Here is a 144,179-nt window from a genome sequence, read left to right on the forward strand (position 1 = left end):
AATTCTGAACAGACGCCTATACTCGAAGGTCAGTGGCGAGTTAGAGGAAGAACAGTTTGTTTTCAGGAAAGGAAGAGGTACAAGGGATGCAATTGGTTTACTGAGGACCATTGGGGAAATATATTTAGAGAAAGGAAAGGAGGTGATTGTATTATTTGTAGACCTGGAGATAGCCTTTGATAGAGTGAATTGGGTTAAACTTTCAGAAATTCTGAAGAAAATTAGTGTAGATTGGAAAGAGATAAGACTTCTAAGCAACTTATACATGAACCAACGAGTTAAAGTGAGAACAGGAGACGAAATGACAGAAGGCTGTGAAAGAGGAGTACGGCAAGGATGCTGCCTATCGCCTACTTTCTTTAATATCTATTTAGAAGATATAGTGAAAAATTGTTTCCAGGGCACAGGAAGTGTCAAATTGGGAGGAAGAAAAACAAACTGCATAAGATTTGCTGATGACATGGCATTATTCGCTGAGGATGAAATAACCATAAATAGTATGTTAGAAGAGTTAAACAGCAGCTGTGAGCAGTATGGGATGATGATTAATATAAACAAGACAAAGGCAATGGTTATAGGACGGAAACCAAGGAATATTAGTGTGAGAGCAAACAGTGAAAGAGTCCAACAAGTGGATAGCTTCAAGTACCTCGGATGCACTATAAGCAGTGACATGAGCTGCAAGCAAGAAGTGAAAATGAGAATCGCAATAGCAAAAGAAGCTTTCAATAGAAGAAAAAATGTTTTTTGTGGACCCATAGACATAGGTCTAATGAAGAGATTAGTGAAATGTTTTGTGTGGAGTGTAGCATTATATGGTGCAGAAACCTGGACGTTGAGAAGAAATGAAGAGAAACGACTCGAAGCTTTTGAAATGTGGACATGACGAAAAATGGAGCATGTAAAATGGACGGATAAACGAAGCGGTACTGAAAAGAGTTGGTGGAAAAAGATCTATACTGGAGACCATCAAGAAGAGGAAAAGAAACTGGTTAAGACACTGTCTAAGAAGGAACTGCCTGCTAAGGGATGCCTTGGAGGGAATGGTTGAAGGAAGAAAAGTCCGTGGAAGAAAGAGATATCAGCTTATGGATGATATTAAATTAACTGGGTCGTATGCTATTACGAAGCGTAAGGCAGAGAATGGGGAGAGCTGGAGATTTCAGTGAAAAATCTGCCAATTAGGCAGAAAACAATGAATGAATGAATTGTTGTATCCTTGAGGGGGCTTACTCAATCCACCAGATGAATGAATATCCAGTACTGAAATGCACAATTATTATACTCTATTAAATTTTAGATACCTTCAAGAAAAAGCTGTAAAAGTTAGATGGAAATTTTAGTCATAAAGGTTTGGTTGTTTCACAAAAACTTAATTTTTGGAACTTTGAAAAGTGTGGAACCAGTTATTCTTTTTAAGAACTTAGCCTGGTAAATGGATTGTAACCTCAATCACGAACGTAATGCGCTATGAAACTGGAGATCCTAGGTTTGAACTCCTATCAAGGGAGATTTTCGACTTAATCGGACAGGGAATTTAAAAGTTGGAAAGGGAATTTTGGGACAACCACAAGGGAATTTTCAGTCTATATTCCTTGTGACGCAGGAACAACACTGGAAACAGGACAGCAGAAGTGAAAATGAAGAGGTCGCGGGTGGTCTGCGATTCCGAGAATAAATCCTGTTTCACTCAAGTTTCAGAATTCCAAATGTATGAAAATTCTAGCTCGTTTCAACATTGGCTCCTTGTATTTTTGTGATGCTTCGAAAGAAAAAATTGAAAATGAGTTATAGATTTTAGTTTCTGAACTTCCATTAATCCAACAACCATGATGTGACCATCTCCATTAGTGATTCTGAGAAACGGAATATCCATCCCATTTTCAAAGAGAGTAGACCTTCAGAAGTTAAGAAACACTTTTATGAGATCACAGAAGAGTATAAGCAGGATTGTTAAAGGTCCAGGAATTTTCAATAATATCAATTCCGGTCCGGCAGAGAAAGTCAGCAAGCGTAAATTTGTTCTGGACCGTAAAGAACCTTTCTATCTGTAAAGTATTTCAATTCGGTCCAGGAACCTTTTTTCAGGCTGAATTTAAATACGGTCCAGGATTTTTTTTTTGCTGATCAATTTAAATATGGTTCAGGAACCTTTCTTCCGGATCACTTTAAATAGGATCCAAGTTCCGTATTGAAATGAAACAATACACAACTTGGACAGAATTTAAATTTTGCGAGAAAAAATGTTCCGGTCCTGTTACGGAACTCAATAGAACCAATTAGAATGTATGGGTTACTGGATTTTTAACAATACCTGGGTTGTTAAAGGTCCAGGAATTGTAAATAAATTCAATTCAGAGAAAATCAGCAAGTGTGAATGGGTTCTAAAACGTGTAATGGTAGAGCCAGTACATGATCCTTTTCTTTATTGGATGTTTGTATATGTTCATTAATATTATTTTTATGCTTTGGTGAAGGTAATATTTGTTATTCAATTTCTAATGTAACCGGCTGTAGAGCTGGCCTACGTGTCTGGGAAGGCCAGTTCTTTTCAGAAGGCGGCTAGTTTAAAAACTTGTCCTTTCAAAAAGCGGATGGGTGAAAAAGAAGACATTTACTGTTGCTGTTCTAGAATCGCCTATATAAGGGATTCTATTGAGTAGCGGGGGTTGGCATTTTTTCGTGGCTTGGGCAAGAGGAGAGACCTTGGAAGTTCTCTCGATGCCGGTAGTGGCTGTGGCTAGTCTAAGAGGGCTAGCAGTCACGGGGTAACCATATTTAAATAGAGATAGTTCTGATGGTCTAGGCCAACGAACGAACCTCTATTCTACACACACACACACACACACACACACACACACACATATATATATCCTAATTAGGATCATGTGGAGAGTGTTGCCTTTGTAATTCATCTGTACATATTTAAGCAAGAAATAAATAATTTTCATATATATTTACCGGAACGTCTGGACTAACTAATTAAATAACTCTCTAGCCGTCATAAACCCGAAGGTTCATGGCTGCAGCAACACAGGCCTTCCATCTGTCCCTATCCTGAGCAAGATCTATATACTCTTTTTTCATCCCTACCGATTTCATTTAGGTCCATCTCAACGTTATCCCTCCATCTTCGTCTTGGTCATCCTACAGGTCTCTTACCATCAGGTTTCCCGACAAGAATCCTGTGAACTCCTCTTTCCTCTCACATTCGTGCCACATGGACTACCCACATAAGTCTTCTTGATTTAATCATTCTAATAATATCTAGACATGAATGCCAATTATGTAGTTCTAAATTATGTAACCTTCTCCACTCACCTGTCTCCTCATCCCTTTTAGGTCCAAAGATTTTCCTAAGGATCCTATTTTCAAATACTTTCAATTTATGTTCCTCTTTCAATGTAAGTGACCAAGTTTCACACCCACATAATATTACAGGCAAAATTACTCTTTTGTATATTTTAACTATTAGTTTATTAGATATTAAACGAGAAGACAAACGTTTATGTAGAGAAAAGTAACATGCATTTCCTGAATTAAGCCTACTTTTTATTTCCTCTTTAATATCATTTTCATTTGTTAATATTACTCCTAAGTATTTGAATTTGGAAACTGGTTCAAACGAGTTGTTATCAATAATTAGATTTTGATTATTACTTAACACTTGTTTTCGGCCTGTAAGCATATATTTAGTTTTCTCTTTGTTAACTTCCAAACCTATCTCTTTAGCAGTTTTGAAAAATATTTTAGCTAACTAACTAACTCCCTAGCCTTCTTAAACCCGAAGGTTCATGGCTGCAGCAACACAGGCCTTCCATCTGTCCCTATCTTGAGCAAGGTTTATATACTCTTTTCCATCCCTACCGATTTCCCTTAGGTCCATCTCGACGATGTCACTCCATCTTCGTCTTGGCCTTCCTACTGGTCTCTTACCATCAGGTTTCCCAACAAGAATCCTGTAAACTCCTCTTTCCTCTTCCATTCGTGCCACATGGCCTGCCCACCTAAGTCTTCTTGATTTAATTATTCTAATAATATCTGGACATGAATACAAATTATGTAGTTCTAAATTATGTAACCTTCTCCACTCACCTGTCTCCTCATCCCTTTTAGGTCCAAATATTTTCCTAAGGATCCTATTTTCAAATACTCTCAATTTGTGTTCCTCTTTCAATGTAAGGGACCAAGTTTCACATCCATATAATACTACAGGCAAAATTACTGTTTTTAGCATTATTCTTAATTGTATTTATATCATCCACTAATAAGTCTACATCATCTGCATATGCTAACAACTGAGTCACGCCATTTAATTTTAGTCCTTCGTTAGTTTCTTTTACCTTCCTTACATCATATTCTAAGGCAAAATTAAAGAGCAATGGTGATAATGCATCTCCTTGTTTTAACCCATCATGAATTGTAAATTTGTCAGACACATTAATACCCACACGAATTTTACTTTCTGTTTCACTGGTGCATACTATTATCATACTAACAAGCTTATTAACTATTCCAAACTAAACTAAATAATTTATCTCTTTTGACTGAATCGTATGCTTTTTTTAAATCGATGAATAGTTGATGGACATTTTGATTATATTCCCACTTTTTTCTCAAGTGTCTGTCTGACGAGGAAAATTTGATCTGTAGTTGATCTGTTACGTTTAAATCCACATTGATAATCACCTATAATTTCATTAGCATATGGGGTTAGTCTTGTTAAGAGAATGTTAGATAATATTTTATATGTTGTTGAGAGTAGAGAAATTCCACGGTGATTATTGCAGTTCATTTTATCACCTTTTTTATACACAGGAACAATTATGGATTCTTTCCACTGTTTAGGGATTTCTTCTTTATTCCATATTAAACAAACGTCTGGACTATCATTTATAAGAAAAATGAGAAAAGAACTGAGCTTCCCCTATATCCATGGTACAGAATAATAACAAGAAACTGTATGGTAGTTATTCTAAGAAGTGTTTTTATCGAATAAACCGTATTGTTAGTTTTTTTTTATTTTTTTGAATCTTATTCGCCTGTGGCAGTATCGGAACATGTAACTGGTAGAGCCAAGGTAGGTTACTGTCTAGCAGAAGGAAAAGGAGGAAAACAGCCGTAAAGGATATTTTTATGTTTAAAGCATTTTAATTCGGTCTAGGAACCGTTTCTCCGCATGAATTATATACGGTCCAAATATCTTTTTCAATGAAACAATATGCAATGTGTACCGAATTTTAATTGTTCGAGAAAGAAGGTTCCGGTTCTTCAGCGGAAGCCAATAGAACGAACCCATTAGAATTTATGGATTCTTGGACCTTTAAGAACACTGAGTATAAGTTCTCTAATAGTGAGCATTTTTTTGAGAATTATCTCATTTTATGCAGTATTAGATATTTCTAACACTCAAATTCACGAAAGTTTCATCTCACTTCATGACTTCGTTCAAATGATCTCAGTTCTAATCCCAAAGGTTCTCGTAGAACTACAGCTCTTTTCCAGTCTTACGGCGGTCGCCCTATATGCTGGCAAGGGGAATAGGGAGCAGGGAAGCACCCAATCCAACGCGATAAGAAACGCAGCAGCCTGTAGAACGAGGTGCGCGCATCACGTCCTCCCTTGACGTCGTAACTCTCGGCGCCACCCCTGTTGTCTGGTTCGTCTGCGGCGTATTCCCCGCTCCCCACTTCCATTGCCAGCACGAGGGCCGCCCATCGTAAGAGTAGACAAATGATATAACACATGATGAACTGATAGCAAAAGCAGAGGGATTGCAGAAATTATATGACACGTTCATAGATTGGTCCACGATTCACAGCTGAATTGTTACATCTTCAAACAGCTCTCAAGATAATTTATCTGCATGCGATTTTGCGAAACTTCTGTATGAGGAGTACGTACATTAACATAGATATACAGATTAATTGCCAATAATGCCAGATCAATGATCTGGCAATATTGGCAATAAATCACAGATAAGTGGTTTCATAAAAGTACTTGAATATGTGTAGTGTCAATGTGAGATTAGGAAAGAATATTTCTTAAAGAAATGGCAAGAAATTAGTTGATTCCTGTTTGGTTAGACGGTGCTGAGAAAATCTGTACTAAGGATCGGCCAGTGGCGTAACCACAGGGGGTGCCTCCACCCCCACCCCAGCCTTGGACGGAAATCGATTCTAGGTAGGGCAAGGCGGCGCAAACATTGACGGCCAAGTGTACCTGCAGGGGGCACAGAAGGGCAATTGCCCACCTCGATTTCAAATTTTATGCAAATAAAAATACATTTGGTAAAATGTTCTTGCTAGCATTGCTCGCAAAACCTGCTACTGCTAGTATTAACAAGTTCAAAGCCGTAGCTAGGGGGCGGCAGGAGTCGAGCCTGGGCGCCGAACGATCTAAATGAAAAAAGTTGTAAAAGATAGAATGCTATGACGCCCGGTGAAATTATTTGCGGCACAATTAAATAAATATTGTTTTATATGCTATATTCGCGGTTTGTGATTGTTTTCTGTAATTCATTTTAAATTAAGAGAGAGAGAAGTAAGACTTCTCGCAATTTATTTTGTCTTAAATGTATAAAGAATTGCCTTGAGGAAAAGTAAAGGGCACATTTCAGAGACAATTTATATATTTTTTGCTGTTGTTTTTTTATGGGATAGATGTATTGATTATGTAACGTATTTAAATAATATACGTTGTGTATATGTATGTATTAAAAAAGTATTTGAATACTTACACAATTTAGTTTTAGCATGTTACTTGTTACATAGCCTATGTATTTTCTTAGTTTGCGTCGCTCCATGTTGCATATGTGTAAAACATGTTATAAGTGAAAGTTACACATGTTATACGTAAAAAAAAAATTACATTCGGAATGTATTTATCATGCATTTCCCGTATTTCAAATATACAGTTTGTGTGCTAGTTCTCCATTATTAATGTGAAATTGAACGTTTCGAAAAAAAATGTTTCAAATCGTTTGTTCCAAAACAAATGCTTTAGCACGGACTTCTACCCCTTGTTTGATACTGCTGCTACTACTACTACTACTAATAATAATAATAATTATTATTATTATTATAACAATAACGTTAGTATTATTATTATTATTATTATTATTATTATTATTATTATTGGTATGTATGTATGTACTTGCCCCTTCCAGACAAAAAAATCGTCGTTGCGCCTCTGGGATCGGCTGTACCTTCGTCCGACGCTAGTGAAGTAGTTTTGATGTTATGATGTTACAAATTCTCAAAAATTACATCTGCTTAAAATGCGTTCTCTTGAGCATTAAAATGAATCTTCTTGTGGTTTGATGTCACTGGTGTCTACGTAGTCGCAATAGTATTGTGGCTACTGAAAAGCAGCGAAAGCTTTGGTATTTCGTTTCACAAATACATGCATTTTTTGTCGAACACACGCGCTCATGGGTGTTTCAGTGACTTTGATGAAACTTGCAGGATGGATGGAGACTGACTCAAGTACCAATATGAGCTAAGGAACTTGGGTCCGGAAGCGGATCATTAAGACATTATGAGCCAAAACTATTTAGGGGTTTCTTATGACAGTGGAATAAGACAACGGAAAGATGCTGCTTGTAGATTTAATGCAGACGTTACTACAGTGGCAGTCTACGACGGAAACGTTACAGTAATTGTTCAAATGGCGGCCCCAGCGTCGCAAGAAGCTCCACCGTATCCGCTTCGGAGTCGTTCTTGCCAACAGGTCCTCCTCACTCAAACGGAGCACCCCTTTGCATCCTCTTCAGGCAATAATCCTTGCCGGTTGTGATATCATCAGAATGACTCCAGGGATGTTACAGTATGCGATGCTATCGTACGTGCTTCGACGCTGGGGGCCACCATTTGAACAATTACTGTAACGTCTCCAGCGTAGACTGCTACGATACACTGTAGTAACGTCCGCATTAAATCTACAATCTGCATCTTTCAGATGTCTTATTCCACTGTCATAGGAAGCCCCCAAATAATTTTTCCTCATAACTTATTAATGGTGCATTTCAAGACCGGAGTTCCTTATCTCACATTGGTACTTGAGTCAGTTTCCATCCATCCTGCAAGTTTGAATCAAGGTCACGGAAACACCCTGTATAGGTAGATAAATACAGGTGGGCCTCTGGTAATATTTTGTGGGGGGGGGACGAATATTCGTAGATCCGGCACTGACTTTAACTTTCGACCTCTTCTTCGTATCTTTGAAAAAGTCTGACACGTTAACTAGAACAAACATAACGCTTTAACTAGAAATATATCCGTCACGATACAACTTGTGCTAAATAATTTTCCGAGTACGACATGATGATATCGTATCATTCTACAGAATGATGGGATAGAACCAACCACTCCCAATAGGTTAATGGAAGATTCACCATTCATCCTCGTTAATGATGAGACCACTTGTCCTCATGACAATTTGAATGCTTGGCTGCGAAAGGTACAACTGAAATAGAATACCTAAATATACTACTAGAAATAGCAAATAGTCACTCGTTCGATTTTGTGAACCTTTGAACTTGAATCATGCATGTTATGGTTAGGATAATTACCTGTCTCCACTTAGAAGAATGATGATGAATTTTAAGGAAACTAAGCTCTCTCTAGGCTTCGTAGGTAGTTCACCTAAGTCAGTCAGACTGCTCCTCCTCTCCTTTCCAAAGTTCTGTTGCCTGTCTCTAATCAAAACCAAAAATGAGTCCCTTCCCAGTCTGTCCGTCCCTCTCAATACCTCTCTCTGCAGACTTCCTATACGCTGATGAGTCAGTTTTTACCTTCCTACTCATGTAAGCTGCTTCTTGTTTACCTGATGTAAACCTTGCAGCCCCAATATATCAGGAAGTGGAAGTCTGCTTAACACGCGACTGTGCATAATTCAAATACCTGAGAGGACTGGACAGCTGATGTAAACAAGTGAATGAACTTAGGTGAAATTAACCTTAGAGAAAGTTAAAATTAAAATAAAGAATAATAATATGGATTGATATGATATCTTGAAAACAACTAAAGTGTTTGTTTCAGTGCGACTTGGAGGAAGCAGGAAGAGAAATTAGCAGGAATAAAACCGCTTATAAAAAATGCAAAATAAATAAAACAACTTACACTGTACAATAGTTAATTATTGAAAAACACAAACAGACTAGCTGAAACAAAGCAGAAATAATTCTTAACACAATACTGACGAAAGAAAGACAACGGCCGCTGATCTTCATATAGACATTCGCCAGTACATGAAAGCATATGGTGTTTCTCTTTCAGAGTAGAATCTATGCTTGTCGTGTTACTTCAGTATCTAACATTCCTCGCACAATATGGCGACTTAACTAGGGTTACCAGACGTTCCTTTTCCCCGCACATGTTCTCCTTTTCGGGGTCTAAAAATATCCCGGGCGGGTTTTCAGGAAAATGGGTTTGTCCTCTTTTTGGGTGGGGTTATAAACAACTGCTTCAAGATTCGTAAAAAAATTGTATATTTGTAAATATTTCCTAATATTGTTTCCTTGTTACATTTGAAAGTAAGAAAATGCAACACTCTCAGTTGCAAGCTCAAAGACAAGAAACTTTTCTTCCAACAAAGAAAAACAAAGTTGGACGTTTTGGTTTGGGTGTCTTCTGATGTCTCCCCGCGCGGTTTGAGGTTTTGATTTCAAAGCATTTGCGACATCTACCGCGGGTCGCAGCAAGCCGCAAGTTTCTAACAATACGTAAGAATATGCGAGACGCCGAGGCTTCCCGAGTTTCATGACATCAGAATTGAGCAACACACACAGCTATATATACAAATGTGTATGTGTATTATATATATACCGTATATATATTATATATATATATATATATATATATATATATATATATATATATATAAGTCGTAAAGTCATCAAGGACAAAATTAAAACAGCATTTTTGGTCAACCAATTTCATCTACGAGTACCCACACGGTCAACCCATAAAGTAAAGCTCGTTCACATTCCCGCTACAAGGCTCTCTCTCCTACAGAGTCTCTTTACTATAGGCTCTCCCACTTATATAATAACCTGCCTGTAAATATTGATATTTTCTTGTCAGAACGCAGTTTCCAACAATCGCTAAGGATATATGTGTAACATTTTATTTTCCTATGCCATCTTGAATTGTCTTGTTTTGTTGTTTTCGTTTTTGTTTTCTTGTTGCACAGTTTCAGTATAAAATGGTCTTTTAACACTGTATTTACTTTAAGTAAGTAAATAAAATAAATAAATAAATAAATATTTATATATGTATGTATGTATGAATGTATATATGTATGTATTTATGTATGTATGTATGTATATATATATATATATATATATATATATATATATATATATATAGTATTATTACAGTATTATTATTAATTACACACACGTATATTTTGTAACGCTTCTGCAAAATCTTTTCTGAAATCTAAAAATGTCCTTCTCTTTTAAAGTTTGTAATCTGGTAACCTAGGCATGACATAATATGACACTGTAAAAGTTAGTGTTTTCGCCTGAACAAAGTTTTTGAAAAAGGAGTGATGATAGGGGTGCGGAAGAAAATTAAGGGGTGCGCGAGCCCTTCGCATCCTCCTGGCGCTGCCTCTATCTACAAGGTCAGGTGATTGATTTTTTTAGCGCCACCCAGTCTGAGGATCTTCCGGGAAGGCATCGGCAGAGAGCGACATTTTCAATAATTAATGCAGGCGTCGCATTGTTCCTTCATAGATTAGATTAGTGGGGCATCAGGGAAAACAAGAGAGGCGAGGAGGTTTTCTCTGCTTGTTCCAAAATAGGATTTCCATGTTACGTATACTCTGATAACAGACAATGGATCAAATTAATTGGCCTTATCCATCTCGTTGGATTAGTCAATGGAATGGTTGACACAATCAATCCACTTCACCTATTTTGCTTCTACAATATCCCCAACACCAGAATAAGATTACCTCATTTGAACTGTCTGACACAATACTTTGAATCTTCCCCGATGGCGCAGTGATGACGTCGTTGCCTTGTAATCAAGGAGTACCGGGTTCGATACCCGGTGGAGGCACATAGTGGTTCGGGTCCAACTTTAAACTGTAGTCCCAATCCCGATTAGCCTTACTGTGCATAAAGTGGACTTAAAACTTCCAATCAATCAAATATTACTTTGAACCTATCTTGGATTCCCGTGTTATATTTTTATGGAACCATATCTACAATATTTCTTAAAGTCATCTCTCATTTGAAGGGCTCTGGTGTAAAATATGGTAAGTGACACTTTGGTAATTTTTGAGTTACAAAGTAAATTCAATTTTCGAGTGAAATTGCAATGTCATACAATTTGCATTGGATTCAGTGAAGCCTTCTGAAATTGGTAAACACAACACGAAAACAATTTATCTACAGTATAGGTTCTAATAATATTATTTCTTAAAGAACTCAGAAATTATCAAAATGTCACCATGTTTTACACCCGCGCCCTTCATTTACTTCGACACTCACAAGTGTCGCAACCGCCAAGAGAATAGCAGAAAATTATTTTCTTGATCGAGCTTATAGGTATTCTAACATGATAAATCTGTAATTATTTCCTTGTCTGTCTGGAAATAACAGTTGCGCGATATCTAAAATTATCTAGTAAGACTACCAGGTAATCTGTGTGTTGATGTCTTTTCCAAATGATTCCTGTTTTCAATTCTTTTTCTATTTTACCTCGATAAGCGTTTCTTTCCTCAGTCAGTCCAGTTAAAAGCCGGAATGATACTTTCAGAGAAGGCAACGTACGTTTCCTCCTATTCCTTATCCCTTCCTCTACATTGTCCTCCACCAGCCTCCGTGGCGGAGTGGTTAGCACAGCGTGCCAGGGGTCCCGCGTTTAAATCCCGGCCTGGGCATGGGACATCATCAATTTCATCATATCATCACTCATCCTCATCTTCGAGATTAGCCAAAAGTGGCACGAAAGCGAAATAAAATAAACCAAATCAATGAATACATCATAGTTACGGTAAGGTACAGTTGGATCTCACTTTAACTGTATCCCCAGTCTTGATTTAAGTGAATTTAAAACAAAACTCAAAGCTAATGATACAGTCACAGAGAGTTCTAGTTTGTAAAAATCTCATTTCATTTCTATGAAATAGCTACAACATGGAAGTGTACAGTGGCATGCATGACTATTACCAAGCAAATTATCCATCACCGTGTTCACGCACTTTATTTTGCCCAATGAGAGATTCAAAAGTTGAACTAGAATGACAAACAAGCTTTGGTAACATTTGCTCCAGAATTCGTAATAATATATTCCTCAAAAACACGTAAAATGTAAGAGAAAAATTAATGAAAGTAGCCATGGACAATTTGCCGACCAATACTTATGCATCCCACTGTACGTCATTGCAAGAAATAATAATAATAAAAAAATATTCTATGGATTTGCTTTGTTCTCTCGTCGTCACACCACATTTCTAATTTCTGTTCATAGTAAAGAAATAAATAATATATATCAAAATTCGTGTGCATTGAAATATATAATACGTGGGTTGGAAATTTAATAGTGGCAGCACTGCTGTATATACGCTATGAAACGGAACCAGTGCTTCTCACTTAAACCACATGTTAGTTTGATACTTAAGCTACCTACCTCCCAGTAAATGGACCCTTCCTTCCAATACTAGGCGCATGCGCAGTGACGAGAGGAATAGAATACCGTTGGAGTTGGCTGTCTAAAGTAGTGTAATCAGAACCCCACTAATGTGAAAGTTCTGGTGATTCTCGCCGTACTTCCAGGACAATGCGCAGTATTACTGTTCATTTTTGGAACATGACCTGCGATCTGCGTTGCGAAAGAAGAGGAGACACTTTCTGCTGAATCCTCCCATCATTTTGCAGAACAATGCTCGAGCGCATGTAGCGCAACCTGTGGCTGATTTGTTAGCTCGGTGGGGCTGGCAGATGCTCTTCCTGCCCCTGTGACCTTGATTAGATTCCTGTTCCAGAGATTCTTCAGGCAATAGACCGCTCCATTCGAACCATCAACAGAACAGGCGCTCCTACGACTTCCACATCGCTGGCAACGGTTGTACACAATACTGGTGACTACATTGAAAGGGTGTAAAAGTTTCACAGAGGTATCTCTTTTGTATCATTTCAAATTTCAAATTCAATTTCAAAAATTAAAAATTGTTACAAGGAAAGAACAAGGACAAGATTTTAAAAAATCAAGACAACACATATAAAAGAAAGAGAAAAAACACATTCACGCACACGCACACACACATACTAAACATTTTTGAGCAGGACATTCACGCACGGATGTTGAGATTGATGTACATGATTATGCTAGTTTTGTGAGGTACAATAGAACAATGCATACGTAAATATTACAATATAGTTGAAGATTTGTCAAGGATTGGATTGTAGTCTACAGGGTGTTCCAAAAGTCCCCTTACTCCCCCCCCCCCTTTTGAATTGTACATAAACCTGCAAAATGTTATTTTAACAGCATGCGTATGATGAGAGGATGATGGTATACCATTAAATCAGACCAATGATCACCATTTACTCCAGAGGATCTGTGTGCACAGTTATTTTTATGGCACAGTATTATTCGCCTCCAGGTGCGATGTGAAATCCTCCGTAACATGGCTGGCGTGAGGGAAACAAACGCACTGCGAACAGCTTCTTGAGATCCTCAGTTGTCTGATAACGATTATGAGCGACTTTCTGTTTGATGTGCCCCCATAGCGCATTATCACAAGATGTCAGATTTGGACTTCGGGGTGGCAATTTTAGAGGTGCTGGTAAATTGGCGATCCTTGTCCAATCCATTTGTCCTGAACACATCATTGAGGAATTCTCTTAAAATGGCCACCCCGAAATCCAGATCTGACATCTTATGTTACAGAGGATTTCACATCGCACCTGGAGGCGAATAATAAATGAAAATTGCGGTGTGCACACAGATCCTCTGGAGTAAATGGTGGTCATTGGTCTGATTTAATGGTATACCATCCTCTCATCATAAGCATGCTGTTAAAATAACATTTTGCAGGTTTGTCTACAATTCAAAGGGGGGGGGGGGGCAATGGGACTTTTGGTACACCTTGTATACTGTCTTGTTTAGTGTTACTCGTTGGAGCTTGAACAGAGATATTGCTCATCTAACAGAAAATTCTTTAGTTTATTCTTAAATTTGTTAGGACTGGGGAGGGAGGTAATGGAGGGCGGAAGTTCATTCCATGTTTTTGCCGCTGAAAGTGTAAAAGACGATTTGAAAATTTTCAGTTAGCGTTTAAAGAGTTCAAGTTTAGCTGTTCCTCTTCTTTTGTAGTTGTGTATTTCCCTTCTGGTTAGTTTCTCATTTGAGAATCATTAGTTGACACTATTAAATTTCCATCCCAGGTATTTATCATTTTATCATTGTAATTAACACTTGACAAGTGAACCAACAGATCTTAACGAATTATAAAACTAGCCTGCTTTGTATTAACATAATATCCACCAGAAAGTTTTCTGATTTTGACCACATCAACGCGCAACGTCCTGCATAATCTCGCATCCACTTTCCTTGTGGAGCTTCTCCTTTGGCTGCACCTTACACTGATTTGTTTAGATTGCAAAGATCACTGATATTTACGTTCACCCAGACGCCTCAATTTGTAAAGCAGCGGTCGCCCTCAAACACTCGTCTCATGTGTAGTACCTCGCGCTTAGAAATATGCAGAGAATAAACAAAAGGGCTCCAAAACAAAGGAGGTGTGTCAAATAGCTTAACCTGGGTTGACGTAGCATCTTGAAATAAAACCTTTCTTGCCCACTCTCTGAATTTTTGTATCATTTTATCTTTATCTCTGCCAGGAATGTTTAATCCCCTTAAAATAAAATGGGATTGAAATCATACTATACCATTTCTTAACTGTAAGAAGCAAACAAAATCATTCATGTCCATTGATGAATGATCCAGTCATCAAAACATTCCCTGCCAAAAAGGATGCAGCCGTGTGGATTAAAGGACACCATTTTGAAATTGACTAACTTTACCGATATGAGGCAACAGCAAGCTGTTCTCCACTTAAGTTTTCATGGCATAGTGCTGATATTTTACAAGTATTGAGGTGTTCACAAAGAACTTGTATGTACGTACGTAGATTATATTAAACTTGGCAATATAACTTTATTCAAGTGTTCGGTGTTAGAAGTTCGATAGCTCTTTTTGTTTAGGAGTTTGTGTTTTCTTAGAATGTACCGGGTGGCCAGAATTAAAGTTACCCAACTCAGAGCCCTCTGTAGCCTGTTTGAGGCATCGTAGAACTCTGAAATTTTGTGAATCCACTATGCAGACCACGGGGAAGATGATGGCAATAAAAAAGTTCACTTTTCCGCCACCAGGTTGAAATGTGGCGCTGTACTTCCATGATTGGTTGCAATAATGACGTAAACTGCTCCAATTGGTTATGTATTTGCCTTTACCTATCAATCTTGCAATAAACGAGAGATTATTTTCTCGCAACTTCCAGCCACTAACAAATGTCTTTCTAATTAATAACTCAGCTAAATCACTTAACGTGATTATTTGTACAACCCATCATGAAAGTACAGCGCCACATTTAAACCTGGTGGCGGAAAATTGAACATTTTTATCGCCATCCTCTTCCCCATGGTCTGCATAGTGTATTCACCAAATTTCAGAGTTCTACGATGCCTAAAACAGGCTACAGAGGGTTCTGAGTTGGGTAAGTTTCTACATTACGTACATGCGAGCGCTATCATAAGATCTAATCACCTAGATTAGAACCAAATTCTGAAGTGCCGCAAGGCAATAGTTTAGATTACTGAATGGTAACATGTACACATTTGCTTAAACCCTAATAAACCTTCTTCCCAAAATGAAATCATAAATTTGCCACTGAGTGGGCCTTTCCCCCAAAGCAAAAAGCTTAATTCGCACAGTGTATACTCGTGCAAGTTTTAAGATATTGATTGTACAATAAGAAACATTGTCTGGGTTCTGATCCTGTAATAATTATGTTTAGCAAATCATCTTGTAAATTTACCTGGTATTTCCAAATTTACTTTTGTGAATTCATTTAATGAGTTTTACCATGTTGAATATTTTATGGATTCCTTATAATTTCACTACAATACAAACTTTGCCCCCCTTAATCAGAGGGTCTGTGCACACCTATATTGCGTGTAGATAGTATAGATATACATGATTTACGCAGTATCTGCACCATTGTATATTCATCCATCTGGCTTCACATCTGATTTACTATCAATACCTCCGAAACTATAAATGTTAATTGATGCATTTAGTCTCATTGTAAACTATGCAAACTATCCACTATAGTCAGTAGAAAAATGTATCCTACTTCCTTGTCAATTGCCAAATTTTCCGACAATGTTTTCAAAATGTATCCATGCCTTACGGACTCTTGTCTAGAATTTTTAATACCACATGAACTTGGATTTTTTTAAAATACTTTGCTTTAAACAATGTCTGACTATCATGCGAGATACCCGGGTTCGATCCTCGGCGGGGAAGAACAGGGACTTTTTCAACCGGTTCAAGCAGTTTCGGCGCCCACCCAGCGTCGTAAAAAGCGGGTACCTGGAGGAAATTCTGGGGGGTAAAGGCGGCCAGGGACGTGGTGCTGATCACACCACCCCCAGCTCGGCCAAGATCAAGAATGGGGGGGGCTAACCCCACACCCCTTATACGACTTCATGGCGTGGTGCAAAGCACAGGGGAGTACTTTACATTTTTAAACAATGTCTCCTCAAAAGAAGACAATGAGGAATTCAAAAGTTCTGGGTTGGATTCCCGGTCAATTCGTGGGGGTATTTTAATTAGCTTGGAGTAACTATCTGTATTTGTAGCCATCGTTGATGCAATGTAACTTCATTTTTGACAGACGCATATTATAAGAATAAGTGTATTTATAAAAGGTATAATATAGAGGACAGGAACTAGAATACATACAAGATCCGCCCATAAAGAAACCGAACTTTAAAAAAAAAAAAAAAAAAAAAGAATCAAACCAAATAAGAAGGTATAATATTCTGGCAACACTGCAAAGAGCTATATCTAAACTTACCGTCAGTGCACGTTTCATCCTGTTACAGGCTGTCGACATCGGGGCAAGCGTGCATCAGATGCAGGTCGTGTGCAGGGGCCGTACAAAATACGCGCACCAAGATGGAATAACGTTACAGCATAAAGTTTTGTTACAAATTGGGTAAATCGATTACCGAAACGTTACAGATGATACGGCCATGTATGGTGATATGAAACCTAGTGTTTACAATATGACTCCGAAACAAAAAGACAGAGTACGCAATGGGAAGGACAGTTTTCGGCCGTAAAGAAAATAAGCACGGATGTCGAAATCGAAGACAAAGGTGCTGCAGATCGCATTTTTTGATTCTCAAGGACTGATCCACCATAAATTTGTCACCAAACAATCAATCAGTGGTATTACAAGGAAGTGCTTGGTCGACTCAGAAACAGGATGATGCGTGTTTGGAAGGACCTCTGCGATTCTGGCCAATGGTTTCTATTACATGATAATGTTTGTACAACAATACCTTGCTAAGCATTCAATGACAGTGATCAATCACCCTCCATATTCTCCGGACATATTCTCATGCTGATTTTTTCCTTCTTCCCAAGCGTAAGATGGCTATGAAAGAGCAAAGATTTGACGACGTCGCGGACATTAAATTAAATGTTACGCGTATTTTGCAAACACTTACTGTCAATGACTATCAACAGTGTTTCCAAGACCTGTACAAACTCTGGTCAAAGTGTATTGCCTCCTCTGCTGATTATTTTAAAGGTGATAAAGTCATTTGAAGATAATTACTTGTTTTCGTTCCTAAAAAAAATTTGGTTTTCTTTTTATGGGCGAACTTTGTATATATATCCAGATGTGGAGCCCTCTGTGCATAGATATGAGCATGAGCCTTTCAACTATAATATATTAACTTTGGATTTGTGGGCTCATATTTTCTTGTTGTCTTTGTTTTATGAGTTTTAGGTTGTATATACACTATAACCTGCCCGGTGAATTCGAAGTTTCGAAGTGCTTCGTTACGGACTAACGATATTTTGTCCTGGGGTGGTTCACTGACGACGTCAGTGGGATGATTTTGAGCATTCTAGATTAAATTACTTAGCAGAACGCCGGCGTTACGCGCAAGTTTTGGAAAGGGAGAGGGAGAAGTGGGGGGAGAGGAAAGTGAGGGCTCTTCAAGAGGCCATCCAGGGCCGGGATACGAGGAACTTGTGGCGGATTATTCGCAACCTGCAAGGGAGTCGGTATACAATAGGCAGTATCTCTGCACGGAGCTGGGAGGATCATTTTCTCAAGCTGCTGGAAGGGGAGGGGGGTCAGGGGCTATTCCAAACGAGGGCAGGTTCCTGGGTACTTTTGTTCCAATCCTTGACGAAAGTGTGTCGAGGCTGGAATATGATGCGGCTGTTCGCTCGCTGAAGACCGGCAAGGCGGCGGGTATCGATGGAATCGGACCAAATCTCGTGAAGGTGCTGAATTGTAACGAGCGATTGGCAGAAACGGGAAGGTCTCTGCTCGACAACATATTCTGTTTGGGATAGATTAGTGTATGTATTATTATTTGTGTTATCAATGTGTGACAATTTGTGTATCTTAAGTATTCATTATACTTGTCGCCACTAGGTGGCAGGACAGTGCAGACTCTGCTTCGGAGACTGTGCAGGGCGTGGTACATATCGGGAAATACCCGCACTGTACGAGAGAACAGCGAGAGACATTGCTACACGGTGGTCGACTCCATTCCAATGTAGTCCAGTGTCAGTGTACATTAAATAGTGTATAATCAGTCCAGTGTTTAAATAAGAACCGCAACATTTTATGGTCCTCCGGGCCGGATTAGTTTACCAATCTCTGTGAGATATGACGTGTTACGCATCAGAACAAACGTCTCAACTCGCCCGCCATGGAAAGAACGAGTGCTTTCGCGCGGTATCGAAGTGACTTTGTATGCAGTGTTCCAGTTACAGATGTGTACTGACATTCGTACTTACGTCAATATATGGTTGCATGTTATGTGCTCAATCGTAGAACTTTCTGTGTCACAGTACTTATTACGTATTACGTGTAATTTTCAATCACAACCGTTACGCGTGTGGTTTGAACAGACATTCCGTATTGTTATATCGTGCGTACGTCGAGTGTTTTGTTATAAGACCGAATTATACACGGTTGTATTCAGTGGACAATAAGTTATCTGCTACGATAACTCATCACGGGACTGAGTATCATAAATTTGGACAGTTTCAAGCCTCCACTACAGTATCCTGCTGTCGGCTGAAGTGACGTCATCGCCAACACCCAGGGAAGCTTCAGGTCAAGGTCAGTAGTTAGCTAGGCTCGCACCATATTTTGTTTACTCTTTCCTCACGTACTATTTCCTACACATCTTGCCCTCTTTCCTTCGCGATGGATGAAGAAGAGAAAAGAGTGTTGATACGCAAGAGAGCTGGATTTAGGGGCCAGTTAACACGAACACAAGCATTTGTTAATTCCTTTGAAGATACGGGGGAAGTTCAAGAAGTAAGGGTCCGTTTACAGAATTTAACACCTTTGTGGGAAAAATATGATGAAGTTTAAACACGTTTAGAAGTAGAAGATATAAACGAGAATCATGAACCTCACAGGGAGGATTTTGAAGAAGTTTACTACAAGGTACGGGGTAAAATGGAATCCATTATAGAGAAACATAAACAAGCACAAGCTGCACCTACAGATGGATCGGATGTTGTAAACAATGCTTCATCATTAGGCACCAAGCACATCAAATTACCCACGGTATCTTTACCCACGTTTCACGGTAATTATCAGGATTGGTTAGCATATTCAGATGCATTTCAGGCTATGGTTCACACAAATGACAATATTCCTAAAATACAGAAATTTCACTACTTGCGTTCATCATTGGAATCTGAAGCAAGAACACTTATAGATACTTTGCCCATGACTGATTCAAATTACGATATTGCATGGCAATTGTTAAAAGATAGGTATGAGAATAAACGACTGATAGCAGCAAGTCATGTCAATAACATCTTGCATGTGAACGCAATTAATAAGGAAAATGCCACAGAATTACGTCAGTTCATCAATGATGTCACCAGTAACTTAAATGCTCTTCGAGCCCTTGAATTACAAACACCGTTAGAAGATGTTATTTTGATACATCATTTTTTGGCTCAACTTGATTCTCACACAAGAAGGGAATGGGAATTAAGCCATACCGATCAGTCGTTCCCTACACTGAAGGAACTGTTCACCTTTCTAGAACAAAAATGTCAAGCTTTGGAATCAATGAAGTCTGTTCACGTAAACAAAAATGTTAATGAACACAAGGTTAGCCCTAAACAGAAACACATCCGTCAGTCAAATTCTTACCTGACAACTACAAATACGCAATGCTATTTCTGTAAATTAGCACATTCCTTATATTCATGCAAGTCTTTTGCAGGCGCAAGTCTGAAGCAGAAACAAGAGTGTGTGCGCAACAACAAACTTTGTTACAATTGCCTCAGATCGAATCATAATTTAAGAAACTGTACTTCAGGTAATTGTAGGCGCTGTGGATTGAAACACAATTCACTGTTGCATCCAGACGAAGGCGGTAAACGAGGAGGTCCTCTAAGGCAAGACCAACCAAGGAATGACTCACCAGACACGAGGAATGAAGCTGCAAGGACAACTTCAGTACAATCTTCATACTGCACATTTAAGAGTAAACCAAGATCACACGTTCTGCTATCAACAGCTTTAGTAGAAGTCATCGATTCTAGAGGACAGCCACATACATGTAGAGCTCTCCTGGACAGTGGGTCTCAGTCAAATTTCATCAAGGAAGATCTTGTTCAGAGACTACAGTTGCGAAAGCAGAAAAATCATATTCCAATCAGAGGAATCAATAATGTTTCATCGGAAGCCAAGCACAGTGTAGACATTCAGCTGCGCTCAAGAATGTCAGACTTCCAGACTTCACTTACTTGTCTGATACTCCCACGCATCACAGGGAACGTACCTTCTCAAGTTATTCATCATGAACATTGGAACCTACCAACCGACATTGAGTTAGCAGATCCAGATTTCTACAAACCAGAAGGGATAGATCTACTAATTGGATCGGAACTTTACTTGCACTTACTTCTTCCTGAAAGACAAACAAGAGATGAAAACTATCCAGTTCTTCAAAATACTGAATTAGGTTGGATTTTAGCTGGTCGGATGGAACAGCCTGTACAACCTAGTACACCCACAGTAGCATGTTTTGTACGCATGGAGGATAATTTGGATTCTCAATTACGGCGTTTTTTCGATTTGGAGGAAATGTACTCGAAACCAAAAACAGCTGAAGAAGTAACTTGTGAAAACCACTTCGATCAACACACCACCAGAGACGAAACAGGGCGTTTCATTGTTCGTCTCCCATTTCGATCAGATCATATAGAGCTAGGAAATTCATACAACCAGGCATTATTCAGATTACATCAGTTAGAGAAGAGGTTTCAACAACAACCAGAGTTGAAAGAGGAGTACGGCAGAATAATCGACGAGTATGAAATGTTGGGACACATGAAGCCAGTACAATCAGATCCAAATGAAGCTGATGACGTGTCATACTATTTACCACATCATCCAGTATTCAAACCTAGCAGCAGCAGCACGAAAACCAGAATTGTTTTTGATGCATCAGCAAAAACAACAAATAGAGTCTCATTAAACGATATACTGATGGTCGGTCCAACCACACATGCCGATCTTCAGTCTATAGCTCTTCGCTTCAGAACGCACAAGGTTGTATTTACGGCAGACGCCGAGAAGATGTTCAGACAAATCCTGATTCATCCAGATGACACTAAGTCTCAACGCATACTTTGGAGAAAATCTACAGATATGCCAGTACAAACGTTCGAGCTCACAAGAGTCACATTTGGTTTGGCATCATCACCATTTTTGGCGACCAAAACATTGCAGCAGTTAGCTGAAGAGGAAGCAACCAAGTTTCCGAATTCATCCAAAGTTTTACAACGAGATGTTTACGTTGATGACCTCCTCACTGGAGCTAACAGTATTGAAGAAGCTAGACAATTGCAAGGAGAACTAATCGATTTACTGAATTCAGCAGGATTCACTTTGAAGAAATGGTGTTCTAATCATCCAGAACTTCTTGAAGCAGTACCAGCTACTCATAGAGAAATGCAACTACCATTTCAGTTTGACAAGGGAGCAAACGTTACAGCTTTAGGCCTCACATGGGATCCAGTCACCGATAAATTGCAAGCAAATAACAAGGAGATAGTGTCATGTTATGAAGACAACATCACTAAACGACAAGTAGCCTCTATTGTCGCATCAATCTTTGATCCTTTGGGACTAGTGAGTCCAATAGTAATTTCTTACAAGATATTTCTACAACAATTATGGTTCTATAACATGGAATGGGACGATAAGTTACCAGATAAGCTCAACATGGAGTGGAAACGTTTGTCTCAACAGTTACCAAACATTAATCAGATACAAGTTAACAGATTTGTGCTAGTTCAAGGAAAAGTGGTTGACATTCAACTCCACGGATTTTCAGATGCATCGCAAGTTGCATATGGCTGTTGTTTGTATCTTAGATCAACAAATGAAAATGGTGAAACCACTGTACATTTACTTTGTTCACGTTCGCGCGTGGCACCTATAAGAAGGATCACTCTTCCTCGTCTTGAATTGTGCGCTGCTTTGTTGCTGGCGAAACTAACACACAAGGTGTTACAACTACTACAATTGGAAGTCAGTAGAGTCAATCTATGGACCGATTCGAAGATCGTACTGGCGTGGCTTGCATCACCTGCAAGACGATGGAAAACCTTTGTAGCGAATAGAGTTTCACAAATTCAAGAATGTACTAAGCCTCAGTACTGGAAACATGTAGTGTCAGCACAGAACCCCGCAGATTTAATCAGCAGAGGGACAAATGTAGACTCACTACACACCTCTCAAATGTGGTTTCATGGCCCTGATTGGCTATCACTTCCAGCAACAGCATGGCCTTCGAGTCCAACATCGTCAAGGGATGATGACTTCGAACTCGACGAACTTGAAGAACAAAGAACAACTACAGTAAGTCTAGTCACAAATGCACCAACAATAGAATTTATCAGCAGATTTTCGTCGTTATTGAAACTTCAAAGAGTGATTGCATATTGTTTGAGATTTCTACACAATGCGAAGAACAAACAAGAGAAACACATAGGATCATTGTCAGCAAGTGACTTAAGATCAGCGTTACATACTTGCATTAGAAGCATGCAACACGAAGTTTATGGCAAGGAAATAAGAGAATTGTCTTCTAACAGTCAGGTGTCAAAGGATAGTCAACTTTCAGACTTGCATCCTTTCCTAGATGACAAGCAAGTACTCAGAGTTGGAGGAAGACTTAGACACTCGCAGCTACCATATGATAGCAAACATCAAAGCATATTGCCACCAAAGCATCATTTAACTGAATTGATCATTCTTTCAGAACACCACAGGCTATTACATGCAGGACCGCAACTCCTTATATCTTCATTACGACAGGAGTACTGGATACCAAGAGCCAGACAAGTGGTCAGAGCTATTCTGCACAAGTGCCTCATTTGTTTCAAATTAAGAGCATCTATTTCCAACCAACTCATGGGACAATTACCACCATCCAGAATACAGTCCACTAGACCATTTCTAAACACTGGAGTTGATTACGCTGGACCAGTTATCATCAAGCCGTCAATCACCAGAAGCAAATCAAGGTTGAAAGCATATGTAGCAGTATTTGTATGCTTTGCCACCAAGGCTATACACCTAGAATTGGTCGGAGATCTCAGCACCAAGTCATTCATTGCTGCTTTGCGAAGATTTACGGCACGCAGAGGAAAATGTCTGAACTTGTACAGCGACAACGGAAGAAATTTCGTAGGTGCCAATCGTGAGTTACAAGACTTGAAGAATTTATTCCAATCATCAGACTTCAACAAGTCTTTAGAAGACCATGCAGCTCAGGAAGGATTCAAATGGCATTTTCTACCACCCAATAGCCCAAATATGGCTGGACTTTGTGAAGCAGGAGTGAAGTCCATGAAGCATCACCTGAGGAGAATCGTAGGGAACTCTGCTCTCACTTTCGAAGAACTTGAAACACTCTTAGTTCAAATTGAAGCCTGTCTTAACTCAAGGCCCCTCACAGTATTGTCACATGACCCTACAGATCCCAGTTTTATAACCCCTGGCCATTTCCTTATTGGTGCACCCCTAACTAGTTTTCCTGAGCCTAGTCTAACTAACATCAAAGAATCCAGTTTATCCAGATGGCAGAAATTGCAGCAGATGTACCAACAACTATGGGACCGTTGGTCAAAGGACTACTTGCATTCCCTGCAGCAGAGGACCAAGTGGAACACCCAAAAGAAGAATTTGGAACCAGGAACAGTGGTTTTAGTGAAGGAAGATCACCTACCTCCACTTACATGGAAACTTGCTATAGTTGAACAAGTGCATCCTGGTGCGGATGGACTAGTGCGTGTTGCAACTGTTCGCACTTCATCTTCAACCTATAAACGTCCAGTTAACAAACTAGTGCCTCTTCCAATAGATCATTAGTTGTACTTTTGTTGATCGACTCGATCAAGAGGGGGGACTATGTTTGGGATAGATTAGTGTATGTATTATTATTTGTGTTATCAATGTGTGACAATTTGTGTATCTTAAGTATTCATTATACTTGTCGCCACTAGGTGGCAGGACAGTGCAGACTCTGCTTCGGAGACTGTGCAGGGCGTGGTACATATCGGGAAATACCCGCACTGTACGAGAGAACAGCGAGAGACATTGCTACACGGTGGTCGACTCCATTCCAATGTAGTCCAGTGTCAGTGTACATTAAATAGTGTATAATCAGTCCAGTGTTTAAATAAGAACCGCAACATATTCAATAGTGGAACCTTCCCAAAAATATGGAAAACGAGCGTTATTTGTCCTCTTTACAAGGGGAAAGGGGATGTAAATGACACTAATAATTACAGAGGTATTTCTCTCCTGCCCGTGTTAGGGAAAGTATATTGTAGTATTCTGTACAACAGATTGAGAAAATGGGCCGATATTTTTGATAAACTGACCCCCCTGCAGGCTGGTTTCAGGTCCAATAATAGCACTATAGATAATGTTTTTGTCCTGAACACATTGATCCAAAGCAAGTTAAACGAGAAAAGGGGAAAATTATATTGTTGTTTTGTTGATTTTGAAAAGGCGTTTGACTCTATCAATAGGCAAATGCTGTGGGGGAAGTTATGGGACATGGGGGTATCGGCTAGAATGATTAATACGCTAATGAATATGTACAGAGGGGTCAAATTTTGTGTCAAATGTGGGCATCACGAGAGCACGGTAGGCGTCAAGCAGGGATGCATACTTTCACCTTTACTTTTCATTCTTTTTATTAATGACGTTGCTAGCTTCGTGGGAGAAGAAGGAGCTGAAACACCGGAGATAGTCGGGACACCGATACCAATCCTTCTCTATGCGGATGATCTCGTTTTAATATCAAACGAAGTACAGGGGTTACAGCGGGGATTGAACAGACTTAAACAATATTGCACAACATGGAAGTTGAAGGTAAATACACGAAAAACTAAAATAATGGCGTTCAAGAAAGGTTATGTTTTCGCAGCAAAGGAGCGGTGGACCTATGGGGATTCCGAGCTTGAAAGGGTCAAACGTTTCACCTATCTAGGCATCACGCTGAGTATGGCAGGGGAGTGGACAAAGCACATCGAAGGCAGAAAGGGAAAAGCTTGTTATGGGCTGGGCAAGGTAGAGCGACTGCAACGGAAAGTCCCTACAGTCAGTGTGAGATTGCTGGACCAAATTTATGAAGCAACGGTGAAAGCAACCCTATTTTACGGCGCGGAACTATGGGGGAGGGTAGGGGGGCGAGTAGCAAATCAGATACAAGCGCGGTTTTTAAAACAAATACTGGGAACCAGCACGAGTGCAAGCACGTGTGGCGTCCTGAGGGATATGGGAAAACATAGGGAGGATGTCGAAGCGAGGATGAGATGTTTCAAGTACTGGATGAAGCTGGAACAAGGGGCCGGAGACTCACTGAAAGAACAGTGTCTGCGAGTTCAGATTGAGGAAGGGTTCGCACGCCACTGGGCAAGTGGAATTAAGGACGACTTGTACAGAATGGGTCTGGGGGAACTGTGGGAAGAGGTGAGGGGCGGGAGGTGCGAAACTGGGATGTTGCAAATCATAAGGGAGAGGTTGGTGGACGGTAGCAGGCAAGACATCATGGCAGAATGTAGGGAGAAGGTAACGCTCGTCGCCGCACAACCGCCAGGGGTGTGGGTGGAATGGGGAAGAAAACGATATATTGATACGTGTACGTACCAGCAAAGACGTGGATTCGCCTGGTTCCTGCTAGGGGGGTGGAGGCAACACAAACTCAAGGGGCCGGACGGTCGTGCCATCTGCACGTTATGCGGAGGAGAGGAGACGAGGGCTCACATCCTACACGAGTGTGTTTGGTCGGCACCCCTCAGACAACGCAAATGGGGGGACAGTGCAAGGGACAGCATTGAGCAGACCATCCAGGCTATATGTAGGGAGGAGAGGAGTGGTATAACGAATGTAAATATCAAAGCCCTGGGCTCCTATTTTCATGCAGTTTGGAGGGAGCGCAGGAAACTGCTGCAAGGAGTCAGTGAAAGTGAAGGGTACGGAACAACAGGGGCTCAAGCATAGGTGAAGAGTGTAATGTAGTGTTGTGAAAATGAACAATCTCAAATGCAAGAAGAGGACCACATTGCTATTTATATATGTACATAGTATGTAATTATTTTCCAAATGTTTCTGTTTATAAATGTTTCTGAATGTATGATAAATGGGGTGCATGTTTAAGGTCGGGGTGTTTATGTAACAATATTGTAAGATACGCACAGCCGAAGGGCTCGTATCAATATCAATAAATATAATATCATATCATATCATATCATAAGAAAGGGTCCCGGGTTCGATACCCGGTGGAGGCACATAGTCGTTCGGATTCCACTTTAAACTGTAGGTCTAGTCCCGATTAACCTTACTGTGCATAAAGTGGACTTATAACACCAACTCAATCAATCAATCAATCACCTTCTGACCTGGACAGTCGTTCCTGTGGATCAATGGGAGGTGAGTGAGATGTACAATTAAAATTTGCTGAGTGAAATGTGTTTGGTTAGTTATGCAAGGCCCTCACTTATCGTTCGCTATCCAACGGAGGGTCGAGTATCTGAACGCTCAGCTATTTGACGGCCAAAGAAGCATTGCTCGACGAGCGCTGCTCACTTGCTCCCTGAATAAGCTTGAACCTTGCTCAGTACAGGTTTAAGCCACAGAATATATAATTTTTATGTTTCGATCTCGCGAGTGAAAGAGTAAGAAGAGAAAAATTGGCGAAGAAGTATTTGCGATAAACGATTTGCGATATAGCGTAATTACGGAGAATGTTCAGGTAACAGAAGGTAATAAAATTTTCCACTTTCTATAAATGTATTTAAATGAAAGTGTTGTTTTACCGAATATACACCGAAGTTTTGAGAAATTGTGCAAGGGTGTGAAACAGAACATTTCGACAGCTTTGTCCACATCAACCATTTACATAATTAACAGCATTTCAAAATCTCTGAAATGTTGTCCACTCGACGCAGCCATATTGATCACAGATTACTCAAAGGTGCTGATATTTTAGTCAATGAGCACACAGCGTCAAGAAATGATTTGTCTGCTCAAGGAGCGAAAATCTTGCTCAGCGAGCATCGCTCAGCTACACGACTCTCTCCAAGTTCCGAAAAGAGGCGAACATGGGACTTAAATGGCACTAAACTCCGTACCAGCTAACTGTAGACCAGGCGAACGAGAACAAGTCTCTGCGCGAGTAGTGACGCGAGACGGCTCCACCAATGAAGAGTGAGAGAAAGGCGATTGTATAATGGGCGACGGGAGTTACCCGCTCTCTCCGTAAGCGTTGCAAACTTTTTGAAAATGATAATACCGAACGCACATGGCAAACGGACCGTATTTTTGTCTCCAGGTCCGTACGATTGGTTAGATAAATATTAGGGATAAAACTGACAAGCCGTGCATTTAGCTTACGGACTAAAGTCTGGACCGTAAGTCCGTACATGCCATGAAATTTTCGTATATGTACGGCCAGGACCGTACAGTTGGCAATGCTGCGCTCCGACCACTCGATTTTCTTCCTCCTCCTCTGCCGATATGCGCGGCCCTGCTCTACAGGTAGCTGGGACTGGGTATAGACTACTTCATCGGGCGACCCCTCCCCTCCCCCTTGAGGCTGCTGTCCTCCTTCTCAGGTTCAAGAGTCGAACTGAACATCTTTGCTAGCTCCGAAATGATGGACACATATATACAAAATGAATAAGTCTTTTCCTGCTGATTTAATCTCACGTCTTGAGGTTCAAATTGCTCGAAACAAATTGATTGAATATGGTGGTGGACACTTTCAGTTGTTATATCTCTTAACTGGAGATCGTACATAAGTTCCGCAGGCAGAATGTCGCATCAGATTATTATTTTCATTTAATAATCTCAAATTCAGATTCTCATTTTGCCTGTTCTGTCAAATGTTTTGCTTTTGAAGGTTTAAAAAAAAACTCCGTGGTAAAATAGCTATTTGAGGGCAAGACAAGCGGCGACGCTTGGTCAGTGTATCGAGTCCTATAGCCGTTGTTTTCATACTTTCGAGAAGGGAGTTCGGTGTGGTGGTACATTTTGCGTATAGTAGTAGCACCGTCCAGTTCGGTGCACTTGTTCACTCTCTCTGCACTCGCGCGTCTAGTTGGTTACACGGTGCAACACCTACTCGTCTACTTCATTCATTTGGTGTCAAGTAGTGTGTTTTGTGTCTGCACCGTTTGCACCACGTTCTGGAGCGGTGTAATGTGTGGTGTATGGTCACGTGGTGCGAGCTAACTAATCAAATGACCATTTAAAGCAGCAGACAGGCGTTTGTTGAATATTTGGAACTTGAGCACCTCTATTCGTCTACTTGGTCGAATTTCATTTCCTTGCAGCAACCTGACACCTGGTGTCAAAAAGAGCAGCGAACTAGACGGAGCCACTGCACAGTTGCTACATTTACACGAAAGAGGAACTCATTTTTTGTCTAAAGAAATTCTATTACACTACTGATGCTACAACCCAGACCATTGGTTGGAGCATATTGTCTCTGTTGCACACACGCATATACACGAACGTATGTCGTAAGCTTGTGTGAGATTATATCATATTTTTGTCCACTTGTGTATTTTAGTCGTTTTATAAAGATAAGGTATATATATGGTATGAGAGTGTGTTTATAACGTTATGTACTCATAAAATGTTTATCAATATGCACTCTAATATTTTTTAAAAAAAATGTATAATTACTGTTTCAAATTAATCTAATTTCTTTCCATAATATAAAGATAACTGAGTGGGAAAAAAACCTCCGGAATTGTAAAAAAAGTAATAATAATTAATCAGCTCCTAATACTTACGATACAAAGATTCACCACAAATTCTACTTCCTCCGAAAATTCAAAAGTGGAGAAAGAGTTGAAGCAGCCCTCCGAAGAACGCCGTATGACACTTTGGGAATGTGCAGAGTTACCAGTAAAATCATGCTGCGGCCCTGCCTATACAGGCTACAAGCTGGCCAGTCATAAGATCGGATGTTGCCCAAAGATTGCTACTGTGTTTGCATATGGTTTTATGGTGTTTCTGCTGTAGTCCAGTAACATACAACAGGTTTTATCCGTTTTTCTCGCATTCACTGAAATGTGCCATACAGCGTTATTCGGTGGAATGCTTCAGCTAGTTAGTTAGTTAATTAGGTTGTTTTTATTTTTTTTGTCTGAGATACAGCATCTCAAGTGTGTCTTGATAAACTTCTGCCCTCAGTTTTCTTCCTGGAATATATCTCTTTAAAGCAATGGTTGACGGAAGACATTTTTCCCTGGATCAAAGTTTGTCGTTTGATGTTCGTATCACTGATCGAACACGGGACCGAGGCAAAAGCTTTTCTAAAGATCCCGTGTGAATTTAGTTATTAATAACAAACTAATCTAAGTTATAATCTAAGGATGCCAATAAAGGGGGTACAGACCCTCATGACCCCTGTTGTTACGCCCTCCTATTGAAATGGAATAAATTGATTTTATGGCTCGATAAGCATTATTTTGGGTAAATTGACATAAGCTGAGATAGAGATTCTATGCATTCAAAGTTTGTGTACCAGATTCTAGCTGTCCGATATTTTGAATGTGACATACTACTATTATAGGTGTACATAAGGTAGGAACGAAAGAAAGCTTCATTAACAATAAAATATAATATAGTTTCTACACCATGATATGTACATATGTAATGTTTAAGTAACATGCAACTTTCAACAAATTGAAAACAGATATTTATGCACAATGTAATTTGTGCTTAAACTTTTCTATTAAAGTGTATAAAATAATTTGCGTATTGAAACATATTTACATGGTACTCTCGTGTTTAACTATACATGATCAGTCTAGAAGCGCTGGTCGCCGTCGGCCGCCGCCGCGCACCCGTTGGGGTTCCTGCCCGTGCTCCCGTCGGAGGACTTTGCGACGCCGTTGGCCTTCACGGAGGTGTCCTTCGTCTTGGTCTTCTCTTGGTTGGTCTCCAGCTGCGACTTGCTTATCCCCACCTCCTCGGCGAGGTGGTTCTTGGAGAGCATCGCCCTCCACATCCGGGAGAAGCAGTTGCGGAAGTTCTCTGAGAGGACCCCGTAGAGGACGGGGTTCACCACGGTGTTGAGCAGGGCTATGACGAGGGTCCACAAGAAGTCGTGCGACCTGAGGAAGAACCTCAGATCCTCGTTGGGCCTGCTCCCGTCCAGGTAGATGAGAACCATCATGATGGTGATGGGCAGCCACATCAGGAGCACAACCACCACGTTGAGCAAGAGGACGCGGACCACGTGCAGGTGCTTGTGGAAGCGCACCTCCTCGTGCTGCGTGAGCGACCCTCTGGGCTGGGAGTTCTTCCTCCAGGTGATCCCCAGACCGAGGCCCACCAGCCCGCCGATGCTGAGCTCGCTGTCTCGTCTCTCGCTCTCAGGGGCGTCCTCGAGGAGGATGGAACCTGGAGCGGAGTTCACGACGCAAGGATTGGCCCACCTGTTCCTCGTGTTCAGCAACTTCTGGAATATCTTGTGGTAGTGGAAGATGAGGAGCGCCATGGGACAGATGCAGGCCACCAGCAGCACCGGCACTATGAAGCAGAGGGAGACGTGCACCGTGTCGCTGCGAGGGAACACCATGGTGCAGATGGTGGTGGAGCGTCCCTCCGACAAGAACACCTTCTGCTCCCTGAACCAGAACGCCACCGGTAGGAACAGGAGGCACGCCACCAGCCATATGGTGACCACGAGAGCCAGGGAGTGTCTCGCGGTGAGTCTGGTCCTGTATGGTGGCACCACGATGCATCTGTATCGGTCGACGCTTATTAACGTGAGGGTCCAAAGCAAGACGAAGCCACACACAAACTGCAAGAAAAAAGTAAACGATTTTACTATAAATACCAAAACAAAAAGTCTTCTTTTGCGATACTCTAAACACTGAAGAGCAATAACAACAGTTCTAAAAAATGTCTATCTTAATCACAATTTTACACAACAATCGTCAATATTAAATACACACACAAGTATCAAGGAAAGATCGAAATTAAGTTATCTCACCTGACAACGACAAATGTTGTAGGGAAAACACATAAATATGTTCACTATTAAGTTTAAAAAAATTATAATGGAAAATATTATGAAGAGGCATATAAAGGGTTTTCCAATAAGAACGATATGATTTTGAAATGAACTGGCAACTATGCTTCAAATGTTATAACTGTCACTAGTTGTCATTTGTTTTTAGTATACTGTGACAATTCATCATGGCTAAATACACGCTTCAAGAACGTTTGGTTATTCTCCAAAAAAAATATGAAAATATACGTTCTATTGAACTTGAAACGGATCATAATTTTGGGCAAAAAATTATCTTCTCAGATGAAGCTCATTTCTGGTTAAGTGGATATGTTAACAAACAAAATTGTCGTTTTTGGTGTGAAAACAATCCACAAGAAATTCCCGAGAAGCCCTTGCATCCGCAAAAGGTCACTGTATGGTGTGGTTTATGGCATAATGGCATCATCGGACCATTTGTTTTCCAAAACTAGATAGGAGATGCAGTTACAGTGACTGTTAGTTGGCCTCCAAGAAGTTGTGATTTAACTCCTTTAGGTTGCTTTTTGTGTGGTTATTTGAAATCTATAGTGTATGCAAACAGACCACAAACCCTTGATGCATTAAGATTGAAGATCGAACGCTGCATTTGTGACATTAAGCTCGAGTTATTGCTCAAAGTCATCGAAAATTGGGTTCATCGAATTCACTCGTGTGCACGAAGTCGAGGTGGACACTTAAATGATGTGTTATTCAAAACATAATGTAATAAACTATGCTTCAAAAGAATATAAGAAGTTTGGTTGTATCTGAAATAGTTATTATTTTATTTCATTGTAAAATCATAACGTTCTTATTGGAAAACCCTATACATTGCTTGAAACAAACTCTATTTTTGACTCAAGGGAAATGTATGGAAATGGAAAGAATTATTGTCTGCACGTTTGGTTATGTTACGTAATTTAATTCTTGATTAAGATATTACAAAACATTGCTTAACATTTTGTAACGTCTTAAGTTGTGAATTCTCTACAACCCTGAGTACTATGCAAGTGTTGAAGAGAGGCAAAGTCTATCAGCTTAACATATTTATTTTAAGGAAAATCCAATAATTAGAAGATTACAGTTCTCATCTAACTTAATATACTGTACATTGAACAAATGCTATTTAAAAAAAGGTGCAGATGGACGCATAATAACTCTACACATCCTGAGATAATTTGAAATTTACGTGCACATGTATTTCTATTTGCATTTCATTATTTTTCATAATTTTTCTGCGTACCGAAATGAATGGTGAACTGTGAATTCACAAAATCTATGAAGAAATAAAAACATAAAAGCATTCATGTCTTACTCGAGATTCGAACCTACGAAACCAGGTTTCTTAAATTCCCTTTCGCTTATTCAACTAAACTGCATATATTCTTCTGTGCTTTAATATTGATAGTGTTTTCCGTCATAATTGGTTTTATAATGAATAACAGCGAACCATCTAATTTTTATTACATGGGAGAAACCTAAGACAGTACAGTACCTCACTTAAGTAAGCAGCTTTTAAACAAGGAAAAATTCACCATACTAGATCATCCATCCTATTTACCAGATCTGGCTACTTGCCACTTTCCTTTCTTCCTTCGCGTGAAACCTGTATTCGTGAGGAACTCGTTTTGAATCAACTGGTGAGGTCCAGAAAAGAATGATATAGTGTCGGAAAGCACAGACGCAAAACATGTTTCTAAGTTATTTATTTGTCTCGCGATAAATGAAGTGTAGCGGCGTGCGGATGCAGAAGAGATCATGTTAATAGTATAATAGAAAGGTCTCTCATGCAAGAAATAACTTCTAGTTTAAATAGCCAATATCAGAGAGGAATAATATTTGTTTCTCTAACATTCTTCCACTTTTCGTTGATTTTTTAAAATTCCTCCACTTTCCATTTCGTTGTTTCTCTAACATTCTTCTACTTTTCATTTCGTTGTTTCTCTGACATTCTTCCACTTTTCATTTCGTTGTTTCTCTAACTTTCTTCCACTTTTTGTTGTCTCTCTAAAATATTTCCACTTTCCATTTCGTTGTTTCTCTGAAATTCTTCCACTCTCCACTTCGTTGTTTCTCTGATATTCTTCCAATTTTCATTTCGTTGTTTCTCTGACATTCTTCCACTTTTCATTTCGTTGTTTCTCTAACTTTCTTCCACTTTTCGTAGTCTCTCTAAAATATTTCCACTTTCCATTTCGTTGTTTCTCTGAAATTCTTCCACTCTCCAATTCGTTGTTTCTCTGATATTCTTCCAATTTTCATTTCGTTGTTTCTCTGACATTCTTCCACTTTTCATTTCGTTGTTTCTCTAACTTTCTTCCACTTTTCGTTGTCTCCCTAAAATATTTCCACTTTTCATTTCGTTGTTTCTCTGAAATTCTTCCACTCTCCACTTCGTTGTTTCTCTGATATTCTTCCAATTTTCATTTCGTTGTTTCTCTGACATTCTTCCAATTTTCATTTCGTTGTTTCTCTAACTTTCTTCCACTTTTCGTTGTCTCTCTAAAATATTTCCACTTTCCATTTCGTTGTTTCTCTGAAATTCTTCCACTCTCCACTTCGTTGTTTCTCTGATATTCTTCCAATTTTCATTTCGTTGTTTCTCTGACATTTTTCCACTCTTCATTTCGTTGTTTCTCTGACATTTTTCCACTTTTCATTTCATTGTTTCTCTAACATTCTTCCACTTTCCATTTAATTGATTTTCTAACATTCTTCCACTTTCCTTTTCGTTTTTTCCTCTTTGCCAGCGGCGATATTTTATGACGTCTCTCGAGGACGAAGCGTCTAGCAGCATTTATGAATGCGAACTATGATTTATCTTCATAGCTTTCGGGCGTCAACAGCGCACTCCACTAGACGTGGGCGAGCGGATATTAATAGACATTCCTTGGGAGTGGTTTGTTTTTATTGCTCCAGCATTACACATTCTGAGGCGTAGAAGAGGTTAAAGTTGTCTCCAGCAGAGGTTTAGCTGCTGGAGGTTCATTGACTGGAAAACTACATAAAGGTGCTCTCGTTTTTGAAGAAGGACTCATCGCAGGTTTCCGGCGATCAACAAACTTTTAGTGTTATGAGTGGCTGTTCACCTTCGACCTACTTAAGGAAAGCAAGCACATCTCAGATATCTTTGGATTCGAGGAGCAACAGAAAAATTAAGGAATGCTTTCTCGCTGCACTTATATACATATACAGGGTGACTCATAAGTAATAGCGCAAACTGACACAGTTGAAATTACACGATAATAGAAGCAAAAAAGTATGAGTAAAAATGGGTCTGCAAACTTTCAGTTTTCGAGATAATCACGAATGTGTGATTACAAACCGCCACTGACTTCATTGTTTGTAAACGTCGTCCTAGCTGGTAAAATGCTAATAATGTGTGCGAATTTTTGGTTACAAGCCGTCATTGATTGTATTTTGTAAACACCGAGTGCTTTACTCCTTGCGCGGTCCGAGGTTTGCTCTTTGTTTACAAAACAGAACATTTCCGAGAGGTGGCGTTGTAATCAAACAGGATGGAAACAATCAGTACAGAGAATTGTACATACTTGTGACCAATTCAGAAATTATCCGGGGGTGTTCGAAAGAATTCGAAACTCAATGCGGAATCGCGTACAGTATTGCATCCAGATGGAAGGACGACATTTTGAACACCTCCTTTAACAGGTACGAGTGTACAGGAATTGTAACGTAGAACATACGTACTTGTAAAGTAGTGCTGTATTCCTTGTTAAAGCAAGTAGAATGTTCAATAAAAGCAATGAGATCTCCTGATTTTTCATACTGTATTATTGGTATTTTACCAACTAGGACGACGTTTACAAACACTGTAGTCAGTGACGGCTTGTAACCACACATTCGCACACATTGTTAGCATTTTACCAACTAGGACGACGTTTACAAACAATGAAGTCAGTGGCGGCTTGTAATCACACATTCGCGATTATCTCGAAAACGGCTCGTTTGCAGACCCATGTTTACTGAGACTTTTTTGCTTCTATTATCGTGTACTTTCACCTGTGTCAGTTTGCGCTACTACTTTTGAAGCATCCTGTATACAGGGTGTAATTTTAATGGGGCCCACAGACCACAGAAACGTATAGAGGACATCAATACAGACAACTTTTCTCGTTGGTGCGTTGTTTCGGCGCTACTGTCGTTCAAAAAAGCCCGTTTTTCCGCCTGAATGCTGGCAACCACACACATTTGATTGCATTTGAGACGTCATTTCCTGTCGTGAAGCGAGGCGTTCCAGGGTTGCCAGGAACACAAATATTCTGTAAAAAATGGCATAGCTACAATCAACCATATTATCTACCGTAAAACAAGGCGAGAAAACATGTTCTCTAACCCAACAGGAAGTGAACAAACGATACGAAAAATGGTAGAAAAAAAAGGAATTCAAATGGAAGTGGTAATATCGAATTTTGTCTCAGCCTACATGTCAAATATTTGCAAATCTCGTTGCCAAGTTGGCATCTACAGTTTAGTATATCCACGTCTTCCTTCTGATACTCGTCTGTGATACTGAACATAATCAGGTTGTTACTGTGGTTATACGTGTTTTAGCCATAATGTAACAACGTCAACCTCGGATACTTCTGTTATCAGCACAGTAATACCACAACGCATGTATCAGGACAAATAGGTATACCAACCTGTAGATATCAACCTAGTAACGAGATTTGTAAATACTTGACATGTAGCTGGGTGATGGTGATATTTGATATGTAGGCTGAAACAAAATCCGATATTGTCACTTCATTTGAATGCGTAATTTTCTACCCTTATTCGTATAGTTGGTTCAATTCTCCCTTTCCCTGGGATGACTGTCGGTCTTCTGACTTGTAGGTCGTGTTACCCTAGATGTTCTGTGTACTGGGCGCGTTCCTATCTTCGCATTACAGCTCATAATGTGGTTGGTAGTCTCACTTTTCCGAAAATTTGTGTGTTCCTTGCAACACTGCCGTGCACTGTTTCGCCACAGGGAATGACGTTACAGATGTGTTCAAATGTTGTGTTGGGTTGCCAGCATACAGGCGGCAGAACGGGCTTTTCTGAACAACTGTAGCGCCGAAACGACGCTCCAACGAGAAAAATGTTACTGAGAAAAGTTGTTTGTTGTGATGTCCTCTATACATTTCTGTGGTCCGTGGGCGCCATTAAAATGACAACCTGTATATACGTGGGCATAAAAAATCGGGTTCAAATTTTCACTGAAAGTTTTGAAGAATGGAAATTGGAAATAAGAAATGTTTAATCAGAGCAAATGCAAATTGAATGTAATTTTAAATACAAACAAGAGGAAGTGAGCTGCGTTGTAGATGAAAATTCTACAAAAATTAAAGTCCCTGGAAATACTAGAAATGTAGTTGTTCGAGAATAGTTAAAGGAATGGAAAACAGAAAATAGTACTACACAAGATCTAGTCATTTTATTTAGAGTAGCGTTGAATTGTTATAGGAATGGAATGTTTCGGAAAAGAAATAGGGTTAGGGGCCTCTCCCATGAAGCAACGCAGTGGTAACGTGGCCTTGTATTAAAAGGGTACCTGGTGCGATACCCGGTGGAGGAACACTGCACGATGGCTCGGATCACATTTGAAACGGTAGATCTAGTCCCAATTAGACTATCTGTGCATAAAGTGACTTAAAATAAAAATTCAAACAAAACCAATTGAACCATAACTCACATCATTAACTGCTCTCTAACTCAATGGGTATTTCCCGAAGATTGGAAAAAGGCCGTAGTGACACGCATACCGAAAACCACTGTTTCCCTTTATGTTAAAGATCTAAGACCAATAAGCGTACTACTAATTATATCTAAAGTATTAGAACGCATACTGAAAGAACAATTAGTAGACCATCTGATGTTGCATGACAACTATTCTCCACATCAATCAGGCTTCAGCAAACAGCACAGTGCAGTAACTACTTTAGTTAGCGTTGTTGATGACATAGCCAAGAGGATGGGTAATGGTAAAATGTTGTTCCAGGTACTCCTTAATTTCACCAAGGCATTTAACTCCATAAAACCACAACCTCTTGCCAGAGAAATTGAAATCTATCGGTATAAATGATAGAGAATTGTTATGGTTTCAGTCTTATCTAACGAACAGGCAACAATGTGTAAAATTAGTACATGAATAAGTCGTGCATACCTAAATGGCTTGATATGAAACAAGGAGTACCGCAAGGAAGTATTCTAGGACCTATCCTCTTCTCCCTATACATAAAAGATTTTAATGATGCACTAAAACACTGCAAATACCACCAGTATGCGGATGACACACAAATATATATATAAGCATAAGATTTATACTGAATGTCAAAAGAAGAGAACATATTTCCCCGTACTTACAGGAACTAAATAGGTTAAACGTTAAAAATAGGAGAATATTTTTGGCATTGTCGTTATTGTACAGGATTCTGAACAATAAGGAACCGAAATATTTATATAATCAAATATCTCCGTACAAGAAGAAGAGGAAACACATTAACCTTCGTCAAAAACCACAATTCACGATCCACACACACAGAACAACACTCTATGGAAATTTCTTCATGGTCACTGAAATAAAATAATGGAATGAACTCCCCCCGCCACTGACCTTAGGGGAGCTCCACCCTGCAGTACACACAAAAAACCTAAGGAAGCATCTACTGTCCAAACAATAGTGCCTGGCTTTGTCTTTTCTATAATGAATGGGAATGAGGTATTGGTTTAAATTTAGTTTTGTCTCTGTAATAATTGTACTCTAATTGTGGTATTAGATTTAACTCTGTACCTTCAGTACATTAATTGTTTATATATGAATGTTTTATTTTTATTTTTCTACTGCAACAGTGATTTTCAAGAAGTGTGAAGTGTCAATTGCAGTATGTATTTCACAAGGGTTTGTTGAAAGAACGGCCCGCGATAAAGGCGATTTTATTATTATTATTATTATTATTATTATTATTATTATTATTATTATTATTATTATTATTATTATATTATCATAGGGAGAGGAAGGGGCATAGATTCTTCACGCAAGAGTGTTTTGATTTGATTTGATTTTTTTTTTAAATTTGATTTTCGGCCACTTTCGGCTACTTGCGAAGATGAGAGTGACTGATGACATGATGAAAATGATTGTTATTGTTGATTTGGTGTTTTAGGTCTACTTTATGCACAGTAAGGCTAATCGGGACTGGACCTACAGTTTAAAGTGGGATCCGAACCACAATGTGCCTCCACCGGGTATCGAACCCGGGACGACGCTACCACTGCGTCATCGGGGAGGCCATGATGAAAATAATGAATGAAAACTAACATTGAACACCCATCCCCAGGCTGGGATTCAAACCCGGAGCCATTTGCGCTGTGATAACCACCCAACCATTCATCGATTTTAAAGAACTTAAAGAGCTTTTCACTTTGATGTTAGGAGTAGTACACGTCAACAATGTATTCCACTATCAGTATTAATTTTTGAAGGGCTTGCCTGTAAGATATTTTAAAACATGTGTGCTGTAACCTCTGATGTCAACCAATTTGAATAGTTCATTATTACCAATTTCAAGAAGGATAAAATTCACTCTTTGGGAAGTTTGATTACCTGCACTTACGACCAGTGTCATTTTGTACCTGTACCTGCCTGCATTGTACTCCTGATTATTATAGGGATCCACTACAACATTGTCACTCAGTGAAATTAGAGGATCTTCATTTGAGGATCAATTTCAAGTTCTGAAGCAGCCTCTACCATCTTGCTAATCTTATCTGTTCAGTTTTGACACAAGGACTTCCCGTCCAATACTGAGATCGATTGCAATAGGGGTTGCAAATCACAAAGCAACAAGTCACAGCAAAGCGTGACCTTCACCCAAATGTTATCATGCATGATACCACCCTCTCAACAAGTGTTCACGTTCGAAGAACACCTCTATAAGTCTCGAAGCTTATGTCACTCCCTTGATCTTCATGAACTCTACAAGATTATAGCAACGACCTCGTCTTTTAATGGAGTTGAATTAAGGCTTCTTCAAGAGTGATACAGCTTGAGCAAAGCTCGCTGTACACAGGATGGTATTCTTCTTTCATGGTTATGAGGAAATGCTGAACTGAACTGACTTTTGTCAGGATAATATTGATAGCCAACAAAGAAAAGGCAGTCTCCTCACAAATATCATCAAATTCCTAATTCCGTAACTTATTCTTTTGAACTTTTCACTGTATTGTGATAAATACCGGATGTTAAAGAGAACACGTATCATGGAATAAATAACAACAGTGTTGATAATTATCTCCCACCAACAAGATTGCATGGTTTTGACGTCCCTTTTTCTCCATTTTTCAACCCACATTCCCTTGTTTCCTTTTTTTAAAAACATTTTCCTTTCTGGTCTCTTTATTGACTTGTTTTTCAACCTACATTTCCCTTTTTTCCCATTTTTGAAAACATCTTCCTTTGTCCCTTTATTGACAAGATATCAAATATTTTCTACGACTGTATTTTCCATAAACAAAACATTCAATAATTGCATATTTGGTGTAGCTTAGAGGAAAGATGGAACAAGGCCTTCTACCGTATCTTCCCTCCATGAGTGTTGCGAGTACGTTGCAGCGATTGTTGCAACAATGCGATCTGGGCTTAAGTAGTAACAAACACAAGTAAGCTGCACGTCTGTCGAGTTGAAAGTATACTTAATATCTGCTAGATTTAGACCTTAATTGTGAAGTTTTTTAGAATAGTTTAAACTTTACTGTGTGACAGTGATGACATTATTGAGTGTCAGTGGTAGCAAGTTATGAAATGCGGATGGCAAGATTATTCGCTGTACTTCTTTAAAAAAGAAAAAAACAGTTTGTTTTTGCACTCCACTAAATATATTAATTATTTTAAATGAAAGCACAATATATAAAAATGTATGCATTAAATTTCTTGCATTTTTTCTTTACTTCGTACGAAATATAATATTTTTAGTGGAGTGCAAAAATATACTATAAACTCTTTTCATGTCCTTTTTGGCAATAATTGTTACTTTATTGTCCTTTTTAGAGTAAAATGTTTCCCTTTGAAATCCGGTCTCTAGTCATAAACCACAAGCCTCTTTGCTTCAGGTAGTGACGGTGATGGCAGCACTAGCACGCAGGCCTGGCAATAGTTTACCTGATTCTGGATAGCAACAGTCGGAACAACCGGTTCTATTTCTAATTCACTGTGCTCTGCTTTTTATTTGAAGTGGAAAGCTTATTTTGTGTTTCTGATTTTACTCTTCAATTTTTCCTCCTTTCTGTCTTGAACACCAGTTATCTGTATACTTAGTTTTCATCGTTCGAGAAACTATATCCCAGTTCGTCGGATATTCAGAAACCATTTTTTAAGTATTGTTCGTCCTTTCTTTTACAAGCCACCGTATACAGTATGTTTCAGAAAGCATCATCCTATTTGAAAAGGCTATAGGCTATTAGGAAACCAATGAACATAGAATCTTGCAGTAAGTTGTAACATACATGTTGGAACATCAAATTTTACTTACAGTTAGTTTTGATTTGTTGCAGGTAAGTGCTTTACTTTTGCAGCTCACTCTTTAGTCCGCATCAAAAAGGCAACCAAGCAACAGAAAGCTTTCTGCGTTCTCCACTTCAACAAATGCGAGTCCGTTACAGCTGTGCAGCGTTAGTTTCGTCGTAAATACGGTGCTACATCACCTACTGCTCACAGTATTCGACGTTGCACAGTTGCAACGAACTCACATTTCTTGAAGCAGAGCATGCACAATGTTTCCTGTTGCTTGGTTGCCTTTTTCATGCGGACTAAAGAGTGAGCTGCAAAAGTAAAGCACTTACCTGCAACAAATCAAAACCTACTGTAAGTAAACTTTGATGTTCCAACATGTATGTTACAACTTACTGCAAGATTCTATGTTCATTAGTTTCCAAAATATAGCCTTTTCAAATCGGATGATTATTTTTGAAACACCCTGTATATTAAGATATTAGTGTAAGCTACGACCCAAAAAGTAATGATATTAATATAAACAGAGAGTAATTTTAACAACACTGATGACAATTCAAATTATGTTTATCATTATCATCATTATGAAGACAGACATCCATATATTATATGCAAATATCTGACATGTAACTTAATATAAAAATGAAAAATAATATTAATATGTAACTGCAAGCATCTTTTTTAAAAAGATTTTAAGATAATTTTACACATATTCTATATCTGCATAGGAAATATGTAATAAGGCTAGGTTAATTATCGAAATATCCCCCCAAAACGTTTGAAAGTCAGAATACTTGCGTAGGTGAAAAAACTTACATTTATTTCATAAAAATATAAGAATTCACAGTCATTTTGCAATTGGTTAGCAGGCCTCATGTTTCAAGTCTGAAACTCGAAAAATTCAACATGTTCTGGTGCCGCAATAGATTCATCACAACACTTAGAGTGATACCTATGTATGTTAGGACAATATTAAATTGCACATTATTTCCTTCATTTTTCACCTTAATTAGAAATAAAGCAGAAAATATGTTTAGAATTTATTATTTAAAAAAATACATGTAATATTTTTAAGTTTCGTGTGTTAATAATAATATGTCATTTTCCATTTTCTCATTTTACGTCGCATTTCAGCCACTTTTGGCTAATCACGACGATGAAAATGAATGACGATCAGATAAAATTGACGGAGCGACATTCACATATAACAGTAACTATAAATGTAATTATTTAACATTTTATTACATCATTATTATTTATTTATAATACTTCCTATAATTTGATCCTTACATACGAAAGAGAATAATCACATAGATGCTGAAAACTGAAGCGCTATAGTTAGAAAACGTCCTGCAAACGCGGTATTCTCAAGCTCAATTGCGTCGAACAATCGTTGATAGAGAAAGTCCCATAAAACCAAAGAGGTTTACATTGCTCGATGCTTGTTTTCGAGCAGAGTTGGGGGTCAAAAGATGAATGACGTCATTGAGGAGTTAATAGGGTTACATCTGGCGATTAACTCGTCTCAACAGGGCCTGATGAGGGTCAACCGGGAGCAAGACGGATGGCAGCCGGGGCCGTCGCCTGACACTCAGCACCCCGATTGATAGGACAATGATGGTCTATAATTGGGCGTCTAATTTAAGACGACAGATGCGAACTTATGTTCCCGCAGATTAAGAAAGAGAGCAGCTAGTTTCCAACATCTGCGTTCACAATGCTGGTGCCCCTGTAACAAAAAGAAGAAACGGAAAATGTTCACGTTTTCCTCAATTCACGAGGGCAATTTTAAACGTATTGTGCCAGACTCTGCAATGCAGAGGAACGCTCTCCTAAGATATGCGCTATTTTTTTTACATGTTTATGTCATGGTGCCGCAGTTGGTCGCAATGAAGAAAGAGTACAAGCTGAGCAAGATATACTTGATGCTGTTGCCCTGTAATCAGAGGATCCGTGGTTCGATCCCCCGATGAAGACTCAAGTATCACAACTGTTGGTTCATTATTTCAAAGTGGCGTATCCCGGTACAATTTTCACATCTTAACATACAGAGGATTTATTACAAAAAAATATTTTTCAATTTTCATCTAATTATTTTATTGCTGAAATGTAATAAGCACTTAGGTACAATAATCATGGAACCTATTAGATTAATTTTTAGGAACTCAACAATGAAATACTGACGTCACAAAAGTACTGATTTTAAAATTCCGAGTATATTCTTGATGAAAATAAACAGTATTATTTTTCTGATCTCTCACATGAGGCTACAAAGGAAAAGGCATTTAATCACTCTACATTTAACTAAAAGGCACATTAGCAGAAATACTGTGCATGAACACCTCAAACATGCGTAAGAAAAGTGGGGAACTGTTCGAGATACGCTACAGGCAACAGTGAGAACTCAATGCAAGACGAAAGCAATTACAGTGACATTTAGCGGGAATAACAAGAACTAAATGAGAAACAAAGTGATTATGGTGATATCTAGCGAGAATCACAAGTAACAAGAAGAAACTAGTATACTCGGGCAATTACAAAAAACACGTACACTTTTATGTTAAAAGGTTAAGCAACTATAACTACACAAATTAGACTCAAAACCTATGATCATATATAAATTATATATATAATATGGATATCGGAAAAGGGGATTCTTCCTGTACGTTATACAGAGTATCACGATGTTGTTGCCGTAATTGACATTGGAAGAACAATTGATAAATTGTTTGTATAGCTTCTCCAAACTGGCAGGGCGCAACTTTTAAACGTGCACTTATCGGTTGGTTGTGCAACTTACCATGCGTTACTGTGGAGTATAATGAGTTCAATTATTACGACATTGATAAAATAATGCAAGTGTTTTAAATACGCATTATGTAATACGACGATGATATATTATTTTGTAACTGGCATTAATATAATTCGTGTGGAGTACATTTTTATGTCTTGTTATGCAGATATGGCGCACAACAGTCTCACATAAACGTCTAACATGCATTTTCCAATGTGGACGTTTGAAGATAATCCAGCCCATACTGTTAATCGTCGCTCGTATACAATAAACATTTTAAAGCAGTAAGCATAAATTTCACGTAGCGAGCAAGAAAAATGTTGAGTCAAATTTATGTTTTTTGTTCGTTCGCGCCAACATTTCACTCGGCACAATCGTTGACTTAGGGGGCCGGAGAAAATTTTGCCCACCTCCCTTTCTGACGTCGTGGTTATGTCGGATGGTTAGTACATATTTTGCTATTTTTATCTTTCAATATTCAATTTTTCTTCGGGACCGCAGCCCCCCATCCCTAAAGCTCATATAAAATCCGGCCTTGGTTTTCACTATACCATCTTGATTGAATGTTTAGTTTAATTAATGTCGCTTTGCCTACTTATGGTAAACCGCAATGATGGGGACGAATGGTCATCAGGTGAAGTAGATGAAGGGCCAATCACAAACACAGATGAACAACGCAAGCGCCACTGATTGTGGGTTCAGGCGCCAGAGCGTCGTCGGTCTGCAACATTGCAGCTACAGGGTGTACTACGTAAAAGAGAAGTTGACATTTGGGTCCGTTCTCAAAAGATCACCCGGTACACTGCGCACTAACCAATCGAAGAAGCCTGTTATAAGAACCCGTGGCGCAACAGCCCGTGAGGGCCAGGGCCTACCTACCGAATACCGGCCTCACTCCCAGCTGTCGAGGTGGGAGATCATCCAACCAGTTACGCGGGGACGTGTGGTCAGCACGACGGACCACTAGTCGTTGCAGGTTTCCATGATCGGGTTACGCTACTCATTTGTAGCTCCCCAATTTCCTCATGATAGTGAGGCCCATACACAGGCCGAAGTCTCAATTGAAAAGTTGTTACGCTTCCCCGAGGAGACTCGAACCAGCGAACGTCCCGTAGCCCGAGCCCAAAGCATGCCTTAGACCCCACGGCCACGGTGCGGGACGAAGAGGCCTGTTCTAATTGTTCCAAATCTTCTTGAATTGTTGTTTTAAGTCAATTTATAATTGAGATTGATCCTACAGTTTAAGGTGGGATCCGAACCACTCTGCACTGTGCATCAACTGGGTATCGAACCCGGGACACCTTGATTACAAAGCGACGACATCACTACGCCATCAGGTAGGCCGCCTAAAATTTCTTGTATTGTAAGAAAATACACTGAATGATGCATCAGGCTTTATTGCAGATCTGCTTCGACCGACGGTCAGAATCAACACGCGGGCATCCGTTGATCCCGGAAGATCGATCAATTTGCTTTTTTTGCTGTGGTTGTTAACCTTCGGCAGAGACCAAAGTCTTCCCCAGCCTCGGAAACTAATGAAAATGCAATTCCGATCGCTTCCTCAGGCGCGACACTAATGTTTACTTGTCCTCGTCCACACATCGAGGCTTGGGGAAACAAACAACACGTCTCGAGAGCAAGTGAAGCGAAGGCGGCTGTAAACACAGGAGGACGGTCTCCCTTGAGAGCGGGCTTTCCACACGTCCTGCACATACACATTTCACGGGTCTTTTGTCCGCATTCTGGTAACGTACGTGCAAATTGCACTTAAGAACACGTCCTTAGGCTTTTTAAGAAAACGTGTAAGTTGTATGTTAATGTGCTACTTCAAAGTTTCTTGCAGTTGAAGTGAAATAAAACTAGACGTGTATTTTTCCGATTCGAACGCATACCGCCTACCATAACGATAGCAATCTGTTTTCTATGATTTGCACCTGGCCTTCGAGCCAAAATGTCTTCCGATATCGGTCTCATATCGAGTTGTAAAAAATAATAAGTTATGTCAGTGTTTCGTTAAAAAACGCAACAACTGACTAAGTTTTATTTATAGTGCCTAAGAAAACCTATTTTGCTTGTTAGAACCTATTTCAGGTTTATGCGCCTAAATCAAGCCTTTTTTTAGGTTTTTATATATTTTTTAAGGTTTTACACGATTTTTAAGTCACACAGAGGCATTTTCTTCGTTTGGTGACGAAAACATTCAATGACGAACGTGTTTGAATCGTATTCTCCGTCGATTCCCCTTCTTCTAAGTCCATGGTGATTTTTGAAAGCTCTAAATAAAGCAAAATGTCTGGTGCCACTGTTACCTGTACAATCCAAAGTGGTCTGACCTATGTGGTCTTGCTCACTTTCGCGTCACTTTCGTGCTTTGTGGCATTCACGCCTTGGAAACTGACATGTCAGCATTGAAGTTTGCACCACTGACGATGCTTTTGTCGAAAGATTATCCTCACAGACAAAATTGCGGAGTTTGACTGTGGAAAACATGAAAAAGGATTGTTGCCTAACTATACATAGGTACGTCGAAGAATGGTACGTCGCCTTAGGTAGGCAACACATAACGTTATGGAAGATAGTACGTATTCCAGGATATAGGTGCCCCATTTTGATTGCAGGTGACTATAACTAATCAGCATTTTTCAGGAATTTTGAACTATTTTAAGTTTTTTTTAACCTACTTTAAGATTTGTCGATCCTAAGTTAAGATTTTTAGGACCTATTTTATGATATTTAGAACCGATTTTAGGGTTTTTTCAACCTATTTTAGAATTTTTAGTGTCTGTATTAGGAACCTAAAAACACACTTATTAGAACCTAAAAATCCGAGGGCTAGTCATAAGGTCTCGTTTCGAAGCCACTCGAACCATTAAAATCAGAATTTTGACCTGATTAAGTGTAACAACACAGCATTTCCTTAACAATGTGTGACTCTCGGTATAGTCTCGACACGTCTCAAAGAATCCTTTCTACTTCTATTCTCGAATGAGGTATTATAAATATGTCGAACAGTAAAATACGTGGATATGATGCCAGGATTTGTTGAGAGTAAAATCATTAATAACATTGCCACAATTCATGGCTTGCATATTCTAGAGTGTAATGTTTGCAAAGAAGTTATGCATTGTCATTTAAGGTAGCAGACCATACGAGAAGCCTTCCATCTGTCACTATCCTGGGCAAGATCAATACAATCTTTCCACCCTTACCGATTTCCTTTAGGCCCATCTCAACGTTATTCATCTGGACATAAATACAAATTATGAGGTTCTAAATTATGTAACCTTCTCAACTCACCTGTCTCCTCAATAGATATCTCAACGTGAGTCCCAATCAGGACAGTTTTCCGCTTGCACGTATTACCCAATGGTTAATGAAGAAACCGTTTCTTAGTTTTCCACATAAATCTCTATAAACCGTGGGTTTATCGCCACCGTTATGTGCATTGTGTTATCCATCTCGCGTGTCCCCCAGAACTTCCACGTCGGAAGCATGTAATATGACAGTTGCGTGATGGATGATCAGATAGCATTTCGACGAATTGCTTCTCACACAGACCTCTGACCTTTGCAAGAAGCTGGAGATTGTCCGGCACGCCATATCGTCCACAGTTCAAATACATTGCTTCTTCAATCATTTATGCGGGTGTGTTTACAGGACAGGTCGCGAGCGAGGAAGTACCCTTATAGATATCCCGGCGCAATACTCTATGTCGTGCAGTCATGGACACTCCTGGGTTGTAACAATTCCATTGAAAGTTAATGAGATTGTTACAATCCACAAGTGTCCGTGACTGTACCAAAACGGTAAATGTAAGTAATTGATGAGATTAAGGATTCCACATCACACAATCGGCTTACTTCAAATGAACAGAGATAAATAAAATATGTTAATATTTGTTTGCTACTTCCATCTTATCATGTCTAAAATATATGGTTTACTTCCAAGGAAAGGTTAGTAATTAGATCATCACCCATCCCCATCATCGAAAATTAGCCAAAAGTGGCTAAAAAGCGAAGTAAAATAAAGCAAATCAATCAATCAATTTTTATAATATAAAAATGTAAGTGAACGTGCTAGAAATATAACCACTTCCTGAATTTTGAAAGACATAATAAATTGTAAAGACATATTCACCAATTGGTCTATTTATGACAATAAATTAACATCTGGTATTTTATTTACCAATTCACGATTGGTTGTATAAGCCTATCGATAATATAGAGGCTAAATGTATTCTTTTTGTACACGAATAATTGAATTTTTGTTCTAAGTACACTTTATGCACAGTTACGGTAATCTGGACTGGACTTACAGATTAATGTGGAATCCAAACCACTGTCCAATGTGTCCTCGGGTTATCGAACCCGAAACCCTTTGATTACAATGGCACGAGATTCCATTATGCCATCGGGGAGGCCCTTGTATACGTATGCATGTAACAAAAATCGAGTCCAGATCTGGGGTTGTGTGCGGGTCTAATAATAAAAAATTGAGATGAAATTCAGAAATTGAGGAAAAACCTAAGATCTCGATTTCTCAGTCTCCCACATATCATAAGGCCATTCTACAACTCGATGAGTAACACACTACATATGCCAAAATACACACATGCCAAGACAAATATATCGATACTGCACTACTTGAAACTAAATACTTCTCTTCACGTGCTCAGTGAAACAGGTGCGTCGTTCACTTAACAATCAAGGCGCCTGGAGCTACCTCCCTTGTTGTCCCTTTTAGACGAAAAAATCTGAAAATATATCTTTCCTCTCCGCATAAAAACTTTTGCAGTTGAATTATCTCCGGAACACATATATTTCTGCCCTCTTCTCAACGCAGTGGAGTAGTTGGTTAGCTTACCTGTCTTAGGTTTGATACCCACCATTGAAAGCAGAAATTGCTCACATGAAGACGATAGAAAAGTTGGTTTCTTCAACGTAGAACTTCAATAGGAAGTTAAATGTGAAATCCAATGCACAGAAACATATTTTGGAAGATTTGTTCAGAAATTGGAAGATTTGTTCAGAAATTGGAAGAATTTTGTGATAATTGGTGCCACTTTATAAACATTTCAAAATACTCGTAATATTTTATGTTATTTCATGTCCTTCTTCCAAGCAGTACGTGCCTGTTCGGGGAAGGCATAAAGTACCAGAAATAGCGCCAATGAGCTTGTGAACTACCAGATAGGCTTTGTTTCGACCTAACAAGTTTACGGTCATTCGGGCAATTTTCGGCGACTTCACCAGACAAAATAATTACTGCAGACGCACATCATAAAGCCAGTTTAGGTTTTCAGGATAATGCTCGGAAAGCTGGAATTAGAACTGAGCAAATGGCTTCAGCTGGAAGCCTATAGCAAGATGACGTCAAAGGATGGTGGAGGGGCGAGAGGAAGCCATAGGATCTGGACCAAAGCAGTGATTCAAACCGTAGCATTATGATGCTAAACCTAACACAATTGGAGCTTCGTTGGCACCTAGCACCCTGGGTTTGGCATAATGAGAAAATAATCACGCAAAATTTGAAAAACTTGCTTCCCTAGGAGGAAGAATTCATGTCAGAAAACAATATTTTGAGAAATTTAAAATTAAATTATATCTAAATGTTTTTTTCCGGTTCAGAGACATGCTTGTCCACCCTCTTCTATTTATCGTGTCTTAATTCTCCTCAGTTTACTCCGCGAGGAACATTTCATGGCAGGAATTCGGTAGAAAATAGTGAACAAATGTTTCACTTTGTAGTCGACGAATCATCTCAAACATTATCTAGTTCAACATTGAACTCATCCCGGGAAGAACATTAATAACTAAAAATTACATTGCATCGTACCAAAAATCATTATATTAATAAATTATTATTAATAATTATAAATAATAGTAATAATTCATAATTAGTATTATAATTATAGATCCAGCACAATATCTCAGTATTTAGCATAATTTCACAGAATAAGCGGTACTTTTTTATCGGGAGGTTGGCAACACTGGACCAAAGCAACGCCATTTCTCCTCTATTGCCTTCTCGATTCCAGCTAAACCTGAGTCAATGCACACGATTCTTACTTCCGCGAGAGCGGAGGCGGTTGTCAATTGCGCAAACTTCCGGAATTTCCCGGGGCGAGGAGGAAGGACTGGACGTCCACCCACGCTGATCGGAGGGTTGTTGTTTGTCCGCCTGTTTATCCAGGAGATCTATCTACACAATATGTTGACTGCCGTAAAAGGAAATCTAATAACGAATCGATATATCGAGAAGCGATTGGAAGAAATTGAGGCGTTGCCATATCACCTGCTCAGAATTCGATTTGTTCGGAGGTTTACGATGACGTATCTTTTGCAGTTCGTTTCTGTAGTAACGTGTTATATTATATGATGTTTTGCTGGACAAATTTCCATTAACTTTATATTTAATATAGGATTTGAGTCTGTATAAAGCTCATGTTATATACAGTCACCGGTAATAATAATGAATCCTAACATACCCGCTTCCCTGCATTGCACAACTTGTTATTGAAAATTTGCTATTAAAATACACTCACCGGCGTAGAGTTAGGCAGCACACATAACGCCATGCCTGATAGCGAGTATTTTAGTATTTAGGCTTCCATTTTGTATTGACGGTGACTGTACATATAAGCTAATCTACACTAGATCTGCAGTTTAAAGTGGGAACCGAACTACTATGTGCCTCAAATGAGTATCGAACTCGTGGCCCTTGATTACAAGGTGACAACGTTACCACTACGCCATCGGGGAAGCCCTTTTCCACTCACGAAATAAATGGAACACGAAATCTCCAGAAAATTTGCATACGGGAGATGATTTGTGAAGCAAACAATCCAGGAAAAATACTTTTATCTTTGCTGTAGGCTGAATGGCATTCGACTATTCCCCAATGCTGTTGTTTCGATCCCGGTGTTTCGGAGACTTGTCTACCCATGTGTGGCCGCCAAGAAAATTGTGATCAATACGGCAGACCGAATTATTATTTCAAGCTGAACAAGAGTCCATCGTGTCCAGTTGGAGCGAAGAACAGTAATAAAATGTGCATGCCTTACCAAGACAAACGGGTCTACGTGGAATATTATAAGCGGAAATGGATGGCACCCAGTGTTCTCAGCTCTCCTGAGTTGAAGGGCTCTTCTAAAGACAAGAAGCAACCTGTTTTATTTACGAGTTCTCTTGTCTTTACGTGTCGGACACTGATCGAACGTGGACGAAAAGATCTGCCAGTGGGTTTGTTAAGCTTATCGCCCACTAAAGACATGTAATATTCCATTGTGTGATGTGAGTCCTGTACGATCCAATGCCGAGACACGGCCAGAAGTGGTTTAAGGAATTTCCACGCCATAAATACCTATAGTATATAGGGTGTCTCAAACGTAATAGCGCACACTGACACAGGTGAAAGTACACGATAACAGAAGCAAAAAAGTCTGAGTAAACTTGGGTCTGCAAACGAGCCGTTTTCGAGATAAACGCGAATGTGTGATTACAAGCCGTCACCGACTTCAGTGTTTGTAAACGTCGTCCTAGTTGGTACAATACCAACAGCATGAAAAATCAGGAGATCTCATTGCTTTTATTGAACATTCTACTTCCTTTAACAAGGAATACAGCACTACTTTAGTATGTTCTACGTTACAACTACTGTACACTCGTACCTGTTAAAGGAGGTGTTCAAAGTGTTCATACTTTCATTCTGTACGGTTCGATTCTTACTACGCAGTCCAGCACAAGTGACGTCACTCCCACAGTACGATTAGACTGTGTACTGATTGTATCCATACAACGCCACCTCTCGGAAATGTTCTGTTTTGTAAACAGAGCAAATTTCGGACCGCGCAAGGAGTAAAGCACTCGGTGTTTACAAAATGCAATCAATGACGGCTTCTAACCACACATTCGCACACATTATTAGCATTTTACCAACTAGAACGACGTTTACAAACAATGAAGTCAGTGGCGGTATGTAATCACACATTCGCTATTATCTCGAAAATGGCTCGTTTGCAAACCCATGTTTAGTGAGACTTTTTTGCTTCTATTATCGTGTACTTTCACCTGTGTCAGTTTGCGCTATTACTTATGAGATATCCTGTATATATTCTCTGCACCGAATATGCTCTTGCGTCATTCAGGGTGTCTTCGTGTAGTTCCGTCATTCCTTGGTAGATGGCAAATGCTATAATTTCGCAACAAACGGTGATTCGGGGTGGTGCTTTCTATGGGCGGGCCCTCTCCGAAAGATAAGAGACATTCCACGTTACATGGCGTCTGGTAGCGACATGGACAACAGTTTACGCTATTAAATTAGTTAATGCTCTTGATTTAGAAACACATATAGTAGCGGCAAGACTTCTGAAAATGAAACCTCGAAAAATATGCGAACTACAGGTTTCCCCGTGACTTTAACTAGCGACACTAGCGCCACTGATCTCATGCCATGGTTCCAAATGCCTTTTTGGATCTATACGTATGGGAGAGTTGTCCAAAATGTGGACAGTAACATATCTTGGCCTACCAAAAGCAAATTTATTAAAGGAAAAAATGATTCAAAACTTTTCTTTTCTGAGTAGGTCCTAGACTATCACGAAACAAGGTTATTTGCGTAAGGGAAATATTAGGGAAGTCAGAAAAAACATTTTTCTAGAAACAATGTCCCTCTCTTTGAAAACAAGTTGGGTAAAATGGTACCCATATGAAACAATGTTAATTCGAGGTCAAATGCAAAATTTTGTTACACATTTTTTTAAGGAACAAAAGTCAAGTTAAGCATGATAAATACAACAAAGGTATAAGACAGAAAATATTTTTGGCATTTTTGTCTTTTTAAACATCTACACTAATCTATACTCAATTTGAACACTTAATGAACAACATAATGTCACATATTTGTCTGAAAATTAAAGCATAGACTTAGATTGTAAAATATAAGTTCGGTGGCGTTCAAAACGGGGTTGTCCTCCTGTTTTAGCAGACACTGACGGACGCCAGATGTAAGATAGTCTATCAAGCCGTATGTCAAAATGTAACTTAGAACTGGAAGAATCAATGCTGTACTTAGAAAAACTGAATGTTCAAAGGTGACTTGATAAGACCCAACAGAGTATAGAGGAAAAATATAAAACTTCTTCACGAGAACTTGAAAACTTCGTAGAATCACGTCCACGACTCGATTAAAACTGGCATATAGACAGCCAGTTATGATAGTAATGGTTGGGTCCGAGCTAGCAGCATTAATGAATGAGCCATTTAACCCGCTGTCCCCGTTTTGGACAACTCTTCCCTAGGTAGAGCTGTAAGAAAAGGTTCTTCCCCCAAAAGACTTCAATGACAGTAAGGAATACAGAAGGGTAGGCAACACACATTGCATCTTTCGGTGATCGGGTGATTCTGTCTGAACAACAAACTCGTCTTCCATGCAAAAGCCAACAGGTCAGGGAATTTGGAAAGGTCACGTGAGTAATTGTTAGAGGGAGAACTGTACTTCAGAACATCGCCAGATCCCGAGCCAAGTCAACCAGAATGAGTTGCACGTGTGTATATGTAAAAATAATTCCCCTAAAACACGTTGAAGGAAATGATAAAATAATTATTACCTTAATTACAAAATTTAATGTACGATTTAGTTGGGGCAGAACTTTCTAATCTCAATACCAACTTTTTCCAAGTGACGTAGGAATGATAAGTACCGGTTGGTACAAATTCAAGCACGTTGCATGTTACTTTTCGTTATGTGAACAAGCTGATCTCAGAAATAGGAGAAAAGCCTTATATTCTATTAAAATGAAATTTAATTTCAGGGGGGAATAGACTTAATCCAAGATTTATGGTTTTGCAGTTGGGTGATGGTTAACAGAGGCAGCTTTAGAAAGGAAAATTTATTGTATTCCACTTATTCCGTGTCGTGTTTCTGAGTAGTTAGGATAATATTGAAGATGAGTTTCAATGATTCTTATAAGAAATTGATGACACAAAGAAAGGACGGAAATCGAAGAGGGAACCATCGGTGGAAAATTCTAGCGACCACCACTTAATGTGAAAAGCCGAGGGGGCTAAAGAAGGGATGAAAATGTAGATCTAGAAGTAGAGTTATATTCTGTAGATATCGGTCAATTTTATTCTCTTCCTATGATGCATTTCCCACTACTCCACCCTCCGATTCGTTGTATTTATAGGAGGTTCCGAGGTAACTCTTAATTCCACACACTGAAAACGTAGCACCTTCTACATCTTAGCATGCAAGTATATTTCCTAAATTCCATCCCACATTTAAATTCACTACAATTTTATAACGAACAGAGATATTTCAGTGAAATAAAGTATCTACTGCAAAACAGTCTTTAAAGATTTACCTGGCAGCACTGCATGTCTGTCATGCTCATAGCCACTCCTCCAACTTGGCACCATTCACATAGATGTATTCTTGCAATCTCGTCCTTGAACCGAAATGCCGAAGATGACTACAGATATATTTACTTCTTGACATATCCCCTCAGCCAAAAGTCACACGGAGTCAGGTCTGGAGACCTTGCGGGCCATGATGTGGGTCCTCTGCGATCAATCCACCTACCTCCTGAATTGACATCATCTTGGAATCATCTAATCGCTCGCAGTCACGTGATCCTCTCAACGCGCAACGTTGCCAAGTAAAACTTAAAAGACTTTATTTTTCTGAAATATCTCTCTGTTCGTTACAAAGTTATAGTGAGTTTAAATGTGTGAAGGACTTTAGTAAAACCATGTTAAAAACGTAACGTGTGAAAAGAGAAAAAAATATCATGCTATCAACGTTCAAACGTATTTTTACAGAACCCGGGCTTTGGGTTACATAAACAACAGGATTTAATACGCTACGGAAAATCTATTTTACGTGGTCCAAGTAAATTCTTCTACAACTGTACAAATGAGGAAACATTGACCTGCCAATTTCTAATGTATCCATCTGTTACTCTCAACTCAGAACATGATGTAACGTAAGTCACCGTTTTCACATCGATCCGTTTGTCTTCTCATTACACGATTTAGGGGAGTTCCCAATTCTATTTGGATACGCTGAAGCCATAGTGGCCGTTAAATAACCATGTTAGTACCGATCAATCTTTTCTTCCCGATATTTCTTCAATCACCTTGGATTTATGCACAACACATCTTAAGTGTAGGTATCACTATGTGAATTAATAACAGAGATCAACTGTTCGGAACGTCAGAATAAAAATAACAGTGGTTAAAAGTTGAGTGTTATTCATCAACAATCTACCACCACAAATCCCCTTTGCAACAATATTTTCAAGTGCTGTAATGATTCCCGAGTTCCTGTCAAAACCATTATCTTATTTTTCATTTTTATCTTCCTAGACTTCGTCTCGATTTATTCTGAGGATTGTTCATCAGATCAACTTGGCAAGAAGAATGAGACTTCACTTTCGGCAACTAGGAGTACAGTAAAATACGATGTCAACAAGGTTCGATCCGTTCGCTACTTCATACCACTTTGAAATGCTCCGAAGGCAGATCTGACGCTTGTCATTTATTGGTCAACGCTGCCATATAGTGAAGACAAGAGATTTTAGGCGTTTGCTCGCTTGTGCATGACACTAGAGCATTCTCGCTTAGCTGCCTAATTTTATGAACACCGGCCTAAGTAATATGTTCCCAAAATAATCGGATTAGCCCACAATAAATAAAACAACCCTCGAGAAAGATGCATCCATCATGTAAGGGACCGACTACGTCCTTCTGTCAGCGGCAGACCCGATCAGACGTTCGGGAAGGATCGATGTCGTTCCTGGAATATATTGCGTCATAAAGAAAACTTTCAACATGGTCGAGGATTTTACTATTCTGAGGGGGAAAAAGAGACGTGGCCAAGGAAATAAAATTTAACAAAAATAAAATATCGAATTTTATATACAGGGCACACAAAAGGATGGTGTGGTTTCAAAAGTTAAAACATTTATTTCTCACGTTACACGGGCACAACATACACCGTAAGGGTCGGCAACTGTCCAAGTTTCTTCTTGCCACACTCGCACCAACAGGCCCATGTTGGTGCGAGTGTGGCAAGCACTAGACTATCGTGTCGATATGTGCCGTGTCACCCGCGGTACACACACTGACATTTGTAGGTGTCAAAAGAAAAACTGTTTGCGTTCCTCGATCGTTCTTGACTGGTTTCATTAACGTGAGTTCACTACTTTACTTGCAATATTGTTTCTGGCACATCTGTTAAGTTGAAATAGTTGTACTCAAGGTTCTGCATAGTAATGAATTGTAAATTGCCCAATAGAACCGGGTAATAAATAATGCCAAATGCAAATTTCTAACCTTTTCTCGAATTTGTAAAAGGAAGGTGTGTTAGAAGAATACAATATCTTCAAGCAGAGCAGAGGTGGCCGTCAAAAATCTATCGCTTTGGCGCAGAAAACTCCAGGAATGTTAAGTTGTCTGAATTATCATTCCTATCCTATATCGATACTCTAGCCTTCAGTGTACAACAAGGACACGCGGCGACATTTGTGTGTAGGCAAGCGACTGATTACAAGTTCGAACCTGCAATACAAAGTATTTGAAAGTACTTAATAACTCTTACGATAGCGTTACCGTATTTAGGATTTTATGATATACAAGGTTCGCTCATAAAAAACACAGAATTTTTTTTTAGGAAAGAAAACAAGTAATTACCTTCAAATTACTTTATCACCTTCAAAATAATCACCAGAGAAGGCAATACACATTGACCAGCGTTTGTACAGGTCTTGAAAACACTGTTGATAGTCAGTAAGTGTTCGCAAAATACGCGTAACATTTAATTTAATGTCCGCGACGTCGTCAAATCTTTGTTCTTTCATAGCCATCTTAAGCTTGGGAAAACGAAAAAAAAAAAACAGCAGGCAATAAGTCCGGAGAATATGGAGGTCACTGTCACTGAATGCTTAGAAAGGTATTGTACAGACAATGCGGTATGAGGCCGAGCATTATCGTGTAACAGAAAACATTTGGCCAGAATCACAGAGGTCCTTCCTAACCCGCTTCATCCTGTTTCTGAGTCGACCAAGCACTTCCTTGTAATACCACTGATTAATTTTTTTGTTTTCGGGGACAAATTCATGGTCTATCACCTCTCACCAGTGCACAAACTTTGTCCATATTGTCGTCTTTCCTTGACGTTGAAGGGCGCCCTGATCTTGGTTCATCCTCGACACTTTCACGTCCTCCTTTGAAACGATTGTACCAGTCATACACCTGTGTTCCTGATCTGCATCAACATAGACTACCCGTATCATCTGTAACGTTTCGGTGAACGATTTACCCAATTTGTAACAAAACTTTATGTTGTAACGTTGTTTGATCTTGGTGCGCGTATTCTGTACGCCGCCTGCACACGACCTGCGTCTGACACACTCTTGCCCCGATACCGACTGCCTGTAACAGGTTGAAACATGTACTGACGGGAAGTTTAGATTTAGCTCTTTGTAGTGTTGCCAGTATACGGTACCTTTTTATTTGGTTTGGTTCTTTTTTTTTTTTTTGACAGTTCGGTTTCTTTATGGGCGGATCTTGTATATATATATTTTTTCGGTACTAATCTGATAGTCCCCGGACAGATTTCTTAATTTTTACAGAAGAAACTACTTACGGTAATAAGTTCGTGTAGCATTGCCTAACATCTGCAAGGTGTTTTGTGTGATGTGGGAATGTTTCACAGCGGAAACTCATGTTGTTTGTTGACAATTAATTCTCCGACGGAGAATAGCCTTTGCCGCGCGTACACTTTCCTCGTACACCTTCCTACATCATCACGCGTCGTGATTGTGTTTTGTTCATGTTCATTGGGTATCCGGTGTTTTGACGCAGTGTTTCGACCCGTCTGTATTTGCAACGAAAGTCAGAAACATGACGTGTCGTGGATGCGTGGTGAAATTCGTACCGGGTGTGGAAGATCCAGTGGATTTTGTAATTGAACGTGGGATCGTGAAGGAAGGAATTGAATGCTCAAAGTGTGGCAGTGAATGTAAGCTACTCGTTAGAAGGAATGGGCTGTGGGTATATCCGTGTTCAAAAAGAGTCCAGGAAGTTACGGTTTAAAAGAGTTCCATGTAGATTTGAAAAGTCGGCAAAAGTGGGTACCTTCATAGGACAAAGTTAGCTTGTAACTATGTTTGCCTAATATGACGTGTCGTGGATGCGTGGATGCGTAGGGGCAGATAACTGCCAATTTCTAATATGCCTTTAACAGGGAGTCAATAGAAAAAGCCGGGGAGCCGGAGCGGAGCTGAGGCGGGGCCGCGGTAGCGGTTTGGGGCGGAAGGTCAATAACCCCAGGGGCGGAGACCGGAATCGGTGGGAAATTTGGACTCAAAAATTTGAAACTAAATAATTTTTTTTCATTTCACACCAATTCCGGGACGGATAGCACCAAATATCATTCACGGATAGCCCCACGAACCATTACAATTTTCTTCGTAAAACAATGCGAAAAACTTCAAAAAAAAATATTTGAGCACGAGCTTTCTTTACGGGCATTTCTTGGGTTCCGAAGGTTGAAACACTGCATAACAAATGAAAAACGACAAAACACAAACACGACGCGCGATTACCTAGGAAGGTGTACGCGCCATATTTTGTGTCAAGCAAGCGGAAAGACTACGAGGAAAAAGTACTCATAATGTGCAAAATTGTAATAACTTTCATCAAAAAAACGTGAATGCACCTTCAAGAATGTTGCGTGAAGCAGATAGGTAAGTACGAATGTCAAAAATTGGCAAAACGAAAAAGTTATAGGTGTCCGGGGACTATCAGATTTTTACCTTTTTTTTTTTTCAAAAAAGTGGTGTGCGAGTGTTGTGTGAAGTAAACTTTAAGAAAACCTTAACCGGCATTACCGATACTGAAAAATAATTTATTACTAAACTGTCTTTGGTGCAAGATTAGTATGCAGGGAATTCTCGTGAATATACGTGTTTCACCTACGTCACAAACTATCATTGTGGCTTCAGCAACCGTGATTCTTTTAAGCATATGGAATTCAAGCGGGTAGTCGGGAGACACTAACACAGACATTCGTGATTTAAAACAAAGTGTAGTTGGTGCAGATGTAATGAACGCTACGTGATTGATATTTCCTTGCAAACGACAAATACAATTGGCCGCGAACATGACGGCTGTGCGCATCATGACGTCACATGAAACCCACCTATACGTTATACCCTGTCCAATATATCTCTGGAACAAGGCCGCGCATAGCGGCAGAGAAGAGGAAAAACGAGTGTGCAGAACGAAGCAGTACACGCTGCTGGAAGGATGGTAACTGCAGTCCACGCGTCACTACTTACGCAAATTCTTTTTTAGTTTGCCTGATCCACAGTTAGCTGGGACAGACTGTGAAATTGAATATAGTTCAAATCGACACATGTAAGTTCTTCGTGACAGTTTAGCGAACTTTAGTTGTTATTGATTTGTGCCTTTTAGTGGAGATATTACACTTGCGAAGTACGGACTTACAAAAGTTAATCTTCAGTAACAAAAGTTTCTGCGCAGCTATCATTGGTTTCGCTATCTGACGCGCCAATGCGAGGTGAAAGGTTTCAGGGGTGCCCACAGGGATGATTCATGACGCGCCTGGGTCATGGAAATTTTTGGGGGACAACATTTTATAGTTTAACTACCAATTCTATATATCTTCACACAAAAATGGGGGAATCGTTTCGTTTGATTGACTTGTTATTGATTTTTAGTTATGGTTATTATGTACAGTTTTTCTACCTACCTGTGGGTGATCGCGGCGATGAGGTTGAAATGAAACACCACCTCTTATGCCTTTATAATCGGTTTGGAATTAATACAAGGTTAGTCAAGCAGACAAAGTGTTAAGAATAAGGTTGATTCAGTACACTAACAAGGGCCTCCCCGATGGCGCAGTGGTAGCGTCGCAGCCTTGTAATCAAGGGGTCCCGGGTTCAATACCCTGTGGAGGCACAAGTGGTTCGGATCCAACTTTAAACTGTAGGTCCAGTCCCGATTAGCCTTACTGTGCATAAAGTGGACTTAAAACACCAACTCAAACAAGTACACTAACAATCGTAGTGAGACTGAGCAGTTTTGCACATTTTATGTTAGCAAACATGAAAGCGAGCCGTGCTTTTTCTTTCTTTAGTCTTTTAATTTCAACTGCAATGAAAGTTTTCGAATTTCATGCGCATTTCAATTGTTGGCATCTCGGCCAGTGGTAAACTGCCTGGTGTGTTTCTTTGTGTTAGTTTCTTTGTGAACTTCCGAAATGCGGACTTCAGTTTTTGGGTTTGGTGATTTCAGGCACGATTTGTTTCGCTTGTATTTGTTCCTGTGCTACGACTGACCTGATAGTTTAACATACTTCAGTTTTCGTTGTCTAAAACTTACGTATTTCGGAAATGTATTAAAAAAAAAAATAATTAAATCAAATTATCGACATTCAAACAAAAATCAATTAGGACCTACTGCATGTTCATCCAAACTATATTTGTGGGGGGGGGGGAAGGTTATGATGAACAATTCCTTTGGGGGGATTTTGATGAACGGTTTGAGGGGATGCGTCCTCGGTCTTGCGGGGCATAGGCACTCCTGAATGTTATAAAGAAATTTTTGGACTGAAAAAACAGGGTGCAACGATTACCCTGTGAAATACGGTATAACTGTCATACGAGGGCCACTATTTATATTTTGAGCCTTGGCAACACTGATTGAAGTTAGGTGCGATTTGACGTTTACACGGAATCGTCTGGCATTATTGACCATAACGTACTTCAAATGTTTTGTCAATAGCTTGATTTGTGTTGTCTATGTTGCCTTGGAGATTGCGCGATAACAATAAAATGGAATTAACTCGTGAACATTTTCGTGCGATGATTTTTTTACGATTTTCGACGTGGATTATCAAGACAAGAGTACATCGATCAACTTACTTCCACATTTGGCGATGAAGCCCCATCCTTTGCCACTGTGAACGCTGGTATAACGAATTTAATCGTGGCCGCCATTCGCTCACCGACGAGATTCGCGAAGGTCGTCCAAAATCAGTTGTTGTTCAAGAAAACATTGATGCTGTGCAAAACCTAATACTGCAAGATCGTCATGTGACATACTGTGAGATTGAGGCAACCATAGGCATTAGTTCCACCAGCATATATAAAATATTACATGATCATTTAGGTGTGAGAAAGGTATGTTCTCGTTGGATCCCACACAATTGGACAAAAACTCAAAAAGACGCTCGCGTCAATTGGTGCAAACAAATGCTCAATAAATACAATCGTGACGTATATAAGATTGTAACAGGTGACGAATCATGGATATATGCATATGAGCCGGAACGTAAACAGCAGTCGATTGTATGGGTGTTTCAAGATGAACCCAATCCAACAAAAGTTGTTCGCGCTCGAAGCACATCGAAACAAACGTAGAACGGTCAACTCTGAATGGTACACAACAATTTGTTTGCCAGAGGTCTTCGGTCAAATACGGAAAACAAACAAACGCCGTCGGATCATTCTTCATCAAGACAATGCCAGCTGTCACACATCTCGTCTAACAACCGACTTTATGAACAGTCAAAAAATCGAATTGATGGGTCATCCGCCGTACAGTCCTGATTTGGCACCCAATGACTTCTTTTTGTTCCCGAATGTCAAGAATAAATTGCGTGGACAACGATTTTCGTCGGCGGAAGACGCCGTTGATGCGTTCAAAAACCATATTATGGAGGTGTCTCAAGAAGATTGGAAAAACTGCTTTGACAAATGGTTCGTACGAATGCAAAAGTGTATTGACCATAAAGGAGAATACTTCGAAAAACAATAAAGCAGTTTTCAATGCCAAATTCCTGTTTTTTCATTGTTAGGCTCAAAATATAAATAGTGACCCTCGTATCTCCGGCTGAACGCTTTTCGTCGGAAATGAGTTGATGACGTCCTTGTGTTCGTGAATGTTAATGGATCACTTTCTGAAGCAACGTATTTTGATGTCAAGTGGTGTGAATTATTAACAATAATAAAATGTTTCCTCAAATCGTGCAGTGTTTTGAAAATCCACATACGTGAAACTTCAATCAGATCCCCGGTGGAGACACATAGTATTGAGCTGGTACATTTAAAGTTGGACAGGCTGTTTTATCGTTCCCTCTGTGATTTTGCAAGTCGATTGCTCAGAGACCAACTCACACACGGGGATGAGAGCATGTCAGTGAAATAGTAGCTAACTACGCGTATCGAAGTTTTTAACTCGCCTCACCAATGTTCGATATGTCCTCCCTTGCTGAGTCGACAAACGTCAATTCTTTAATTTTCCTCGCGTGCGGTCCTCAGTCTCAGGCGATGATCCCGGCCTGCGTATTCGTTTTATGTCTGTCGAGTCAACAAGGGTGTACCCTATTCACTGAATCACTGAATAGTCTTGTAATACTGTCTTATGAACAAGTAACCCATTTGCTTCTGACTCTAACGAATAGATAAGCAGAAGTGTAATAATAGGAATTGTATCTTTCCTGGTGACGTGATTCGAACAAGTGTTCTCAGGTTACTAGCCAGGTTAAATCGGGGTTAGCTTCCAACGTTTGGAGCCCATACATTGCTCTCATAATCATGGAAGGTAAAAATGGAGAGCAGTGTAGGGTTAATGACTATGATGGAGAGGAGCTTGGACGCTGTCTTCCTATTGGCTCGCTATGGATTATGGTGTTCTTATTGGTTGGTCTCGTGCTTTTACGGAGGAAACGAAACGTGTGTACTATATGGGAAGAAAAGTGCTTTGAGTTCTCTACTAACCGATATTCCAACATCTTTCATTGAGTTCATACCTGAACCCAATATGACCTAGTACCCAATATGGCCTATTTTCTGTTCCTATGTAGTTAAATGATTAATTCAACAAATGACGTTGGTATGACATTTAGACTGTCCGAATGACGTCATTGAACCTGTTGGTTTACCCATACTACAGTAACTTGAAGGCAAAGAAGCGAAATAGGTGGATCTCGTGATTGTGTTCTGCGTGATCTAATATTGCCTATTTAAGTTATTACTTACTGCATCTTTCTAGTGTTAGGTGTTTATATCTCTAGTACATGTTATGATAGCTCATAATTTGTACTTTAAAACAATGTACTTAGTTTAGACTTTAATCTAAAATCATGTTTATAACGAAGGAAAAAGGAACACCTTGTAAGGTGGACTCAGTATGGCCTACATAGGAATATATCGTGAAAGACATGCCCAAAAGTGACATTTGTTACTGTTATGTTCACGTAGAGTGTGTGGAACTCACTAAGGATGATAAAGGACATTCCATTTGGCCAGACTGTGATGTGAAATCCATGGTCTTATGGTAACAAATTTTGACATGTCACTCCATTGTTTATTGGTTTTTAAATAATGTTATTTCTTTTTCCAAATCTCTTGTCATTATGCTAATAAAATGTAAGTGTGTCAATGTACTTATCTACCTATAAAAACAACATAGTTGTACGTACTTTCATTGCAATTGCTGTTGCCTATCTTGATGTGGAAGAACAAAATACATGCCTAGGCCATTTGGGTACATATTTACCCAATATGACCTAAACGTTACTTTTTAATAAAATCTTCCCTGCACCCATGTTGTTATTTGGAATTGGCTCCTATTTTCATCAAACGTTCATAAACGTTCTCTCTTTCGAATCTTGCCACTTGTTTTTATCTTACTGACTTTGTACACCACTAGAAATAATCATACCATTAGGTACCGTATCTGAAACCACGATGGATTGCAGGGAGACGGATGTGTTGTTTTCAGGTGACATTTGAAAAATTTGCAGACACGTGTCAATTCTGAGAGACAGGAATTTTTAAAAGATGCTTTCACACGGGAGAAAGTTGACAGATAGTAGCACTGTTTCTGTTGAATATGAATATTCCGTGAAAGAAAGCGAGAACGCCCCTTATCCACATTGCACCGATATGTTGGAGGCATTAAAGCAAGCGAACATGTCTCACAACAACTCGTGCGAGGACAGATAGCAGGAGCTGATAAAAAGAGTCAACAAGCATGAAGTGTTCTCCCTTGCAACGTATTCGCCGATTGATAACTGAAGAAGGAATTCAGACTCTCTTGTGAAAGTTACGCTGTAACTACGAACGTCCTGGTTGAGTGGATTGTTAAGGAAGAAATTGACGAAAGGACTATCACAAACGCCCCACCATTTCCTGTAAAACCATGGAAGCCAGCTGAGTACACGAAACTGAAAGGACAAGCTGAGCCAGGACAATTGTGGCTCGAAGTGTGGAAGTAGTGGAATGGGGCTCAAGTTTTATTTCCGTTCCCTAATGAGGTACGCAATTTAGTGAATATCTTCGTCTCTTTTTTATCTGAACATTGTACTTCTGGCAATATCTATAAATCCCCCTCTTGTAAATACCATGCCTATTTCAGAAATAAATGCCTTTTGTTAAAATGTATTGATTTTCTTTTCCTCATATAGAGAGGCTTCACTATGACGTAGTAGTACGCCTCGTGAAGAAGGGGTCCCGGGTTCGGTACCCGGTGGAGACGCATAACCGTTCAGATTCCACTTCGAATCATGGTTGTTAAAGGTCCAGGGACCCAAAAATTCTAATCGGTTCTATTTGGTTCCGCAACAGCACCTGAACCAATTTTCTTGCACAACTTCTATTCGGTCCAAGTTGCGTATTGTTTCAATTCAATACGGAACTTGGACTCTATTTAAAATGATCCGAAAAAAAAGGTTCCTGGACCGAATTGAAATACTTTACAGAGAAAAAGATTGTTTACGATACAGTACGGGGGAGGCTTGCTGATTTTCTCTCCTGGACCGGAATTGAATTTATTTAAAATATCTGGACCTTTAACTATCCTGCTTTGAACTGTACGTATAGACTCAGTTAGCCAATATATGCATAAAGTGGACTTAAAACGGAAGGTAACTCATCCTCATACGGTTTTTCTTTCTAAGTTTTGTGAGTCGCTCGGTAGCCAAGAGCTTCAAGTGATAATAATTTCGATTTCACCATCGAAATTCCCGGATTCGAATCCCGGCCTGGTCATGTTTGTTCTTTCTGAGTCTCCCTTCATCAATTTTATCTCATCACCACTCATCTTTACGATTAGGCAAAAGTGGAAGAAATACTATGTAAAAATGCAAAAATATAAAATACTAACTTTTGTGAATACAATCCTCACTACATGCTGAAAATGTATCAGATTCTCAATATATATATTTTGATATTTTACGTGCCTATTTTGCAACGTGGTTATTTTTTGGTACACCTGTAAAATACTGTTACATACTTTGTGTATCTTTTAAGATATACATGTAAACATATATATATAAGCATATATATGTCATGAATGTTCTCTGAAAAATAAACTATAGCGATAAGTCCATTTCACTCAGCCTATGACTTTTACTGTTACAATGTTTTTCCAAACATATCACAGTTGGTGAACCAAGAATTATTACGAAATTCTGAAATGGATTCACTTTCGTGAACGTACGACAATTTACAATGTTTCATGAAAATCAATAAACAAACACCTCAATAACCCTACTGACGCATAAACAAACGGAAATTCTGCGTCTGGGTCATTCCACGTCAAAACAAGAGAAAATTATAAATTTAGATATTTATATTTTAAAAGAAAATTTGGCTTTTAATGGGTAGTTTTTTAAAAGAATAAGTAATCTTAGGAGGTTTGACAATTTAATTGCAGGAATGTTTGTAGTTTCAATGTTGCATTGTGCTCGTTCCATTCATCCTCATCGTTGTCATGGATAGTAAAAAGCGACGTAGAATAACAAAGAATACAAATACATACGCAGGGATATGTTACAACAAAAGTTTATATATAAAGTAATAAAGCATGAAGAAATCGTAATGTATGATTTTAAGAGACGAATATTATGGTATTTAAAATATTTCAATGTAATGGCTTCTGACAGCTTCCTAGAAGAATAATTTAAATGCCGGAAATCCATTGCATGGATGTCTTCAACAAAGAACTTTAATATTCGATAGGATACCATCAGTTCAAAAATAACAACCTTTTTAATATCCAGATAGATGATTCTCATGAAAGGACCGATTCCTGTGAAATATTGGCGTTTAAGAATTTACGAAATCAGCTGGAAAAGAATTCCGTTTCTGCTTGAAGAGGGAGTTGCTTCCGTCCCATTGCGTGACGTAACACACACTTTGATCGACAGTCACGAACAATCCAATGACTTGGAACTTAGAATACGAAACCAATAAAAACCATTTTCTATCTGGTCCATTTCTTGCAAAATAAGGATTACATTATTTCCGTTCTTGTATATTATTCCTCTAAATTTATATTGTTGCAAACCTTACCAAGTTAATAACTAAATTAACTGCTCAAAACTGTTTTTCTCCTTAGGAAATATAAGATGAAATTTCCATTGAATTTAATAATTCTTCAAGCACAGTGGCGGCGCTTAAGGGGACGGTTGCCCCCATTAATTGCAACTTTCACCCGTCACTATGGCTAAGTAAGTATGGCTATGCTAAGTAAACTTTCCTTGCGCTCCGTCCCAGGGAGGTAAACTCTTCAAATTCGGATTCCTCACATTCCTTTATTTAAGACGCAGTTAGTTTCATTTCTGTTGCAAATAGTTCCCCAGATGACATTATATTTCATAGGCTAATAGACAATTGAAATTTCAATATTTTCAAAACAAGCCCAAGATGAAATTTATAACATAATTTGAAGAAACGTTATGTTGTTTTGTTGACCTTGGTTAGAAACTGTATTTGTTTTTTGTTATTTTGTTTCTTTTTTGTGTTTCTGTATAATTCTGTATGCTTGGGTTTCTTCCATGGTTCAGTGTAGTTTAAAGGAGCCAATAAGATTTGAACTTTCAGCCCTCCCCCATGCGACGAGGGAGGAAGTATAAATATGGCCTCTGTCAGAGGACAGGACAGAGAGTGTTTGTGAAACGGATAGCAGAAGGGAGAGTGATCCTCGGTCTTTAGTGGCCTCCCATGAGAAAGAGCATCCCGAGGTAGTTCCGCCGATGCCTAGCTTCCACTTGGCAGTTCTGCCGTGGGGCTCAAGTTAGAGAAATATAAATAATGTAAATTGGAGAATTATTGAAAGAATCCGAGCCTTGTTTTGTTAAATTGTAAATAAATGTATAAAGCCCATTTCTGCGAGTTTTCAGCAATCACCCTGCAACATTAAGTCAGTAAGTTCTTGCCTGTGATTGATTCTTTGGTTTCGAGCGCTCTGGTGAAGAACGGGATGGGAACCCAGGACTAACGAGCCTATTTAGTTGTTTATTTGGGTTTTTCCTGCCAGAAGCGGCCCGGTAAGGGTGGAGTGTTGCGAAACACCTTCTAAGCATAAGTTTGACATTTTTCTTATACTATAGTTGGCAATCCTGCTGTATGAACACCGTGAATCACTGATGGCTACAATTTTACACAAGTAAGTTACTACAATCCTACCAAACTTCATGAGAATCTGAGATGGTCGGGTTGAAAAGTTCATTTTATTTATTTATTTATTATGAAGATTTGGCATTAAATGGCCCAATATTCTGAAGTACCCTACCACCAACCTGCACGAAGCCCGCTAGGAACGACTAAAACCTATAAAGATGGCGTAGATCCAGACTCAGTGGTTCAACCATGGAATAAGCAGTGGGGGCGACACATTGCCTCCCCCCAACCTTGGACGGAAATCAATTCTAAGGGTTGGCAGCAATGTGGGGCAAACACTGAATTAAAAATAGGAATACTAGCAGAATCTAAGTGTAGCTGGACAAAAGGATACTCAAGATGGGATTAGTTTTCACGGATCTCTTGCATTTTTCTTACAGACGGCCAAAAGCACCTGCAAAAGAGGGGGGGACAGAGGAGCAATAACGATAATACGAGGGCCATCCGGAAAGTAGTACCGTTTTTTGAATTTTTTTAAAAAAACTAACAAATATTTTTTTGAAAAAACTTTGTAATTGTTAACAACAAACTTTAAACTACTTCTCAACATAGTCTCCATGTACATTTAAGCATTTGTCATAACGTGTGACGAGTTTTTGTAACCCAGCTTCATATTCCTTTGCCGCCAGTCCATTGAGAAAAGTAGTCACTCCTTGCCTTCTTCCAGTTCCTCATTACTATGAAATGTAAGGATGTGAGGGACCCACCTTCCACAAATTTCCCCATACTTCAGATGACAATTTCATGAAGAATTGTTCGTGAAACATCAGTGAACTGTTCACTGATTTCATCCAGTGTGACGCGCCGATCGTTCTTGATGAATTCGTCAACTGCACTAGCAGTTCGTCCGTAATGACAGACGGGCGCCCGGAACGTTCGTCATCATGGACGTTCTCTCTCCCCGAGTTAAAGTTTCGACACCAGCGCCGAACAGACGACTCATGAATAACATTGTCTCTATAAACCTCCTTTAATTGACGGTGAATATCACATAGTCGCACATTCCTGGCGTTGAGAAATCTGATCACAGCCCTAACTTCACAAGTGGCGGCGTTTTCAATTCTTTCGAAACATTGTAAACACTCACAAAAACAATAATTATACAATGACAGCGCTACGAAGCGTCACACGCACTGAGCAGACAGCCAACTGAAGTTGTTTGACCTTGAGCGGCGGCTATTCACGTCACTAGCGCTCCACACGGCGCGAAAGGGTACTACTTTCCGGATTGCCCTCGTATATTTATTACGGGAACGTTTATCCTGTTACTTGTTCCCCTCCCCCAGACAAAAGAAACCGTTCTTGCGCCTCTGTCCAGACTTCGACTTTGAAGATTAGAATTGACCGACTTGGATGAGGACTACTAGCAAACGAATCAACAACAACAACTGTTGCAACGAAACCGTACAAATTGAAGGAAGGGTCTAGACGGGGACACGTATTTCGACAGTGCCTGCACCGACAGCTTCAGATGAAAGGAAATGGGAAAACATTGTAACCCCCGCTTCTGTTCCCTCTGGCTCTGTCTCTGTTTCACCGTGTCATAAGTGCAGTGCATCGCTGTAGAACCTCCAAGAAGACAGAACAGGACACTTTGAAGAAAGACTTTTATTCCTTTCATATTGGCTTCAATCGCACATACAACCCCCGCCTCTGCGTCCCGTCCGGGATTTCATATTACGTGCGGACGTTACATGCAGCAAGGTCAAGCAGAGCCTCTTGGGTAAAAATAGGCGAAATCTTGAGCAGAAGAGTGGGACGCGCTTTCGCTCTCCTCTGTTGACCAACAAATTCAGGAGAGACGGACAAGCAGCCCGTCGTCCAGCGGCGGCGGCAGGATTTATCATCTTGGAATACTGAGGCCGGGCAGAATGAAATTTAGGGGGTGCGATGTTGAAAATGAAGAAAACATGAAACATGCATGCATATTATAGCCACTTTTAGTAGGCATCTATAATAATATTCCAATGAAACAAGAATACCAGCGACTTGCTTAATTTTTCCTTGATGTTAACAAAACAACGATAGATTGATAGGTTGGTTTGCGTTATTTTTCTTCGCCTTTTTTTCTGCCACTTTTGACCAATTTGCAAAGGTGGGGATGAGTGATGATATGTTGAAATTGATGAATGGACACTCACAAACATCCATGCCCATGCTGGGATTCGATCCCGGAAGCTCTGACGTCGTAGCGCGATGTGGTAATCACTTCGCCATGGGGAACGGCGAACAAAACAACGACATGTTTGCGAAATTAAAAGGAACAGCTTGTTGAACGAATGACATACATGGTTGACCGGGGAGGAGGAGGGGGAGCACAAGGGATATTTTCCCCCTAATAATATTGCTCTCTCTAAAAAAATGCACTCCTTCAGCTTCAAGTTATAATGTCACCGTAACGCTCTTATAATAATTAACCTAAATTACTGGGCCGTAGCCCCCTTGCACCCTTCTACACATCCATGATGACATAAATTACGCCTAACACTCCAAGAGTGGTCATTGAGCCTTAATTTTCAGACGCTAGTGACAGTCTTTGATTGATTGATTGATTTGGTGTTTAAAGCCCTCTTTATGCACAGTAAGGCTAATCGGGACTAGACCTACAGTTTAAAGTGGAATCCGAACCACAGTGTGCCTCCAAAGGGTATCGAGCTCGGGACCCCTTTATTTTTTGAACCCACACTTTTTTAACCTTTGCAACATAACCAAGCGAGGTATAAAATTCAGTTATTAATCAAATGTTAAATACGTTATACAGGTGACAATAACTGTTCAGCGTTTAGTTTGTGTGCGTTGGGTAAAACAAAGAAATTGCCACTATGCTACCTGAAGTCTTATCTGAAAGAGTTAGTGTTTTCGGTGGAACATAGTTTTTGAAAAAAGGAGTGCTTATAGGGGGTGTGGAAGAAAATTAAGGGGGTGCGCAAGCACTCCATCGCACCCCAATGGTGCAGACCCTGGCGTCGTGCCAGAAACCACCTTCCTTCGGACGAAGGCAACAGCGTCGAGCGACAGATGTTCTCGGCCGGGGAAATCGTAAAAGTTCGGTGATGAAGTGTCGGGAAGTTACAGGAGAAACAAACAGAGGGAATCCGTCACCCGTTTGCAGAGCCAGAAATACTTCTACGCAGCGCCCGATTTATCTACGTCCTTCTAAACTGATCTCCCACCTCGAACAGCGCGGTTTGTAGTGGAGAGGTCATGGTTGACGAAGCAAACGAAACGTTTGGATTTTTGGCGAATAGACATGTAAATAAGGCATTCAAAACGTGCATCTAATTTTTCAAACTTACATAAGTTCAATCTTCTTTGTATTCTAATCAACGAATCAACGAAATGCGTATATAGCCTACATCCATTGTCAACCAGTAGGTAAATTCTCATAATATTAGATTCATTCATAGATTGCAGTTTCTGATGTACATTAAATTATAGAATTTGTGAGCCAAACCTGAATGAAATCACCTCAAATAAGAACATATTTTGGCCTAGGGACCCCATATTGATGTGTTCGGGAAATATATATATATAGATATATACATACACACACACACACACACACACACACACACACACACACACACACACACACACACACACACACACACACACACACACACATATATATATATATATATATATATATATATATATATATATATATATATATATATATATATATTAAATTTTCTTTTGGCTTCACAGCATTTTATCATTGCTTTAGAGTTGATGTATAGTAAAAGTTTTCTGCTGTCATTTAAACCAAAGTGAAGCCGCACATGTGGAAACCCAGCTTTCGAAACAGCAATACTAATTACCATTGGCGGCGACTGTATGTGGAGAGAGGCCATCCAAGATAGGGTGATTATATGTACCCCCAACACACATAATATATACGTATATATGTGTGTGGGGGGGTGTATGGAGGGTAGATGTGGAAGTATATGGTTTGTGTCAATGTTCGCTTGAATTACTTTGAAATCGCCGTCATACCCTTATCCTACTCCATGAGTCTTGTAGTAGTCAGAGTAACAAATATGCATGTGTCAAATATTTTAACGACACATAAATACAATGGTTTTTGGACAAAATAAAATGTTATCCGAATGTTTAACCACTCTAAAAAAGCTAACCTCCTTTCAAGTTAAATAAAAATTCTTAATTAGCTAAAGCGTGCTAAATTAGCTTTGATACAATTAATTGATTGGTGATTTAAGTCCACTTTATGCGCCGTAAGGCTAAAGGGACTGGACCTACAGTTTAAAGTGGGATCCAAACCACTATGTGCCTCCACCAGGAATCGAACCTGGGACCCCTTGATTACAAGTCGACGACTCTACCACTGCTCATCGGGGAGGCCACAATTAATTGTAATGACAGTAGATGTGGGTAAAAATATTATTCTCATACTAAAAACTTAATACATCCATAATTGAAAACACCTCCGTGAAGAAAATGTTGGATGGTCATGCTTTTACACTGGTGTATATCAGCGACACTTAGTAACCCGGGTCCTTCTCAAATGCCTTTATAATAACATCAAAATATACAGTAGTTGAAATAAGTTTCTCCAAAACAGAAACCTTAATTTGTTTTTATCTAGTAGATTTCTGCATGTAAAGTTACACAAGTTTGCTCATTTTAACACAGACCCATTGCTGATCCACAAATATTTTCAAGTTGGAGTTAATACCTGTGTACCTCAAGAAGAAGAATGTTTGGAATTCATGTGCAGTTACTTATGAGCCACCGCGATGATCTTTCCACCCATGCGTGCGGACTGAGGCCATTGTCGAACTTCCTCCTCTATTTCTAAACTTGCTGGCGTGGTAAGCGTGCATAGAGACATTGAATTTTCAATTGCCGTCGAATGTCTATACGTTTTAGGCTTCCAGAGGGCAAGAGAAACCACTGATCTACGCTGGTGCATGTGTATGCAGGAGGCCCCATCTTTAAAATGACAAAAGAGGTGTTGTTAATCTCACTTCATCAGTGTTACAGCCTTGAGGTCGTTTTGTAAATAGATACCTCATGTAAATTTGAGCCTTTTACAGTCTGTCCTGTAATTTTTGTCAGACTTTTAAGGTTTTGTTCGTACCATAAATCTTATATCTCATATCTACTGAATGTGTGATTACGTGTTTTCAGAGAAAAATAAAGTATGTGTCGCTTTGTATAGTTTCGCATTTCCAACAAATATACTGATCAATCGACATTCTTTGCAAGTCCTCACGGACAAGAATATTTTGCTGTCTGCTGCAGAACTATAATAATTTTCCACATTAAAACCCTGGTAATAAACCAGAAAGCACTAATCTAGGAAAACAATAACTAGGAAGCCTAATTATTGTTTTCTTCCACAACACCCATAAATTATATCTACGAGCTACAGCTATGTCGAAGAGCTTTATGTTTTATGTGTTAGGGTAGAATTTCATGACATCCACAAATATAAGTTGCTTCTTCTTCAGGATATTCATGCGGGAAAATGTTCTATCCTTTGTCCTCCAGAAAACCGAAAAAATCCTTAGGTTTCTCCAAGGCAACATTTTGCATCTGGGTTTTTATCTCAATGGAAAAGGGGAAAACTATTTGAAGCTCATTTATACATTTCTACAGAGTAAGTCTGTTCGGACAGCGCAATTTATTTTTACAAGAATTTTACTGCAAGTGACCTTATCATTGCGCCTCCGTCCTAGAAAAGAAACACGCTCTCGTTGCCGCTAACACTGTGAAATGTCTGAGGGAAGAAGGGGCGAAAAAGTAACATCTTCTTCTAACATCTGCGATAGGATGTAGTCGGTAATGCTTGGATTTGTTTTTTCTAGGAGTACGTGAAAACCAACACAACTCAGTGTCAAAAGCAGTATGAAAAGTGAGATACGGTAATTTTAAAAGCGTGGAAAATTATCTTAAGTTTACATTATCGGAAGTGGACCTACAATTTATAAACAGGCACTCGAACACTGTGTAACATGCCTTTACTGGGAATCGAACCCGATACCCCGGGAAGGTCTCCGCAACTTAATTTAATGTTGGATTTTGTCAGGGAATTGAATGAAATGAAACAGCATATAAACAAACAGACAACCTTCATCCAAACTCCGTCGGCCCCCGTGGGGGAGTTGTTAGCACTTTGCCAAGGGTTCGAATCCCGACCTGGGCATGGATGTTTGTGAGTGTCCATTCATCAATTTCATCATATCATCACTCATTCCCATCTTCGCAAATTAGCCAAAAGTGGCACAAAAAGCGAAGTAAAATAAACCAAATCGATCAATCAATCAATTTATCCAAACTTCAAAATCGCGATATGCTTTTTAATCATCTGTTTCAGGTGGTATACTGACTTAGCTATATAGAATTACATGACTCTTCATGTTCCTTAGTCAGACCAAGTGAAACAATTTATGTTGTGCAATAGTATTCCCTGGATTCAGATACGTCTCTGTGTACGTATGCATATGTGTATGCGTGTATGTACCTCTCCCATCCCTTCTCTCCCTCTCTCTCTCTCTCTCTCTCTCTCTCTCTCTATTTATATATATATATATATATATATATATATATATATATATATATATATATATAACTTTCTTATTGTTAGTCCACAGACACGAATGCTTCAACCCAAGAAAATGCATTTTCAGCCGTGCTGGTTGTAATGTTTAGCGAAATCACCTCATCGTGTTCTCACACGGGCGTGATTCTCCATCCTAATAAGGAACACATTGAGTCATGCGCATGATGTCATATCCCACTCCACAGGCAGTGGTTTATGCTTTATGAAGAAATTACGACGTTAACCTTTGTCACTTTCCGTGGCTCTGAGATCATTGTTATATTTCAAAGTACACAAAGCCAGATGGAGCCACAGCCGCTGCCTTCTGGACATTAACATCGCAATTTCCTTCCAGAAGCCATGAATCTTCTCCTTCGAGCACCGCAGAGAATGCGACCTCACATACAAAGGCGACGTTTGACAGGGCGCTATTATAAGGGAGAAAAAATAGGTTTTATGTTGCGCATTCGCATACTTCTTTGACAATTTCCGTGTCAATTGCCTTTGACACGTGCGTGCGTGTGTGTAACCTTGAACCAGAATTTGCTCGACGCTCAAGCGAAGCTGGTATCGAAGACAAACCGATTTTTCTACGCGAGAAATTCTAGGGTGTTCCAGAAAAGGCACATGGGCGGCCCCGTGGCGGAGTGGTTAGCACATCGCGCTACGGCACCAGGGATCCCGGGCTGATCATGGATGTTTGTGAGTGTCCATTCATCAATTTCATCATATCATCATTTATCCCCATCTTCGTAAATTAGCCAAAAGTGGCACAAAAAGCGAAGTAAAATAAAACAAACCAATCAATCAGAAAAGGCACATAAAGCTTGATGCCCACTTAGGCGCTGAGAAACGCGGCAACAGACCCGTTTCCGGCGTCTCAGTGGCAGTGTTGCCACAATCTGAGGGCACAATTTCCCTTATCAAGGGGCAAAATTTCCGTTTTTGGGCCAATTTTTCTCTTCACTTAAACAAATATAATAATAATAATAATTATTATTATTATTATTAGCCGTGGTAGCAGTAGTAGTAGTAGTAGCAGCAGCAGTAGTATTAAAATTTTCGTTGGTTCATGTTCGTATGAATATTACAAATTTTTACATACATGTCAGCTTCATCGCTTTCTGGTCAATGTTCCAGGTTTGAACCATGTTCAGGAATCATTAAATCGTTAATCCTCAACGTTATAATTATCCGAACCAAACGACGTACAATAAACTCAAAGGAAATATAAATCAATACAGGCTTATATTCAAGTCTGAAGAAATAAGAAGGAACCAAAAAATAATAAAAATGAAAATGTGGATATGAAACTCGAACTTAACATAAACTGTAATAATGTAGTCAGAAGTCTTAAAATGTCCCTGAAATTGTGATATTTTCCATCGAAATTCCCTTTTGGCTAAAATTTCGGTCCGAATTTCCCTGCAAAAGGGAAATTTCCCTTCATGTGGCAACACTGCTCAGTGAGCGATAACCTTCAAGATAGCCTGCAGAAATTCCACGGAAATTCCCGCTTGGGTTCCGCGCCTTTAATTGTAGTGGGCGTTACACCATTTGGTTTCAATATTAGGAGACAACAGAAGTTTTACTGATTTTTGTTTCCTCGTTTCTCTGCGGCTAAGTGGGCGTTAAGTTGTAGTCAAAAACTGCGAGTTTCTGTTGTTTTCATTTAAGTACATGCGATACAGTCTCCAAGGGACTCTTCCCAAGCTCTACCCTCTGTGGCAGTGTTGCTAACTTAGCTCTCTTGAAGCCAAATCTGGCTATTTCATGCACTCGTTTGGCACCCGACCCCTTCCCCACTATGATGCCATCACTGTATAACAACTTTGTCAGTATATTTTAAACTCAGTATCGGCACAATAGGTAACTTTGAGATCCTCCTGATTAGCTTTGAGCTCTGTTTGGCCATCCTTGATAGCACTGAGAGCAGCCATAACATCTGCCAAGCAGAAATCACCCTTTGGATCTGACATATTTAAAGGTAAAAACACCTAACCTCAGAAACCAGAACAAGAAGCAAAACAATACAAAGATTATATTATTATAAGCTTGAACCTTTTCAACTAATCACCTGACGTCTCATAATCTTAAAATATATAACAACTTTGTCAGTATATTTTAAACTCAGTATCGGCACAATAGGTAACTATGGTGCTATGTTGAAAAGGTAATTTAAAATTTACATATACTGATAACTTTATAATTATTATATTGATAAAAATGAAAAGAAAAAAAAACTAGAAACAACAAAAATTACAATAGCATCAAATTATGCAATTATTTGAAAGAACATTTATATGAAGAAAACATTTCTTTACTGTCTCCTTGCGAGGCAGAGCAAGTCCTCCTCTAAATATTTGGGCATGCGTCAGTTCTACATCTGAGCACACTCAATAAGTCAGATTCCTCAATCAGGTCCACAAGATGGCTTCCTTCAATTTTCAAAACTTCACATTTGGCTTGTTCACATTCAAAATGCAGAAAATATTACACTCACTTAGTCTTATTTCTCATAACATTTCATTTTAGATAATGCAATATTCATTTACTAGCTAGTTAATGCTGATGCCAGCAGATAATAATTTCCAGCTCCCAATTATTAAACTAGGCACTTTACACCAGTTCCAAATCTTTTCTTTATCGTTTTACAGATTATTCCATTATAAAAGCATTTCCAAGCTTCTGTTATCAACAAAATGTCTCTATATAGTTTAAACAAACTATTAAAGATTAACTTATCAAGTATAATCTCTCAAAATATCCAGATTTTTAATGATATCAAACCTTCACCAATCGTCACATTTTTACTTATGTACCATCCATCTTGAGATTCTCTCAAGTCACAGACAACTAGTATTAGAGCAACTAGTTCAAGCCAGATTTTTTAGTATGTGTTATCTTCAATTGTTTTTGTTTTATATTTTTGTCCATAAGTGCTTAACAGCTTGAATGTTTGTGTTGTAAATGTACATATTTGCTCTGTTACAGCTATTTTACTATGTATATCACAATATACTTATCTAATGATTACAATTACCATTTTTTGAATGTTGATATAAAATACCAAGTATGACATCATATTAGACATTGAACAATTTTAAAGAGTTGACCTTTGTATATAAACCTTGATGTCAATGGAAATGTACATAATTTCAATAAATTTAATTATAAATTTGAATGTAACTTATCTTGCTTGCCTGAAAGAACACATATGATTGAAGATATTTGTTTTTTTCATATTGTCAGTCAAAAATAACTGTTATGAATATGAATTCAGAATATTGCACAATTTGATAATTTTGTCATGATATACGAATTGGCTTTTTTAAACATCATATTTAATGACATTAGTTTAAATAGTAATTTCAGCCACTTCATTGCATTATATGAATAAAATTTTAAACAATCATATGACTAAATTATTATAGATATAGCACAAATGTGGAACTTTGGACTTAGCCTAACCATTTTCAAATGTAGTTATGACAATGTATTATTTTTATTGTCATACTGGCGCTCAACAAGGGACGAACCCACAACAGATCTGAGCTCTACTGAGACATTTAACATATAATAATTAATACAATGCCTCTATATTTACAATCTGTTTACATGTTCAGCATTATAATCAATTGAGTGTGACTGAATATTTGTTTTCCAACAATACAACAAGAACTTGTTCATCATGAACCAATACAGTGCATAATGAATTTTTTGTACATAATAATATTGAAAAACAAAAAACATCAAGTTCGACATACCAACAATTATTATCCAGTAAAGTAACCATTTTTACATAAACAATGTACCTACATAACATTATTATTTATTATCAAACAATGAAGCACCAGTCAGAACTTCATTCTCAACCTGGGAGCATAATTTCTATATTAAATTTTATGTAGCCAAAAAATATATTAATAATAATTTTCTACATGTAGAGTAAGTTACCTCTGATCTAAATTTCCCTAAATTTCCCATTAGGAATTGATCCATTCATCTAGCAACATCAGCTAACAAGACAAAAATGTAAGTCCCTGCATCGAAAAGCAAACATCCTCAGATTTACGGAGTGCTGAATATAAGATTTCTTACATTGCAAATGAATTCATGCAAGAAATGTATAAATTATGATGTGTGCACAGAAATTATAAATCATAAATAATTGTTGTTCCTGAACTCGCAGCGTCACGGCTCGAACTTACTATTCAGCCGTTTGTGAACACATTTTGGAGCCATAATGCATTCTAGCATTTTTAAAGGAAACAACTACTTGACTGAAGCTTGGATCAACACGTGAATCACTTTGCTCTTTGTCAAGTTCATTCCTATTTGAGCCTACGATTCAATTCTTGGAATCTTTGTGCTCTAGTAAATATTTTTCAAGCCAAAGCTAAATCTTAGCATTCAAAATTATTATGCACATGCCATCACATTATATTATACATTTTTTTGCACTCCAAAATACACATAACAAAGAATATTTGTTACATTAAATTTTTTCACCGTTCAACACAACTAAGGATCAAGAAATATGATTGAAGACCAATGTCGGATCATGAAGATCAACTTAAGGCAAACTCTACAGAGGAATACTTCATACCTGAACTAATGTTTCAGACTCAAAGAAAGAAGCATGAAAAGTGAGAAAATTTTGACATTAACAGCTGACAAAAGAAAAATTCTGCACAAAGTACTGTGACTCACAGTACCACCTTTAGCCCACATCCTAAGAAGAAGAACTCAACCAACCAACCCTCATGGGTATGGTTGTGAAATGAAGCAGTATCTTTTGTCCTTCAAAACAACAAAATAAACAACGTGTTAGCATAAGCAATTTCATAATGCCAAAATTAATATATGAATAATAAAGAACTGAGGTTTTATGTACCACCCTTGACACTCAGTCAATAAGAAACTCCCAACCAACCAACCCTTGTGGGTATGGTTGTGAAATGAAGAAGTATCTTTTGTCCTTCAAACCAACAAAATAAACAACATGTTCGCATAAGCAATTTCATAATGCTAAAATTAATATACAAAGAACGAAAAAGTAAAGAACTGAGGTCTTATATACCACCCTTGACACTCAGTCAATAAGAAACTCCCAACCAACCAACCCTTAACGCTTACTTAATCTTACATCTTCACTACAGAAATATCTGTTTCCTTTGAAAATCTGACAAGTATGTCATCTACCTTGCATCCTTGCAACAATCTCTTTATTAGCTCCTCATGTGACTTGTTGCAGTTTTGCAAAATTTCTAGCCATTTATACCTTTTGGCATTAGAACACTTCCACACTTTGATGTGTTCAATGGCCACTTGACTCACAGGATTACCAGTGTTGCATTCTAACAAGGTAACTGTTGAATTATCATGATTCTCAACACACAAATAAGGTCCTTCAAACAAGAAGCAGTATTTCTTAATGGGATTATTTTCTAAATCTTTATGTCTGTTTCTAACAAACAACAAATCACCAACTAATATGGAAACTTTATCTTGTTGTTTTTGGTTGATTTGGTTTGTTTTCTTACTTCTGGCCTCAAAACTTTTTAGATGTGCCATGTGAATTTTATTATCCCATGACATTACTTCATCTTCAGTGATATTATTGAATATGCTCATGTTAGGTTCCATATTTAATCGCAGTTCTATAGGAGCATAACCTGTTTGAGATGAAATTGCATTATTTAAACAATGAAGGGCAACATTAACCTTTTCAGGCCATAGGGTATGACTATCCTGACACAAAACTCTCATTAAGCGGTTAAGCTCTGCATGATATCTCTCAACCATATTGGAGGACGGATGATATGGAGGAGTGAACACTAACATGATGCCTAAGTGTTTCATTTTATCTGCAAACTGATGAGATCTGAATTGAGGTCCATTATCGGCAATCAATTTTTCAGGAATACCCAAATGGACAAAATAACAATTGATAAGCTTTTTGATGACTGTATTTGCATTACTGTTGACAATAGGATAAGCCAACAAGTACCGACTTGCAGCATCCAACACTGTCAACAAAAATCTCTCCCGCTTAGAACCCATGACGAATGGACCTTGCAAATCCACAAAAAGGACTTTTCCAGGTTTACTGGTCAGGTGTATTTTAACTAAATGTTTTGCAGGATGTTTATTGGGCTTTGACCTGACACAAGTATCGCAATCAGCAACATATTGTTTTATATCTTTAAACATGTTTTTCCATCGGAAATTTCTATATATTTGTGCCATTGTCCGAGATGCACCGAAATGACCACTCTCATCATGAAACTTGATGAGCATATTACCAATTAAGGAGGCAGGTAAGCATATCCTTAACTTTTCTGGTCTGTGAAAATCCCTGACACATAATATGTTCTCCCTGAGACAATACTGTTTCCGCCAATTCCTACAGCGAGAATTATAAGTATCAACATCTCCAGAGAGATAGGAAATGATCTCATTCAATTCGATATCATTTCTCTGTGCATTCGCAAGTTCCTTACAGTCACACAAAGGTTGCAGCATTAATTCCAACTCGGAGTAGTTGACATGATAATGCATGTCCAACTGCCAAGGAAAAGATCGACTTAGCAAATCAGCGATTACATTTTCCTTGCCTTTGCAATATTGAACATCAAAAGAATACATCTGTAACTGGATGAACCAGCGAGTGAGACGAGCATTCCACGTGTGGGCAGTTTCCAACCACGTGAGGGCTTTATGATCTGTAATAATGACAAAATGCCTCCCTTTTAGTATAGAAGCAAATTTGTCTATAGTATATAGGATCGCCAACACCTCCATTTCAGTAGATGTATAAGATTTCTCATAATCTTTTAACAACCTGCTGACAAATCCAAGAGGCTTGAACCCTCCTTCTATGATCTGGAAACAATAACCCGCTACTCCAATAATCGAAGCATCAGTTTGAACAAAGAAATTATGTTCAAAATCGGGAAATGCAAGCATTACTTGTTCAGCAATTTTTTCCTTCAAAAGCTGAAATGCTTCAGATGCCTCTTTATTCCAACACCATTTTTGTTTAGCTTTGAGAAGCTCATACATGGGTTGGGCAAACATTGCATAATTTTTTATGTATTTACTAATCCAATTTAAGGAACCTAATATCTTTTGCAATTGTTTAATTGAGCTAGGTTCCGGTAACTCTATTATAGACTTGACAAAAACTGGATCTTTATGATACCCTTCTGGGGTAATGATGTGACCCAAAAACTTTATCTCCCTGCAGCAAAATTTACATTTCTCTATTTTAAGGGTCATGCCTGCTTTCAGTAGACAATTAAATACACTTTCAACATGAATCAGATGAGAATCAAAGTCTTTGGATCTTATAATGATATCATCCACATACACCACTACAAAATCCTTACAATCAGCCAAAACTCTATTCATTGCATCTACAAAGACAGCGGTGCCATTCACTGATCCAAATACAACACGTTTAAATTGATATAACATGCCTTCGAATGAAAATGCTGTGTATTTTCTACTTTGTTCATCCAAAGCAATTTGCCAAAAGGCATTACCTAAATCTATAGATGAGAAATAATTACAACCTTGAAACTGTACTAATAACTCATCTATTTTTACAGGATGAATTTGCATCAACTTTACATGCTTATTTATCCCTTTTAGATCAACACACATTCTTATCCCTCCACCTGGCTTAGGTACAACCAATAGAGGGGATAAGTATTCAGAGTTGGACAATTCAATCACGTCCCATTCCAACATGGTGTTGATCTGTTCTCTAACTTCGTCCCGGTATGCAAATGGAATAGGATAGTTTCGACCTACCACGGGTTTGTCTGTATCCAGTTCCATTGTGTGCACATAATTTTTACATAAACCTGGTTTAATGGAAAACAATTTTTTATATTTATACAATATATTTAAAAATTTCTGTTTTTCAACTACCGACAACATCTCAGTTTGATCCAACTGACCAGAAATTTTTAATATTGTTTCATCATCCACCTTATTACCCTCAGAACTTGACACAAAAGAACATTCATAATAATGATCCACATCTACAGTATTTTCCAATGGAACGAAACGGGCAAGTACATCATATTTATCATTATCACATACAAGTGCCTTCTTAGAGAAATCTAAGGTACCTTGCAATGCATATAGAACATCTAAGCCCAAGATCATATCCACCTGCAGATTCTGAACCACTAAAAATTGTACCAACAAACTTTGCAAACCGATAACAATCATAAGCCTAGTTAAACCTAAAACTTTGTTCTTTTTAGAGCCTGTAAAATCCACTAGTCTAATGTTTTTAGTACTCAATAATCTTGGCCTACTGGCTGTAGAAGAGATATTTTTCCACACCTGATAGGAAAGCAAACTAATTTCTGCTCCACTATCACATAGAGCCAAATGTTTATGATCTAGAATATTAACCCAAATTTTTGCAGTATTCGAACCATTAGGAACATTATTGATTGGTCGGTAATTTTCTTTCATGTAATTTTGATCTTCAGATTCTAATCCTTTTTCCCAATCACCAACATTAACAACTGCTATGGCAGGGTTTATAGCATACCCTCTGTCACCTGCCTCAAGGCAAAGGGAACTGACTAGTTTTTTTTTATTTTCAGGAACGTGAGATCTTCCCTGATTTAAGTGTCCAATCTTGTTGCGCTCTTTGTCACCTATCTCAGTTGCATGAACTGACACTTCAGTCTTAAAAGTATTATGCACACTTTTGACAGGCAACTGCATATTTCGGATGACACTCATACTATATAAAAATTGCAACAACTTGCACATGCCCGCACGATTCCAATGAATCATATCCAGACGATTTTGTATACGAGGACCAATGTACTGTTCATACAGAGTTTCATTTATCTTGTCATCATCATCAAAGAAAAGAGGAGCAATATTTAGCACTTTGACCTTATCCTCATCTTGAAGAGATAACAGGTGAGAATTGTACCTTTGCCATCTGACCCATTCTGGATCCCCTCTAGAATGCATAACTTTCGGAATTGGTGGTAAGGTAAGTACAATTATATTCCTTGTCTTATTTTTCATGACCTGTATCAGTCTGTTGAAGCTTTGTTTGATATCATCCTCATTTCTCCGTTTCAGTAGATCATTCGTGCCAATCATTAACATTACCTGGTCTGATAACTTATTGTAAGATTCCATTCTTTGTCTTAGCTGATCTATTGTTTGACCTGAAACACATAATCCAATGTGCTGTGTACCATCCTTTTCCACCTTCACAGGTTCACCTAAGATATTTTGTGAAAGTCTAAGCATCATGCTATCTCCTACTAATTGATTATTGTCAAGTATAGGAGTTAGAATGTCTGTTTCCATTGTGTTTCTATTATAGGCAAATCTATTCTTATTTGGAGGCTTTAATACATTATTAGCACCCATGTTACCTCCCCCAACATGAGTCCTCATCAGTTTTCCGCTTGGGAAACAACACCATTAGCTACTGTGGGAATCTTATCTGTTCCACGATTGTAGCTCTTAACCCCAAGGTTTGTTTTGTCATAGTTCCTATGAAAATTAGTTCTTGTGTAATTTGATTTGCGAGAGTATGTATTCTCTTTATCTGCACTAGAAGCTTGTTCCACAGCCACTTGAGCTACTTTAGCTTTAAAGTTTCGATTTTTTACACCATATTCTGAATTGCTCATCCTAAGTGGGATGTCTCTAAGCGATTCAAAATTCTCTATGGCTTGCAATGCTCTTTGCAATGTCTCAACATTATTTACCACAAAGTGCTCTCTGATCTTAAATGGCAAAAGCGTAGCCACTTGTGCAATTAAGTGTGCTTCCTCCGCATAAGGCTGGATGGATTTGAGCAATTTATAATTCTTGTTTACAAATTTCTGTAAGTTACCATGTGCAGCTCTAGAAAATTGAGTGTTCAGTATCCGAGTCAATGTGACACTCTTCCACCTAGAATTCTCATAGTGAGACAGAAAGGCCTTTTTAAAATCATGGTAAGTATTGAAGGAAGATTTATTCTGAGTGTACCAACTTTTTGCACAGTCTTTGAGTAACTTAGGTATATATTGCATGTAATCCTTTTCCTTGATATTGTAAATATCCATCATTTCCTCAACTTTCTCCAAAAATTCCGATGGCATACTGTCCATCGAGATTCCATCAAACTGTGGAAACTTGCACAATTCTTGTGGCTCTATGAAAGATTGTCGGTGCGGTAAAGAGTTGTCATATTGAGTACTAGTCGCAAAAGTTGCACTTTGAGAAGGACCATTTACATCACTCTTATTTATGTACTTATTATGATGCAAACAAGAATCACCTTTTACATAATCTTGGTGATGACCAGATGGTGTTCCTCTACGGTCATTAGTAGAATCAAATAACTTTTCTTCTGAGCCAGATGAATCAGTTTCAGTATTAGTGGCTTTATCACATACCTTAGATACATGCCTGCGCACTACATTCTCATCAACACAACTATCAGAACTATTCACTACTGTAGGAACTTTTGCACGTTTTCTCTTTGAAAGAGTTCTTCTGCCAGCTGATTCTAACCTACACTGACTAATGGGTGACAACACTTCTTTTACCAATGTTAAAACTTCTAGCTTTACACCCATTATTTGTTCCTGCAGAACCTGGTCCTGAGAGAGATCATTATTCACTAATTTGCAATCACTTGTCACAAGTCCTTGCATGGTTTGAATAAGTTCATTAGGCATATTTCCTGCTGAACCATCCTCTTCATTATGAAGCACTTTGTACTGAAATTGATCAGAATTCATCTCTTGATTAGGTTGAATTTGTGGAGAAGAAGCACCATCACACACTGAAGGTTTAGGTAAACTTGAAAGAGAGGACAAAGTATTTGCTAAATGCTGTTTAGTTTCACACCATTCCTTTTGCATGTGTCTCATATCAACATGCAGTCGCTCTGCCAAATCTGCATGTGCTTCTTGTACAGCACCAACCTGCTTACCCAAATTTTCCATCTTTTGTTCCACAACATAGGATACTGCAGAAATATCAGTATCCACTTTCATGGATAATGCTTTTATATGAGATTCCACTTTCTCTGTTCTTATCAAACACTCCTTCTTATATTGAGCAAGATCAATTCTAATTTCTTTTAATTGAGCATCAGAAGATTGCTGAAGAGTTGTCAGCCCAGATTTAAGTACCATCTGGCTAGCATTCAGCTCTATCAATTGAGCATCAGTCTTTTCCTGATTAGCTTTGAGATCCTCCTGATTAGCTTTGAGCTCTGTTTGGCCATCCTTGATAGCACTGAGAGCAGCCATAACATCTGCCAAGCAGAAATCACCCTTTGGATCTGACATATTTAAAGGTAAAAACACCAAACCTCAGAAACCAGAACAAGAAGCAAAACAATACAAAGATTATATTATTATAAGCTTGAACCTTTTCAACTAATCACCTGACGTCTCATAATCTTAAAATATATAACAACTTTGTCAGTATATTTTAAACTCAGTATCGGCACAATAGGTAACTATGGTGCTATGTTGAAAAGGTAATTTAAAATTTACATATACTGATAACTTTATAATTATTATATTGATAAAAATGAAAAGAAAAAAAAACTAGAAACAACAAAAATTACAATAGCATCAAATTATGCAATTATTTGAAAGAACATTTATATGAAGAAAACATTTCTTTACTGTCTCCTTGCGAGGCAGAGCAAGTCCTCCTCTAAATATTTGGGCATGCGTCAGTTCTACATCTGAGCACACTCAATAAGTCAGATTCCTCAATCAGGTCCACAAGATGGCTTCCTTCAATTTTCAAAACTTCACATTTGGCTTGTTCACATTCAAAATGCAGAAAATATTACACTCACTTAGTCTTATTTCTCATAACATTTCATTTTAGATAATGCAATATTCATTTACTAGCTAGTTAATGCTGATGCCAGCAGATAATAATTTCCAGCTCCCAATTATTAAACTAGGCACTTTACACCAGTTCCAAATCTTTTCTTTATCGTTTTACAGATTATTCCATTATAAAAGCATTTCCAAGCTTCTGTTATCAACAAAATGTCTCTATATAGTTTAAACAAACTATTAAAGATTAACTTATCAAGTATAATCTCTCAAAATATCCAGATTTTTAATGATATCAAACCTTCACCAATCGTCACATTTTTACTTATGTACCATCCATCTTGAGATTCTCTCAAGTCACAGACAACTAGTATTAGAGCAACTAGTTCAAGCCAGATTTTTTAGTATGTGTTATCTTCAATTGTTTTTGTTTTATATTTTTGTCCATAAGTGCTTAACAGCTTGAATGTTTGTGTTGTAAATGTACATATTTGCTCTGTTACAGCTATTTTACTATGTATATCACAATATACTTATCTAATGATTACAATTACCATTTTTTGAATGTTGATATAAAATACCAAGTATGACATCATATTAGACATTGAACAATTTTAAAGAGTTGACCTTTGTATATAAACCTTGATGTCAATGCAAATGTACATAATTTCAATAAATTTAATTATAAATTTGAATGTAACTTATCTTGCTTGCCTGAAAGAACACATATGATTGAAGATATTTGTTTTTTTCATATTGTCAGTCAAAAATAACTGTTATGAATATGAATTCAGAATATTGCACAATTTGATAATTTTGTCATGATATACGAATTGGCTTTTTTAAACATCATATTTAATGAAATTAGTTTAAATAGTAATTTCAGCCACTTCATTGCATTATATGAATAAAATTTTAAACAATCATATGACTAAATTATTATAGATATAGCACAAATGTGGAACTTTGGACTTAGCCTAACCATTTTCAAATGTAGTTATGACAATGTATTATTTTTATTGTCATAACTGGTTCCGGCTCACATAGATCAAATTTCGTCATAATTATACATTTTGACCGTGACATATTGGCTGCGTCGCCCCACTCCCTCTTATCTCCCCAGCTAATTCTTTATAGCGCCGTGTTTGACGTGAAATTGACATAATATTGTTTACAGGGAATTCTTTATTTTCGATTTTATACGACCATTGGTGGATTATTGAGATGAGCGACGCCGCCGGATCTAGATGTTGAAAACTAAGAATAAATTGTCATCAATTTAGAGTTAACGATAATAGCAGCAACTAACATTACCCTAGGAGGCACTTTATCCAGCCTTCGTAAATCTAGCTCTAAGAAAGTCAGTTTTAACACCATTTAAGGTGAAATTTAGTTCTTTTATGCGCATCTGGTTTGGCAACACTGCCAGAAGGCAAGGAGAAAAGCATTAATCATATGGGAGAATGATTTGATTCGTTCTCTTGGGAATATAAAACTTCCGATGGAATAGAAAAAGATGTCAACGGGAAGAGGGCAGTTTGAAGATGCATTTCACCAGCGGAAAAGTCGATACTTCCATTTGATTGGCCGTAACGTGATGTTGAAGTTGATTCCCCGTATGGAATATATGGGATTCCGGAAATTCTTATTCTTCATACTTTTCAAACATCGCGTCCAGATTAATAATCAACATAAAAAAACACTTCCACTTGCAACATGAAGAGAAATTCATACTCTTCGATACACCCATTTTTTTTTTTTTTTTTGGCAGTGTCCATTCTGGCGATATTGAAATAAATGCACAATTGGTGCGTAACTGTATCTCCTCCCCTTAATTATTTTTTTTAAAAATATATTATCAGAATAATTTTACATTGGGCATGTGTAAACATTATAAACAGTGATGATTGAACCTGTATATCATGTTCGTAACGTTTCCTATTAACTAACTAACTAACTCTCTAGCCTTCTTAAACCCGAAGGCTTATGGCTGCAGAAACAAAAGGACTCCCATCTGTCACTATCCTGGGCAAGATCAATCCAATCTTTTCCATCCTTACATATTCGTCTTGGCCTTCCCTTCCTACCGGTTTCTTACCATCAGGCTTCCCAATAAGAATCCATTCGTGCCACATGGCTTGCCCACCTAAGTCTTCTCGATTTGATTATTAAATGTTTCCTATTAAAATAATAAATATAAATAACTATCTGAGGTAAACTTGCATTTTTTGAATTACGTGCTTTTCCTCGAACAGCCTAGAATTCTGGGATTTTCGTTAAAACTTAAGATGTTCAACAAGTGAAGTAATTTCATGTCCCCTTTTGTTTATTTTATGAAACAAATGTTATGTGGATATCCTGCTGCTCGATCTCAAGGTGTTGTATTTTTTTATTAGGTTAGTCAATAAGTACATGCAATGTTTTCCTTTTCTTCCGTAGGTTGGCTGTACAGCTTTCTGCGCTCGCAAGCCGATAGAGAGTATCGTTGTCTTCGCCTGTGGCAGGTTACAGCGTCATTACTTCAGTTCGCTCTGCAGTGTTGCCAAGTAAACATGGCTGTGCCACTGTCCATGTACACCACAGAAGAACAGCGTTCTGTAATCCGTTTCTTGTGGTCTGAAGGTGTACTAGGAGCTGAAATCCATAGAAGACTTTCTGCACAATACGGTGACAATATTCTATCGCTGCGAAGTGTTTACCAGTGGATTGAAAAATTCAAAAGCGGTCGAAAAGTGTGAAGGACGAGGAAAGAGCAGGTCGTCCAGCCACATCCACTACTGATGACAACATTGAGCAAGTCCGTGAGCTGGTTCTGAATAACCGGCGAGTGACTGTTGATGAAGTGGCAAACCATATGCACGTTGGTCATGGTTCTGCATATTAAATTATCCATAACAGGCTCAACATTCATAAAGTCTGTGCGAGATGGGTCCCTAAAGAACTCACTGGCGAGAACAAGCGAAATCGTGTGAGAATCTGTCAGCAATTATTGGACGGACATGCTAACGAAGGTGAAGCCTTTTTGAAACGAATCATCACTGGAGATGAAACATGGATCCATCACTTCGAACCTGAGAGCAAACGCCAGAGCATGGAATGGAAACACCCTGAATCTCCAGTGAAAAAGAGTCAAGCCTCAACACTCTGCAGGAAAAGTGATGCTCACACTCTTTTGGGACTCTGAAGGGGTAATTATGGAACATTATGTGGAAAAGTGGACAACAATAAACAGTGAACGATACAGTGATATGCTTTCGAACAAGTTGAAGCCTGCAATTCGAAGCAAACGACGAGGTCGATTGTCGGAAGGCATTCTTTTGTTGCATGACAACGCGCGTCTCAAATTCTTCAGAATCTGGGCTTCGAGGTGTTAGAGCATCCTGCATATAGTCCCGATCTCGCCCCGTCGGATTACCATCTGTTCGGTCCACTTAAAGATGCTTTAAGAGGCCGTCGATTCGACACAGATCAACAGGTGAAGCGGTGCATACGTCGCTTGCTGCTCAACCGAAAACATTTTTTTTTTCTCAGGGTATCGGAAAGCTTGTGGAACGTTGGACCAAGTGTATTGAAGTGCAGGGGGACTATGTTGGAAAATTATATCATTGTAAGTTTTCTATTGTTGCTGTGAAAAATTTAAAAAAAAATGATTGCATTTACTTTTTGATTGATCTACATTATTATTTCGCGTCGTTTTCTGCCACGTTTGCAAATATCAACGATGAGGATGATTGACAGATGAAATTGATGAATGGGCTGTGTCCAGACTGGGACTGGAACTCGCGAACTTCGGTGAGATCAAAAGTAAATAATTGAATGTGCTCGACCACACAGCTCGCATACATACATGTGTGTGCATATACAGGATGTCCTAAAATAACTTCAACAACAACGGTAGGGTGCTGGTAAATATCATAAAAACAAGTAACTTTTCCTCATAAACATTACCTCATATGCGCTTAGTTTCTACCACAGACAAAGCTACAGATGGGGGACAAAATAATACGAACACCTGTGAAAAAGTATGCCACATTTCACACCGGCAGTACAGCAGCACCACCTGGCACTGAAGTCTGCCACCTAGTGGCTGTGAAGGGGAAGGTATTAGTATGTCAACAGCAGTCATTGGTGGTGCATTCGTCTATCATAGGCTCTCAAGAGACACTGCAATGTCAGACCTGACAGAGTTCCAAAGAGGCATGATTGTTGGAGCACGTTCAGCTGGAGCCACGGTGACTGAAACCTCAAAGCTTGTTGGGTGTGCAAGGAGCACAGTATCAGCCGTTATGACAGCGTACACAACACAAGGTAAGATGGAGTCTTCAAAGCACAACAGTGGACGAAAGACAAAGCTTGCTGCTCGGGATAGGAGGGTGTTGAAGTGCATAGTGGCCCGAAAGCACAAGCAATCGTTATCCGAGATAACATCTGAAATGAACAGGCATCTCCAGGACCCCATTTCAACCAAAACTGTCAAAAGGGAACTCCATGCTGCAAACATTCATGGCCGAGTGGCAATTCGTAAGCCATTGGTGACATCACGTAATGCTGTCAAGCGACGCCAATGGTGCAGAGCTCACAGAAGTTGGTCCCCACAGCAGTGGCAACAAGTCATCTGGTCTGATGAATCAACATTCACGTTATTTCAGACCACGGGGCGCGTTTATGTGTGGAGAACGCCTCGAGATGCATTTCATCCTGACTGCCTCTTGCAGGCTGTGAAGCATGGAGGTGGGTCCATTATGGTATGGGGCACGATATCTTGGCATGGTGTGGGACCACTTGTGTTTCTGCATGGGAAGATCAATGCCAGTCACTATCGCAGCATTCTGGGGGATCATCTCCATCCTTTTGTCCAGACTTTATTTCCTGGGGACCGACCGCTTTTTCAAGACGACAACGCTCCTATCCACACTGCTGGGTCTGTCCAAACATGGTTTGAAGAACATGACGATGAAGTAGGACATCTTGAATGGCCCCCACAGTCTCCTGACCTGAACATTATAGAACATATGTGGGGATATTTGGAGTCCAAACTTCGTGCTCGAAGTCCGCCTCCAGCCACACTTTCGGAATTGGAGACTGCTCTGGAGGAAGAATGGCTCCATATTCCCTTAAACATTGTGCATGACCTCTATGCGTCCATCCCACGTCGCATACAAAGTGTACTTCAGTCACAGGGTGGTCCAACACCCTATTAATAAAGATTTTCTCTACATTCACAGGTGTTCGTATTATTTTGTCCCCCATCTGTATATTTGTCTGTGTTTCTACGCTACAGGCGCTTAAAATATAGCCTGCATGTATGCAACCACACAGCAACGATCGCTCTGGCGTAACTTCCAGGGACACGAGGCAGGATTGCCACTAGCGCACCTTGCTAAGATTGATTGGTTGATTTAGTACTTCGCGTTTTGTGCCTCTTGGCTAATTTGCGAAGATGAGGACGAGTGATGAAATGATGAAATTGATGAATGGACATTCACAAACAACCAAGCCCGAGCGGGATTCGAACCCGGGACCCTTGGCGTCGCAGCGCGATGTGCTAACCACTTTTTTTTTTTAAAGGGAAGCCCCTAAGCGGAAGCTTCCCCCATCACACTTCAATTACTCATATAATTTCATTCATATTTGTATTTCAGGACTTTTCAGGACAGACAATCACAAAATACCCATGCCTTACCCGGGACTCGAACCCGGAACCCCTGGCGTTGTAGCGCGCAAGGCTAACAACTTCGCCACGGAGGTCGACGGGAATTCTTTATTTTCGATTTCATACGACCATCGGTGGATTATCGAGATGGACGACCACTCGGCCACAGGGTCCGGCCCCTTGCTAAGAGAAACGACTTGAAAACAACAACTTGGAAGTCTTAGCTGAGCAAAATACAAAGTAACAATTGTACTTGCGATGTTGTAAGAAGCATTAACAGTATTTATAAACTGCCCAAGACAAAGAATTTTCAATAAATGCGGACAAATTCAAGACTGTTCATGTATCCATCGTGTTTCGAGTGTCATGCAATGTCAAAAATCGGGAGAGACAATAGCGACAGATGTTGATGAAATTGACGAATAACGCGTTCACCACCTCATTTCGAACACGCAGACTATTATGTTATAACAATTTATTTATTTGGAAATTTTATCTAGGTATTTTAGCGCAATTACTAAATCGAATTCCTCACATAATACGGGGGCCAACCCCTAACTGAAAATAAAATAAAGGTAAGGGCTCCCCGTGCTACTCTCCTCACCAGGTTTGTTCCATTTCCTTGACCTTCGCTTACTTCGCTAAAGGTAAACGTCCTAGCCATTTCCTGTGTAAAACTCCTTATTCTACAACATTCGAGGAGCAAGTCCTGGCAGGTTCTTTATTCGTTACCGGGGGGTGTTATGAATTAATTTACACTTTAAAACTAATCCAGGCATGAACTCCTTACTAAAAACTATAACCAAATAATCCATGCTTATGCCTAGTGTTGCCCACGAGACGAGACTTTGGCCTGTCTCGTCTCGTGGAAATGCTGTGAAATGCTGTCTCGTCTCGAAAATATTCGTTTGTTCTCGGGACACATGATCAATCTCGTCTCGTCTCGAATTTTTAAAAGCCTGTCCCGTCTCGTCCCGTGGGCAACACTACGGGTTATGCCAAGCGTTGAGCTCAATAGTGCGCTCGGAATGCACAATGACAAAACACAAGACAACACAAGACCCCGCAGAGGAATATTCTCGATCCCTTCGGTGATCGAATACGTTTAGCGATCGACACACTACACTATCTCGCAACCGAAGGTTCCGGATCCGAGTTCTGACCTGGAAAAGGGTGTCACTGCACCGTGTGTGCAAGTCATCTCTTAATAAAAGACGCCGGTGGCAACCCTGTCACGCGTCCTTGGAAGTTACGTCAAAGCGATCGTTTGCTGTGTTTGGTTGCATACATTAGGCTATATTTTAAGCGCTTATAGCGCAAAAAGTAAGCGCTTTTGAGGTAATGTTTATGAGGGAAAGTTACTTCTCTTTATGATATCTACCAGAACCCAACCGTTGTTGAAGTTGTTTTATGACACCCTGTATATATATATATCTATCTATGAATATGTATATATGTTTGAATTTCTTGCTTTAAGTCCACGGCAAGAAGAGACAGTCTAATCAGGACTAAATGTGCAGTTAAAAGTGGGATCCGAACGATTGTGCATGTGCCTCCACCGGGTATCGAAACAAGGACCCCTTCATTACAAGGCAACGACGTTACCAATACGCAATCAAGGAGGCCACATATACCGTGTGTGTTTGTATATACATGTATGTATTTGTATGTATGTATGTCGTATGGTGTGTGTGCGTGTGTGTGTTTAAATATACATATATATCACATTTTATGCACTTTTGACATTTTCTTAATCGCATAAACAACATTTTTGGAGTTCGAGGAATAAAATGCAGCAGTGGTTCTCAAGCTATGGTACGCGTACCCCCAGGAGTACATGAACGACTTGAAGGGGGTACGCGGTAGATAGGATGAGAAATGTCAAGAATACCCACACGACAACATTCTTGCTGCAGGTGTGTAGGCTTCATTGCATCAGACTTCAAAGCTTTAATACTGAACAGGCAAATAAGGCTGATTTTGTCACTGACACTCTTATCTTTGTTTCGTGTATTTTGAAATAAAATACTCGTTCGAAATGTATAATATACAAAATTTGGAGCCGAATCTCCGTTTCAAAGTTTCAAGTGCACAACCAGACATCAAGAAACTGTGTCAGGATATGCAGGCACATCCTTCTCACTAGAGGATTTATAATAAAAACTCCAAAATTGTGCTTGACAGTTTGTTTACAAACTTGTTTTTGTTCTTTGTTTTTCAATAACTTTGGAAAAATATGTCAAAACTTAAGTTTTTAATATACTTCTCAGCATACATATTTTGATTGATTGATTGATTTGCTTTATTTTACTTCGCTTCTTGTGCCATTTTTGACTAATTTGCGAAAATGGGGATGAGTGATGGTGATGAAATTGATGAATGGACACTCACAAATATCCATGCCCAGGCCAGGATTCGAACCCGGGACCCCTGGTGTCGTAGCGCGATGTGCGAACCACTCCGCCAAGGGGGCTGGCTTAGCATACATGCGATTCATAATTTTATTTTTGAAACTAATCATAAAGATTGAATATGTAGGAATACCCAATAAAATAATAAACGAAGGATTCTTTTTTTTCTTTACCATCTTTCCACATTCAGTCCGGGGAGTATGGGGTGACCTTCCACGTAGTACACCCAATTGTCAACCTCACTTCCACGTAATACACCCTGGACTGCTATTTGCAGACTAACGAGGCTCTGGCGACTGGCCATATGGCCAGTATAATTTTTTATGTTTTGTCCTTATGTGAGCTGAGTGCCCCTTTGCAGCCTCAATTTCTAACCTAACTAATATTTTTAGTTATGTAGCATTACAGTTATGTTATTTGTAGCGGTAAGGGGCTGGACCCCGTATAGCGTGACGGCTGCACCCAAAACTTGAATTCAAATTCAAAAATTTACATACACTCGGTATGCCATTTCTCTATATTGCAGATACACGCCTCCAACATATCAAAAACGCTCCACCAATCACGGAGCCAAAAAATTCTCCAGAACCCACTATTGGGAGAAAACCTATGGTGAGGGTATATTAGACGTTTAGTTACGACTAAACGGTACAATGAAAAACAAAGTTCGAGAACCGGTGAAGTACAGCATATAATGCATTTCCCAATTTCATAAAAAAAAATTGAAATATGCACTTAAAAAGGAAAGAGACAGAGTCTAATGATCACGTTAATTGACACAAGTTTGGATATTTTAAATAATTTTTAATGGCCGTGAGATACCATGAAGGACTGCTCTTTCATTGCATGTGATTAAAACGAGTTTAAATATGGCGGAAGGTTTTTCTATATGTCGCAACCGTTCCAAATTCTGTAAATGGAGAAATATTGAGCTGATGCTTTTGAACCTTGGAAGAGATTTCTTTTACTATTTCTATGAAGAAATTATACAAATGTAATAGGAGAAATGTGTGTGTACTTGAAGAAAAAATGCTCTAATTAGATAAGATTGGTTTTACGGCATTAACGCTAGAATTAGCGAACGAGTTAGGTGAACGAATACAAGGAAATATGGTAATTAACTAACTCCCTAGCTTTCTTAAACTCGGCTGCAAAAACACAAGCCTTCATATCTTTTCCATCCTTATCAATTTCCTTTATAGGTCTCAACGATATCTTTCAATCTTCATCTTGGCCTTTCTACAGGTCTCTTACCATCAGGTTTCCCAACAGTAACGAGCATGCAATATCACAGTCATTGCAGGTGAATGCTGGTATGGTACATTCAGACAAGGCCTTGAAGTCTCCATTTCTCTCTACTGTTTCCATCCTTTTATTATTCGTCTTTTCTTTGCAAATAAGCGACGTCAACTCGCGAAAGTCATCAACAACAAGTGAACAAACGAGTGTTACTGCGAGTGAAATGTGACGACCTATAGATATGGATTGTTTTCTCGTTGGCCAAACACAAGGTAAGGCGTGGGGCGTGCTGTGGCTGAGAAGAACGACATTAACAGCAAATATGGAGGAGGCTGAACGTGTCAATTGGACAACTACGCCCCATGACGTCACTCGGAGAAGGGCTCGTTTGCATAAGTATACTTATTTTATAGCTTTAACCCTGGCTCTGCTCACAGAAGGCTTCGTTCTTGGTCTACACGTCTGAACCTGGGCATGCACGAGACCTGTGCATCAGGGGGTCCCGGGTTCAATATCCTGTGGGGGCATGGTGGTTCGGATTCACTTTAAACTGTAGATCAAGTTTTGATCAGCCTATCACCACGAGGTGGACTTTTCGTTTCTTGAAAAGAAGCGTGTCCCTGTGTGCTCTTGCATATGTGTTTGAATCAGTGACTCCTATCGAGGGGTCCCGGGTTCGAATCCCGGTCTGGGCATGGATGTTTGTGAGTGTCCATTCATCAATTTCATCATATCACTACTCATCCCCATCTGTGACTCCTACCTTTCAATTGCCCAAAACCACAGATAACGAAAGCAGACAGAAACAATTTGCGAATACCGCGTTTTCGACAGCAGTACCGGAAGCTAGAAGACTAGTTCATTGCGTGCTTATCTCACCAGCTGATCACCCATCCATCCCCTAGACAGGAGCAGAGGAGATTACCCAATGGAGTTTTCCTCACTGCCTCCTCCCACATACAGCCGCTGCAGTGGCTGAACACTTTGTGTGCTGCTCTCACGATCTCACAGCCAACGTCCCAAGGTCAGTGATGTGCCGTTTAAGTTTACGTCTACATGCGTTGTCTACACGTAATCTACGCGTAGATTACATTGGGTTGTAGTTTACATAGACTACGTAGACAATCTAAAAGTGATTTAAAATTAATTTTCAAGGATTTCATGAAAGGAAAGTGACATTTTCAACTATATTGGTTCCTAACGAAATGAAAAGAATTCTATTTACAACAAATTTCTCTTCCCTTCTATTATCAACTATGGAAGAAGATAAATAGTATGCAAAAAACAACAACAGATGGTAGTCGTGAGGCAAAAGTGGTCTTTTCCCCATAAAACACCAGAATATTTCCTATATTAGGTTTCTTTCTAGGTGAGAAATTGTTCGAATTTGGAAGAAAGATCATGAAAAGTTCTCCTCACACATCAGCAACTGATACGCAGTATAATTTTCTTTCACTTCCAAGGCGCCCTTTGCTAAGTTATCATCTTTCGCCATGTTGTTTACGTCATCTACGTGTATAAAATAGTCTACGTGTAGAATGTAGACTATCGTTGTTTACGCATAGACGCACATCACTGCCCAAGGTTCAAGTCGTGGTGTGGGCATGGTGTTCCTCTTGTGAGTGAGCCTTAATCAATTCCATCTAACCATCATCCAATGTCTCTTCACAATTAGCCAAGACTGGGAGAAAAGTGGCGTCAAATAAGAAATAAACACAGCAAAAGTACCCCATAGTAGCAGTAGCGAAAAATTAACACGCTTTGGTCACCCCCCCCCCCCCAAAACTTGAATATTAAATAGGTGGTTATATGCTTGGGATCGATCTATTGTGTGTGGCGGGGGGGGGGGGTGTATAAGTTCTTTTCGAAATTATGTTCATTACTTTTACAGAGGTATCACACCGTACACTCTGTCCGCAGCATACTCAGCTTTCCGATTGGAAATACATCCGTCACTGCAACTGTGTCGCATGGCTGCATAAAGTCGATTGGTTGATTGATCTGTTTTATTTTAATTCGCTTTTCTCCCACTTTTGGCTAATCGCGAATTTGAGGATGAGTGATGATATGATGAAATTTATGAATAAACACTCCCAAAGACCACCTATGCCCAGGCCGAGATTCGAACCCGGAACCCCCTGGCGTCATTTAATTATTTTTTTAAAATTTATATATTTACTTATTTATTTATACAAAAAGGAAAACTCCTAATCGACAGTTTTCCCACCTTAACATTAATTTTAACTCAGCCACGGTGGTCGACATTCGGCCAGTGAGGTCTGCTCGCAGCTTAGAAACAAATCCTGAAAGAACAAAAACGCAGTGTGCGAATTGACTGAGATCCCCCCCACACAAGTTTATTCCCGGCAGGATTTTTTTTTAAATCCCTACCAGGGATGTTTTTAACACCGCCAAAGAAAATGTAATTGGAAGCATATACAGTAAAACTTCTTCTAACGGACACCTCTAAATTACGAACATTTTTTAAGTCCCCGGCAGAAATACATGGGGTTTAATGGCAATATTACTTCTCAAAAACGCACAAACGGACGCGGACACTGAAAACTATCTCCCAACGCAAATAAAACTTCATAATAACGGACAGCCTGAAAGAAAACGGTCACAATTCCTGGAATTCGACACAACAATGGCCAGTATTTCCAACTAGCGCGCATTGTTTCATGTTACACCGAACGTATTTCTTTTTAAAAGTGCAGACGACAGTAGACAGTATTCTTTGTGGTTATTTTAAGAAGTGTGTGTCACTTCTGCTGCGATATCGCAGAAACGCAAACGACTGACTTTAAAGGAAAAAGTTGAAGTCATCAACGTCTACGAGAAAGAGAAGCTTAGTGTTCGAGACATTGCCGTGCGTTTTGCTGTTGGAGAAACACAGATCAGTGATACTTTAAGAAGCAAAAGTGGCATCCTTACATTGTGGACTTGAAATGAAAATCTTTCTGGTAAACGCTCATTTCCCAATACACCGGGCTTGAAGGTTGAAAACTTAACATTTGAATGGTTTTAAAAACATTATGTTCGTAAAATACGTACTGTAATATGATTTTCCTATTGTGTAACATCCTACACTTTTTTATCTGAATAGCGGACACTTCTTAATAACGAACATTTATTTTTCCGCCAGGCCTGTCCTTTATTGAGAAGTTTCACTGTAGTATACCATTTCTTAACTGTGGAACTAGCACCATTGGAAACTCATTCAGGAAGACAGTTAATTAACCATTAAAACAATTGCTTCATGCTTCCTACTTCGCGTCTGAATTTCTATTTTTAAATAGCTTATTGTTTATTTGTCCATTGTCGTCGCGTGCAGAGATTTTACAAAAAAAGCTCTTAGAGTAATGTCCTTGCTCTGTCCTTTACCAAATTAAGTACAAAAGCCTACGGCCATGGCAAGAAGAGTTGATTTCGTCAGCTTCATTCGCTGGACGTTCGTAGATCATATTTCTCGCCGCATGCAGCCATTGAGTAGAACGCGCAATAGATATTTGGTCAAGTTTTCTCGGTGTTACTATTTCAATAGCTCTTTTTGTTTGTGGGTTTGGGTTTTCTTAGAATGTAAATATACTGTTTCTAAATTACGTCTAAATGCTATTATAATATTTATTGTCCTACGTACTTAGAATTTGAAGGCAATAATAGAATTTAATAACTGGTAACAAATACAAATTTCCATACTGAAAAAAATGAAATCGCAAATACGTCACTGAGTAGTCATCACCCCAAAGCAAAAAGCTTAAATCGCACACTGCCAAAATGTCTTGATGTTCTCTGCACGGTGTGAAAGTTTGTCAGTGTTGCACGACTCTGACAATAATCACTGATCAGCACCGCTGAGTGAAACGACAAGATTTCTGTATCGAAACTTTATTGATTGATTGATTTAGTTTATTTAACTTGGCTTTCTCCCACTTTTTGTCTAATCGCGAAGATGAGGATGAGAGATGGCATGATGAAATTGATGAAGGGACACTCACACACAGCCATGCCCAGGCTAGGATTCGAACCTGGAACCTCTGGTATCGTAGCACTATGTCCTAACCACTCCGCCACGGAGACCGGCTTATCGGAACTTGAGAATGAAATTGCGTGAGGGACGGTTATTCACTGGCGGTGCCTGGAAATCAAAAGCTTCAGTTTCCAGCACGAAGGGTCTTACGAAATGCAGCATGTATAGTTCGGCACCGAACTCTATGACGTCATATTCTAAATCAATCTCTTATACGTCACTTTTCTATGCTACTTAGTTTAACTTTTGACTTCCTGCGCCCGGCACGCGAAATGGCCTGTGACACGCCATGGGCGACATGGAAATGAGTCGCTTAATGCACCAAGCATCCTGAGTTGGGGTTTACACAAGTTGGGGACTTTCAAAGTTGCTAAAGAAGAATTCTTAAGTAATCTTTGCGAGACTGGCGAAAATGTATTACTGATTTTAAGAATAGCATTCTAATTTGTAAATTACTTTCATTTCCTCTGTGCATAAAGTTTCCAATAAAAATTCAAATAGATGAGACAAAAACCACAATTGTGCCTACTAGTATTCAAGATGTTCTACACATTGAAAGATATTTTTGATCTGCGTGGAGTCATATACGGTGAAGGTTTGTAATAGAACATATAAAATTGCAGTACAAATACATGAATCTATCCGATATACAAGATCTATGCAGATCTGTATAGGTATTACCACAGTCAGAAATTCCTTCCTGATATGAGTAGGTTAGGCTATGGCCCAGAACTTCATTTTTAGGAGCCCAAGTGAGAGCTGCTATTTGCAGAGAAAATTTGCAACTGCAAATGTCAAATTCCAAAGAGCTAGAGACCAGAATGATATCTGTAACACAGGCCTGCATAGATTTGGAGACTCAGAGATGTCTGTTGTCTCTTAATAATTTCAGCATGCTGATTCCAAAAATGAAATCCATTTTTACCCATCACGTTTAGTTTTGTTTTTTTCAGAAAACAGCAATATATTAAATGCCTTAATTTCACAATAAAATATGTAGTTCCATCATTTCATCAATACATGGTATTTGGTTTTCTACAATACAAATCCTCCAATTTTGAACTATAAATGCACATAGAATAGCAAGCCTTTATTCCACCTTCTATCTTCACGAGACACACTGACATGAAAATTGTAAACTTTGATTACGTAAGTTCCATTTTCGAAATCCCTCATAAAGATTTCCTTCACAAAATGTCCAAAACTCAAAGGTATAATGTAGTGGGTTGATTGAATTTAATGACATGGAGAAAAATCCTGATCTAGGGACGAAATTTATGTCATATCCATCATCAGCATTCAAAATACTTCCAGAATCACTTATTGATTTGGAAACAACCTAAATTTCCCTTCTATAAATTTATTTTAATGCGTTAGGTAATAGATGTAATGTAATGGCGAATATGAGAATTTTGATTGTGAAATTGTGAAAATTCCTGACGTGATAGGGAAAAATGGATGTCATTTCCGTGATGAGCATTCAAAATACTTCCAGAATCACCAATTGATTTGAAATCATCCGATTTTTTTTCCAAAAATGCAGGGTGGTGTAATCAATTCGGAGTTAGAAAGAACTAAATCATTGACATGTTCTTCTTGCAACATCATGCTGCTTCTTACTACACATTAAGCAAACCATCAAGAAATGGAATAGCGACACTACTCTCACGTAAACTGGTTATCAGGTATTACACCGATCGCAATTCCGCTGCTGGGAGGCAACGAAAGCGATCAGTTGAATTCTCTTCGACTGATATCGGGCATTTTCGAGTCACAAGGCACCGAAAGTTCCTGGCGGGACGAAACAAATGAGCGTCGGATATACAGCATGTTGCCAAACGTACTGTAAAACGGAGGAGGGGAGTTGATCAGCGCTGTTACTGGATAAATGTTGTACAAAGCACGGAAGATGAATACACAAACTATCACCCAAACCCTGTACAAAGAAGCCAACAAAAACAACTGACGCTTGGCAACGTTGTAATGGGAGAGCGATGTTACCCCTACAACTTTTAATTCGCGACTGAGGTTGTTGACACTCATCGAGGTACACATTCCCGAAGGCGGTTAGTGGACAGATGGAGCTATGTAGCAAGAAGTAGGTCAGCTGCCATTTGAGCTAAGATCAGTATAAGAAATTCTAAAAATCACATTAACCCACACACACACATCCCGGCCCATGAAGATAAATGCACAAATTGATGAAAGTATACTCAATTCTAGGATTGAGTTATTATGGAAATGCTCGTGATGTATTCTGGGTATTGGACTTAATAATTAGAAATAAAGTAATGGTTTACTCAATATTACAGGGCTATGAAGTTTAAGCACAGAGTTGAGAGTACGATGACTTCTAAAGTTTTACATCTGTCTTATCCGGCCACTTAAACCAAATCGCAACGATGAAGACGAATGGTGAAGAAATGAGGCTGATGAAATGCAGTGGTGGGGAGGATTAACTGTCTAGAGGTGCTGAGGGGTGTGGAATGAAATTTAGGGGGTGCGATCTTCAAAAGAAAGGAAAAATGAGACTTGCACGTATGGTTTAGACACCACATCAAATAGCAATCAACTCTCAGTAGGCTTCTATGAAAATATGCTAATGACTTAATTCATGTTTGCTTGCATTTCTTGACCACAACATGTAGTACAAAGAAGTTCGTGTGGCCTCCATTTCAGATTAATATCAATGACTGTAGTATACAATCATAGTAGGGTCCCTTGAATAAGGTAGGTGAGCCAAAGTTAGCCCGCGTTCCCAATGTGGCCCACTTTACGAAAATCGTATTAGTATTTAACGCAGCTAAGAAATGGCACCACATTAATGCACCCAGTCCTCCTCAGGTCTCCGGCTGCCAGTAGCCATTTTAATTAAGTTATTGTGTAACCCCCTGGCGTCGTAAGAACTGTGCAGACCAGTCCTCTACGCGGGTTGGCTATTCGTCGTTACTATATGTAATGCATGTCAACAATAAAAAAATTGTCACCAACAATTTTCTCTAATAAGATGTTGAAACGTGACTGAACATGAAAAAATATGTTCTCTTGAGCACAAGCATAATTTTCTAAGCCAACTATAAGCGGTGGGCCACCTTTGGGACCCATGGGACACCTTGGGAACAGATGTAACGCTTTTGTAATTTTTTTCTTTCAAAAAACTTACAATCAATGCTACACGTTGTTAATTAGTTATAGGAGATATTTATTTTCAATTCGGGAATATATCTCTTATTAAAGATTTGTAAATTGCCCTAGAAGCTTAACTAGGGCCACCTTTGGTTCACCTATCTTACTTAATATTATACGCTCATTAGTTTGCATAAGTCATAACTAAATGGCACTGCGACACAGAATATAATGATTTGGTTTAATTAACTAAACACGTTTGGTCAAGCAATTAAAGAAAATAGTAGCATTTACTAAAATTAATATTTTTGAACAAATTCTTTGGTTTACTAAAGAGCATTTAGTACTCGTGAACAATGATTTGTTTGTCGGCTGTTTAAACACATGTTTCGTTGTCAGAAACTGTTTTGGTTATTCGAAAGCTTCTTGTTTGCAAAAACGTTAACATTATTTTCGGCTGAAAATAATTTTGAAAAAGGGGTGCGCAAGCAGAAAGAAACAGAAACATAAATAGGAACCTCCGGCCATTTTCGGCCATTCAATGGTCTTCTTATGATTGAATTGAATAAAATAATTTGTTTTTTTCATCATTATTAGGTGAAGTAATACATTAATGTTTAAGTATTTATAAACATTCATTCATAACAATATATTAGGTAGAAAGTCCGACTAAACGTTTTTTCATTGAATACTCAGAGCGGTCCTTTCAACATATCTTGTGCGCCCACTGCGCGAATTTAGGTTTTAGCTTGGGTGGGTGGGGGGGGGGGGCGGGGTGCTCACTCAGTGATGTGTTTCTGGTTTGATTTTCGCGGGTAGGATTTTTTGGTCATTCAAATTTGTATTTGTAAACAAATCTATTACCTTGAGGTTATAAGTACCTTGTAATATTGGTTCTATCTTAGATCATTAAATCTTATGGTAACGTTTACACTTAATTTAGAGACACTTTGTACATTTACATTCTAAGAAAACCCAAACTCATGGGTTCGAATCCCGGTCTGTGAGTGTTCCTTTATCAATTTCATCATATTTATTTATTTATTTATCAAATAATTCCAAATACAGCGTTGGCCATTTTACAATGGAATGTATATCAGTGGAAAATAATATATAGGTATATATAAAAATTACAACAAACAAAAACAATAGATCCAATAAAGGACCTTACACAATTTTGAACAACAGCCTTTTGAAATGTGCCTCATCACTCATCCTCATCTTCACGATTAACCAAGAGTGGCAGAAAAGGAAAGTAAAATAAAGCAAATCAATCATCAAAAAGAGCTATGGAACTGGTAACACCGAAAACTTGACAATTGCGAAGTTCAAACTTAATGTCCATCTAATATACTACAAATTTGTTGTCAATACTTTACGAAAGTGTAAAATATCAGCACTATATCATGAAAACCTAAGTGGAAAACAGCCTGGTGTTGTCTCGGCTCGGTGAAGTTGATCAGTTGCAGAATGGTGTCTTTCTTTAATCCACCACAAGGCTACACAGTTTTCAGCAGTGAAATATTTGATGACCATTCATGGACACGAATAATTTTCCAGTTGTGTTTCTTACATAGTTAACAAATTGCATACTATATGCTTTGAAATCCATTTTTGGGGCGATTAAAACATCTCTGGCAGGGATTAAAATAATTTTATTTTGCCGGGATCATTTCTATTGTGCAGGGGAAATTCTCGGCACTCCCCGCCCCCGTTTATTCGCACACTGTGTGCCTGAGAATTGAAAACCATCTTGAATTGCTAAATATTCTGGCATAATTTTCAATAGTCATAAACTGAAAGAGACATAGATGCAAAGGTGTTGAAATGTATTTGTCAATTTGGGCTGGGTTTCAAAATGTAGTTCCTCTGAACCAAAACTTTCAAGGTGACCTTTATTGATTTCCACTACCATAAACCATACTTCAATGTCCTGAACAGTGAATACTTAGCTAAAAGCATACATTTTTATTGGTAATTTCAGATAAAAATAATATGCTGAATTATAATTATTGTGTCGTATAAGAAGAATAAAGTTTGATTCGAACAGTGTAATTAATTTTGTCAAAGCCTAATAAAATAATGATGGAGCACACACTGAAGCAACACCCTTTAAAGTAAAAATCACATCACACCACATATTTTCCTAACCTAGTTCATCCAACCATACAGTAATTGTTTATAATCAGTCGCTGCCTTCAGTTTTCATTGATATAAGGAATGCTCTTTATACACGTTATTGAGCAGACACCACCATTACACAAACAGAGGCTGAGGAAAATTGTGACAAAGAAACGTTATTCGGAATAATCTGGAACAAATGGCAATTATTTTTTAAAAAGGTTAATGTAAGAATTTTATCCCACAAAGCATTAGATTTGCCTTTTAATGATAATGTCGTGTTGTGGGTAATGAGTCAAAGAAAACAGTAGCATTTGCAAATGTAGGTAGACCTCGGTCATATGGGCGTACAAGTCGTAAACAAGCAGTTAGTCACAGACTACTGAAAGGCGTAACAGATCATAATATTCATTAAACATACGAGGCGCGTTAGTAAAGTAATGGCAGGTAGTTGCAATTAAATAATACTGTAGAATGAGTAAAATTTTCATTGTATTCAATAGTAAAGTTGGAGTTCTAACCTACTTCACAACATGGCCGCCGCTGGTAATAACGGGTGATCGGCTTTAGTTATTCTTGTAGGCATGTTTAGTATATTGTACAAAATCTTTGAAACATTTATACGCAACGCAAGAATCATGCTATCCTACGTTCCTTACGTTGGGTTTGATTGTCCTTGATTCATTCAACGTTCCATTCGTTATGTTGTAATATAAACCTCGGAGGAAGGAAAGTGGCTAGGAGAGTAAGCCTGTCTTGCTCATGAATTTCATGAGAAAAAAATATGACTCATTTCTTTAGATAGCGATCGCTTCATGTATTCAACATTTTTTTTTAGAGATGAAGCAATAAATGCATGTAATCATTATCAACATCCCGTCCTGGGCACGACACTATCTGAAAGACTTTGAAACGATAGAAAACTTGTCCTAAACACAGTCTACACTTTTCCCTCTCAAATGACACTAATGTGCCTCATTGCAGAGTAAAATCCACTTAAACAACATGTCGAAGGATTACTATCAACACAAGCATCACAGTACGAAGAACAGGCTTAGGACTTGAACACCATATTACATCAAGTTAGATGTGCATAAATTAAATGTTGTAGTAACATAAGTTCCGTGAATGATCCAACTTTTGGAATCTTCCATCACCATCAAATGTGAAATATAATAATATTTTCATGCAAACTACCAGTGTTTATATCGACTCTTCATTTTCTGAGACGGCGTTGAAAATAATAATATATTTACTAAAACTGCAACAATATTCGCTGAAAGAATACCTCACATTCGTATGACTTTTTTTAAATTGACAATTCTCTTATTTTTAATTAACAAGTAATTTGATCACAAAAATATAAAATTACTTGTTGCTCAGTTAGACGTTTCACAGTTGGTCAACAATTTAATCGGCTGAGATGTGAAGCATTTCTTTGCATTACTCACATAATACTCATGGACAATTTTACAAAAAATTGTGTTATACCTATCTAATAATGATAATATTTATTTATTTATTGTAAATGCTGCATAATTCTAAAGGATACAGCATGTGTTATCATGTGTTATCTTAACATCAAATGTTGTAAAGTCGCCTTACAAGGAGTAAAAGCAAAGTGAATAAAGATCATGATTTCTATTTTTTTCAAACCATTTTTAATGTTTTTTTAAAATTGACATCGGATTTTTTATATAAATCCATTTTTTTTATTTAAGAAAACACACTTAATGAACAGTTTGATTAAAGCAAATAAAAAATTATAAGTAAATATACATTTTTTTGTTTGTGATACTGTATACATGAACCTACTATGGAAATATTTGAGGAGGAAACTATTAGAATTTCATTAACTTTTCTTCCAAGGTCCTTGCTTTTCTCTCAGTGAAAATAAAACATCCTTGGTCTTGGTAGCTGAACTTTGGTAATTTTTTTAATGATAGTTGCAAAATATCAGCTGCCATGTTTATTTACAGTTTAATTATAATGACAAAGTTTTAGTTTAACATGTACATTTTTCTACACAAAATGTTTGCTTTTTGTTCATAAAAAAATATTGAATTATAAATGAAAATAAATTTAAATGTATTTACAGTTTACATATTATATTTCCTTTCATATGAGCTTCACACCATCAGTAGATATATTTTGTTTCATTTGTTTCTCTTTCATAGAGCCAAATCAACATCATTGAATGATTACAAGGTTAATGTACTTTCACGAAAAGTGATTCTGATATCTACAAAATCCTTATGTAGATTATTCTGTAAATTAATTATTTAAAGCGATTTAAATCAATCAGCACATTTAAATCTTGATATAAATCGCGATTTAAATCAAGCCTATTTGAATCAATCCACCCTCATTAAAAGTGAATCTGTAGTCGAATAATACAGAAGCTATCCTACTGTTATTGAACTTGCATCAATCCACTGCGAATAGATCATCCAGGTATCAAACATTTAACGTTTACAAAGCATAGAAGACATAGGTTTTCTATGACCTCATTTCCTGCATTGTATACGAGTGACGTAAACAGCGTTTTCCGATCAACCTACAAAGCAACCGTCTCTGATAACGGCATTCGTTTAGATAGGGCCACAACACATTCCAAATGGCAGCGCCTGTTGACAGAGGAAGTCGAAACGTGGTCTCCTTCTCTCATTGGTCAGTGCAAAAGAATGTGATAGCAACCACGTTCAACATCGACGCTGCGATTTAACTTACGATGCAAATCTTCGAACTTTTATTTGGCAAGGTAAAAAAGTATACTTCTCCAATGTGTATTGCACTGTGCCTATTTCTATTTTTATTATTTGAGGCTGCTTCTCTGCCCTCTTGTGATAAAAGCAACGATCAGGGTGAAATAAACAGATGAAATGGCAACTGGACAAACACAATGGCCTCCATGCCTTGATCAAGGTTCGAACTGAGGACATGTGTCTTGGAGGCACATGGAAGCAGAGGCAGGTTGAACTCAAAATGTTCTCAATCTCTACAATAGCGGAGGGAAGTGATTAGCACAATGCTCCAGATGTATTTAACTTCAATTCACCCTTCCCCCGATGAGTCCCAGAGATACTTATACGCTGGAATCAATGGGGAAAAAATCCTATTTGACATCAACGTTTAAAATTCTTCGAAGTCGAAAAGTTCAGGATATTAAACTGTTAAATTAGAAACTAGATACTCACTATGTTTGTTTCTTCTTTTAAGTGAAAAATAATAAAGTGCAATTTGTATTGAGCGCTTCAAAAAATAGGGATTTTATAATTATAAATGAAAGATGCAGAATTTAGTTTAAAGAATAAGGGAAATTTTGGGGGATGAAATGACATTCATGAAAATTGGCACTGAAAATGCACTATAAAGTATTAAAGGCACAAAATAAGTAGTGAATATGAACACCTTACTAGTTTTCTTACTCATTGTATTTGTATTCCACTGTTTATTTCTTACCTTTGTATTGCGTTTGTATTATTTTGGCTAATCGCGACGATGATGATGAATTATGATTAGTTAGAATTGATGATGGAACTCTCACAAAACAATAGAATAGTTTCACTGTGAAGGAAAGTGGAAATAAGCGAAAACACCCCACAGAAGTCTTTAGACAAACTTCAAGATAGGCATATAACTTTAAAGTAGGGAATTAAATGCACTATAAAATTAACTAAATATATGTTGAAACGAATTTAAGTCATTAATCCCTACGCTTTACCTCAAAGGAATAACACAGCAGAACAGGTACTCAATGAAGGCCCCGAACTTGAGCACGCAAATTATCATCATTGTAGATACTAAGTACATGAAGAAAGTTTCGAATGAAACTGGTGTAACACACAGCTGTTGCACATACTCTAACCTACAGAAACGTATGACACACTGCGTAATATATTAAAAATGGAAAAGACGAGGAACTTTATGTTATGAAAGCCTTGTTCATTCTTCATTTACTTCGACGGAAGGCGATAGTGTAAAACTGCGCGCGTAAGATTCGTAATAAAAAAAAGGCTTAACAGATCATCTGAGGAGGTGGCTCTATTTAAATTGGTACGTTACTTCAGAATTCCGTCGCCGCCTTGTAATCAAGTAAATCTTGAACTATGATTCCAACCTAGGTTATTAAACCTTATGATAACATTTAGACATAATTTAGAAACAGCGTATTTACATTCTAAGGAACCCAAACTCATACACAAAATGAGCTATCGAATTAAGAACAACGAAAACTTGACTAAATTTGTATTTCCAAGTTCAAACTTAACGTCCATCTTACATACTTATAAGTTTCTTGTGAACACATGTAACGTATCAGCACTTTGCCATGGTAACTTAAGTGGATTCATTGATTGATTGATTTGCTTTATTTTACTTCGCTTTTTGTGGCACTTTTAGCTAATTTGCAAAAATGGGGATGAGGGATGACATGTTGAAATTGATGAATGGACACTCACAAACATCCAGGCAGGGATTCGAACTCTGTTGCGGCCTAATTGCGAACAGTGCCTGAATCGTCGTAACCGCGAACACATGAAACTGAGAAATATTTCCACATCCTAATTTCGAACACATAGAACTGAAAACCTGTTTTTAGAAACAGGTAAGGGTAAGACACGAGAATTCTGGTCTTTGCTAGCACCAAAGGAAGAGAGACTTTGAAGACCCAAACACATTTTTTTTATGGATGGAACGTTCAAAAGCCATGCTACCCAGTTTCCTCAGATACGACCATACATGCAGACTTTTGAAGTACGAATTCAGAAGCAAATGTTGCACCTCTAGTCTTTGCGTTTCCACCAGACAAGAGGAAAGATATTTATTTACGATTGTTCCGATTAATCTTGAGGGAAATACCAGAGTGGAACGCTGAAACGGTGAATATTAACTACTGCTACTTCTGCTTTAAAAGAGGTTTTACCCAAGATTAACATTCACGGTTGCTATTTCCACTTTACACAAAGTCTTTGGAGGAAAGTTCAAGAAGCTCGCATGACTACTTCTTACAATGAAGATGAATAAATGAAGAGGAGCATCCGTATGTGAGTGTCTATAGCTTTTCTAAACCTAGAAGATCTTGAAGAAGGATGGCTTCGTATTTACGAGGAAGCTCCTCGTAATGAAAACCTTGTGAAGTTCTTCGACTATTTTGTGGACCGGTGGCTCGAAAACCCCTTACTGCCAAAAATATGTGGAACTGTTTCAACAGGAGGCACCGGACAAATAATGCAGAGGAGGGATTGAATCATAAAATCAACAGCGAACTTGGTAGGCCACATCCAAGAGTGGCAGAGCACATTAAATGCTTAGTGGCTGAGGCAGAAAAGTCAAATGATATAATTATGAGAGTGGAAATGAACCTGGAAGGTGTCTAGCGGAAGAAAATATATTTTGTGGACGAGAGGATAGCATAAAGCACCGACAAATACAAGGAGACTGGTGATATCCATATATCATATGTTTTGAAATTAGACTAGGTAACGTCATAACATTCACCGCATTATTAATTGAGAAAGTCATTAATTGTATTATTAATTGTATAAGTTCTTTTTGTACAATATGTATAATGTGTATATATAATGTATGTACGTACTTCGACGAAGGCTTTAATCATGTCGGATTTTATGTTACAACTGACATCCTTCAATTTGAGGTGCAACTTTTACACCACCAGTGACCCACAGGCCACTGACCAGTCTAAAGTCTGGCACTGAGTCTCTTTTAAAATATAGTTAAAAGGACTCAGGAAATTGAGAGAAAGTTGTAGGTCACAAGACAGAAAAATGTGTTCGCAATTAGGACGAATCCCTTCGAGTGTATTTCTGTTCAGGCAGGAAGTGTTCGCAATTAGGACGACACCGAGAAAAACATCCCTGGCAGGGATAAAAATAATTTACTTTTGCCGGGGATAAAATATTTTGTTGGAGGAAATCCCCTGCATTCCCCCCCCCCACCCCCGTTAACTCGCACACTGTATGTCGATAGAGAGCACATTTTATACAATTGCCTTTCTACATGTGTCAGTTCTCCGAGAATCCTTTACTTTTATACAGGCACGTAGCCACGGAGGGGCCTCAGGAAACTGAAAAGCCCCCCGGAATCGCACAAATATCTAATTTAAATAGTGCATAGTGGTAATTAATTTTACTTCCTTAGCAGAATTAAACATATTGTATAATAGTTTGTATCATACTGAGAAATTCATTTTCAGGGCTTCTGCCCCCGCTTTTTCTCCTTTAAATGACAGGTACTGATAGGGGATGAGCCTCCCCTGAAATAATGTTCTGGCCACGGGCATGCTTTTATAAATGTTATTGAAATTGTAGGATACATTACGTCAGTGTTTTGCAGCATCTAGTCATTTAGTATGCAATGTATATTGGACTTCATCCATTGCCTACCAAGTCTGTTGACTTTTCATTTCGAGAGAACAGTTCTTCTTTTGCCTTCAGTCAAGGTCTGTTCCAATTCCACTTTATGTTCAGATAGGCTAATCGAGACTGGACGTGCGATCTAAACCACTAGCGTTTCCAGTGGAAATCCAACACGGGACCTGCCGGCCTCCGTGGCAGAGTGATTAGCACAGGGGTTCGAAGCCTGGCCTGTGTATGGGTGGTCTTAGTGAATGTCCCTATGCACATCGTCACTCATCCTCATCTTCGCGATTATCCAAAAGTGGCAGAAAAGATAAATCAATCAATGAAACCAACAGGGGACCATTTGATAACAAGTCGACGACGTTACCACTACGCCATCTGGATGGTCCGATTTCACAATACAAGAGTACTAATCATGCGTTACTCTTCATTATGTACACGCCCTCGATGGCCGAGTGCGTTAATTCATCGACTTTCTATCTCGAAAGTTCTCGGTTTCGATTCCCGGCCTAGATATGCATGTTCTTTATAACGTTGTTCCAATGTATGTTTCATTCCTGGCCCGTTTTCTAGCCTCAGTACTTTAGTATTATACGGACAACCTCCAATTAATACCCTATACGCACATAACCTAATCTTCATATCTAATTAGTACGCCATAAGACCCTAACCTAACTAATTAAATATGAAGGTTAGGTTAGGTTAGGTTGAGTTAGGTTAGGTACGTATATAGCGTGCTAATTGGAGGTAGTCCGTATAATACTAAAGTACCCTAGCCTCGTTTCAGTGGCAACCACTGTCGTCACATATGAACACTGGCGTACGCAGAAAGGGGCTGATGGGCTACACCCCCTCCGAAATTTTGAGAAAATTAACATTTTCAAATAAAAGCAGTGAAGAACTTAAGAAAACCTAGTGGTAAATGCAACTCCCCTTGAAATGACTACCGATTGTTATTTTTTATAGTAGAAACTTCTAAAAATACGAATATCTTGTTGTGTACACCGTTCCTGTAGAAAGCAGCTATGCACTATCCACCTTTACAATTCCAGCCAATCCCGAAATATTCCCGCCTACGCCAGTGTATATAAAAATTACTTATCAGAAGCGAAACTAAGTAAAGTGTATTTTAAGTTATGTTTATGTTCAGATAGGATAATCGGAACGCAGTCACCCGCAATAAAAATGGGACACCTACATCCATAAGTTCCCACTTCCCATCATGCCGTTACGTGTGTTGCCTTACTCCACGGTGATGAGCGAACTTGAACGGGATACCTATGTTCAATGTTAAGTTTGGATACCACACGTAAGACCATGCAGGGAAGTGAATATTTCAGGTTGTAGGTGTCCCATTTTTGTAGCGGGTAGCTGTACAGGGTTGTTAAAGGTCCAGGAATTTTAAATAAATTCAATTCCGGTCCAGGAGAAAATCAACGAGCGTATATGGGTTCTGGACAACCATTTTATCTGTAAAATATTTCAATTCGGTCCAGGAACCTTTTTTTAATAAATTTAAATACGTTACAACAACCTTTTTTGCGGATGAATTTAAATACGGTCCAGGAACCTTTTTTCCGGATCAATTTAAATTCGGTCCAGGAACCTTTTTTCCGGTTCAATTTAAATTTTGTCCAGGAACCTTTTTTCCGGATCAATTTAATTACGGTCCAGGAACCTTTTCTCCGGATAAATTTAAATACAGTTCTGGAACCTTTTTCAGGATTAGTTTTAAATGAGGTCCAAGTTTCGTATTCAAATGAAACAATTCGCAACTTGAACCGAATTTAAATTGTGCGAGAAAAAAAATGTTTTTGTCCTGTTGCGGAAGCCAATAGAACCCATTAGAATGTATCGGTTCTTCGTCCTTTAACAACTCCTGGCTGTACACTCTCCCAACAGCAGAGCAATGAACCTTCACTGAAAATCGAACTCCAGATCACTTGATTGCAAGGCGACTACGAGTATACTATTGGGGACAGACGTACAAATTCTTGACTCACCTGGGAATAAGGCAGCAGACGGCAGGACATGTCTCCCAGCAGCCACTCCTGCGTGACGCGGGTGGTGGCGATGCCAGGGATGCCCACGGCGAAGACGACATCGGCCACCGCAAGGTTCAGCAGGAAGTAGTTGGTGACCGTCCTCATCTCCCTGTAGCGCACGATGGCGGCGATGATGATGAGGTTGGCGGCCACCGACGTGATGAGGATGAGCAGGAGCGCCGTGACCTCCACCCCGACCGCTACGCCCCTGTCCCCGAACTCGCTGTAGAACGTGTAGAAGAAGCGAGGGCCCCATCCGCTCCACGTGTCGTTGCCGAAAAGATAGGAGTAGTTGATGGGCGACGTCATCTTCCGAACCGAAGGAAGGACGGATGTGTTTGAAGAGTTTTCGGTCAGTTTCTCTGGCGATGGGGCATCGAAAAGTTCAGCAACTGGTGACGCGGCATTATTCAACTTGCGAGCACAGCGTGACTTCTCGTACGTTGCGTTGCGATATCGAAAGTTAATCTATTCACATAAAGCACACGTCACTCTAACACGTCTGCTTGCAGCACAGCTAATCTTCACGATCACAATTCAGATGCAAAATCGATTTCATTTTCGAACAAACTAGGCACTTCCGCCGACTCGCGTAGACCTTCTGCAAATTGCTGGACGAAATTGGGCGATAATGCTTTCTTCCGGCTTGCGATATCGCTGTAACCGCCGGCGCGAATAGTTCGCCAAAACTTCCGGCGCGCCGCTTCCGCGATCCCTCTACCGGCCGGGCGGAGAACTTCTCGGAGAAACAAATCTTCTCTGGAGAAGAACCGTCGACCCTGACGAGTGGCCGCGAAGTGACATTTGACGATCGCTTTTCGGAATCGATGAGTTCCCGGCAGAGCATAGCCTCAAGCCACGTGACGCGTGCCCTGAGCAGACGATTCTGAGTCACGAGAGCAACTCCCGAGAAACGAATGCCGCCAGGAGGCGCTGAATCTCCTTCCCCCCCTCCCGTTCTCCCCCGCGCGCACGCCAACAATCGGCTTCGACAGGTACTTGCATATCAGCGTTGCCAGCCCCCATTAAGAAAGAGAGCTGTTTAATCTGTGGAATTTCACTACATGCTGATAAATTGGGTTAGAATCTATATAATAGTAATAATAATGAATCATTACTATTATTGATACTTAGTAATAGTAATTTATTATTATAACCGACCCCCGTTGCGGGGTAGTTAGCACATCGCGCTACGACGCCAGGGGTTCGTGTCCCGGCCTGGGCATGCGTGTTCTTTATGTGCGTATTCATCAATTCCATCATATATCACTCATCCACATCTTCGCAAATTAACCAAAGGTGACACAAAAGCGAATTAAAGTAAAGCAAATCAATCAATAATTTTATGCAAATAAAAATACTTTTCGTAAAATTTTCTTACCAGCTTTTCTTGTTCTTAACAAGTTCAGAACCGTAGCTGGGGGGCGGCGGGAGTCGACCCTGTGCACCGAACGATCTAAATGAAAATAAGTTTTAAGATCAATTGATTAATTTTTGGTTTTAAGTCCACTTTATGCACAGTGAGGTTAATTGGGACTGGCCCTACAGTTTAAAGTGGGATCCGAACCACTGTGCCTCCACCGGGTTTCGAGGGACCCCTTGGTCACAAAGCGACGATATTACCACTACACCATAGGGGAGTTACAAAAGCTGTAAAAGAGAGAATGCATTGGCGTCCCGTGAAATTATTTGCGCCTTATTAAATCAATATTGAGCCTGCAAAGAAAAAAATTGACCCAAAAATTTTCTTCCTCGCTTCGCTTGCAATCTGTTGGGGAGAGGGAGCGACCACATTTGAGAGACAATTTATGTAATTTTTGCTGTTGGTTTATTATGATATGGATGAAATGGATGAATTGGATGTGTAATGTATTTAAATAATAGATGTTGTATATAATATGTATTAAAGAAACTTTGAATACGTACACAATGTAGTGTTCACGTCGCTCCATGTTGCATATATGTGAAACACATATCGTGCATCAAAGTTATACATGTTAATGTAAAAAAGAATTATATTCGAAATGCATTTATCAAGCATTTTCTGTCTTTCAAAAGTAGTTTGTGTGCTTGTTTTCCTTCATTAATGTGAAATTGAACGTGTTAAAAAAAAATTATAAATCGTTTGTTCGAGGACAAATACTCTAGCACCAACTTCTACCCCTTTATTGCATAATTTACGAGGGTAATAACGTATTTGATATTACTACTACTACTACTACTACTACTACTACTACTACTACTAATAATAATAATAATAATAATAATAATAATAATAATAATAATAATAATAATAATGTTGGTCCCGGGTTCGAATCCCGGATTGGGCTTGGATATTTGTGAGTGTCCATTCATCAATTTCATCATATCATCACTCATCCCCATCTTCGCAAATTAGCCAAAAGTGGTGCAAGATGCGAAGTAAAATAAAGAAAATCAATAATAATAATAATGCTATAATAGTAACATTATTATTATTACTATTAGCATTATTATTATTACAATTATTATGATGATGATTACTATTATTATTACTATTATTGTTACGTTTATCCTGGTACTTTCCCTCCCCCCAGACAAAAATTCGTGGTTGCGCCTCTGGCCATGAGACGTTCTTCGCGAGGTAAACTGGGGATAATAAAGAAAAGATGAAGAGAAGAGGATGTGATTGGACCGAAAATTAGATCTGGATATAATTCTATTTTTAATTTCTTAAATTATCGTACTTTGAAGTGAATTTCTCCCTCCCAGAGAAGCAAGTTTGCAAATTATGCTAGATTTTCCCATTATGCAAACACAGGGTGCCAACGAAGCTCAAATTGTATTAGGTTTAGCACCATTATACTAGGGTTGGCATCACTGTTGCGTATTCATCGTATCGCGCGGAATGCGTTACTCGTATTTTCCAGCGTTCCGTGGAAAAGTGCGACAAGCGTGAATTTACCGCGCAACCTCGAAAAATCATCACACGCAATGAACTGAGGAAAGCGCCTTCAGGGTGCCTCTTAATAACCACTGTCTATCAATTAACTGACAGAATGGCAACAATGGAAGAATTTAAGACTCAGCATTAACAATTTCCTGATTTTTATGCTTATTGTTGGCAGAGCTGGACGAGTGATGCATCAGTTTTGCCCAGGACAGGATTTGAAATGACGAATGGCGAGAATAAAATTCGCAGAAATGCGACGAAAATTTTGTGCGACTCATACATAAATGGTAATATTTCGTGCAAGCGAGCAAGCAAATACATAGATTTATTTCTTTAGAAACTGACAATAATCTAATATGTCTAGACTCCTCTCAAGGGATACCTGGGGGACGCACTGGTAGCGTCGTCACCTTGTAATGAAGGGGTCCCGGGTTCGATACCCGATGGAGACACGTAGTGGTTCGGATACCACTTTAAACTATAGGTCCAGTCCCGATTAGCCTTACTGTGCATAAAGTGAACTTAAAACACTAAATTAATCAGTCAATCTGTACCTGGGGTGACCTCTGAGCTCTGTTCCCCTTAGTTACTGCTCCAATCTTTACCCCCAACAAAATACATTAAAAATACATCAAGTGTAAAAAAATAGGACCATTTTCTATTGCTATTATCATCTTCTACATTTTTTATTGAATTCCTGACATTCAATAGGATCACAGAAATGTCCGTGACTGTACAGTACCTACCAACCATACAAGGGCTAAGAGACTGTCATTTCCTTACATTGCCCCCCCCCCCCCCACCAACAGACAAGATTAGCTTGCACAATAACTACAATGTAACAAATATGATTTCACCATCAAATTAACTTTGATTAAAGTTGTTGCCGTCCAATAATATTTTTCAAAAGGTAGACTGGACTTTTATTTAGTTCTGCCAGTCAGTTAATTTAAACGCGATTAGCCAATGAGAAATTTAAATTCTGAAACTCTACAGGAACCACTGCTTGCACTCAAAAGCGGAACCTCTGGTTGAGGCATTGGGTACACATGTGCTGAGTTCAATTGCTTAAGTAAACACTAAGCACTCCATTTCATAGAGGCGAAAACCCTGCCTTCCAACTATTCATAGAATAAATTAATTTCTCTGATCTCATAAATTTATCTTTTTAAAGTCTAAATAAGCACACCAGTTCGCCCTTACAAACACTCTTTGGTCCCTTAAAACACATTAAATGTCAGATTTTATAATTAACGAACCCTGGTCAAACACTATTTTATCAAATGGACACATAAAGATGGCCCCATTCCGTCGTAAATGTACTACCCAATAGTTGACAATATTCCACATATTACGTATTTCAATAAGAATTTCAAGAAATATTTCAATATTCCAGAAGTTAGCCTAGTCTCCAACGCAAATCTACGAAATACTTTCGAGCCCAGTAAATGTACCTATATATTTGTTGTCTTAGTGTGGTAGAGTGACATAATAATTACTAATTCTGATTCTTGTGAGTAACATTCTTCAATAACTATAATTAGACTAGCTTCGGTTAAAAATCGAAGAATTTAATTTTTTTTTGGTATCAGATTATCAGTTTAGGTATCACGGAATTTAAGAAAATAACGTTTACTTTTCCTTCAGGATACTTATTGTTACTTTCGATATAGTTTTATCTTTAGGAGCAATATGACTTTATAAATATAAACATTTCTTGAGTGTTTATCATTCACCTCAAAATTCTCCTTCAGTACAAGATGGTACAATAGTATTATTTTCACATTTTTTCTTTACCCTTTTAATTTAATTATGTAATTACATATATTAATAATTTAATTACACGCTAATTAGAGGGTGTGCACACGCCCATGGGAGGATACGTCTTGGCACAAAAGGCGAAGTAAAATAAATGAAAACAAATCAAATCAAATGACTTCTATCATTCTGTCATTCTCGAATCCAGCATTCACTGAAACAAAATTGAATGAACATAATGCTGAATAATTTGCTTAAAATTTTCTCTTTAAGTCACTCAAAACTCGAATCGTAAAAAGTCTTCAAGTTCTACCTACATTTTCTATGTACAAACCACTTTATCTCCTAACGGCAAAAAAGTCATTGCAGACTTAGGCAGTGAGTCAATGAGGTTTTTAACGGTTCGTCAAAATAAACTTTCCGTTTTACATGCAGTATAGCAGTTTTCTGGTTTATATTTTAACGTGACAAAATTGTATATCAGTGTGAATCCTTACTATAAAACTTTCAGATGCATGCAAGTATAAACTCGGAGCATGAAATAAGCACGCAGTAAAGAAGAAAATTAATTCTTCGTATAAATACAAGCTTTGGGCTCATTAAAATCAAATTGGCCGTGTCTATAAACATTCACATTGCTTTTTAAAAATGTATATATTAGTCAGAAATTATACAGAACGGCAGTAGATTTACGTACAAGAACAATTCAATTTGAATGCTTTGTTACCTTGTTATGTTTTTATATCAAATTTATGCTTTATTGCGAGAGAGAGAAATGCAGGTGAAAAGTATTTGTTTCTGTTTGCGAAGAGAAAGAACAGAGAATTTCACTTCCAGTGATCGTGAGTTATAAATGATACAAAGAGACAAGTTATCGCCTGGCTCAAGAGTATTCCAAAGTTGAACAGCTGCCACCTTCCTCACAGAACTTCAAGTTCAGAATTCGTGGTTATGAACTACAAGTTCGAGCATTGTCAGGCAGAAGAAAGATCAACGAACTTCTTAGTAAAAGTTCTCAACTTGCAATTGTCGCAGCAACATTTTGTGATCTGGCTTACAAACAAAAATTTATTAATTTAATATGAACAGCATTATCAATCGTCAATCTTCGGATATTTACTTTATGAAGTTAATTGGCTTAAAGTTACTGTTACATTGCTCAAAAGTAACTCAGAGTCTATTGCTCATTTTGGAAACAGTTATTTTAGCACCACATGTTGCATAAATAAACTGCGAGTAGTCACTGATGTGACCTTCTAATCAATGTAAATTTTAATTAAATTATAATAAATTACCATTTGTTTAAATATGAAAATGTATAGTGAAGGAAAATGAAATTAAAATATTACATTTAAAAAAATCACGGAAAATGTTTCCTCTTAACCTATATCCTATAAAATTAACATTCTATTTCTTTTAGCAAGCCATAATTTCGTTCATTGCTGTTAAAAAGTACAGATATACAACTAAAGTTACAGTTACTTTGTTACTCGTCACCTGATAAAAGTTACCGAGTTCCACCTTCATTTACTGATTACGAAAAGTAACTATATAATTAAATATCGTACTCGAAAGGTAAATATTACTTGAAACTTCGTTATGAGTAACTCATTACTTCCAGACAGTATCTGAATCCTCTACGCAGCAGAATGGTAACACTTGGTGGCTACAAGGACCTCCCCAGCACTATTTCATTCCTCAGAAACACAACAGACAATCCAAGAAACACCATGACTCAGGAGAGTGGAACATAATCTCCGATAAAACTTCTACTAGAGTGCGATCGGAACTTCCAGTGATCAGGAACTTCTAAGGAACTAAACTCACAGAATTTTAGGAATTTTCTTGGCTAACAACTTTGTAATGAGTCTTAACATATAAGGCGTAGGTTAGGAAAATAATGTCGGCCAAGGCCCAAATGTTAATACTGCCATAACTACAGAAAATTTAAATCTTTCGAACTGAAATCTTTATATGCTTTGTAGTTTTGTAGCAAAACAAGCAAACGCGTTTCATTATTACTGATAAATTGGGGTATTTGGAAGATGACCTATTCTCATAAATATGTTATGTTTTTTTCAGATATTTACATGGGTTGCATAGGGTAATATGCAATATAAGTTACTACATTACTTTTCCACATAGTCTTCATGCAAGTTCAAGCCTTTAATGCATCCTGGTGTACATTGTGCGAATTAAGCTTCTTGCTTTGGGGGGTGGGGGGTTGTTCCCACTCAGTGGCGTATTTGTGCATGGGAAGTAGGTTTATTTGGTATGCAAATTGTATAAACGAAACTATTGCTTGAGTACCTTAGAACATTTGTTCTAGATCATTAAATCTTATGATAACATTTACAAGTAATTTAGAAATACTTAGAATATGTACATTCTAAGAAAACCCAAACTCACACACATTACTACTAACTAAGTAGGACTAACTAACTACAGTAGTACTAACTACTGCAGTTAGAGGTATAGAACGCCGAAAACTTGACCATTTCTATTGGTAAGTTCAAACGTATCGTCCATTTTAACAGACCTACAATTTTCTTGTCATTACTTTAATACATGCAAAATATCGGCACTATACAATGAAAACTTAAGTGGATAATACCCTCCTGTTGTCTCGGCTGTTTGTCTTTCTGTAATCCACAGGGTTCCATTCTTATCGCTAAGGAAATCTTTGATGACTGGACCATTAATGGACGCGAATGATTTTTCAATTACGTTTGTTACATAGTCAACATAATTATTTCAATTTCTTTTTCGTTGAGGTGGTAAAAATATCCCTGACAGGGATCAAAATAATTGTATTATGCTGAGGATATTTTTCTGTGGGGGGAATCCCCCCCTTCCCCCCGTTAAACTGCACGCTGCTGGTGTAAGCAGGAACCAAGTGCGATGGAATTTAAATGCCTTATTTAGATCGATGGCGAACTCGTTAGTCGTTGAGGACATCTGGACTTCATTATTTTATCAGTGTTATCGGCTTTTTGGGAATCAATAAAGACAACCTTGAGAAGAGTTCTTCAATTGTTTAACGATTACATCTACCATGCAATGTACATACTTACCTTCTAAAGAGATACTCGGCAACAAAGAGAGAGAATTTGTCCAGTCCAGAATTTGAACTAAGATTCGTTACTTCTATTAGTAATTATATACAGCGTGTAGTCGTACAACATCGACGAACTTTCACAGTACGAATAGTACACGAAAACATACAACGTTTTGTTCATTAAAGTGCTTTCGAGAAAAGTTTTTTTTTTTTATCCCAATTCATGGTTGCCACTGTTCCTTATTTTTGGGTAGGAAAATTACAACATTTTTAGTACGCTACTGAAATACTGCTCGACAAATCCTGGCGTATGAAGACCCCTAGGTAAAACGTACGCAATCTTCCTTTAATGCCAAAGAATAAAACAGGATGATAACATAATGCATAGTAATACATGTATGATTTAAATGAGGAACGTGATCAGCAATTGTCTCTGTTGGCATCATATTGTTTCCGTAGAATTTTTTCGCTTGCGGTACGTTGTCGGTTATGCGTGTGGCAACCTCGATTCTGTCTTTCATGGTTGTATACATACCGTGCTGTTTCTCTTGGTCTTAACGAGCAAAACGCTACTAAAAGAAGTGATGTCCTCTACGCCCCGTGAAAGTTTGTCGGTGTTCTACAGCCACACCCTGTATATTAGTCAAGTGCATTGACCCGGGTTCAATTCCGGGCCCGAGCATGAGTGTTCTTTGTGGGTGTCCCTTCATACATTTCATCATATCATCATCTTCGCGATTAGCCAAATGTGGCAGAAATACGAAGTCAAATACACCAAATCACTCAATCAACGAAATTGGTTGACAAAACTTTTTTGCCTATAAGTTATCCATTGTAGAAAAAAAGTATACTACCTATCACTGCAGATTGCAACATTCTATGAACCTCAATCATTTATGGAGGTGATGTAATCAGTACCAGGTTCCGGCCGTCTTTACGCTCCTCGTTTCCCCCAGGGATTATTATAGGCACCCACAAGCTCCTCCGATATCCAAATCACCGATACGATATCCGAACTTCAGATCCAGGATCTCACATCCGACTCTTCGTTATTATAAATTATAAATTATTTATTCATGGGCGAAGTTCAGCCTGTGGCTGCTCTACCACTTAATCCGCAAAATCAAGTAAAAAAAAAATACTACTATAACATAAGAATTCCATTATATTTGACGCTTCTAAATATTTCTGTAATTAACACTAAAAAGATAGACAATATTACTCATTCACACACTTCAAAATGTTCATCTTGGGTTCAAATCTGCTCATTTTGTTTTTCAACGTAAAAATGCTGAATCTACTCACGTGATCTGAGGCTCTGTCCCTGCTCATCTAGAAGTACTTTTGTTACTACATTTTTAAAGCAGTTGTATGTAGTACACGAGGTAGTATCTGGTGGCAGCGCATTCCAACAATATGCAGAAGCAGCTTTGAAGGATGCCAAGAATATGGATTTTGAAAATCTGTCCAGATGAAGTTTCTTAGAGTGTCGAGTCGTGTAGTTGTGTATGTCGTGTCTAAACTGGAGTCTGTCGTATAAGAATGTCGGTGTTTTTGTTTGCAGAATTTTTGGATATTGTGCAGGCCAGATGTAGTTTTCTGTGTCGTGTCATATTCCGCCAATTAAGATCATTTAAGTAAGGCAGTATGTGATCCCTTCGTTTCAAGCTAAATGCAAAACGTATAGAGGAATTCTGTACTTTTTGTACAATTTTAGCATTCTTTTTTTGTGAAATTAACACCGTAAACAACGTCACAGTAATCGAAGATGGGAAAAACGAACCATTAGAATCGGATAGCTATGCGGATCTTCTAACATTGGGTTCCGTTTATCTCTAGTGGATGCTCACTCCACAAGGGTCTGGATGTGTATTTACAAGCCTTAGAATGCAGCAGTACCAGAGGAATATAACGCTTTCTTATTTGCTGTTCGCACCGGAAGTGTTTATGTTCCGTGTCCATCGTTCCTTATTTGTTTACAAGAAAGGATGGAAGAATCACACTTGTAATTATTTAGTAATAAAGCTTGTAATCAAATTGTCAAAATTATGTGATAAAATACACACATGTCCATAAATTAAGGATCATGACACATCAGACACATGCAACTATCTAATGTGCACCATATGGGTGAAATACAACTGAAAACAATATGAAAGCCCAAGAAACCGACAATTGTGGTGAGAAGCAATTGTAAAAATGGAAAGAAGCAATGTAGAGCCACATGGTAATTCGTATGCCTTCACACGAAGGTAATTTGAATGCTCCACAGAAATGTTAATAGCAAATATGGTGTTGCCTGTCAGCAATGCATACCATACAACCATGTGACATACTGAGAATAAGAGTGCTGAATTGTTCCTGAGAAATACCGTCCCACTCCTGCAACAATGCTGTACGCAGGTCTGGAGGTGATTCCTTCCTGCAATGTGTTGCCTGAGCATATCCCACGCATTTACTATTTTGTGCATTTAGAGGGAGCTCGCAGCCCAATTTATGTGATGGATATACTCTGGTTCTAGGGGCTCATTGACAAGGTCCGCTCTATGGGTGTGTGCGTTATCGTCCATATAGAGGAAAGCAAGTCTCATTGCACCCCTGAATAGACCGACCATATTATCCTTTAGATAATAAACCTTTCCTTGCTCCCACAAAAATAGCAATAGTTAGGCTGAAGAGTTCAATGAACTAACTACGCACTGGTAATCGAACTAATAATTAGCTGTTTTCTGTTAAGCTCAACTGGGAAGCTAAGAACAGGGGATTCTAATATCCAGCAAAAGCATAATCAAACCGTATATACATATATGCAATAACATATAAAAATACACAAATTAAAACATATGTATTAACCCTTCACGTAACTGGCCAGCAATTCATTAATACAATACCAAAAAAACCAGTAATGATCAATCCGATCATTACATAGTCACATCCAGATGTACCTGGCCAGGAACGGAACCACTAGCAAAGACGTTGAGAGATGTACGACAGCACACAAGGATCCCAGCACTTCCGATACGATAACGTTCAATGATGATCTTCTGGTTACTTCGAATTTCACGTGACAACCATTTGTACACGGTCCTCATACAAGGGGCCTTAACCTTAGATTGAAAGTTTTTTTGTTTGTTAGTGGCTAGCTCGGAGCGGATGGTTTGCCATCTTACGGACGAGTGACTTATGTGTAAAATCATCAACATTTGGATTTTTGACAACACTTTACAAGGTGGCAGGTTGCTTTTCTCTCACTTATATTGGTCTTATCTAGAGTGGAAACTAGTTTTGGTGCGATAACTACAGACTTACTTGCACTTGTGGTACTTTTCGTCCTTTCATCTTCCTTGCCTATTTCAGAAGAGCCTTGATAATGAACATAATCTTTACCATCACTAGAATCTTCATCAGCTTCGTCACTGGTTACAATGACTGCAAGGCGAACGCTAGCGTTTGAATTCGCGATACTCAGATACTGAGACAGCCAGGGAGCGAGAAAATCCTATTTCCTTTACTGACCCGATACTGTTTAACTTGATGAAATGTTATTTTTTTTTACATTATAACATTTGGACTGTATTAATATTAAGATAATGGCATTAAACATTATCTTTCACATGTCCATTATGCTAATTTGCAATAGAAATTAGATGGTGTTGCGCGTCCACTAAATATTATTCGAATGAGCTGAAATTTTGCATAAAAATGCTTATGTATTTTGTTAGAAAATGGGAGGGTGAGAAGAAAGAAATTCAAAATTTTATTTTTTTATATATTTTTATATATTATATTTATATTATATGTTTTTATTATATATATAATAATATTATATATATATATATATATATATATATATATATATTAGGGTTAAAAATATTTATTTTATTAGAAAATAACATTTTCAATTTCTTTCTTCTCACCCTCCCATCTGTGTGTGGATGTGCGTGGGGTGGAGTGTACGTACCACTGCAGGGTCTAATAAAATATATATGGTCAAGACTCTATCTTACATAATTCTTTAACAGAAAAACAATAAATATATAGAAAATTAATAAATTATGAAATAATGAACGTTCTTGTTAAAGATTGCATTAACTTTTGCGAATGTATCCTGAAGATTAAGTTTTACAAACGAAGGCTTCATTTCTTTGCTATGTAAATATTATTACAAGTTACGATATCCTAAAATCCGACGTATATTGTGTTTCTGATCCAATGGTTAAAATGTTAGTATAAATTATAACAAGCATGCTAAATGCAAATATATTCTTTATGCATTCTTTGTCACCTAGGTATTCCTTCTGATTTCTTCGTATTAGAATGCCTTCGTTACTGTCGCTTTTGATAGATACTGCTGCTAAATATGCAGTTAATGAAGGATACAAAATGTTTCCTGTATCACCAGATTGGAAGACTATGTGTCACCGAAACCATGTATGTAAATCTATCTTTCGCGAAATTTATCATGAGGAAATTCATTGATTTGGACTTCCTGAGGCCAGAATACGCAGAAGGTAGCAACAAAATATTTACGCAGCTTCCGTGCTGGCGGTACAGTTGATGAAGATGAAGTATTAACATGGCGGTAAAGCACAGGGCACTTTCCTGCAAGGACAACCAAGAGGACTGGCGATAACTCCCAGCGCACTGCGTGCTGCGTGTCCGTTACCAGTCGGCGTTAACGAGAGTGAGGTGGAGAGCGTCCGAGGAAGCCATTATCAGCCGGAAACGAGGGTCTCCTTTGACTGCGGTTTCTCTTCCGATTTTATGTGATGCGTATTCGTGGCTGATAACGGTCGAGAACCATCTGCTCTGGGAATGTTGCAAGTAGCTAATAAACCAATTTATTATGCCTGGAGATTCAGAATCTGTGCGTCGATCATTGGTAACGCTTATAGATGTGGAACATGGTAGTTACAGCTAATCATCTTGTATCTCTCGGTGTAACCGAAATGAAAACACACGGTCAAATTTATGAAAGAGTTCATTTCACTTGATCATTATTAGACGTCGGATTTTAGGTTTTTAACCTATTTTTTCCTTTACAGGTATGTAAGAAATAATAAGTTATGTCAGCGTTTCGTTAAGCACACAACTGATTAAGTTCTACAGTGCCTAATAAAACCTATTTTGATTGTTAGAGCCTAATTTCGGTTTATGCGCCTAAATCAAACAATTTTTTTAGGTTTTTATATATTTTTAAAGGTTTTACAGGATTTTAATGTTTGGTTACGAAAAAATTCAATGAACGTGTCTGAAAAGTACTCTCTATCGATTTCCCTTCCTCCAAGTCCATGGTGATTTTTCAAAGCTCTAAACGAAACAAAATGTCTTGTACCACTGTAACCTGTCAATCCAAAGATCTATGTGGTCTTGCTCCCTTTCGCATCACCTCGGTGCTTTGTGGCATTCACACCTTGCAAGCTAACATTTCAGGGTTGAAGTTTGCACCACTGACTATGTTTTTATTGAAAGATTATTTTCAGCATATAAGATGATCGTCACAGACAAAAGGCAGAGTGTGACTGTGGAAAACATGAAAAAAGATTGTTGCCTAACTATACGGCGAAGAGTGGATTTTAATAGCAAAAATTTCCAATGGTAAGTTCTGCCATCGCCGTAGGGTTAGGCAATACACATTACGTTATGCAAGATATTTCTGGATATAGGTGTCCCATTTTCATTGCCCGTGACTATACCTAACCAGCATTTTTCAGGAATTTTGAACTGTTTGAAGTTTTTTTGAACTTACTTCAAGATTTTTCGAACCTAACTTAAGATTTTTATAACCTATTTTCGGATTTATTTTTAGATTTTAGGAACCAAAAAGCACAGTTTTTAGAACCTAAATATCCAAGGTGCTGCACCACCACTTCCGGTGGGAGCTCAAAATATTTTTGGTGTTGACCCAGCACTGTGAAGGCAACTGTGTAGTCACCGGAGAATGTGTCCTCAACTAAAATCCGCTTGGTGCCCATTCCCAGGAACAAGTTGCTGTGCCACGGAATATTTATAAATACACAATTTATACACATATGTTTATATTGTTCAACGACTGGCATGTTCTTTGTTGAATAAACCGCACCTGGTTATTCTTGAATACATGGTGGAGGAATTATTATATGTAATTTGCCACCATACCTCGTACATACAGCTTTGTCTGTTGTCAAACTGCATTGTCAAACGTTCCATTAACGTCATCTTAAGACTCCATATTGTCATCCTTGGCATATATATTTAGTGATCAACCAAGTGCATACCTTGAGCATCCCTAACCTTCTTGTCATCGGTCTTGAATTTTGGGACGGGAAGAGAACGCAATACATGCATAAGCTTAGCTCTTGCATCTGAAAGGGTTTCTTCATTTTCTTTCTTTATTGGATTTAATTGTTGGGTTAACTCACAGATAAATATATATATATATATATCTTTATCTGTGGTTAACTCTACGCCAAGCACCAATCAAGGTTTAGAGAGCCTTGATTACACAATTGTACAACCCTTTTACGTGGTATCTTCACTATCCTTTCTACTGTTCCTGGTTTAAGAGTTTCTTGTCTCAGCGAACTTTCAGAGTAAAGTTTAAGTCTAGTTTCTCCACCCCTGGTAATGTGTTAAGAGGTGTTCCTCAAGGGTCGCCCTTAGGGCCCTTACTAGTTAATATATTTTTGAATGAGATCGAATATGTTATAAAACATGCAAAATATCTTGCATACGCCGACGACATTAAATTATATTTACAAATTGATAATAATATTTTTCATGAGAAACTTCAGGATGATATTAATCAGTTTATGATTGGGTAAATGCAAACGAATTGACCATAAATTCATTAAAATCATTTGTGCTAACATTCTCTGGGAAAGAAAACTTAAAAATTTTAAATTATTTTATCAGTAATATTATCATCAAACATGTGAAATCCATGAAAGATCTGGGCATTATTTTCGACAGACGCTTAAAATTTGAAGACTATATTAATCACATCATACATATAGTAAGAAAGCAATGTACCTTTATTATTAAAAAAAATGGAGTTGTTCAAATGACTAACAATTTCTAATTTTAATGTTTACAACTTTTGTCAGACCTATAGTGGAATACAATATTCCGATTTGGTATTACGCATGTAGTGCTAAGATGAAACAATCAATAGAAAAAATACAAAACAGATTTATCACATTTATATATTACAAATTCAAGCTATTCAAATACTATTATGAGTATGGTAACCTGTTGAATCACCTAGAAATAGACAGACTTGATGTCAGAGCTGAAAAGCGAATTATATCTTATATGGAAGGAATGTTGGAGGGAAATTATATGGTACCAAAACTCCTTCGTATGATATGGCTTAAGGTGAAATCATACAATTTGAGAGGAAAAAGCGAATTATTATGTCTTGATAAGAACTACAAAAATAACAAGTATGTTCTGTATATCATAAACAGTTATAATTCGAATACCGTGAGATAGATATTGATAATGTTGTTAAAACAATTTCAACTTCATATATAAGGATAATTATTTAAGAAAGCTTTTATAGTTCTATAGTTGAAATGTAACAATTGTATGTTCTTTAATGCACTTTTAAAATTCTTGTAGTTTTAGGTTATGTTTGCTAAATATTTTAAAATGCTCTCTTGTCCAATACTGTGGTTTTGGATACCTTGTAATATGTAACCTTGTAACCTTGTAACATGTACTACGTAATACTGCTGTATTAAGGCTGAAAAGCTGTTCTCGGCAGTTTAAAAACACTTTTAAATAAACAAATAAATCATGAACAATTGCCTTCTTCAATTTATAAAAATATTTTCTAGATGACGACATTATATCAGAGAAAATTTGCAATATTATAAATTAAGTTCTCATATCACACACTTTTCTTAGACGTATATCAAGCTTTATTGGTTATGGAAATAATTCATGCACCAGTTAACAATTTATCAACTTACAATATGTACATGCATGCATATAATATTTATACACACACACACACATGACTTTCATAATAAATAGATGAACCATTTCATTACTCATTTATAACATTACTTTTGACATTTTTAAATATTTTGCAAGTATGGTTCGGAGTTGCAATATATTCATTACACAAAAAAACTGGTGAAGGCACTAAGTTCTTGTAAACATGAGCTGCGGCGATACTCGTATGATTGAACCAGCGGCCGTTGTATTGTTTGATTCTCTACATATTTTGCCAAAGTATCTGCTATATCATTCCCTTCTCTTAAAGAATGTCCGGTGTCCAAATAAAGTTGATATCGCATCCCAATATAATTAATTTCAGTGTCAATATTCTTATGTTAACAATATAATATTATTACATTAAACTGTAATGAATTTAGCACAGAGGCTGAGTGTTCAAGTTCATAGCTTTTTAACAATTATCATCCTAGCAATTCATTATTGCTCATATTGCCATAGAGTGATAGTTGCTTAGCAGTTTGTGAAAGTGATTTAGGAATGCAAGAAATGCAAGAACTTTATACCTCTTCGTAAGAATTCCAAATGTGCCGTCTGTAATTCGGGGTTTACCTCTGTTGAAGGCAGTAAATAAATAAATAAATAAATAAATAAATAAATAAATGTGCTTTACTCATTCTCAAACTTGCAAGACATACGTTCCATTTTGACCATTTGTTGCAATGTATTGTCTGCTGCATGCAGGAAAAATAGTTTAGTTGGCATGTTTATTGATACTACCTTGTGATGTGCTAAATGAACAGACCCCTGCTCCCATCTTCTTGAAGTCCAGAGGATGGCGTCATAAGTTCTCGATTTGAGCATACTACAGGAGACAGTACTAGTTTCAAAAGGCAACGGTGTAGCCGTGTCTTCGAATTGCTGCTACACTGAAGGGACTGGCGATGGAAATACAATCACAGCTGAAGAAAACTCTTGTAATAACGAAAATGGTTCCATCAACGAACTTCTTCGGAAATGTCGACTGCTAAGGGCCACGAGAGCAGTCTAAGGCACGATTTAGTCGAAAGCATTTATATCTTAACATTTTTCTTAACATTTATGCCATGACCAAAATGCTCGTGTAAGGTGAAAAATCTCATCGTTTCTCGTAGCATGAGCAATCAGAAAGCGACCTCTACGTCTCGAGTGCAGATGTAATGGCGGCCGCGTGAGATGCAAACAACGTATCGCTTCACATTTTTAAAAGCCCATAACTATTGGACCAAGCGTAAGAACCAGGGCCCGGATTTTGATGTAATGTCATATTTCTTTTCTTTATGTTGCTCCTAAGTATTAACATCATGAATACGAACTTCTGGTTAAAAAATGTTAATTATATTGTGCATTTTTCGTGATATTTTCTATTTTTTAAGTTTTATGTAATTATTTCAAGTTTTACGTCATTTTTCTATCTTTTTTCAAGTATTACGTCATTTTCCGCGTTTTAGTTCTTTTTCTAAGTAATTGCATTGCGTTTCACTTACTAATTGTTAGCCAGGAACTGACATTTATCCCCTTGATATCTGTAACAATGAAAACAAAAATTCTATTGCCACGTGAATGAAGGAATAAAGCAATATGCCGCTCGACATTACCTACTGCAATAATTTTGAAAGAGTTAATTTTTTTTACAGATTTTTATACTTAACATTCACATACACCTTGAAATTTCAGTTCTAACGTTACTGAAATAAAAGCTATGCCGTACTAATTGTCATACCCTGAAATAAAGACAAAAGTTTAAAGTCATTTTTAAGGTCATTTTATTGTTTTTTTAGGTCAATTTATAGATCATTTTTCAGATATTTCAGACGTACCTTATCGTAGTTTCTTGATGTGGTTATTTTCTTATTTGAACAAAAAGGTACTCACATTTTTTACTTATAAAGAGTGTTACGTGTAGTATTTATACATAGGCTATATCCAGCGAGTTGATATGAGTGTATTTTTTATGGTGTATTTTATTTACTGTTCATATGAATAGTAAGTATGTGATACTATTCATCTCTTTAATGGCTTAGGAGAAGAAAACAATACATATATTGCATTTTATTTGACATAAAAGATTCGTGCCTGTGGAATAAAATGCAACATAACATCTCAGTGATTTATCTTTGGATCTGACTGTAAAGCATGTCAGTGGTAAAATTATACCGTAGTAAAGTATTACGTAATTACCTTTTAGCCGATATTCGTTAGCCCCCGAGAATTTGACTCCGAAATCTGTAGCCCCCCACTTATTTTAGGCTGGCGCCGTCACTGAGTACGGGGAGAAATGGGGAGAAGGGCGAAAAGATTTATACTCTGTCTCTGGAATATATGTAGTACAAAGTCGCGCATAACGATAAAGAAGGGGAGAAAGCAAGTGGATGCAGAAAAGCAATGTGCGCTTCTGTAAACGGCTGGTAACGGTAGACGTGTTTTCCCCTCCATGCACTCACTTCCCCTCTCGCGGGTTCATTGTTCGAGCCAGAGATTGCCTTGCTCCAGAGATTCCGGGAGAGAGAGGGAGAGAGAGAGAGAGAGAGAGAGAGAGAGTATACAGCGGGGAAGAGGGATATGATGTGGTAGTGTTTTCAGGTGTCGACTGTAACACGAGACAGGGTCGTCTAAGCATGACAAAGAGATTAGCAAGTTTGATCATCGCCGTGGAGTTAAGGAACGCATATAACGTCCATTTTTATTACGGACAACTGTACAAGAATATGCTCTGTCGCCTGAGTGACATACGAGAGAAAGATAGTGAGGAAGTGAATACTGAGGCTCGTGTGATTTGTATAAGAGCAGCATCATTTGCCAAAGTTGACAAATTGAAATACATTGTCTGCAAAGTAAATTGCTTTGTATGCACCGCCGCGGTGGCACGTCCAAAATTAAAAACCCTGTACGCCCCTGCAAACATGTCGATTGATTGAATTAAAATTTTTGGGTGCGTAGGCACTTTAGGTCATTTTGCGGCCTTCAAAGTACGCGGGGAAATATCACCTTACCTAATATTCTGACTTGAAAAAAGTTAAAAACAAGGGCTGCAAATAGCGCCTTGGGAAATATTGAAAGTATGAGATTGTCAAAGGGCCTGCACAAGACAAACGCAACACATTAAAAAGCCAGAATATACTAAAAGCTTCGTCACATACAGTGGAAGAGACCATCAGCTCGTAATCAATGGGTCCCGGGTACTATACCCGGTGTAGGACACAGTGGTTCAGATTCCTCGTTAAACTGTAGGTACTGTCCATAAAGTGGACTTAAAACAACTCAACTGAGCAGACGAGGCGACACGATGCACGGTATTGAGAAAACTGCTAATTCAGAGCGACACGTCCAGCTTGTCGCTTTGCTCTGAAAGCTTCCTTCATCTTCTAGAACACTGTCATATTTTGAGCACGCCATTGCGGTGTTTACAGATCACTGAACACTCTGGAGAAGCTCTGATAGAAAGTCACCACAAATGGGTAAGCTAAACACATTGCTTTGGAGGCAAGTCATTTCTATCCATTCTATACTTGGTGATTTGTTCCAAAGGAATGGTATTATAGAGCAAATTCTGTGGGAGTCAAAGAAGCCAGATTAAATGTACTTTTACACAGTGATGTTTACACCGTAGAGTTGAAGAACCTCTTCCGTCCTCTGCAATCTTCCAAGGATCAACAGCAGCATCTTTAAACACGGAAGCAGCCTCTTATAAAATCCGGACTTTATCTAATAACTCATGCATATTAGCCTCGCTGAACGCAATTCGCGACTAAAATTACCACGTCAGCGCTAGTGTCGCTTCCAATATGGCCGCTCTATGTAGGATGAATCATTGTTTACATTTAGTAGTAGTATATATTAAGATACCTTGCCGTTGCAGTTATTCCCACAAAGAGGTAGGCTGGTTTAATAATAATATAGGTCGTAATAATAGAATTCATAATTTCATCGAGGCTATCTTCACTGAAAAAGGACTTACTGAATAAAACAGCACCATTAGCATGTCGATTTTCATTTTCTGGTTACCTTTATGATTATAGACATTAATTAATTCTCAAACTATTTTCATCTTCGCACTAAATCGACATTGCACCTGTTCCGAATTTCATACATAATACATTGATTTCGAAAAACGTTTTATTCATAAAGAACAATTTAAAACTTTACTTTCATGGTAATAGAATAATCTTTCGGAAAACAAAATGAACATAGTCTATTCTTTATAATTACTTGCCGCATTTCATTGTTATCCCCTATGCCAATCTTCTGTCAATCTATTCTGTTTTACCTGATTTATTTAGAAATGTCATTACACGGGGTGGAAACATGTAAACGTTTCACTTGTCGTGACCTACGAAACGATTTAGAGCAAAAAAACTGAACAGGAGATGTTACTCTTTCGAACATTTCTCACGCTTTGAACGACTTCAATATAACATAGTATCATACATAGAGTAGTTCAGGAAAATCCCACCAGATGACATATCGGATAATTTTAATCGAGAATACGAGCAGTATGTTCTCCGTGTATTTCATCGAACTAAGCGTGTACACTTTGTTTCTATGTCCACCTTTCCTTGCTTTAAGAAGTCCACATATGTTTGATTTTGACCCAACTAAGGCTGTGAGGATAAAGAAAAGTCAACATCTTCACCTGCAATTTTCACAGATGGACTGAAGGGTGCTTCAATATCAGTGTTGATGATGCGCTTGCATCTTCGTCAGCCTATTTGATCCTTCAGTATTGTTCCTCTCATTTGAATTAGACGTGCTTGCCTTGTCGCAGGCATGGTTTCATAAAATTTGAACTCTCTAGGAGAGAATATTAGTCGAAGAGCACGTAGCTTTGTTATTTTTTCTGTCACATTCGCAAGGTATCCATCAAAGACGATGATGGTATTTTTCTTGCAGTGTTTCTTTTCGTACTTAATACATCTATCTAGAATGGTATCAAATATTTCTCGCTGTTGACAAACAAACAAATTTGTTGCTGTGAATCAAGAATTCTCAATCAATGATGTAAATAGATCTCCAACCTCTTTAATTTCTGAGAGTGGTAACAAAGGATCATAAAGAGAGGACTTTGTTACTCCTGTAATCAATACTATCAAAATCAGGAAATGGTGGTTGAGATGAAAATCACTGACAAAACAACTGGAAGTATTGCTTATCCATTCATATACAAACTTTCGTGCATCGACATGCTGCTCTGTTATTTGTCTTTAAACTAATAGGCATGCCAAGAATCCACTTAGCATTGAGCCAGTTACTCCTCTGCCATTCCCCACAACTCTTGAGGGAGCGCATCTCGATCTGTTCAATCGTCATATCTCACCAGGTCCAGGACTTTTTCATAGTTTTATTGTGAAATAACCTTTTTGGACAAAGTCAACATATTTAATTTGGGTTATGTTCTCTTTGAGACCAAGCATATGCTACACATAGGTGACGCTAAATATTTCCTTTAAACTAAAACTACTGTGTGCAATGATAAAACAATTTCAACCCATTAATAACATTCTGCAAGAAAAAACATAATGTAATAATTCCAGTTTTATAGAAGGGAAATGGTACAAAACATCATAAAAAAAAGAGGTTTCCTTGAGTTTCGCTCTTGCAAAATGGGGTGGGGGAAAAAGGTGCAATTTCTCACCCCTCTAGCACCTAAACGGCACATCCTAGAAGAAAAATGCACAGAACATGAATATGTAACTGTTTTAAGATATATAATCTGATTTTATGATGGTGTCTACATCTATTGTACGTAAAACAAATTATTTATTTCATTGACGAGTAAGACGTAAGAGATAGAAATAAGTCACTACTAGATGAATTATATTTTTAAGTGCAAAGTATTAATATATAAACGGATACAAAACAATTATTTCTATTGAACAAAATTATTCTTTATATTGAGCCAACAAACTAATTTAGGTTATAAATTACAGTTCTTCTCATACGACGTGGTGCTTGAATTTGTAGATTTTAGTAATCGCAGGCTCAAAATTAAAAATCCACCACGACCCGTTTCCGTTACATTGAGACGGATGCACACAAGACGATTACAAATGGCCTTGCGTCCCTCACACATGGTAGAGACGTTGACGTTGTTGTGAGGCTTTTAACCAACATCTACCTGTACCAACACACATATCCAAAAACTGTTTGCAGGTGAAAGATTTTGGGACCCAGTGCGTGGCGTTCTGTTTTTCAAGATTAGTGTCAAGTGAATGGAAAATAGATTTAAAATAAAACTGATGTTATGAACTAAATTGAATTAAAAATTATTTTTTAAAAATGCATCTTTACCTATTTTTATTTCTTTGTTTCTTTCTTCTGCTGTTTGACTATCTTCTCTATTTCTGTTTGCCTAATTTTCGAACTTAAATAATAGAAAAGCTCGGACATATTGCATTATAAACGAGGGCAAATCGAAACGTTTTTGCCTCAATTTTTTTTCAGCCGAAATAATAAACGTGCAGGGAAATCAAAATATGGGAATTGTTCTATGTACCTTGCACTATTTTTCCACATAGTCACCAGAGCGGTTCAGGCATTTGTCCCATCGCATCACCAGTTTGGAGGCAGCTGTTGTAGAATTCGGCCGGTTGATCGTGGAACCACCGCTGGACAGCGGTCTTCGCTTCTTCGTTTCAAATGAACCTTTCCTACCAGGAACTTTTTCATTGGACCGAACACGTGGAAATCACTGGGGGTGAGGTCTGGACTATACGGTGCATGCTCCAAAATCTCTCATTCGAATTACCGAAGTCTGTCTATGGTCCTGTTTGACACATGACGCCTGGCGTTATCGTGGAGGATAACCACATTGTCCACATCGAGAATCCGTTGGAGCTTTTTTCCGATGGCACCTCGCAGACGTGAGATACAGCATTTCCCTACGGATCTCGATCGTCCCTTGCTCCATAGAAACTAAATAACACTTCGCTGCTCATACGTTGCGAGTACTACAGCCGTCTTTGCAAACTGACAGCAGCGCCGTGTCGCGGATCAGCCGAAAGGTAACGCCGTTCCAAGAAAAACCTATTGCATTGAATGCATATCTCGGTTTCTCAATGACACTAATATTTCGTCTGGAAAAAATAGGGGCAAAGACATTTCGATTTGTCCTCGCAATAGTGTTGCCCTCACAAAGCAGTCCTTCTGTTCAAGTTATCATGTTGCTGCAACGCATCTATAATATCTAATATACTTCGACATGTATGTATGTTTGTTCCGGCATAACTCTGGAACGCCCGGAGCGATTTCAACCAAACTTGGTACACATATGAATTACAATCTGGAAATAAATACTGTGGGGTAAGACACCCCTAGCACCCCTAGCGGAGGGGGTGGGAAGGGGGTGACATATAAAAATAATCGAGAACGACCGAGATTAGTGTGCAATCCACAGTTTTCGGGGTCGCTAAGATGAATAGTGACACACCCAATGCCGTTGAACTACAAATTCCTTTTACACTATAGTTAGAATTCATTATTATCCTGTATAATAAACGATTGGGATAAATAAATACCAGGCAACGCCGGGTAATCAGCCAGTATCTGTTATAAATTAGTGTGACTAAAATGAACTTATATGTGTAGCCTAATAGATGAACATTTATTTTCCAGGGAAGGTCCTCCTTGCCCCTCTCTGGGACGCTAATGAATGGTTACTGTTTTATGTTTAAAGTATAAGTATTTACAATACGTGCAGATATTATCCGAACTTACTATGCATGAACGACAAGACCACCTAAAATTCGCATAAAAATCAGCTGTTCTACCGAAGAGACTAATTTCAAGATAAATAGAAAACTGCAAGATTCATAGAATAAGAAAAAGGTTGTTAAATCCGCTCATGAAGAAAAGTTCCTGGTTATTATTTGATGAATAATATAATATAATAACGAAAATACAGAGTGTCCCTAAAGTCACGTTACCACTATAATGAAACATAACTCTGAAACCACATGACATAGAGCAGGATGGTTTCTTAAAAAGTGTTCTGCAGCTCAAAAGTATTTTTGTTGTTGTTGTTGTTGTTGTTGTAATTTGCGTTCTAGGCCCATTTGTCATAATGGAGGACTGATTACAGGGAAAATGTGCAGCGAGATGCTTGAACTGTACCTACTCCCCCAGGAGGAGTATAGGAGTTGCAGCCATTATGGACCGCAGTGCGCGCGGAGCCGTCATTTTGTTCATTTGTGCCAGATTGATGGAATCATTCTTAATGTTGCCACCAGAGGTCAAAAGAATCGGTTACGCAATGACGTAACAAGGAAGCCTCGGTGCGAACTCGCAGCCCTTCAGGCAGCGCATTTTGGATTCTGACCCAGGGAGAGGAAGTTGGCTTCCTCTAGGTAGACACTTTGGGAAGGTGTCCGAGAAACCATGATATGGAGGAGAAGGATAAATACTTTCAGTAATGTTTTAAGTTTGAACTTGCACTCACGCACTCATATTATATTTTGTTCATCTTTCTCGTCTATACTACGTGGAGAAGTGACTTGACAGTAATTAACATATTTAGTTCATTATTATTAATTAGTTAATACCCATCAAACTGGCCAAGTGATACGACAAGGTTCATTTCAGCGAGTTTATCATTGTACAATCTTTCGTTATTGTAGTCTAATTGTGCTTGCACATTATGTGAATAAACTCGCATAAGTTGAAAAGTGTTGTATCAGTACTTTCTAATAGCATAGCTGCCCCATAGCAAATAAGTAGACCTTTAAGGCGGAAATTTCCACTGCGCACTTAATTTAAGGTTTGTATGCATTAAACAGGTCAGTTTAACGTGCATACCATTCATTACTTGATAAGTTTTTATTTCCAATTTGTTACAAGATAAAAGGTAATGAATAAGAGTAAGTTTGATTGAATTACGCTGATGGGACTGTGATCACTGAATCCAGCTTCTGCAGGGGAGCCCACAGGGGAGAGCAGTGACTGTCGGAATTATGTGAAGGGTTTGTAGGAGAGAATGAGGTAATAAGGAAAATTACATCAATATTAGACATACTTATAAGAAAATTCAGTTTCTAATAAATATGGGCAACTATTGATTTCTGTATTACATCATTATTTCCTACTAACACTTCACCTGATTGAAAGCCACTAGCAGAGGGGGGAACAATAGCGAAGACCACGTCATCAAAATTTGAGGGAGGACCTTATGTTAATATGTCGGCCTACCTTCTTGGCACGGAGTGGTACGACACCATGTACCCCATGTTCGAACGAATCCCGGCCTGGGCATGGTTGTCCTATCATGATATCATCTGGCATTATTACTCAATTAGCCAAAATAGGCAGAAAAACGACGCTAAATAACAAAAAACAAATTATTGTTATCTTGCTGTGTATATATATATTTGTCTATCAGAAATTGTTATATGATTTTCAACTGGGATGATGAAAGATTACACTAATGCCGAATGTTTTAATCAACCTTCATGTATATATTTTTAGAAAATCATAATTTTCTTGAATTCAGTTAAACATACATAAAAGTGATTGCAAAATCAGATGTTAAATTTCATTACTTGTATGAAAAAAACAATTGTTCGTGAGCATAAAGGGGAACGAAGCAGCCGATGCTGCCGCGCGAAGTCTTCTGGTGCAGACGGCGACGTTCTCCTCCACCTTCTGCCAGCTAGAGACCTGTAAGATGTTTTTCGTTGTTCCGTTCTTGAAACGTGGCAGGCAGAATGGGATGAGCTATCAAGCCCATCATTAGTGCTTGGCTTTCCTCGTCCCGTCCCGTCCCTCCCGCCGAGCTGAAGTCATCTTCATGCGACTCCGCATTGGACACAGCCGTCTCATGCATCGTCATTTGCTGCAAGGACTGGACCCTCCGTTGCAACGTTGTTTAAAGTGTTTGGCACATTCGTCTCGAATGTACAGATTTCAATTACCCCAGACAGGATTTTAACCTTGCCAACGATCTGTCATCTATGTTGGGAGACGATGACAGTGTTTAAGCCAATGTTTTATTAGCTTTTTGAGAAAAGCAGGTCTCTTCCACTGTTTCTGATGTAGTTTACATCCTTGCCATTTTCAATACGTTGTGTTTGTCCCATACAGGTCCATTTACAACCTGCATTTTAAACCTGTCCCAAGGGGCTTTTTACACTCCTTTTTTTAATATAAAGGTAAGGGTTTATATAAGGGGATCTTCCCCGCAGATACTGAAGGGTGTAAAATGGCCATGCATGCCGACGCACCAAAAGAATTTATATCAATCGATCTTTTAAGAGCACGACAAAATTACGAATACAAACGTACGTAGATAAAAATCATAATTTGTGAATCCCGTAACCAAATACTGAGGAACGTCCCACAGCCGTTGCCCTTGACGACCGACTGCAACCTTACCCACTTGAAACTTAGGTTATTTATGTTCACAAAACATCTGTGACATTTCTGCACGTTTATTGAGTTCAACGAAGGGTCAACAAGCCCTCTCACGTCATCCAATTAAGGGAGACAAGAGATGCTGCATCAGGGAGGCTTCCTTCACTTGTCTCTGAATTAGCAAGATCTCTCAATTGACTCCAATTGGATTGGAAAACTTTTCCTTCTCAAAGTAGAAGGAAACAGGACGAAAACAATCGACCACATGCAAAGAACAGGCATCCATCTTGGTTACTACTTGAGTTATAAAGGGGCAGGTTCTCTGAAAGCGCCCTTGATTTAGATTAGATGTCGTACTTCAATTGGAGACACGGCGTTTAGTTTAGAAAATACACAATTGCGAAGACAGACATCTTAAAAACTCAACCGTGGAACACGCAATACTTATCGATCTTCATGTGAAGAAAATTAATACGAACTTTCCAACAAACTACGGCGGGTAAACTCCAGGTTGGTAAATTTTCCGTATCCGGAAAACGGATTTCTTAAAATTTACAGGAGAAATTACTTACTGAATGCAGTTCCTTTAGACTCGGGGAATTTTTTTCTCTCATCGTTCATTGAATTTTGCCGGTAAATCATCTATTTTTCGATATAGATGTGTGACCGATGCACGAAATCTGTTGCATCCATTTCCTTCAAGCCAGATGTTGCGTGTATGTGATGACGTAATCCCGGTCAGTGTTTCCAAACACGTGCTTTTGTAACTGAAGAAGGTACGATTCCGCAAATAGTTCATGGGGCTATGTGTCAATGGTTCTTGGGGCTACGTCAATGGTTCGTGGGGCTCTGTGTGAATGGTTCGTGGGGCTATGCGAGAATAGTGTGTGGGGCTACGCAATTTTTTTTCTAAACCAATTTTTAACTATTCTAACCTAAACGTGACTCAACCTAACCTTACCTTACCGGAAATGGTTCGTGGGGCTATGTATGAGTGGTTCATTGGGCTATGCGTCAATGGTTTGTGGAGCTTCGTAGGTATTTTTGGGTGGAGTGGGGTGGAAACACTGCATGCCGACTACGGTAGTGAAACTGTGACCGCCATTTAGTGTGCTACCGAAGGGAAAAAGAAACGAACAAAACTTACTTCATACGTCGAAAATATAGATTATTTCCGTGAAAAAATCGAAATGCCACCTTCAGCAATGTTTCTCAATGCAGAATACGTAAGTAGAAATATGGAAAGTGACATAAATAGCGAGTTTCAGGCGTTTTCCCGATTAGCCTATCTGTGTATAAAGTGGACTTAAAACAAAAACTCAAATTAACCAAGATATCCAGCTCCTAAAATATTTAGCTCGTAGCTTCTAAAGTTCGAGCAGTATTCGTAATAGTGGAGTTTTAACCGTTCACTGTGCCAGCCCCCATGACGGAGTGGATATCAAATCGCACTACGACGCCAGGTGTCCCAGGTTCGAATCCCGACCAGGACATGGATGTTTGTGAGTGTCCCTTCATCAATTTAATCATATAATCATTCATCCCCATCTTCGGAAATTAGCCAGATATCTTGGATGATATGTTCACTGCTACATTCGAGAGAAGTTGGTCGATGCTTTTCAAGATGGCCTGCCAGAAGCTTCTGTAGCATAATATGTAGTTGAGAGATACTGTTCTTATTTTCTACAACAGCTAGATACCTCGTACTACAGATTTAAATCTGTCTAATTAACAATTATTGACGATAATCGACCTTGATAGAACAAGACCACCAACAGGAAGTTGAAGGCACGCCTCAGAAACCTCTGACCAATAAAGGTCCTTCAAAATATATACAACAAAGACAACAATAACGTTTCCAAATCTTACCTAAAATCCTAGGACGTTAACGCAAAGAGAGAAGTAGAGGATAAAAAGGAAGAAGGAATATATTCAGAGCGAGCACATATGCGTGCGCACGGGGGCACCTAATCTTGGACGTTCCAGATTTTTTCCACAGAGGGCAAGGTATTTTTCCATGCGGCATATTACACCGATAATAGTGTTACATGAATTTGAAATGATCGCATTAATGTAAATTACTATGGCTGAAAATAAATTGTACTTGTGAAATATATATTTTCAGGGGAAGGTCTGACGTCCATGTCCCTACATTATTATATTTTCACCTAGAAATATAGTGTAGTGGAATCTTATCGCCGTTATTAAACGATATTATACTCTTGAAGAAAATAAAGTATTTTCAAAAACTGCGGGGAAAGGGGTAGCAGTTTGCGCAACCTTGAACGGAAATCAATTGTAGAGGCGCAAGGGGGGCAAACATTGAGGTAAAGAAAGCAAGACTAGTATAATCTAAGGGTAGCAGGACAAAAGGATACTCAAACTGGAATAAGTTTCCACGTCTTTCTTGCATTATTTCTTCCAGACGGCCGAGAGCACCTGCAGGGGGGCAGAAAGGGGCAATTGCCCCCTCGATATCAGATTTTTAAAAAAATACAAATACATTTCGTAAACTTTTCTTTCTCGCTTCGCTTGCATTATCTGCTTTCCTTACAGTCTTGTCAAGTTCAGAGCCGTAGCTAGGGGTGGCAGGAGTTGGTATATATATGTATGTATGTATGTATGTATGTATGTATAAATATACATGGTGTATCATAAGTGATGGTCATAAATTAAACCAGAGATACATCGCGTCAAACCCAGACGAAAGTTCCTCTTTCACATTTCCGAGAGATGCTCAGTGTCGGAGCTAGACACCACCGAAAGTGTGGGAAAGTACAGTTCACACCTCTGTAGGACGAGTATTATGACAGTTAGAAAGGCGGTTCCAAAGAAATCATAAAGGAATCTAATGCGCTCTACCAGAAACACATCATTGGATATCTGTGGGACCTATGCGGAAGGGACTCCCCATATAGGAAATGGGATTCCCCGTAGAAAGAATACGTGAAGGGGTATCTGAGGAAGCAAGTGGACGTCAATTACATGATATCCAGATACTATTCACAATTACGGAAACGCGATAGACGAAACGCGTTGCCGGAAGGGCTATGGGCATAGCAACACTGACAGTAAATGCAAGAAAAATGTTCGTTGGCTGACGAATGTCGTGGGAAAACAGTGTTTGGCTGTGGTTGGTAGTTTGTAAAAGATGGAAAGAGTATGATGTGTGAAGGGAGTCGACGAGGGCCTATGAAAAAAACCTCCATGCCCCCTTTGTGACGGAAGAAACACCAGTACAAAGAAGAGAATACGTAAGATGAATTTTGTTTTCCGATGGTCACGGGAGTTGAACCCTCAACCTACTGAATGTAAGCCGAACACGTTACCACGAGGTGCATGCACTGTGACACAGTAGTGTTGTGGTGTGAATGCAGGATGAAGGCACGATACCTACCTACATACGTACGTATTGTTAATCGAAACCAAGGATGGTACCGAGCCCGAGACCAGTCTCAGTCTTGTCTCGAATTCGATACCGAGACGAGAACAGGACAGCACATCTGCAGACGAGACGAGAACGAGACCACCACCCTCGAGACGTGTTCGAGACGCGACCAAGAACGAGACGGCCACCTAGTACACGAGACGAGACGGACAACGAGATCACCCTTTTGAACTCGAGATGAGACCGAGACCAATGAAAGTCTCGTCTCGATACCATCCCTAATCGACGTTATTGGAAATCACCGTACTTCATATTGTAGGTGCCTTTGAATCACGTAAAAGGTACGACGTGTTCTATTAGTATTACGTAATATGTAATTTGCGTAGTTCCTATCCTTACCGTCAGGGGGCAGCGTGACTTGCGTCAAGGCTAGAAGGCACACTGAGACATAGTTCAGTAAGTGTGTCTGTTCGAGACGGAATACGTACATCAGTGTCTGTCATCGAAGTGCATGTACTTCGCAGTTCAAATGGAACGTGTGTACACTAACGAAGAATATGCGGCCATGCATTTCTTCTACGGGAAAGCAGACGGCAATGCAGTGGAGGCTGCACGCCTGTACCAGGAAGCTTTTCATCGCAGACGGCACGCTGATCGTCGCGTGTTCATAAGATTACAACAACGCCTCCGAGAACACGGGAGTTTTGTCTGTTTTCGTAATTGTGAATAGTATCTGGATATCATGTAATTGACGTCCACCTGCTTCCTCAGATACCCTTTTCACGTATTCTTTCTACGGGGAACCCCATTTCCTATGGGGAGTCTCTTCCGCATAGGTCCCACAGATCTCCCATGGTGTGTTTCTGGTAGAGCGCATAAGATTCCTTTATGATTTCTTTGGAACCGCCTTTCTAACAGTCATAATACTCGTCTTACAGATGTGTGAACTGTACTTTCCCACACTTTCGGTGGTGTCTAGCTCCGACACTGAGCATCTCTCGGAAAAGTGGAAGAGGTTTGACGCGATGTACGTACCTATGGTTTCATTTATGACCATCACTTATGATATATCCTGTATATAAGTATGTATGTATGTATGTATGTATGTATATTTGTATATGTATATACATATACCCATCAGTGCAATGCTTTTGCCCCCCAAATCAGAGGGTCTGTGCACGCCACTACAATAAATGGGAAAATAAGTAGAGAAACAAAATGCTAGAGACACAGAAAGAAACCGTCAACATGAAAGAGACGTTGAGAAGATATGAACCTAAAAATATAAAAAGAGAAGATACAGAATTTGAAAGCAGTGAAAAATGCCAAAACGAGAATAATAATATGAAGTAAGAAGGAATGGTAAGACTACTACTACATGGGAAGACAATAGCCCCATCTAGTTCGATGCACTATTTGAATCTAGGTGTAGTGCAGGCAATGGCGGTGATTGGGTTCCAAAACCTGGAGGAAGGTGCCAAAACGGGGGGATGGGGGGGGGGGCAAAGACAGTATAGTGCAAAGGCAAAAGTAGCCAAACGTGAGGGGTGCACCCCTAATCGCCGCCACTGAGTGCAGGTGTATCCTGGTGTCGGGTTGATGCAAGGAAATGA

General features: G+C 38.6%; 2 protein-coding genes across 2 annotated transcripts; one reads left to right on the forward strand and one right to left on the reverse strand.

Annotated features, from left to right (window-relative positions):
• Nucleotides 1-19,743: 19,743 nt before the first annotated feature.
• LOC146004214 (uncharacterized) lies at nt 19,744-24,690 on the forward strand. Its single transcript, XM_083142885.1, has one exon. The coding sequence runs from the start codon at nt 19,744-19,746 to the stop codon at nt 24,688-24,690; it is 4,947 nt and encodes a 1,648-aa protein (XP_082999011.1).
• A 5,754-nt stretch (nt 24,691-30,444) lies between these two features.
• Nucleotides 30,445-113,985, reverse strand: LOC146004347 (neuropeptide Y receptor type 2-like). Its single transcript, XM_083143134.1, has 2 exons — nt 113,068-113,985; nt 30,445-31,651 (listed from the first exon to the last, which is right to left on the reverse strand). Exons 1-2 carry the CDS (start codon nt 113,416-113,418, stop codon nt 30,653-30,655), a joined length of 1,350 nt encoding a protein of 449 aa, XP_082999260.1. The 5' UTR covers nt 113,419-113,985; the 3' UTR covers nt 30,445-30,652.
• Nucleotides 113,986-144,179: the final 30,194 nt, after the last annotated feature.

The sequence above is a fragment of the Lepisma saccharinum genome, chromosome 21, assembly GCF_977018435.1.
Source record: "Lepisma saccharinum chromosome 21, izLepSacc3.1, whole genome shotgun sequence".
Lineage (NCBI taxonomy): Eukaryota > Metazoa > Arthropoda > Insecta > Zygentoma > Lepismatidae > Lepisma > Lepisma saccharinum.

Excerpts from the sequence above, each read along its gene's own strand:
- LOC146004214 (XM_083142885.1), top strand. The coding sequence starts at position 19,744 with ATGGAATCCATTATAGAGAAACATAAACAAGCACAAGCTGCACCTACA.
- LOC146004347 (XM_083143134.1), bottom strand. The coding sequence starts at position 113,418 with ATGACGTCGCCCATCAACTACTCCTATCTTTTCGGCAACGACACGTGG. Across the intron at positions 31,652-113,067 it reads GTCTGCTGCCTTATTCCCAG|TTTGTGTGTGGCTTCGTCTT; the intron begins GTGAGTCAAGAA and ends TTTTTCTTGCAG.